This window comes from Pholis gunnellus, assembly GCF_910591455.1.
Source record: "Pholis gunnellus genome assembly, chromosome: 3".
Classification (NCBI taxonomy): domain Eukaryota; kingdom Metazoa; phylum Chordata; class Actinopteri; order Perciformes; family Pholidae; genus Pholis; species Pholis gunnellus.
This window is the reverse complement of record NC_136529.1, coordinates 4,681,786-4,825,507: the sequence shown is the minus strand read 5'-3', so window position 1 is coordinate 4,825,507 and position 143,722 is coordinate 4,681,786. Positions and strand designations below refer to the sequence as shown.

The 143,722-nt window shown below is 43.4% G+C and overlaps 8 protein-coding genes across 9 annotated transcripts; 3 read left to right on the top strand and 5 right to left on the bottom strand.

The window, feature by feature from the left end:
• The first annotated feature begins 23,447 nt into the window (after positions 1–23,447).
• On the top strand, positions 23,448–35,033 carry LOC306715683 (claudin-16-like). Of its 2 annotated transcripts, none has more exons than XM_079186130.1 (4): positions 23,448–23,570; positions 30,777–30,889; positions 31,141–31,276; positions 34,353–35,033. In XM_079186130.1, the coding sequence occupies exons 2-4, from the start codon at positions 30,797–30,799 to the stop codon at positions 34,526–34,528; spliced, it is 405 nt and encodes a 134-aa protein (XP_079042256.1). In that variant the 5' UTR covers positions 23,448–23,570; positions 30,777–30,796; the 3' UTR covers positions 34,529–35,033. The 2 variants fall into 2 exon arrangements, with proteins under 2 accessions (XP_079042256.1, XP_079042257.1); XM_079186131.1 differs by having other exon boundaries at positions 23,479–23,570; positions 30,774–30,889.
• A 4,604-nt stretch (positions 35,034–39,637) lies between these two features.
• Positions 39,638–53,766, bottom strand: cldn19 (claudin 19). The gene is made up of 5 exons (XM_079157153.1): positions 53,033–53,766; positions 47,576–47,740; positions 47,143–47,227; positions 44,863–45,009; positions 39,638–40,593 (listed from the first exon to the last, which is right to left on the bottom strand). The coding sequence occupies exons 1-5, from the start codon at positions 53,253–53,255 to the stop codon at positions 40,545–40,547; spliced, it is 669 nt and encodes a 222-aa protein (XP_079013279.1). The 5' UTR covers positions 53,256–53,766; the 3' UTR covers positions 39,638–40,544.
• Positions 53,767–70,075: 16,309 nt separating this feature from the next.
• p3h1 (prolyl 3-hydroxylase 1) lies at positions 70,076–83,037 on the bottom strand. The gene is made up of 15 exons (XM_079157055.1): positions 82,535–83,037; positions 80,248–80,400; positions 79,381–79,570; positions 79,160–79,291; positions 78,093–78,232; positions 76,438–76,527; positions 76,301–76,353; positions 76,080–76,207; positions 75,071–75,198; positions 74,366–74,461; positions 74,113–74,263; positions 72,451–72,568; positions 72,282–72,357; positions 71,417–71,557; positions 70,076–70,981 (listed from the first exon to the last, which is right to left on the bottom strand). The coding sequence occupies exons 1-15, from the start codon at positions 82,973–82,975 to the stop codon at positions 70,433–70,435; spliced, it is 2,586 nt and encodes an 861-aa protein (XP_079013181.1). The 5' UTR covers positions 82,976–83,037; the 3' UTR covers positions 70,076–70,432.
• A 1,151-nt stretch (positions 83,038–84,188) lies between these two features.
• cUnh1orf50 (chromosome Un C1orf50 homolog) lies at positions 84,189–87,690 on the top strand. The gene is made up of 5 exons (XM_079186526.1): positions 84,189–84,377; positions 84,923–85,038; positions 85,134–85,220; positions 85,578–85,709; positions 86,158–87,690. The coding sequence occupies exons 1-5, from the start codon at positions 84,329–84,331 to the stop codon at positions 86,341–86,343; spliced, it is 570 nt and encodes a 189-aa protein (XP_079042652.1). The 5' UTR covers positions 84,189–84,328; the 3' UTR covers positions 86,344–87,690.
• Positions 87,691–87,716: 26 nt separating this feature from the next.
• Positions 87,717–92,141, bottom strand: ap5b1 (adaptor related protein complex 5 subunit beta 1). Its single transcript, XM_079186525.1, has 3 exons — positions 91,875–92,141; positions 90,554–91,351; positions 87,717–89,643 (listed from the first exon to the last, which is right to left on the bottom strand). Exons 1-3 carry the CDS (start codon positions 92,010–92,012, stop codon positions 87,718–87,720), a joined length of 2,862 nt encoding a protein of 953 aa, XP_079042651.1. The 5' UTR covers positions 92,013–92,141; the 3' UTR covers position 87,717.
• A 591-nt stretch (positions 92,142–92,732) lies between these two features.
• nuf2 (UF2 component of NDC80 kinetochore complex) lies at positions 92,733–100,586 on the top strand. Its single transcript, XM_079156533.1, has 13 exons — positions 92,733–92,920; positions 94,250–94,324; positions 94,414–94,490; positions 94,609–94,670; positions 94,756–94,853; positions 95,155–95,228; positions 95,961–96,054; positions 96,151–96,213; positions 96,376–96,513; positions 96,605–96,745; positions 99,302–99,477; positions 100,028–100,163; positions 100,250–100,586. The coding sequence occupies exons 1-13, from the start codon at positions 92,798–92,800 to the stop codon at positions 100,355–100,357; spliced, it is 1,365 nt and encodes a 454-aa protein (XP_079012659.1). The 5' UTR covers positions 92,733–92,797; the 3' UTR covers positions 100,358–100,586.
• A 2,011-nt stretch (positions 100,587–102,597) lies between these two features.
• On the bottom strand, positions 102,598–115,279 carry cfap57 (cilia and flagella associated protein 57; the record flags this gene model as incomplete). The annotated part of the gene is made up of 21 exons (XM_079186278.1): positions 102,598–102,780; positions 102,919–103,062; positions 103,160–103,294; positions 104,692–104,808; positions 105,968–106,111; positions 106,629–106,787; positions 106,889–107,062; positions 107,159–107,349; positions 107,448–107,541; positions 108,330–108,485; positions 108,861–109,022; positions 110,209–110,382; positions 110,833–111,045; positions 111,379–111,492; positions 111,599–111,764; positions 111,967–112,100; positions 113,364–113,516; positions 113,601–113,763; positions 114,298–114,548; positions 114,641–114,954; positions 115,123–115,279. The coding sequence occupies 21 exons, from the start codon at positions 115,277–115,279 to the stop codon at positions 102,598–102,600; spliced, it is 3,498 nt and encodes a 1,165-aa protein (XP_079042404.1).
• Positions 115,280–118,189: 2,910 nt separating this feature from the next.
• efcc1 (EF-hand and coiled-coil domain containing 1) lies at positions 118,190–135,688 on the bottom strand (the record flags this gene model as incomplete). The annotated part of the gene is made up of 8 exons (XM_079156851.1): positions 118,190–118,370; positions 118,540–118,609; positions 119,230–119,388; positions 120,389–120,545; positions 121,598–121,733; positions 122,267–122,415; positions 132,363–132,772; positions 135,002–135,688. The coding sequence occupies 8 exons, from the start codon at positions 135,686–135,688 to the stop codon at positions 118,237–118,239; spliced, it is 1,902 nt and encodes a 633-aa protein (XP_079012977.1). The 3' UTR covers positions 118,190–118,236.
• Between the last annotated feature and the right edge of the window lie 8,034 nt (positions 135,689–143,722).

Here is a 143,722-nt window from a genome sequence, read left to right as displayed (position 1 = left end):
GAGGTGTGTTTGCATTATTAAACAGTCTTTAAAACTGATGAAAGTATAACAAAAAGCATTAAAAACCAGTCGAACAGACAAAAGTAGATCACAAAACGCAAACAGGAAATCAAACAGGACTGTTTCATTTTAAGTTAACTATATCTGAATTTTTAAATACAAATGCAGACAGTTAACTAAAAAATATATTATTTATTTATAAATATATAGATATAGATATATAAAGGGTACACAACTTCAATTAGAAAAGTCCAATAAACCTCAAGTTAATTTAAGTTAAGTTTTTTTTAAATAAGTTTCTCAAATTGGTTTGTATAAATATAGACCCCAATATTCAAAATGAATAATTCTAACCTCTGACCAGATTCACGTTTCATTCGTGTGTCCACCACAAAAATGTATCCTAATTGACTTTCCGTTGGCGTTGTGTGCGTGGGGCCGACATGTATTTTCTTTAACACATCACATTTCTGTGAGATCACGTTAGCCTTGCATATTCAGCTCTATGACAGTATGATAGAGGACCAGACTGCAGCCAAACATCCAAAGCATGGACACCGGATTAATGGTGTACCTCCAAAAAAAGTTGCATGAATGTTGGAAGAGGAAGCGATCATAGCAAAACAACCTTTACCAAAGTAAATGTATTTGAATATCCAGCATGAGGAACCAATATTTTGTAAACTTACTCTCCACTTTCTCATCTCTCAGGCAATGAACTGCAGCAGGCTAGCGAGTCATCTGTTGATCACATGATGTGTTTGATCATGTGTGTTTTTTTAACCTTTTTCTTCCCCACTGAACCCCCAGGAGATCAATAAGAAACACATTAAAGCCTCCCCTCTTTTTAAAAGCACGGACCTCGTTGACCCTTCCCTTTCATATCCTCCACTTCATTTGGAATTCAAATCAACTGTAAAAAAAAGGAGGAAAAAAAAAGGCTTCATGCATATAATTCATACATTAAACACTAGCGCCACACCATTCTTGAGGTGTTGTGTGTGGGTTTTTTTTCTAACAGCCTGAAGCTAGAGGAGGGAAATTATTCCTCTCCAGATGTATTGCATATGGATGAATGAACAAGTGCCAGGGAGATCAGGCGCTACCGATATGCAAATGTTGGGACTAATCGCTCCCAAAATAAAAATGACCACCATCAGCAGGATTCCTGCCTTCTTCGAAACAACACGGCTGAACACTAGAGTTCAACCAACATGGGCTCGTGAAGGCGTATACCGGTTATTTAGCAATGAAACTGCTGATTGCCAGAAGCTTGTGGCCGTAGTCTTTGAGGTTAACCTCTGCTTCACCTTCTAACAACCTTTAGCAAGCACCGGAGATCAAGCAGGTATTCACAGAAACCGTTAAAGCTGCGTTAATGAGTAGTTTTATGTGGGGATACACCCGTCCAACGTCTTCAGTCCCGACACAGATACCTGGGCGTTGGGTACGGGCCGATACCGAGCACCGATCTGATGCCAGTGATTCATAAATAAGCTCTATGCCTCACCGTGTGGAAGAGACTGGGATCATTCCTATGTGTATGCAACATCAGGCCTGACTTAAAGACAGTGCACAATTCTGGGGAATCTATTGGTAGAAATGGAATATAATATTCATATCTAAGTTTTCATGAGTATATAATCACCTAAAACTAAGAATCGTTGTGGTTTCCGTTAGCTTAGAATGTTCCCTTCATATCTACATAGGATGAAGTCCACCATGTTGAGCCACTATTTTTCTACAGTAGCCCAGAACGGACAAACTGAACACTGGCTCAAGAGAGCCGCCAGCCGTCGTAGTATTTTATGTATATTTCTGGTTTTGTGAACAATGGATTATTCACTCCCTTAATGAATGAATAAATATATATTTTATTATCATTATCATTATTCTCGATGTCTTTGCTAAACTGTGATCACAAACGCTAAGATGAGGAATTTCTGTGAGATTGAAGGGATTTGTTTAGTAGCCATAGCTCTTCCAACCAAAAGGAAGAATTTGGCTGAGTGTAAGTGAAAAGGTGCTGTGAACCACGCGGGGGAAAAGAATAGTGGAGACCCTCGACTCTGTAGAGCAGACGCAGCCGAGTCTACCCTGTCAACATGGACTCTGTCTGACACGCTGCTGGGGTTCAGTTTGGTTGAGATCTGGAGGCCACAGCATACGAGTCACATCACGTTCACCCTCGTCACACCATTCAATGAGCCCTCGTCCCCCATATGGAGGTTTATGACCCCGCTCTTTTTTTTTTTTACTTTTCATGTGTCACCTGTGTCTGTATGCCTGCTCTGAATTTCCTGCAGTTTAAAAGCCACTATGTGCATCAATATTTTTGTCTTTGTGTTTGTGTGCGAGTGGCTAAATCTAAACATGTGTGTGTGCGTGTGTGTGTGTGGTGTTTCAACCGTCAGACGCGACATGGAAGCCACTCTAATCTGGGTTGATGCTGCACGCAAGCATTGGCCCAGATGTGTATGTGTATGTGTGTCTCTGTCTGCCCCTAAAACACGACATCATGACATGGAAGCCTGCCTCAGGGAGGACACAGGGTTAATGAACGATTTAAGCGCACACACACACACACACACACACACACAGAGGATCGTCTTGACACACGGATGATCACGTCTTGCTACACACCCCCTGCTCTACTACAACTTTCTCTGCCACTTTCATCTATTCATCAATTATGCATTCAGATGCTAGTGTGTGTGTGTGTGTGTGTGTGTGTGTGGAGGGGGGGGCTCATTCCGTGACTGGGGCATGCTTTTGACCCAGCAGAGAAAGGAGGGGAATGTTCATGAATGAAATATCTACAGAAGGGGGGGGGGGGGTGGAGGAACTCCCACAATGACATGACTTCTAGATACACACACACACACACACACACTTGCAAATGTCAGGGCCCCACACTGACTTTCTACATTGGTTACCCAAACTTTTTTACCTTTTTCACCTTGATTTCTGAAAACATTATGTCAGCGACTGTAAACAGAAATAAATGTGCAGATAAGTGATTCAAATAACAACTTCTCCACCAAAGATGTTGGGTGAGAAGGGCGGAGGTCCATTGGCCCCCTCACTTTACGCCCCTGTCCCACATTATATAGGATTGGTGAGGCTACCAATACATGTTAGGATTCCGTGGTGAATTTTGCAGACAGCACATGCAAAGATTTCCTGGTGGCACATTTCTGTCAGTATGGGATTTATTTTCCCCAGATGTGAATGGTTCAAAGCTAAGCAGACCAGTGGAGGGTTGCACACATATACTAGCATTAGAGGCACAGCGAGAGAGTCATTAGAAAAGACAGCATTTTGACAAATTTTGCAAGAAAGTCTACGGGTCTTTTGTGTTGAGCATCAATAGAAGCAGGCGTTTTAGTTTTGGTTTTCTTCAATCTTCATGAGCATGTCTAAGAAGAGATTGTCATGTTTCTGCAGTAATGAGCACGTGAATACAATGAAAAAGCCGCTACTTCAGCATTCCCATCCAACCTTCACCCCTTTGGGCCTCACTGTCACTTTTCGAAGTTTCCTCACAATCCTATCAGTGCAGTGTGAGACGCCGCGGGACGGATGGAAGAACTAACAAATGAATAGACGGGGGTCCGTTCATTTGTTAGTGAAATAAACAACAACAACAAAAAACTTCAAACCCCACCACTTTATTTTCTACAAATAACGGCAGCAGCCATTCCATTAGCGGTAGCAGCGGTATAATTAAATGCCCGGCGACAGCCATTTAACGGCGATGACCCGGGGGTCTTGATGCCTTAAGTGGCGGAGGCAGAGGTGTGGCGGCGGCTCACAGCGGATCGCGGCAGGTCGTAACAGGTATTGGTTTGATGCTAATTGGGGCGGCATTGCGGTGGGCAAATAAGGCGGCGCTAATTGGCGGTCAGGGACACATTTCAAGGACGTCTCAAACAGAGGCATCTGCCGCACTCCTGAGCAATTGCAAACACACACACACACACAAAGATGCACCAGCCCTTGGACAAACAGTGGCATCTGTGCTTCTCAGCGGCAGTCCGAGGCCGAGCAAAATGCCCGGTGAGTTTTCTGCAAACGAGCGACTCCGTCTTTCTGAAGGGGATTCCAGAATGACCGCGACTTTGTCTGTTGAGGCTTCGTACGGGCGTCTGGGTCCACGCGTGCATGTTTTGCATCAACCCTCGACACCACAGATGAGTCGGGGAAAGCGAAAGTTGCAGACGCGGGAAGGGCAAACTCGTCAGGCCCAGAAACCTCGGCAGGATAGAAAAAACACAAAAGCCTCCGTCGCTCCTCCAGGCTGCTGAGAGCAGGATTAGGCCGCCGAACAATAGGCGCACTGTTGCGCTGATAACGCAATGTTAATCAGTAATGCTTTTTTCTTCCCCTTCATCTGTTGGCGTGGGCTTCACGCTCGCTGTTAGCTGTTAGCTTTTGGGGAAACACAGGCAATGTCCATGCCATGGCCCCCATGACGTGGTATACTAACAGATGGTGAGGCCATAAGGCTCCAGAGGGCCATTGATTCCTTTATTTCTTCATTGAAAAAGCCCAGGAAGGAAGTGAAGGGTCCAACTGGTTTGTGTTGGTCTCGATTGGTACGATGCAGATTTGAATCATCATCTCCTGGTCCCAGAGTTGCTCAGGTGAAAGATGGGGGGTTGTAATAATGTACGTTGAAGATACCATTAAAAAATCGGTGTATTGGCGATATAATCCCAACTGGAATGTTTGGCTGCGCGTATTATTACCATCTCACCCAAAATGTCCTTTTGATGTACTGGTCATGTCTAACCCTCCATCGTATGAACGCTTTATTCTGTAATGGTGTTCAAGTGCTGCTGAAGAAGCTGGGTCATCATGAAGAAATACATACTTGGTGATTTCAATATATACTCGTAGGACAAAAGAAATAAGGAAAAACTCAAAAATACAAAGACACACACACACATACACTGACTTTTTTCAAAGAAACACTCATCCGTGCATGACACAATGAATGTGTTATCTGATCTACCGTCACCATACACAGGACGACATTATTTGTCAATGCCTTCCATGACCATTACACATTAGCTTTAAAAAAGAACTATTTCTGTTCTCACATTACGGTTAAGGTTCAGGTTCAGGCTCAAAAACTTCAAGGAAACATGGTTTTGGGCTAAAATGACTTCATCGGGGTACCTTCGTTGTCCTGGTTACAGTAATAAATGGATTCTGTTTCTTCGATGCACCCGATACAACGCTGATGGGTATTCTCCTTCAGCGAAGGAAAATAATGCGAAAGTGGAATATAACAAATATCTGCTTTTTTTAAACCTTGAGTTGAACTATCTATACGTATGCAGTGAGTACTATACATTAGTAATCCATGGACTTCAGTGGTCTGACAGTTGAACTTGTACTCTGTGTGGTAGCTGCAGGTCAGAAAGGTCTTTGCAGCGCTGCGTGTCTGAATGGGACCATTGCATGACTGATTTTCCAGTCTGAAAAAGTGTGTGTGTGTGTGTGTGTGTCTGTGTAGGTGTGTGCGTGCTGGTCAACTTACTCCAGTCTTTTCTCTCCTCTCTGACTGCACGCCTCACTGGCCTAACACTGTCTGGAGCTCCTCCTGTGTGAGTGTGTGTGTGTGTGACAGAGAGAGACAGTGTGTGTGTGTGTGTGTGTGTGTGTGTGTTGTATAGAGAGAGAGACAGAGAGAAAGACAGCCAGCCCCTGGGAAGTAGGATGGTGTGATAACACTCAGAAATGATAGCTTAGCCCTGGAGAGCACTTGACACGCAATATCTCCTTCCTCAGATCGACACATACACACACACACACACACACGCACACACAGCTGTCACAGTGAAGGGTAAACAAGCAGCGCCAAGGGCTCTGAGAGCCGGCAGTGAGAGGAGACTCAGGCCTCATCTGTATGTGTGTGATTGTGCCAGCGTCGGGTGGGAGTGGCGTCTGTGTGTACGTCTGTGTGAAACATAAGTAAAGTGGACCAAATTGAGTATATTGCCACTCAAACAATAGACAGTGTGAGACCAGAGAGATGGGGAGAAAAAGAAAAGTACACAGTCAACTTGGACATGCAGCTTCTAGATCTCATCTCACCTCCTGTCTGAGTTTTTTTCTTTTTTTTCAATTCCCCTCCCACCTTTCACCAGCAGACAGCATGATGGAACATTAAAATGTCAGACGTATGGCACATCAGGTGGTGTGGCAGCGCATGAGGCTCGCTACGTGAGGGAGGCATGAAAACTTTTGTTCTGAAATGTTCGCAAAGCACAAATTCATTGCGGTGTCTCTGAATGCAAATAGGAGCTCTGTGCACACAAATCTGTTTTCCCACCATTAAAATGATCTAATTGCATCACTGGCAGAATCTGTTCTTGTGTGAATGAAAAATAACTCCTGATCTCTGAATGTGGGACAAAATGACCTGCTGAAGTATTTTCTGCAGTTTGGACCAAGCGGAAACTTCCGGTGCTGACAAATGAAGCCGACGAGGAAGCGCCACAAACTGCAGGTGCTCACATGGTCACTTAAAGCTGACTCAAAAAGAGGGTCAAAACCTACAGACCCTCAAGTTAAAATGACTACTTACAGCAGAAATAAATATGTTCACGGCCTGTTTTTGTCTCCAAACCTAACATCCCTCTTATTACTATACACGGTGTGGATTCTCATATAACTTGCCCGTTTAAATTATATTTAAGCATGAAGTTTAGCTTGACAGGTGGGTGCCGTACTTGGTCGCTAGCTGCTAGCTTTTTTGACTGGCTGTGGAATTAGGCTGCGTTGTCATTGACAGGAGGGCCCACTTTGACTCTTCAGAAACCTCTGGGTGACTTCTAAGAGACTACGGCCATGTAGAGACCAATGCCTCTAATAAGTTTAAATCTGATATAGATAAAGTACTCAATAATTGCACTGCACCAATCACCGTTTGTCTGTCACATATTGTGTGTAGAGCCTGATTGGTACAACTAGCTCGCAGGTTGTGTTCACACCTTCGCCTTTTATATATATACAGGACTGTCTCAGAAAATTAGAATATTGTGATAATCCCCATACGTGTGATGTAGTTTACTGAACCAAGCTGAGTGTTTTTCAAGGCTCAGGAAACCCTTGCAGGTGTTTCGAGTTAATTAGACGATTCAAGTGATTAGTTTGAATACCCTACTAGTATACTTTTTCATGATATTCTAATATTTAGAGATAGGATATTTGAGTTTTCTTAAGCTGTAAGCCATAATCAGCAATATTAAAAGAATAAAAGGCTTGCAATATTTCAGTTGATTTGTAATGAATCCAGAATGCATGACATTTTTGTTTTTTTAATTGCATTACACAAAATAAAGAACTTTATCACAATATTCTAATTTTCTGAGACAGTCCTGTATATATAATATTCATTTTTTCATTAGCCATGTAAACAGCTTTTTCTTTTTCAGAATAAGGACAAAAAACGGGATTCTTAGTGCAGGTAAACGTGTTGCTATCACAGTAATATGCACTAGTCCAGAACACAGGACCTTCCTCCTTTGTATGCTTTCTTGATCCCTCCCCGAGTGAACGTTCTCATGTGGATTGTAGCGATGCAACTTGTATACAAACAAACAAACAAACAAACAAACAATAGGTACAAAAATGTCCAAGATGTATACTGTCTATTGCAATCGGTATGAAAGCTCTTCACTGATATACAGATATACTACAAAACCATGCATTGGCATTAAGCTACTATTAGAGTACAATGAATGTAAATTACCCTCATGCTCATCGCAGAAATGTGTGTGTAAGTGTGTGTGTATGTGTGTGTGTGTGTGTGTGTCATTACAGTTGCTGACAATTGATCAGTAGCATCACAGTGGGTTTGGGTTGTTGATCAGCATTTCTATCAGAGTACCGAGGCAGAGACAGGGCTGCAGCTGCTCTGTGCCACCCGGCTTGTTGTTTCCCACCGAGTCATGACTGGGAGCTTATTAGAGTCCCCGCTGAGGATGTCCACGCTTGGAACTAAGCTTTTTAATAATGCTCTGAGTTGGTAGAAAATCAATCCGCTGCTGTCCATATGAGCATTTAAGATAGTGTGTATGTACAACAAATCCTACTTCTCTCTACCCAACGTTGTTACTCAGCAGTCCTTCAAGGTATCAAAGAATACCTTTCTACACTCACTTTCTCTTCAGACTTTTCATCTCTAGAGAGAGCAGGTAACAGATAACATCTGCAGTTTGTCTTTGATACTGATATTATTACTGGCTTGTAAAGCAAAATGTGATTAATTTTAGGGCCACTGCACTAGAGTTGTGAAATACATCTTACTGACTTTGGGTTGAAAATGATCAGATTTGACTGTGTGATTAGTTGATGAAGGAGGGCTGGTCTTCTTAGGGGAATGTATATGTTCCCAAGGTCCCAGTTAAAATAATTCATAAATATGATCCTTATTTTAAGTAACTAGGCTTCAATGCTGCTATATTAACAAAACAAAGCCAATAGTTTTCATTGTTTGATTTTAAAGGTCTCTAAAACAAATTGTTACATTGTCATCTGACCTGGTAGAGAACATTAAAGAGTGGAAGAGAGAGAGGATGATTCCGTGGATGCTGAATACGAAATTTGGAGCATTTCTATTGGCCCTGAAAGGCCCTGAAAGTGGCGATGGCTGAGCCGGCTAGCAGCTAGCAGCTAGCAGCTAACGGTGCTAAAAGCGCAAATGACAGTGGGCACTACGCTTCCATGACGCCGCAGCAGTACACCGTGGTTTCATTTCACCCGGGCGACAATCTTTACTTATCTTTCCTCAACCCTGATGACAAGTTTCACTCAGAAAATGTTTTTATAACGGTCATATGGCAGTGCAGCTAATCAGGGGATAAAGGTGAGGAGATGTCACTGAACCAAAGGCACATTTCTTTCAGTGTTTTTTTTGCGAAGGACAGAAAACAAGTATAGCCTAAGCAAGGATTTTCTTTAAAGCTTCTCTTTGCATTTGTCAAATTATTATGCAGCAAGGACAAGTGCTACTCTGAAAGAAGAAAGAAAAGGAGCCAAAAATCCTCAAGAAAAGATACACAGACAGTGAAGGGCACAGAGACATGCGACTTCTGCAAGAGGTGCCAGAGAACCAACGCTCAGAAATGGATTGAAACTGGGTAAGAGCGTGGTCAGCCTTGGGGGACAGTGGAGTGCTCTGTCAGGTACAAATACACCAGATGCTTAAGATTTTATAGAAGCTCGTGAAAGACAAACGTGGGACACAAACAAGCCGACACTTCAATGCAGGCTCCACATAGAATAATAAGGACGTGATGTTTACAAGCACTTAACTAATTGACAGAAAAGCAGGAGAACCTGTTTCAAACAGTCAGACGCGGAATTCAAATTCATCAGAGAAAACAGAAGAGAATTGTATATATTTCAATATCCTGACCAGGAACACACATTTGGTTCACCCAATCCAGTCATCATCTATTTCCCAAGCACACAGATGTGCTTTGCAGCCGTGTAACTCACCCCAGCATGGCAGCACCTGGAAATTGGTATCATGGCAGGGTGCACATCTCCCCTCTAGCATTCACCACCGCATTGGAGGGGAATCATCAGGGCACCAACAGGGGTTGTGGGGGAGGGGAGGAGCAGCAAAGAGGAATTCACCTCCAACCCATCAACGTGACAACAATGAGCACAATGACAGCCTATTGGCAAGTTTAACGACAAACTTAAAATGGGGTTAAACTAAGGCCATAAAAAGAGAAGCAGAGAAAACTGCCGAACGCAAGTTCTAGGAAGTTATTTGAACAACGTTGAGGAAGGCTGCCGGAGGCTTGGTAAAATATTAATCCTCAGATTAAGACAGAATGGGATCACAGGCTGATGGGATGTAGAATAGATACAGGGATTGATGATATTGTCTGTCTGAGGGAAAGTGACGAGGACGGACGCAAGAGGTCCAATTTAAACAATTTATTAAAATTACAATGGAGTGGTTAGATCCAGCAAACCCCTGAAAGCAGGGGTTATTGTAAATGTATGTTTGTATGTAGAAAGGAAACGAATTCATTCATCCAACGATAATACTGAGATCTTAGCCAATTGTCATCGCACTAATGAATCCGCATGATTTCATCTGATTTTGTGCAGAATCCGACCCAGTGGCACCAATGACAAGCGTTCAGAATAACTATATAAAAAAAGCCAATCTCCTCTGTGATGGTCTTGTTTACTTATGTGGGTCGTATAGAGGCATCAGTATCAAATTGAGACTGTTTCATAATCAATTAAAAGTTCATTACTGTAGCTTTAAGTTTAGAAAAAATAATGCATATGCAATAATCAATCTCACGTAATCATTAAAAAGACAATTTAATAGAAAAAGTAAGATGCAGACCATGTTGTTCATATGAAATAGATATTGCGTAACTTGAAATAGCACATATAAAAGGGTAACTTTGGTAACCCTGTCATACTTGGATCCCATTCTCCCCTGTTTCTGTCTCTAATGGGGATGTTACGCCCCCTGACTCGACAATGCCTCTTCTCAGGTAGAGAGCTCTGTGTGTCTTGCAGGTCTGCCACGCCCCATGCTGACCCTTTGAAGCACCCACACCTGAGAGTCCTCATCCCACACCTGAGAGTCCTCATCTGATCAGTGGAGCTGAATATAAACTCCCGACTCCAGTGTTTCCGGGGCGGTTCTGTTAACTCTTGGCCTGTGGCGCTGGGGGTTTATGGTTGCTGCTGTCAAGAGCATCCTTGACCACTTAATGGAATGTACTGAATGGAAGTTTTGTCGGGGTTCTCTGCCTTTTATTTTGTAACGTTTTTCTCCTGTTTTGTGGCTAGCTAGGGAGCTCAGTATTGTATTGTTTTGTTTGTGCGTAGGCCAGCTGACCTTTTCTTTTCCAGGTAGCATGGGGTTTTTTGTTTATTACGTTGGCCTGAGAGACCCTGACAGCCACGCTTCCGTATTTGGTGTGTTTATTCCTGTTCAGCCACACTGGGAATAAATGTGTCTAATTGCAGCTGCCTGACCCTTTTGGTTTTATTTGTTAAACTCTAGCCCCGGTTCCATCACCTTTTTATGTTACTTCCTGCATACCCCTAGGCACACTATATAGGCCATAACAGGGGACAACAACTTTTGAATTTGGTCCAGTATTCAGGGTGAACGCTGCAGCCGCTAAACAGGCTCTGATGCGATCGCTCCGTACTCTCTACCGCCAATGTACATCGAGTTGAGAGAGTGCCAGTGTTGTCAGAGTTTGTTGAGCCAGAGAACAGAAAACGTTACTTTGTGTTGTCCCCTTTCGTCACTTAGACACAAACACATGGGAAGATAGGGTCCAGGTTAAAACATTAAACTTGTGTTTCCTTGGTTTAAAAAGTGCTGAATCCCACATGAACACAAAGAGACCTTTCCATCAGCCCCTTACTGGTGCGATCTTCTAAACCCCTCGGGGGGGTTTATGCAGCTTTTAATGCTGCTGCTAGCCGAGCTACTCCAACAGCAGCACATAGTTGTGGACCGCTCCAAGACCCCACTGCAGGGTAGTAGAGAGTTTATCTCTCCCATCCTTTCACATGAGGTCCAGCGTGAGCGGCCGGGGCGTCGGGCACGGCGAACGTTACTAACTTTTCACGGGGCCACGAGATGACAGCAATCTGCTGAGTCTGCAGCTTGCAGATCACAGCAGGGGGGATTTCTTTGGTGTTTGATGCGCAGCAGCCACCGTTGCCCGCAGCTAATGTCACACAAGCGTTACAAGGGAAGGAGGATTCCTCGCTACTGTGCTCTCTCCGGTTTCTGTCAGAACCGTGTCCCGAGGCGAAATGGTCTTCACAACATCAGCCAATAACGAGAAAACACACACACACACACACGGAAACTTGAATGTGCTCGCATGCCGGTTGCCATCATCTTCTCAAACTGTTCTCGAGGGGTGATCAGAACGAATTTGCATATATTCTTAAATGTAAGCACTGAACTCTGTAATTACGTGGAGCCCCGAGTGTGTGCGATAGTCTGTGCCTGTGATTGTTTGTGTGCGGGGAGACGAGGGCATGTTTTCAGCGGTAACGAAAGGGGAGGCGCCCTCGCTGAATGCAGCCCCTTCTAGCAGCTGTCTAACACAGCTGTGGCAATTCATAAAAGATAAAGTTGCACACCCGCATTATCATAAGCACATGCATGCACGCACACACGCGCCTCTGGTGCTATATCTAAGAAGGCCTCCCGGGGACGACACCTTCCTCCTCGTGTTTCCGTGACACTGGCGATGATAATTACACTAATTCAAAGTCTCCTCAGAGCGAGGGCCGGAGATGAGGTGAAGGCAGGCAAACGCCCCCTGAAAGCAACGCAGATAGGTAGCAAACACGCACACACACACACACACACACACACACACAGGGTTGATGTGGAGTTCATCCAGCTAACTGCCATATTGTATCATAACATTACTGCAGCAGGTGATCCACCGGGGAATGAACCGGGGGCCGAATTGGGATTGGGGAGGGTACCGCAGGGGGGCTTCCTGGCCGTTACCAGAGGAAAAGGCTGGAGAGAATGGACGGCTGACCGCTGCAGAGCTGCAGCTCAACCTCGCTGAACTCCAGTGATAGTTTCTGAAACTCAAAAGTGATGAAATTCTTTCGCAACTAACTTTTTTATTTTTCTGGTGTGTAGTGATAATGTACATTTTGCAGTTCAGACATCTTGTAAGGCTTTAAAATATCACATGCTTGATGAGCATTATTGGACCTTACCGGTAGTGGGACTACAAATGTATAGTTTGACGTGAGGATGACACCAAGGCGGCAACCTCCGGTTCTGAAAAGTGAAGCCAATGTTGAAGTGTTTTAAGTGCATTTTGTCTGCTGGCCATTAGGGGGCAACTCCTGCTGTGGTAAAAATGTTGTATAGAAGTCTATGAGAAAATGACTCTACTTCTCTCTTGATTTATTACCTCAGTAAACATTGTAAACATGAGTTTATGGTCTCAATCTCTAGTTTCAAGTCTTCTTCAATACAGCATGATGTTCATTTAGTAAATTATGGTCCATTTAGAGTCAAACAAACCATAAAGCATCATTTGTCTTAGGGCGGGGCTACCTTGTGGTTGTCAGGTTGCTGCCACAGTGTTGTCCGTTCTGGGAGTTGTCAGTGTTTTCGTCTTAGATCTTAAAACCCTTTTAGAGTGTGTTTTCAGTTCATGAAATAATTAATTAATTAATAATTAATTCTAAGTTTTCGGTCACTTGTGGTTCCAAAAACCAAGATGCTGGAAAAAAACAAAGAAGACTTTAAAACCACAGTCCATTTTTCAATGTTCTCATATGAAAATAAGATCGTGAGCTGAGTAGGTAACTTTTGTGGTCAGGGAACACAAGTTTAGATTGACATAAGGCTGGTTAGGGTAAGGTTAAGAGCGAAGGGGTTTCCAAAACAGAAAAGGTTCATCCTCTGGGACTGCATAAATGGATTCAATAAATGCCATGGGCAATCTTCCCATTGGATTATAATATGTAGTAAAATATTAGGCCCTATACACGATCCCAACAAATTTCAGTGGCAGCTTACTTTGGACCAATGTGTACCTATGTTGCCATTTTTATATAAAAGTGTAATTTATTTTACTATGTGTTGGAACAAATACAGCGTATAGATGTAGCAAATCTTTTTTCAAATTCACGCAAATGCTTTGATGCAAGAGCCAGTCTGTGTACAAAGTGGAGGGATCTAAAGCGCAGTGCTGTGGAAGGATACAGGGAGCTCTATGACCGTCTCAATGTTTGTACAAAGATGACACTGACATACAGTAAATAAGGCTTTCAGTGTGTTGTCGTTTCATCTGTTGGAGCATAATGTAACTGAAGCCTCCTCTAACACTTGTCTAAACAGCCCTGCTGAGACTCATAACTACCGTACACATCTGTCACACGCCTAGTCTGCTGCAAAGGTTTTTTTAACCTTCTTCTTCTTGTTGCAATCATTGGTTTTATATTTTTATTGACATTTTTGATTCTTTCAACAGTCAGTGCAGTACAAACGGAAACAAACCAGCATTTCAAAATCCATATTCCCCCTCCGCCACATAAAAGGAAGAGAAACAAAAAACGAATAAACCGAGGAAGGGGGTTTCCCAGTGCTGAAATGGAGTTCCAGTGGAGGGTGTATTAATGACAAATAAAACAAAAGTAATGTTTGCCTTTGCAACGCTTTTCGCTCGGATTTAGTTGGAGTGGAAATCGGATGTGTTGGTTGTTACTCGGAGGGAAGCCAAACATCGATCGTTTGCACATAACAGCCACACTGCAACGATACGAAGTCAGTTAAAAATCTGCAAAGTTTCTGTTTTAAGAATGAACGTCTGGCCAGTAACGTTGAAGGTCAGGGCTCGTTGCACCAAAGACGACGAAGAAAGAAAAGGCTTATAGTTTCAAACATGTTGGACCAGAAGGTTAATAACTTACACGACCAGAACATGTGAATGAGAATGGCATTAGGATATATTTTGACTAGTCTAGCAATAGTGTGGTGGATTCCGTGTAGAATTTTGCTCTTTTTTCATTTCAATTTTTAACCTCTTTAGACGACGTGCTGCAGCTCTTATTCTGTTGGGCTTTGTTCATTTAGGATCAGAGATTTCAGACAACTGAAAGCATAAACCGTTAATTGTACACGTAGACCATCAAATCTTCGTAATTGGCATGCTGATAAATAAAAAAATATATCAATGCAAAAAATATAATTTGGGCCCTTTTATAAGACCTGGATTCAGGACGTCTACCTTGACGGGGCGAGGTATGATTCCCTGAGGTATTACAGACTGAAGAAAAGAAAAAACGTACTGTCTTTCTCTGTTCAGAGACCTGGTAGAAATATAATTACAAAAACTGAAAAAGGTCATGATTATCTGTGGTCAGAGATGGACCTCCATCAGATGTGACTGGACGATATCATAGTTTCAATAACAGTCCAATATTGGTCCAATATGTTGGCCTGAACCTGTCTCTTTTCTGCTGTAATGAAACACAGACTCGTGACAGGATCAGCTGCAGGGTGGAACACATTCAGGGATTCAGATCAAATAAAAGTTCTGAATTTCAGCTGGTAACCTACAGCTGACTACACAATTAAACAACCCCACAGCTAGCAGCCCTGACCCAGCCAGGAAAAGGATTTGTACGAACGGTATTCCTGGCTGACAGCGTTGGAAAAGCGTTGCACATTTTATGGCTAATAATGCATTTCATCTGCAACTGAGCGTCTTGGTGTTTTGAGCTATGCTACGCTAACCTGAGGTGGCTATGCAAGGCAGCAACACGACACCAAAGCACGACAGGACACAAAACTTTTGGACAGACGCGAGTGGATCTACAACTCAACGAACACGTTCAGAGGAGGACCTCTGGCTGGAACTGAACCGCACCGATGTTCTGTAAACTCTTTGTAGTCAAAGAAAGGAGGATGGACTTTGTCTTTAAGTAAACAGCAGCTTTGGTAAGTGAACTGCTTTTGTTTTTTTACATCTGCAGTAGCGTTACTACTGAGTTCATTTGTCTATGGTGTGGTTTTTATGATATGGTTAATATTGTTCCCTCTGATGTGAATAATATTTGAATGGCTCGTGCTCTTCAGTGTGTGGTGGAATACGTGTTTTAGCACCACAGTGTTGCTGGATTGATTTGTTGCTTTGTTGTCATATAAATATATGTGACTGGTTCTTGTGAGTTTGTTCTTATCATTGTGTTAATTACATTGATTTTGACTATATGCATTGTCCGTTAATGACGAAGCATCCCGGCATGCGCGGGGTTAGGGTCCGGACATTTGATTCTCTGTTTGGGCTGTTGTTTTCTTTAACAAAGCAAGAATTATGGTCTGGAGAAATGTGGATTGTGTGGCGATTGCTTTAGCCCTGTTTGAATCAGTAGGGAACAGCTGAACGCTGCGGGGAGAGTTTGTAGCTTGTGTGCTGCTGTTGTTTTCCTGCTAAGCTAGTTTAGCAGAACACATGCGCGTCACCAGAGTACAATGTTTTGTATCCGGGGTCAGAGTGTCTCTTACGTGATGGGTTACCAGTTTGAGCAAAATCCACCGAAATCACATTTCCCACAATTTAAGCTTCTGCATTTTCCAAATGCACTTGTATTATTCAAACTTTGTTCGGTTCGTAAGCCTTGTGCCGAACGGTGTAATACGAATACGTGTATTGTTACACCCCTAGAAACAAATAATAACCGTAGCTGTGGCGTCGTAATGAGGTTATTAGGAGGTGATTCAACTATAGAAGGACAGCACTGAAGGCCCAAGTATAAAATGCACGGCCCGCCACTGCTGCTGTATTCATACTCTGTCTGAAACGCTCCTACTGAAAAAATAAATTGCTTTATTTGGCCAGTGATTCTTTCGCTTACTACAGCTCACTTGTGTTTGTCAGCCCGAGTTTAGCATCACTTCCACCGGTGACTTTATAGTTGTGACATCACAACCTTATGAGAGTCCTTACGGCTTATTAAAGGCACAGTTTATGAAGAGTAACTGTTTCTAGATCTGCTTTATAATCAAAAAAGACTTTCTACAATATGCAACCTTTGAACAAATCTCCATAGTCATTGGGGCTTTTAGTATCGCCTTAAATGTGAAATAGCTGTTTGCTAAACTTTAATATGTAGCCCAATAATAAAAACTGAATAAAAACATAACAGCAGTACACAGACTAAAACTGTACGTTTTCTTTAACGAAAGATGTAGCTGTCTTTCCTTAATGCTAGGCCTCTGCATCCTCCTCCTTTTTGTCATGGCTGTGGCAATAGGGTTGTCATTCACCTTGGCTGTAGCCAGTGTTTAGGGCCACCGATAGCCATAATAATACCTATCCACGCAACCCCCCCTCCCCCCAAGGGTACGGATTACCACAAAAGAAAACAATTTGGAGGGGCCACAGCATGCTGCGTCCATCGGAGTCAGAGCGCATATGAGAGGCAGGTTCTTTGTTCTCCCCTGATATTTATCTGTCCGAAGGCCGAGCAGGAGAGGAGATGTCGCTCCGGAAGAGAGGTCTCCCAGGTCGGCAGCCTGGTATTATAGCTGATCCATGCATGCGTCCCAGGGAGATAACACCACACATCACGGGTCGGCTCGCAAAGAACAATCGGAGAGAGAAAGTTGCACCCAGATGTATGCGGACAGAGGGCCATGGGTGGGATCACTGCCAAACACATCACTTCTTAATCTGGCATGTAGCCAAGGATAAACCCATCTACACTGAGTTTGGTCTGGGTTTAGTTTTCTTTTTTTAGCTGACATAATCTTCATTATGAAAGTTTAAAAAGTAAAGTATTTAAAGGACAAACAAAGCTTAAATCAGTTCGTTTGCGATGTGTTGAACGATTGAATTTTATGGAAAATTATGACCTTGAGTTCATCACCGCTGTTGATACAATTTAATGCAAACACTATTTGCTGTTGAGTAGACCCTGGTCCAGACTAAGATATATATTCTTATAGACCTCTTGTGTGGATACAATTTGAGCTCCAGCTGCCTTCCAGTTTTCATCAGAAAGTTGTCCCCCTACTAATTGAACTTAAAAAATATATTTTTTTCAAAGACTAGTGAGACGTGTATGAAAGTGTACACTAAGCCCGGGCTGTGTGAAGTAGATTACCCTTGACTAGCCGCCTGTTAGTCTGGACAGACTGCAGCGAGGGAGCATGTCAACGGCAGCATGGTGAAAAAGTGGCAATCACATAAAACGAGAGCGAGTCCGAGCGAGGCTCTCCTCGCTTCTCCCGTTCTTCGCCGCCTCCTCAGGGTTAAACCCAGCGAGATCAATCCACAGCTGTGAAGTGGGAGAGGGCACCTTGAAAATGCTGCTATTTATTTGTTTGAAATGTTCCTTTCCTTTCTAGTCCTCCCGGAGCCACCTGGGAATCCACCATTGATTTCCACTTCAATAACTTGACCTCTGACCCCCAGAAGGGGGACGTGACGTCCCTCGGCTGGCTACGCGAAGCCAGGTGTGGTGAGGGAAATCTCCAAGCCTCTATTTCGTGGTCCTACTCATTTACATGATTTAAAGTAAAGAGAATTTTTTTTTTATCTTCTTCTTTCTTTTCACTTAGGTTAATTGCAGTCTCTATTTGGGTCCACAACAAGAGAGCAGCGGGCAGTTGCGGACTCGCAGCTGTTTCATGTTTTTTTTTCTCCAAAAGCTGAAAAGGCCAGCAGCCTCCATTTCAGCTGCGAACCCCGAATCAGAGAGAGAGAAAATTGGAACATTTACATGCATCTTGAAGAAGGAGATAATTTTCCATGTCTTTTTTATACCGTGCGTCTGTTTTGGTCCCTGGTCTCATCTTGGCGTCCACGTGCCACGCGCGAGTGCAATTCCAAGTGACTTTCTGCTGTTTGCAGATGGACTCCCTCTCTGTAATGAAGTCCGGACCACCTGACGGGACGCCGTCAGCCGCCATGGAGGCAGCCGCAGGATTCACACAGCTCTGCCATCTCTGAAAACTGTGATGGAGCATACGCAACTTAAAGATCTCGGCGGATTACGGGGATTGAGCGGTATAGCGCATCAATCAATATTGTCCTAATTATGCAGGAAAGCTGCATCTCTGCCGCCACGGGATCACACGCCGAACGCAGCGCATCCATTTGCACAAGTTCTTGTGTTATCTTGAGGGAGCTATGACGGTAGAGATTATTAATATCACAGTGATGAATTCATGTGTGTATGATGTTATTCTTTTTACAAGAAGTTCCTAAAGTGCCTCACAGTCAAGAACAACGGAAGACATCAGAACAAAAAGCTGCACAGGAAATGAGACAAGAGCACAGTACAAAGATAACGCATGTAATGTGGGTATGAGAGGTGAACCCTGGGTAATCTGACCCAGATAATACACTGTATTATTTAATTTCATAGTGTAAACATTTTGTAAAGAAAAGTGGCGAGAGTATATGAAAAGATGAGAGTTTGTTTTCCTATCTTGTTCTATGAAAAATGTTAACGTTATGGATATGTTCAAAATACGTTTTGGTCATGTCACTCCACTCTCTCTCCATGTTTCCTGTTGTTTGCAACTGCTTATTATGCATTTAAAGATAAATCTATACGTATAATGTACAGATTGTTTTCTATTGTAACTCAGTATTTTGCAAATTACGAGTTATTTGTTCATGCAGCCAATCAAAGCAGGGAAATGCACTCTGGCCTGATCCGCAGACGAAAAGGCCATTGACGTGCAAATGTGTGCATAACAAAAGAAAAAATTTGAATAAATCGTGTCCATGAGAAATTATTTGTACTTTTAACAGTAGAGACTCAATATATATTCATGTGATGTTTCACTTAATGATGCAGTGTCTCTCTTTCACTCTCGACATGTGATGAATAAGGCCTGGATGTGGCAGATGGATGCAACCCAGGTACGGTAATGACCAACTGTAACTGGGCTATGCCTCCTGTTGTCAGTCCTCATACCTAAAGACCGAGTAAGTGACCCAAAAAATATACATATGCATATTACATAACTCTCACAAAAACACCTATAATTAAATTGTTGGTCATCATTTGTTGATCTTCACTTACAAAATCGTCAAAAAAGACTTTCCGTTGTGGATTGTGGGATGATTATCGAAGGGGCATTTTTCCTGCACACCCACAATCTCACTCCTAATTAGACAGAAGGTAGACGGAACATATGCACGCTGCAAATGTCAGTGCAGCTTCAACGAGCTGCTAGCATGGCTGTAAACTCTTGATTCGCGATAAAGCAACATATATTTTATAAGGTATAGATATACACTACCGCGTGTGTGTCTGATGAGAACTGAAACCTGCAAAGATGGTTTTAACCGTCTGACACTGTGGTGACTGAATACAGCCCTCAATAGAACAATAGCAGATTTGACCAGTGTCCAGAAGGTCAACAGAGACAATGCTATCAGTTGCGGTGTTGCATCTGGAAAAGCTTGGCTGTTACAATGAACCCCTCCTCCCTTTTCAAATTGTCAGCAGCTCACCAAAATAGGGTGCGATTGTGAGCTAGAGGGACGGGAGTGTGTGTATATCAACACCTGCCTATTCTCTGCAGAATACACTGGCTCTATCCCATCTGGCTGTGAGCGGTTTACTGAGCAGGAAATATGTACAAAAATATTAAAATGAAATCTAACGTTCTCTGGGCCTTGCTTCCCCTCCCCTCTTCCAGCACCACAGCCCATCTCTTACCCGGGCACACCTCGTCTAGATCTGGCCTGACCTAGATCCAGTGTGGAAGCTCTATTTCCTTCCTCATCACCCTGTGTTGTCATTTAATAACCTGCAACCTGGGAGGAGGCATTGCTCCGCGGTAGATAGACAGCGCCAAATCACCGTCATGTATGCTCAATACGGCGCTGGGGGATCATTATTTCTGATTGGAACTTTCAAGTGTTTTTAGCAGCCAGGAAAAACATGTCCGGGGAGACTTAATTTCCCCCAACGAGATCCGCGTCTCGAGCACGAAAAGCGTTTACCTGGGCACAAAATGATTTTCACATCGGCGAGGCGCCGGGCCAGGGAATAAATGGGACGTCTATGACTCAGGGCTGATGCAACGGATAGAGCGTGATGAAGAGATGATGAGCGGATATTCAAGATGATGACGGGAGATGATCCGTTGAGAGAAAAGTGACATCCGTAACCTCCATAATCGTGTCTCGTGGCGCAGCAGGGGGGGCGGAATTCAGCTGGCTCACTGAATAGACAGTTTAATCGCCCAAGTAAAAATCACTTAACGCGGCCCTCTACGTCTGGCCTAAAAGGATTGGGAAGGAGAAGCGAGGTAGCTTGCCACTTCATTGTACCCGCCACGCCTTCAACCTCCGCTCCATCCACCCGCGGTCTAACTACTTGAATGCCATCTGCTTGTTGGCTCGCTGGAGAGGGGTCAGAGCCGGGGCATCTGAACAGCCAATTTCGGCACTTTAAAATCTCTCCAAGTACCCCGCTCTCTCTCTGTCACATCACACAGCCACACACAGGGTAACTGGAAACTGCTAATCACCCTAGCAGGGTGCTCACTACGAGAGCCAGGCAGAGGATGTCTGTCAGTCGGAGGGACGGGCAGGGGCCGGGGTCTCGAGGACGAGGAGGAAATGAGACGAAGAGCCCGCCCCCGTGTTTTTTCCCCCATCAACCCCTGTTTAGATTGGCCGGGTTTGAAAGCTCAATCGCCCATCATCCAGTCTTTTCCCTCTCCTCTCCTCTTACATTGCTGCGTTACGAAGGCTTTCTGTTTGAAACATGAACGCAGACGATGTTGTGCACATCAAAGCCTTTGCTCGCTCCCTCTTTCTCCCCCTATCCGTCTCGCATCATCCCGCTCTGCCTCTGTGATGTTCCCATGAACGAGTGAATGTGGAATGTGTGTGTGTGTCTGCGCACAGACAACCAGAGAGGAGGGCCAGTGGTGTGTTGCCCCCGGGGCTCGGACCTGATCAAAGCAGAGTCTGTCAGTTCGTAGGTACACAAACAGTACAGAACAGAGAGAGAGGGGGAGAGAGAGAGTTGGGGGAGAGACGCTGGCACAGAGCGGGAGAAAGGAGGTTTGGGTAGAGCTGCAGAGATCAGAGAGCATCATTCTGTCTTAAATCAGGGTTATGTGGAGGTCAGGAAGCGTCAGCGGGCACTACTCCTCGCTCACCTCAGTTTGAATGAACATGTAAAAGGGAGTTAAAGGTTGGACTCTCCCAATGATGATGACAGCAACCTGCTGCTTTATTAAAACCTCTTCAACTCCGCGAGGACGCCGGCGCCCTCGACCCCCTCCCTTTCCGTTCTTACGGCTTGCTTACGAAAATTACGTCACAAAACATGGCGCAAAAAAAAAAAAAAAAATCCCAGCATGCTTAGAAACGTGTTTTTTGCGAAGAAAGCATCGGTTTTCTTTAATTCCTCACGGATTTTTCACAAAAGGAGCCCAAACACACACTGTCCAAAGTTGCCATGGCCGCCGCAAGTCGGGTCTTGCAGCATTTTGACGGCAAAAGATACAGTATAGACCCGATTTTACGAGTAAATGTGCTAGCGGATGCTACCATGAAGCTAGCGGCTGGTATAAAACAGTGGTATAAATATGACAAACCGAGCTCATTATTGATATAAGCAGTCGGCCGACGCGGTCAGTTTTTCACTTTTTATTTTGACTTCTAAGGCCCACTGCTCTGTTTCTGTATGACCTACAGGTCTACAGACACTTTCACTAGGTACCTTAGGGGGTTTTCTTTCAAGACAGACCTCATTTATGCATATAGTCAAAGTGGTTCAGAAGATACAGGCAATTTAATTTGGGTATGTCATTTTATTTTGTTGCTCCAAAATGGGGGGGGAGTTGAAGAGGTTAAACCAAGCAAGTCTTGGTTCCGGACTGCCTGTGTTCCAGTACCTATTTTGCGCAGATTTGGTACTTCTCGTGGTATAAAAACAATAACAACAACATAAGATTAACAACTATATATTGCGCTGAGTGAAAAGCTTGCTTGCCTACGTCACTCAGGCGGCAACCTCCGGTTCTGCAGAGTGAAGCCAATACTTTAATGTTTTAAAATTTGCAACGCCGAAGTCGAGACTTCCACAAACCAATGGGTGACATCACGATGACAAAGTCCACTTCTTATGTACAGTCTATGGTACACGTGCTGCAGTCAAAACTCTGAAGCTGAAATCCTCAGAAGGGTTGCAACCACAAAGTAAAAAAGCCAAAAAGACTTGCAATGATTGGTCTAAGCGAGTCTAGATGACGACGACACATGACGGCGGTTGTGGTGGTAATAAGCTTGTTCAAGATGAGCTGCGCTTCGCCTGGAAAGTAGACGAGAGCAGGCGGTAGCAGCAGGGGGGTCGACAAAAAACTGCGGTCAAATCGGACAGTTTTCAGCCGCCTTCAAAGAATAAACAGGAAGTCAGCAATAGTTACATGCTGTTAGATCTGATCTGTAGGCTACTTGTAGTGTAGCTGCTCGTTTTGATATATTATATAAATAATCTTTACTATTATCAACCACACAAGATGTTTTTAGATTAAACCTTTGTTGCACAACATGAGACTAATAGCCAACAATCTATCGTCAAATATTACAATTACACAGAAAAACAGGAATTTCTACAAAACGTGGTGTTTGTTGTAAAATCTAAGAGCCAATCAGCTCTTTGATCGGGCGACAGCCAGGCGTTTCCCATCATGCATTGGGTCATACAGTCGGTTGTGAGCAACTGTGGCGTCTGGCTCTAAAATCTGCGGCCGCCTCGATCTCGTGAGGTTATCGTCGACCACGTGTTCATGACGTCAGAGCATGTTGGGATCAAGTCGGACACAAATCTAACCGGCATACATTGTGCGCCGATCGCCGCTGATTCGATTCTGCGCAGGACTGGCTCATCTGGAACGAGCCTAATGCTAGCTAGCAGAAGTGGCTGCAAGGGGCTAACGTTGCCACGGTAGGAGCTAACCAGATTCTCCAACAGGAGAAGTATTTGAACATGCCCGGACCAAGGCACGCTTTCCTGATAAGGTGAGAGCAGACACCTTAGTACTGCAGGCTGTAGTTAACGGTCAGTCTGAACAGATAGCCACTGGGCTACAGCTCGAGGATTTCACACAGCGTACAAGGAGGCTAAGCGCCACAGGGAGCAAATGGCTATGAACATGAGATTGATTGCCAAGGGGTTAAATGGATGTGATATGGGTAGAATTCCACATTCTAAAGTTGCATGTGCAAACATGCAGGAACAGCTGTGCAGAAAACTGTTTGGATGAATAGTAAAGTGTGCACCCAAACTCAGTCTAATGCTGGAGGAGTCTACCACTTTAAACAACACAAGTCCCTTGATCATATAATTAGTTTAAGATTTGAAGCATGGCTATTTATTTTGTAACTTCCTGATCCAGGTACCATCATTCTGATCAAGGAAACGTCATTTTTCATTTGAAGTTAATTTACCCTGATCCAGGGACAGTCACATCGCATATCACGGTCAAGGTTTCTTCCTTTTTTTCTCCCCGTTAAAGGGTTTTTGGGGGAGTTTTTCCTGTTCCGATGTGAGGGTCCCAGGACAGAGGATGTCGCATGTGTACAGATTGTAAAGCCCTCTGAGGCAAATTTGTGATTTTGGGCTATACAAAATAAATGTAATTGAAAATTGAATGGATGGCTATCAGAGGTAACCTCAGCGTTTCCTAAGAAATTGCTACGAACAGAATGTTGAACATAGAACTCACCCACACCAACACTAATCATTGTTCTAATCCGTGTTTTTTCGGCCACATGGAGACAGACCTCCACATCGAATTGAACAACACACACCTTTTAACATTTTTTGTTGACATGGCTAATGTGTTAACATTACAGTTCCAGCAAAGGCAGAGCAACATTATCATTGCAAGTCCAATATTTACTCGTCTTTTAGCTCTGATTGGGGCTCCTGAGAAAAATATCTGGCTCTTCAAATGCTCCACTGTGCTCGCTAGCTAGTCTCTTACTTTGCTTGTCTGTTGTTCGGTGTTGGGCAGGTAGTGTACACTGAGGAGTGGGTAAAACATCTGCCAACAACTGGAGCTGGGAATTACTTTGGGAGACTAAGCCAAAACAGTAACGTTGTGAGCCATAAACACAAAACAGTTAGCTGAAAGACAAAATTGCCTTTTGAAGCTAAAACATAAGCACTTCGATCAGAACGTGTTGGGATTTGAATACATGAGGAACTCCACTGGGAAGCTACATAATATATGAAAACCTCAATAAGAAAGGATAGTCCAGCCTGTTAATCACACTCATAGACACATAGACCCATGTGCAGTTAATCTCTCTCCAACCTTTTCCTTTTTCTCTGTATCTGGCCACTATCCCATCGCACACTCCAAGAAACACCCATCAGCTCCAATGTCACTGCAGACGTGTCTTCAGTGGCGTCGATAGTTGCCAAAATGACGCACTACTGCGCAGACTCTCAAACATGCATTCGGAGTGGGGCTGAAAAGGTTGTTTAGATGAATAAAAGCATCGAGCATTCCCGACACGTAGCTGACGGCTCTGTGTCTCTCGGAGAAAAAAAAAAGTGAGGAACCAGAGGGGCGGGGGGGGGAATAGAGCACATCAATTGGCTGGAAAAAAAATGTAGAAAGTTTGTCCCTGACGCCCCTGTCAGAATGAACGATTAAGATATCTAATATGATGTTTAAAAGCTGCGGGGCAGGCGAGCTGATAACGGCTCGATAAGGCTTTTCTCGTCTTCGCGTGCTAATTAGCTTCTTGCTTGCTTTTTTTTTTGGGGGGGGGTTATCTATTTAAAAAGCTTTGAAGGAAGAGAGAGGCACCTGCATCAATCATAATTATTTTACTCATACTAAAATTAGCCAAAGAGAGGAGGAACGAAGTCTCCTTGAGAAAGCATCGCAGGAAGAATGAAGGGAGGCCGGTGCGGAGGAGAGAGAGAGAGATAGAGTGTGTGTGTGTGTGTGTGTGTGTGTGTGTGTGTGTGTGTGTGTGTGTGTGTGTGTGTGTGTGTGTGTGTGTGTGTGTGTGTGTGTGTGTGTGTGTAAGAGAGAGAGAGAGAAAGTGGGATGAGGTGAATCGATAAATATCACTCCGGCTGATTGGACCTAATTAGAGACATAGAGAGGCATTCTGGATGGGACTGGTTGGAATTGAGTTGGCCAAGTTGTCAGAGCCAATTAGGCCGCTGTATTATTGCAGCAGAGAAGAAAACACACAGATTAGATTAAGTTCCGCACCTCTCTGTGTGTGTGTGTGCATATCAGAAAGACACTGCTTCCAGGAGAAACATGGCCAGGTGAGTGTCCTCCTGTGGTTTGATAAACTGATACAACAGCAATAATAACCCCTCACCGCTCATCACGCACTGTTCCCTGATCACGCAATACTCCAGCTGTCAGCTGCTGGGCGTGCAGCTGTGGAGACACACTTTATTTTAAAACTGGATCTCTGACTTATCGTGGGTTCAACTGCGTTCGTATCCCCCCCCTCCGCATGCATCTGCGCATGAACGCGTGCCAACGTTTGATTGCGGCAGGATGCAATCACTCTTGCGCGGTCGATGCAGTGACGGGACTCCTCTGAGTCGGTACTAACGCCGCGATAGAACCTGCAGAGAAGCAGACCTGAGTTCAGCCGGGTTTGCGGTGGAAGCGTCGCTCAGAGTTTTGGCGTACGGAACAATACGGCTTCACTTTCAATCTGCGTTTTAGTTGGAATGGAGACGGGCCTTGTCCGTGGTCCAGCATGACAAGTGGGGCAAAGATTTAGATAATTATTCCCAAATCCTCAGGCTGTTTTTGGATTGTGTATAGGTGCAGTGTAGCATGGTAGGCTACAAAAAAAGAAAAAAAAAACAAGACGTGAGGAAATTAGATCTCAGGAAATTTATCAAAGCAAAAACAGGAGAATGATGAGAAGAAAAGAAACAAACAGGCATGAATTCTCAGTGCCTCCGTCTCTCGACGGACAGACTTCAAAGATGGGCGAGACAACACAGAGCAGATGCAGAGATGGCTTTATTTGCGATGCTGCCCAAGGCAACGCAGCCGCAAGCAGCGGCGACATATCCTTTTTTAATTGTTGAGAAGTTTAAAGGACTTCGTTATCTTTACCCTCCTCTGGGTGTTACAACTAGCTTTTACTGTCCAGGTTCCTCTGGAGCTGCTGATGACAATAAATATTTCACTTGCTTCTGACTCTGTGTCGGGGAAACGCAATGGTTTAATCATGTTTTAGTTTTTTGTCTTTTACATATCTGACCACAATTAAAAACATTCAAACAATGAACTGTTACATGTGGACTGTACATAACAAATGGACGCAGTTCGTCATTTTTTGCAACCACTGAACGCAAGTGACTTTGGACTGTGGAGGATTGACGCTTTGGTAGCGTATACAGCTCTGGTACCGACCTGTCAATCCCAAGGTAGCCCCGCCCTAAAGCATACTCTGCTTTATGGTCTATTTAAATGGACCATCATTTACTAAATGAACATCATGCTGTATTGAAGAAGACTTGAAACTAGAGATTGAGACCATAAACTCATGTTTACAATGTTTACTGAGGTAATAAATCAAGAGAGAAGTAGAGTCATTTTCTCATAGACTTCTATACAACCAGACTTCTTTTTGCAACCAGAGGATGGCTATTAAGAAGAATGCAGGTTTAAGGCAGTTCCATATTGCATCCACCTTTCAGCTGCTAACATTATCAATAGAATGTGAAGAGGTTACAGATGTTGACGTTATGTCAGAGATGTCTGTGTGTTGTGTGGCAGAGATATCTACTGAAATGAGCATGGTAACCAGCTAGCCCAGGTCCGAGAAAACGACTTGCGTTTTGGTTTCATCCTCCCCGCTACTGAGAGACTACTTTTGCCAGGAGGGATGGACTCAACTCTCAGTCAGCCACGACAAACACCTGCCCGGGAGTCATGGCGGGTAGTCCCACGGGATCAGACCCCTGTGCTTCGGTTTGCACTGACTGAATTCAAACTAACTGAAGGTCCGTCTCGCGGAGCTGACTCCGTTCTCCTAACCGGCGAAAGATGGTCTTGTGGTTCTGCCACTTGTAACAAACAACATACAAACTATTACGTACACAGACGTACAGCTCCGTTAGTGTCACAGTAAACACAATAAATAGCGATGCCACATGTGCAAATTATAAGAGAGCAGTGTTATCCTACCGGCTCTCAGATTTGGTTGAATTTTGCCCGTTTTTGCCCCAGACTGGAAATTGTTGCTTCTCTTAGCGAGTCTCCGATCAAAGGAGGATCGATTCCTCTGACCTTGTTCGAATCAAAGGCAGTGATGCGGTGGTCCCGTGCAACTTTGCTTCAGCCCCCCCCCCCCCCCCCCCCGTCCAAATGAGGCTCTACACAGCGCTAACTGTGGTAACGATGATGAGGAATCAATAGGCGATTATGAGCCTCTAAGCCGCGCCGTTAGGAGATGGGTAAGGAGGGAGGATTGGGACGAAGCGCGCACCAGATCATGCTAATAATCACAGAAAGATGCAACTGACATTCACGCATATTGAAGGACAAGAACTGCCAATATTCACAAGCACACACACTGCTGACTACTTAAATGTGATCTTGCACACCACGCACACTCAAACACACTGTGGCTCCGTGTTCAACTCCCATTACTAATCACTGGCCCAGCAGAAACTTCAGCAACCAAATCCCTCTTTTTATTAAAGCACATTTATTTATTCATATGACCTGAACCAATCTTTGTAAATTAAAAAAAAAATCACTTTTAATTATTGTGAAACCTATTAACGCTCAATATTAATACGCAGAGAGCTTTCTGGATTCAGTATACATTCCTGAAAGTAATTATGGATATGAGTTTTCTCTTATAACAAGTCTTCCCAGTGAGGTGTGGTGCAGTACAGGAAGACAAACACTGCCCTCTTCAGCCTCCCGGCAGCAGCTCGCCGGCAGCTGGCACCGAGCCAGCTGGCATTTCCAATAGCAATCCGTCTGAATGTCTCAATACGGCTCCACTCTCTCTGTCCCCTCCGTCTGTCTCTTTGTCTCTCGCGCTCCCTCCATTTCTTTTCTCCTCTGTGATGCGTTTGAATGTTTCCTCTTTATCTCGTGTCATCTCGACACACGCTATCTCTCCTCGCCGCATCCGAGCGGCCTTAAATGGCAGAGAATGTCTTCAGATGAAGCCGATTTACTTCAGTTGGAGGGGAGGAGGATGTTTTTCTTTCTTTATTACTTTTAAGTCAAAGTTGAGATGGGGGTGAGACTTCTCAAAGGGTAAACAAGAGAGGGGAGCAGAATGGAAAGTCATGGTGCAGTTATGAAGGTCACGCGTGGATAATGTGTTTGGATTCTTAATTCCAGCCAAGAGCAGGCCTACCCACACACCCACACACACACACACACACTGCATTCGTGCATGATCAAGGCCAAAGACACACTCCCAAATTTTTCCCGCATTCATCTTTTTTGAGAAGGTCCTTGAAGTAAAACATTTCTTAAGAGGTAAGTGTGTTGGTTTTTTTCCCATAGTTCCACAGCGCTGTTCATTACCCAGCAAGACAGCTGCAAGATTACTACTCTGATTTTTCAAGATATTTAAAGAAAGGCTGTTTCACCAGGAGGAGATCCTTTTTAACGGTTGAAGAAATGTTCCTCATTAAAAGATAATGTAACTTCTTTGAAAACATTTGCCTTTAATATTTTTTAGAGTACAGTAACCGTCTGAAAGTTATGGAAGTTGTCTCGAGCTCAGGATCGTTTTACTACATTAAATCTGAGTTGGTTATATTTATTTATTTTTTTGGCACTTCCTTTTGAGGTGTAAATGTTCTTTCTTGCGTCTGTTTAACCACAGACAGAGGTCTGTCTCCTCTCTTGTCAAAATCATTTTTCATCAACATGTAGGTATACGTATACTTTGACAAAATGAGCATTTGTAAAAACAATCATTCTAAATCTCGTCACCATAACATTTGTATTTCTTTGTAAAAAGAGTGTACACATTAATTTGGTCCGTTTTTGTTTGTTGGTCTTCATGGTGTTTATATTTTTTTTCATTTCATTACCAGAAAAAGGAATTCTTGGGGTTAAAATGCTTTTTGTTGTTTTGTTTGAAGTCAATCAGAATCAGAAACCGTTCATTGCAAGTACGTGACAGTTAAGTGCAATAGTATAAGACATTCAATAATAAAAATATGAAAATGTATAATAAAATATGATAAACTGTGAAGTGTGTAGTTGAAGCAGGTGAAGAGTTCAGCAGGAATGTAAAAATATAAATTGATTCTTAAGAAACTGGAATCAATTCTATAAAGAATCTCACCATGTGTACGTTTTAAATTACAGAATGTAGACTTCTAAACTAGACTGCTAAAACTCACATCCAGAGAAGTAAAAGGCCTTTACACAGTGTGTGTGTGTGGGGGGGGGGGGGGGGTTGTTCGGTATGATTAATGTGCACGTCAATATCATTTTTTAGCTGTTATTTTTGTCACAAATACTTTCCCACAGATATTATGCTACAAAACAAGGTTGATTTTTCTGAGCATTCGCACCGCAATAAAAAGGCATCAACCAATCACGTTGTGTGGCACGGGGTTGGGCCGATATTTATGACAATAATATTCGTAGTTTATTCGTCACGCATCCCAGTCTGTAAAGGCCTTCAATCCCAAACTTGTGATGTCATCAAGTAGAAAGTCTGGTGATTCAAAGACAATGAATGGGAGGCTGATTGTTCTTTATTTTAAACCAAATGAGCTTTATTTTACTGTTTAGTTTTCAGTTGTGAAACATAAAATGTACCGATATACTCAGAACATTTCCCTGGGTGCTCTTAGTGTGTTCGACGACGTCACAAATTTGAGTTTCAGCACTCCAGTTTGTGGATTCGAGAGAGACTTGTTCACGCTCACTAATATTTTTGGACCGTCTTAGACCAAAGGAATAACATGTATGACCTCTGAAACCCCTTTCAGTACATTTTTGCTGACAATTCTGTACTTTTACTTCAGTAACATCTGAACACGCCTTCCACCGCTTGTGTCACGAGTGTACGGCTCAGTATCTCCGTTTAAAAGTCATTAATTCAGAGACGCTCTGCGACTGAACTCAAACACAATCCTGTCTGGAAATATCAGCTGCACTTGTTCAGCGTTTTTTGCAAAGTCACTTCTGATATTTTTCATGAACTAAAATAAGCCGCCAATTGTTCCAGCAGCAGTGGACTGAAAGGACAGGATGAACAGAGGACAGACTGAGGTCCTGGGGCTGCTGATAGCGCTGACGAGCCCGCTGCTGCTAATCGCTGCTGCTGGAAAGGACTGTTGGAGGGTAGGAAACACGTCTGCACACACACACACAACTTCTCATCTGCAAACACTGCTAATCCTCGTATGGTGACAGTGTGTAGAGCAACCACTAGGCTGCACTACTGTGCAGTCTATCTGTAAAGAGTGTATTTTAGACATTATTCATGTTTTTTAGATTTATTTCAAATGCCTTATTATTACTACTTAATCATGATTATGCCCATGTTAGCATAACCAGGCCTTTCCCATGTTCCAATGTGTCTCCTGGTCCAGCAAGGGGCTAAAGATCAGCTGACCTCTGTGGGTCTGAGCACCCGCTGCCGAGGCCTGTGGGGGGAGTGTGTCCACGACAGCCTGGTGGGCCTGAGGATGTGTGATGTGTCTGTGTCTTACATGGAGCGTCTGCCAGGTACAGAGACACATCCACACCAACCACGTTATCCAAGGCCTCTCCCTAAAATGTATTATTATTATTGTTGAACTATTGTTATCCTGTTCTTTATTCTTCCGTTTTATTATATTTCTTCCGTACGTTTTTTCAAACGCTTCTGCTCCTTCATATTTTAAGCTACAGAAACCGTTCAAATATCAAAATGTTTAGCTCTTTCAGGAGACGAGTGCTATATCTCTTCATATTTCTAATATTTAAACTTTTTGAATTATTAAGCTTTTTGCAACTTTTTTCTTTAATGGGTTTCTATGGAGAATATTTTCAAATACTTCAAATAATTCTTCAACTTTCAAATCCTTCTACTTCCTCATACTTTCAGCTACAGACACCATTTCAACTTTAAAATACTGAAAAAACCCAATCAAATATGGGTATTCTGACAAGTTTCCTGATTCCAGTGAGATGTACACACACCATGACACAAGTGGGCGAGACGAGGAAAGACCTGGCAGAGCAGGACAATAGTTACTTTAGCTGTAAATGTTAAATCATAGGACAATCTTCAAATGAGAAGGATTGCCAGAGAGATCAGAATGTCTGTCTGTCTCTCTCTATCTGGTAATCTCTGTCTGTCACTCTCTCCCTCTGTCTGTCTGTGTCTCACTCTCTCTCTGTCTGTCTCTCTACGCACACGACATGGAGGGATTGTTAGACCTCCTGTCTGTCTCTCTCTCACATTCACTCAGTCCATGTAACTGTCTGTCTGCCTGTCTGTTCTCCATGAACAGGCTGCTGGCACACAGGTGTTCGTGATTAAGGTAATCAGCAATGTTGATAAACACACGTGCACATACACTTCTCTCTCTCTATCCCTCTGTGTGCATCTCTCTCATTCAGTCATTCAGGTCTTGGATACTTTTAGAGGACCCCCCACACACACACTTATTCTAACGCTACTAATACTTCTACTACTTATAATACTTCTACTACAACTACAACTTCAACTACTACTACAACAAATATCGCTACTGCTGACATTTTTTAAGCCACAGAAACCATTCAAATATTAAAATGTTCAGCTCTTTCAGGAGAGGAGTGATATGACTTTTCATATTTGTAAGCTTTAAACTTTGAATTATTCAGCTTTTTGCAATCTTTTTTTAATTGGATATCTGGAGAAAATCTTCAAATCCTCTTAAACTTCTTCAACTTTCAAAGCCTTCTTCTTTCTCATACTTTCAGCTACAGATGCCATAGTTAAACATTTCAACTAGAAGGGTTTTCAGCAGTGCAGTTTAAATGCTTTCAGGCTACAACATTTTTCAGACAGGTAGTCTCCCATTTCTGTATTTTCAGCAATTTGTAATCTTTAAACTTTTTGAATTATTAAGCTTTTTTCAATTCTTTTTTTGAATTGGATATCTATTTTCAGCAATGTTTTTGCAATTCATTTCAGCTTTCAGCATTCCAACGCATTTTCAGCAGGAACTGCATTTTCTAGTTATCATTATTATTATTAAAAGGTACAATCTGTAATTTAGAATTAAAGCCCCACCAAAATACAGGACTGGAACCTGTATGAATGTGTACGCAGCATTCAACTGTTGCTAGTTTACAGTATAAGATATAAAATCTAAATAATAAAGTGTTATTCTGTAAAGTAAACTCCAGCTGTGGAGTAAAAATACAATATATCCACCCGACTGTAGTGGAGCGCAGGAGGTATGACAAGAAGATGAGGTACAAGTACCTCTAAATTGTACATCATTAAATATTCCTAGTCACCAATGTTATACACATTAAAACCAAAATATTGATAAAACACAAAAAAAACTGAATGAAAGTACTGATATTGAAATAGAAAAATATATTTGTAAATATTTAAACAGTATATATACTTTCATTACATTTGACTCAAGCTGTTAAACATTTTCAAAAATTGTAAAAATGAGAAACAAAGTAAATTTGTTAGGTGAATTTTAAGAAGTTCAATTCATTATTTTTTTTAGATTTTCATTGTTAAGGTTTATTTTAATACAAGTAAGAGACAAGTAGATGGACTGACGAAAATATTGATACAAAAGCACATTTAAATTTGACAAAATATTTTTTTATTTGTTTTACAGAACACATGCAGAAAAATACAAAGCAGACACAATGTTACAATAAAAAATACCTGAAAAAGAAAAGCATCTGATCACTCTTGACTACATGACTGATCCCTCTTTATGATCTCTTTTGTCTCTATTTTAAAAGGAAATGATCTGTCCTGTACGAAAGACCAAAGAGGCAAGCAAGAGAATAAGGATCCATGTTCTAAGTCTGATCTAAATGGTTTTTTCTCCTGTTTATGACTAAAGAATAGGTGAAAAAAAAAGGTTTTGCCAGGAAAATCTTTATGTTACTTAAAAAATGTAATGTGTGAAACAGGTAGGGAAAAAAAGTTTTAATCATTGTAACATTTACATTGCCATTAGATCATTTAAATTTCCTTTAAAAAGGCGTTTTTTGTTGTAATACTCATTTGGGCCACGAGTTCTAAAAGCATTCATGTTTTCTTCCTGGTGAGCTTGAATTTCTCCACGCACAACACAAGGCACATTGTGTGTTAGCAAGATATGTCAACTAAAACATCTGGAAGAAAACATGAATGCTTTCAGTCCTATTTAGAACATAGGACTGTGGTGCAATTCAGCCTCTTGTGGCCCAAACGAGTGTTACAACAACAAACATACACACAAAATCACTTGCCACAGCTTTTTTCCCGCCTGCTTACACAGATGAAAAAACTTGGAAAATTGATCCTTGCAAAAAGAAATTGGTGGAAAAAGGTTTTTAAGGAACTTAGAAAAAATATTTTCTGTATTTTTAAAATACACAAAAAAACTGTTCACCTCCTAAATCCTAAACACAGGAGAGACAACAATTTAGATCAGACTTAGATAATTTTTTTCTCTCACTTGCCCTTCAGGGCTCCCGTACTTAATAGTTCTTTGAAGTCCTATCCCCAAACAGAGAATTTACTGTAATATGCGCTGCAATTGGAGACCCAACATTCAGTCTGGTGTGTTTTTCTTATCCCTCCTTCCCACAGCTGATGTCCTGGCTATGAGAGCAGCGTTGGTTGGGATGTGTGTTCTGTCCGTGGTCTCCGTCCTGCTCATGATACCCGGCCTGAGGGGCACCACGTTGGTCCACAGGGCAAGCTGCTGCAAGTCTCTGGCGCCCTCTGTCTGTGTGGAGGTCCGTACTGCGGCTCCTCACTCATGACAAAAACAGCGGTAGTGGGTGACTACTTCGGATTCATATCATTCTCTGGTTCAACACATGTCCGCACGACTTCATCATTTACACTTCAACAGTTGTAACGCTGAACTTCTGACTCTTGTATCGGTTTCGAAAATGTGTGTGTGTGTGTGTGTGTGTGTGTGTGTGTGTGTGTAAGTGTGTGTGTGTGAGAGAATCTTAGGTGCGTGTGGTGCAGCTGGCCTTCTGTGGTATGGGGTGGACACTTACACCAGATACAGACAAGAAGTAGGTGTCATTGCACAACACTTATATGAGTTTTTTGTTTGTTTTTAAATCCATTTATTTTAATTTTTTTATGGAGCCACTACCAAACCCATTTCTGTCTTTCCATTTCCAAAAATTGTTTCCCATTCAGAGTTTTTCTGCTAATGTTGTCTCAGCAAAAATACAGCCAAATTAATTTCCTGTCTAGCAGCCATTAAGCTCACCTTTCTATCGCACTCTTCTGATAAAGAACTTTCATATTTCAATATTTTCACTACACTGACAATTCTAATTGTATCAGCACTGTGAATCAATGAAATCCAATTTATTCTCTTTCAAGATGCTCGTTATCAACAATGTGTTGTGGGCATGTTAATTATCTGGCAAAATGTTGATAACAATAAACCCTTTTATTTCATGTTTACTGTTCCTCGGCTCCTGAATCTGCTGTGTGTGTTTGTGTGTGTGTGTGTGTCAGTAACGGTGTGTTTCTTTCTGGTACGAAGAAACTGACGCTTGATGTCCAGCTCAGAAACAAACCTGCCAAGTCAGGCTGAAATAAGTTGAAAGAGCTGCGGTCGAGTTAGAGACTAACTAGATAGCAGGCGGTGGAATTCACCGAGAAAAAAAAAAGGTCTCACAGAGCGAAAGGATACGAGCCTGCAGCACAGGTTTAATGGTGTTCAATACTTCTTTTTATAAAATCACGGTAGACATTCTTTTGAAATCGCAAAATCCATTTTTCCTGAAGTTCTAATAAGAAAGAGAAGACGGAAAAAAATCACAGATAGAAAGTTTTCATGCCTTTAAGGCGTAATGTGCTTGCTTCATTATTTCTGCATCTTTTTTGAGGTGACTCTGGGGATGCCAGGGATAACGTTTGAGTTTAGAGTCTCCTACTGGTTGATGGTGGGAAGTGTGTTCTGCTCTCTTACCTCAGCTATATTGGCGATCAGCAGTGCGTCTCATATCTGTGATGCCACCTGGACGCAACCGAGACTCGCTCTGGGCCAGGAAGCCGGGACCAATGCTGTCGTGTCACAGCAGTCTACGTCAAACTACAAAACTTACATTTAAAGCTTTTTCAATAAAGTAGCTCCATGAAGTGCTGAAGTCTGCTCTCACTTAACTTCTAAATATGCAGCCCAGCCGCCAGGAATAAATGTCGTCATTGTACTCTTCTACAAACCACGGATACGTTGTGATGTAGTATATTGAGCCATCATTATTGACGTGTTTTAAGTGGTTAAGTTACATGGTATAATAACAAATTTAACTAGCAAGAAAGTTTACGAAGGGTGGATGGGTCAAACAGCACAGGACTTACACCCAGGGGACCACTGTTCGTGTCACATGTAAAACCAAAAGTAAGGGTGGTGGATATTTATTGACGCGAGTTATGTTAGGATGGTACTTAACGTGTTTTGCTTGTTACATAACTTTAAGTAAGAAAGTCAGCGAAGGCCATTTGTGTTTTATTAATGGTCGTTACGTTCTTGAGTTACGTTGTTGCGTCATTACGTTGTTGCGTCGTTACGTTGTTACCTTAAGTTATGATGTTGCGTTGTTACGTTACGTTGTTACCATGATGTGTTTTATTAATGGTCGTTACGTTGTTGCGTTATTTTGTTGCGTTATTTTGTTGCGTTATGTTGTTGCGTTACATCGTTACGTTGTTGCATCTTTGCGTCTTTATGTTGTTGCGTATTAATGGTCGTTACGTTCTTGAGTTACGTTGTTGAGTTACGTTGTTGCGTCATTCCGTTGCGTCGTTACGTTGTTGCCTTAAGTTATGATGTTGCGTTGTTACGTTACGTTGTTACCATGATGTGTTTTATTAATTAAGTTACGTTGTTGCGTTATGTTGTTGCGTTATGTTGTTGCGTTGTTGTTGCGTTAATTGCGTTACATCGTTACATTGTTGCATGTTTGCGTCTTTATGTTGTTGCGTTGTTACGTTGTTACCTTAAGTTACGATGTTGCGTTGTTACGTTACATTGTTACCTTAAGTTACGATGTTGCTTTGTTACATTACGTTGTTACGTTATGTTGTTACCATGATGTGTTTTCTAAGCTTAGCCAAGTAGTTTAGTTGGCTAAACCTAACTAATCGTTTCATCACATTTATCACGTTGTATTGTGCGTTTCTGCAAGTGTGATACGAGGCTAATATGAGACGTATTCATGAAACATATTTCTGGTGTACAAACATCGACATTTAACGTATCCCGTGGTTTGCAGAAACATAGAATGTCAACTTTTCGTTCTGGCGACTGGGTTGCAATAAGAATGCCGAGTTTCACTATGAAAACATTTTACTTTGCTGTAATGATGTTTACAGTTTAGCAATAAAATTAATTCCAGAGTTTCCAGTCTGACATTCCTAAATTACAATGATGTCCAAGTCCCAATCGAAGGGATGTCTCACACATCATCCATCATTCAAAGTGCTGAGAGTGGGAAAACACATTCCTGTTTTCACTATAATGGTTTGGTTTCTGCTGCAAGCTTCGGTTCAACAGGTTCATTGTGCATGTAACCTTGGCTCCGTGTTCCCACATATTCATACAGTAATTACAGTGAATGTATATCTTATATCAGTAAACTGTTATCTCTGATAAGAAGAACAAAAATATCTCTCAAGGAGCTTGAGCAGGAAGAGACAGATGCTGATACTGTACACGCGTTTAATTAGAGTTGTATGAGTGTGCTAAAAATCACGGTTCATGTGACATGTTTTTGTATAGTTTACATATTGGAGCAGATGTCCTTGTGGGACATGTGGTTTTTTTTTGCATGACAGTCTTAAACAGTGTGAACAGACTGTATAGTCATGGGTAGGGTAGGCACATCCGTACATGTCAGGTGTATGTGAGATTTCACGTCCGTACACCGTTCCCACCACTGGTGTCTTCAGTGTGCGTTTTTCTCAAACTACCTTATTTAAACTCAGTATACAAACTCATGGACAGTCTGCCTTGTATGGTAACAAGTCAGCGGCTTTGAAACAGACTGTATATTTGTACTAAAATAATGTGGCATTGATTTAAAGTTCTTCAATTCATCCACATATTCAAGATCTTCCAATGTTATTTGAAGCTGATTTTCTTAAAGACGTGGTTCATATTCATTCAACCCTATCTTACTACAAATACCCACATGTCCATATTGAAAGTTATTGGTCGCAGTAATAATTCCATCTCTCCGTACCGGCCGTGAAGAAATCCCTTCCTAACGGAACACCTGTTCACACATATGGACTTAAAGTAGCAGACTCTTGTTGTTGTTTCCTGCTCAATGTTTTTCCATTGAACTTGGAAATCGGCTATCACATGTTGGGGAAATCAAAATTGACATTAGTTGTCCACAGGATATTTACATAAAGTTGAAACATACATAAACTGCCATGTGCAAATAATGTAGAAAACAAGAATTTTAAAACACTGGAAAAGGACATAAATGTGTTCTGGAGTTTTGCTGTATGGTCAAACATTGACACTGTTGTCGGGCGACTGGGTCAACAAAGACTAACTTTGGAAGATTTGTTTGATTTGGCTTACCGCTACTCAGACTGCTAAAGCCTCATATTAGCTTCGGCTGAACATTGGAATGCATTTTTGCCCAGAATGAAAGTTGTGTATTTTGTCTCCCATCTCTTACCTTGGAATATCTTTGGGCAAGTATTTCTTCATAGACAGTATAGACAGGTGGAATGATTGCAACAAGCAACTCTTACAATGTACATTTGGCCATGTGTAGATTGCATTAAATGGTAACTTTAATACAATATTTTTCAACGTATATCCCAATGTTTTTACATTTAAGTGACTAATAGGGACAAAGAACTGTGAAATTGGTCCAGTATTGAGGGACAACGCTGAAGACGGCAGCTAAACGTGCTGCAATATAACTGCTCAGGGCAACTCCTCACCGTCAATGTACCTCCACTAAAAGTGCTTGTGATCAATATGAAAAAGGCTCAGATTGATATTTTAAGTGTCTGGCAACATTATGAAAGAACCCTTCAAACATGTTTCTCAACCTTTCGCTTTCTGTTTGTAACTGTGACATGTGACTTGCTGGAAGACAATGGTAGAAACGTGAGTGAGAGTTGGAGACATTAGTGGCGGTGTTGTCAGAGTTTGTAAGCGTAGCTTAGTGTTATGGAAAGAAAAAAGTAATGTTACGGCTGAAAAATATAGAGGATATCCACAATGTGGATGCGCCTCGAGTTCACAGAACGAGACTTCTCCGAACAATAACAAACTGACCGGATCAAGCTAAAGATAAAGAAAAAGGTTTTGATTATTTGTAGGGTTCTTTCCATAACGTAGTCAGACACTTTATAATAACAATCTGAGCCTGTCAGTGGCAAAAACAAGCACTGTTAGTGGACGGGTAAAGAGTTGTACCGAGAGATTGCTGCCCGTTTAGCGGCTGCCTTCTGCAGAGTTCTCCCTCAATACTGGACCAATTTAAATTTCCTTAGTGGTAAGACACAGAAACATGGGAAGAAGTTTGAAAAATACCCAAGTAACCCTTTATATGGGTCTGTAGAAGCTAATCCTTCATTCCAAGCTCGTGATTTAATAAAAGTTTTGCGGCTGAAACTCAAAACAGAAAGAAAAATCAAGCCTTGTTACCAACTGTAGCAGTGGTGAGTTCACCTTTGAGAATGTGCAACAGTCCAGTGGAGCAGAAGTGGAATTCCACGTCTGCAATTATTGAACAACGGGGTGCAAAAGAAATATTTGAGCTGGAAAAAACGAGGGACGAGCGGGGGAAGGGTTGGGCTGAAAGTCAGTCGAGGGTGAAAAGTACATGACTCATGACTCAAATCTCTTGGTTTTTTTCATCTCTGTTTGCTTTATTCTAAAAGAAACAGACAGGGGTATACCGTAAATGAGATGATACACAACATTGAGGGGGGTAAATATTAGAGAAATGAATGGCGTGGTAAATAAATGCAGGCTTGAACGCTCAGCCAACGGGCGTTCCTTAGTACAGAAGACAACACACAGTACAGTACATCCTTTAGAGTCCCTAATGCAACGACTCTGTCATGGCATTCACACAAAATCATATTGGCACTTAACGAAACAAAATGAACGCACTGGGTATATCCTCAATCCAGGCTACAGGGAAACAGGCACACAGCTTTAATACAAACAGTGGCACACAAGGCACTATGCTTCAGATCTATCGTACGTATGTCTTTGTTGTTTCATAAGTGGTACTGCAGAGTAGCTTCACATTCATTTCCAGAAGTCCGACAATAGATTTTCTTTTTTTAAAAGGCACACATAACTGCTGGCAGGGGGAACTATGGACACGCACGTCCTTCAAGATGGGACGGGAGACTATGAAGAATCCATGAAGTCAGAAACAAACGTGTGCTCAAACATGTGTTATAAGGCACTGTAGTAAAACATTATATATGTAGTAAAAAATAAAAAATAAAAAGGAATAGGGTAGGTGGTATATACACCCGGGCATTTTAACATGTTATAGAAAACATACCCTGAATGACTGTCTCTCCCAGAGTCAGCAAAACAGACAAGACCAGGATATCTAAAAAAATTCTAAAAACTCCCAAAAATATCTTTTTTTTTTCTTTTACAACAAAGACTCTAATTTATGTTGCTGCAATATGCTTGCTGTTGATAAATTCTTTCTTTAACGGTGTCTGTGCGTCTGTTTTGAAGTCCTCAGGGAGAGGGTTTTGTCTGTAGACAGAATCTAAACCATGGTAAGGCCAGAAGACTCTCCCAAACTACAAGTACTGCTCCCTTTTCTCTGGTGGGGTACTTTTAACATTTGGTCTGCAATTCAAAAGGGAAAAAGAACACATTTCAGTCAAGGTACAGTCACAGCGCACAAAAGTAAACCCAAAAGACACATATTACAAAAAACACCCAGAGGTCATAGGATATAAGATAAATCATAATAAATCAGCGCAAAACAAAAACCACAAAAACGGTTTCAACTCATTGTTAACGTTTGGCCAACAGTGAGACAAAGGAGGGCGTGGGAGGTGTAGTAGAGGGTTCACACGGAAACGGAGGAGGCCACCTCATTTCTTAAATAGAAGGTCTTAATCATCGTCCTTTAGGAGTCCATATTTACAGAAAAGGCTCAGAAGGTAGGGGACAAAAATGGGAGAAGACAATGCATCTTGGTTCCCACTAAGGTGCAGATGTAGAAATGAAGAAAGGGGAGTATTCTACTGCAAGAGGTCCAAATTTAGGGTCAAAGAGAAAAACGGGGGAGGAGGGGAAAAAGGGGTGGGAGACAGACGTTGGACAGTCGGGACAGTCCTCGATAAAAGGGCGGGGGGCTGATCAGTCGGGGAAACTAGTTTCACTCAACAACTCTGCCCTGAATTAGAGGAGAGAAGAAGACAGTGAGAGGAGAACAGGAGGAACAGGAGGGGAAAGAAGAGACACATCAAGACTGCTCAGATTCTCACAGCAGCTATGAAGTGTTAGAAAGAAAGCAGAGGCGCTTCATGATTATACAGATGTTAGCAAAAGAAAAGGGGATGGGAAGTCAATGAGAAGGAGCATGGGAGGTGATGCTACATGTCAGTTTACGGAGATTACATATTTTAAATAAATATTAGGCTTATAATGATGGACTGGCTGATGCAGGGGTCACTCTTGCTGAGGGTTAGATGAGAAGATTAATACCACTCTATATCTTTATGGTAAATATGAAGCTAGAGCCACCAGAGCAAACTAGCTAGCTTGGCTAGGTTAGCTTAGTTTAGCAAAAGCAGGGGAGAGAGCAACTAGCTTGGCTGTGTCCAAAAGTAACAAAATTTACCGGCCAGCGCTATAATATATAATAAATAATATAATGTCTCATTTGTTATGGTTTTTGTTGTTGTTGTTGTTGTTGTCTTCAGACAGAGCCAGGCTAGCTGTTCCTGCTGTTTCCATTCTGAATGATATGCTAAGCTAACCGTCCCCCTGCTTTTAGCTTAATATCTAACAGACAGATAAGAGAGTGGCATCGATTTTCTCATCTAACTTCCGGCAAAAAAACAAACAAATAAGCATACTTCCTGAAATTTCAAATCATTACTTTCAATGTATATTTTCATGTCTTTGGACATAGCATTACAGGTAGTTTTTTTTTAATCAGACTTGTTGAGCAATCCCTATTCAAAGTAACGCCTGACATCCTCTATTATTTAAAGGGCACAAGGAATTTTCTATAGGCCCACCACCCCCCACCCCAATCTGTCAGAGCACTCCACAGAGCACTCCATAAACAAGTGTCTTCTAAGAAGAGAGGCCGTATGACCGGGAAACGGGGGAACTGGGAGCGTTTCTAAGAAAAGTTAATGGCTTTATTATCTGGAACAGTGATGGACCGTCTCTTTTAGAAACACAAGCGAAGGCACATTGATGTGGGAGCATCAAGCGGGGAACTCAAGAGCCAATTTAGGCCGACTGTTGAGTTTTACAGCCTCTACTGTGGAGGCACATTTTTTAAAACGTTGCAGACATCTATTGTAATGTCAGTGGTTTGCAATAACACATGTAGATCTACTGCAGTGAAGTTAAACATGACATTTATACTATTCATAAGTCTGTTTTAAACATGCTAGCTTATAGCCTATTGTAAAGTAATGAAACTGTGGTGTCTTATCGCTTATGATCCCTAGTGAGATTAATACCTGTGTGGGAAGTACATGAATTAATTTATATCTTAGACATTGGTTTGGTTATACAAGAGAATATGAGATGAAGGTGTGTGTGATTCTGGAATGATGGTGTTAGTAGATGGAGCATGGTGATGAGAGCCTCCGCTTTCTCTTAGTGTAGAGTCAAACGGTGGAATGACCATTAACAGCATTCATTTCAGACAAACTAAGAAGACAACTTTTTTACTAACAATTCACCTCCACTAATGCATGCAGTTCAGGTTGTGTCTTCATGCACAGCCCTCATCAAGTGGTTGTTGTGTAAAATGGGACTACGTAAGAACTAGCTTCTTTTAAAGTGAGGAAGCTCGTCAGCGGTTGAAAAATGGCTGCCCGAGCCCTTAATTACATGGGACGCTGAACACAGCTGCTTCTTTTTTGTCACTGTGGTTAGTTTATTCACATGTAGGTTTCTCTTTATCAAGCCATAGCTACTGAGATCATATCCTCTTGAGTAGTTATGGAGTTCTGGAGTAGTTTAACAACCGGGGGGAGTTTACAGTCAACAATTAAAAACTTCTTTAACCTGTTCTCAATCCCAACTCTTCAAATACCAATGTTCGGACAGTGCCCCTGGACATCTGATACTGACGCATCGAGACACCCTTTAGCATCTGTGAGACACTCGGCACTAGGCTTTCAACTTCGACGAAGCTGAGGGAGTATTGAGCGCAAGAAAGTCCGCGTTGGGAGAGTCGGAGGGGAGGTTTAATGGGTCAAACAAAACAGGACTTTCCCCCAGGGGGCCGCTGTTTGTGTTGTGAAAACCAAGTCAACTTGACTTATTTTATCAGGGTTTTGCCACGTAACTTAGGAACCAACGCCTGTTACGTGACAACCACAGTTTTTTTAGTAACAAACATATTTATGTTAATCAGGGGGCAACCCCCGATTCGGAAAAGTGATGCCAATGAGGAAGTGCCTTAAGGGTTCTCTCTACTGACCATGAGGGTGCCACTCCCCTGGTTGCAAAAAGGTTGTATAGAAGTCTATGAGAAAATGACTCTACTTCTCTGTTGATTTATTACCTCAGTAAACATTTTAAACATGAGTTTATGGTCTCAATCTCTAGTTTCAAATCTTCTCCAATACAGCATGATGTTCATTATAGTCCATTTAGAGTCAAATAGACCATAAAGCAGGGGATGCTTTAGGGCGGGGCTAGCTTGTGATTAACAGGTCACTACTAGAGCCGTATACTACGTCTCCGCGCCACTCCTCCACAGTCCAATTGTGGTGAAGTTTGCTCACTGGTTGCAAAAAAAAAAAAAATGTCGAAGGCCAAAATCCAAGATGACGATGGCCAAAATATACAGTCTATGTACTTAACCCAAACCAAGATATTTTCCTGAGCCTTTCCAAGTAGTTATGTTGCGTAAGTAAACCTACGTTGGAAGTTTATTTTGAAAAGAGACTGTATGCATGTAACAAGCGGAAAACCGTACGTTTTCTGTGAACATGGGAGTTTATTTTGAAAACCTCCAAAACGTATGATAGAGGGGAACCTATAGAGCGTCCTAGTTTGAAGCGTAGGGCTACTGCTGAGCGTCAGTATTTGACGAGTTGGGACTGAGAACATGTTGACTTGGTGGATATTTTAAAGGGCGAATCCAGACTTTTTTTAACTCAGTGAGGAGGGGCTTAGACCTCTGTATGTCTAAACTTCTGGTCCCCATAACTGGAGAGTTGCACCACAGTACAACAGCAGCTCTGCTTATAGTTTGAGCAGGAGAAGCTTTAGTACAGTGAATTTGTGGGCTGTACCTTTACACAACATAACTGCACCAGTGGAGTGTGAATACACAAAGCAACATGGAGACAAAGCACAGATGCAGCTCCAACCAGGAAGCATAGGACATGCTAATAAAGTTCACTTTTGCAGTATTTCTAGCTCCATGTCCATTGTCTCTGGGTATCTGCTGTGACATACTTTACATTATGCCTTTAGATGTTTTGATTAGTTTCCCTTTCATTTTTATTTTAAAGTGGGTGACTCATAGTGTTGTGATTTTGGGGGTCAGATTAAAGCTGTTGCACTAATTTCAAGTAGATTTAACAAATGACATTGAGGCATTTGAGAGGTTTCCATTCACAAATGCAAGCTTTGTATCATCATATAAGTAAGCTGGATGATTGCTCGCAAATGATTTATTAAAGTTTGTAGTTTCTTTAGCCACCAAAATACATCCTACCGGTGGATGATGTGCTTGTGTGTGTACCTGTGTCTACAGAGTGTAAGTACTACATGATTGCATGTGTGTTTGATAGTCTTTTTGTTTTGTTTTATAATTTGAGGAAAAGGGGAGGGGGGGGGGGTGCCAAGTGTGTCCGATGCTCTCTGTTTGGGTGGCTGCTGGAAGGGGGTGGGGTTTACACGTACTCCCTGGCTGTGGAAGGCTGTGATTGGCGGTAATACTGCTGCCCTCGCATTTCCTCTTTAGAGCAGGAGCAGCACAGCAAGGAGCCGCCCAGGACCGTCAGACTGGCCGCCGCCCAGCCCACGAACAGGGCCGAGCCGAACTCATACCTGTGCAAGTTAGAGAGAGAGAGAGGACAGGTGTACAGGATGGCTGCAAGTGTACAAGGTTTTACTGTTTTTACTTATTTCTGGGATGTTACTATGATTAGCTCCGACTCAAACAAGACTCGATGAAAGTGCTTTTACCCAAGAAATATCAAAAGAACATCAAGCAGAAATAATAATCAAAATATTCTTGTATATTAATTATTAGTTTTACTTATAAATGCACTTTTCTGATTCTCAAAATGCACATGATTACTATAGTGAGAGTATAATACTGCCCCAACCGCCTCGGTATTTCCACATTTGCAGTAGGTCATACCTCTAAGGGTATCCCCAAAATTCTTTGTTTATCGACTATAATTAGGAACTATAAGCAGCTAAAGCTAGCCATGTTTATCAACTATAATTAGGAACTATAAGCAGCTAAAGCTAGCCATGTTTATCAACTATAATTAGGAACTATAAGCAGCTAAAGCTAGTCATGTTTATCAACTATAATTAGGAACTATAAGCAGCTAAAGCTAGCCATGTTTATCAACTATAATTAGGAACTATAAGCAGCTAAAGCTAGCCATGTTTATCAACTATAATTAGGAACTATAAGCAGCTAAAGCTAGCCATGTTTATCAACTATAATTAGGAACTATAAGCAGCTAAAGCTAGCCATGTTTATCAACTATAATTAGGAACTATAAGCAGCTAAAGTTTGTTTATCAACCTTAATTAGTAAGTGAGTTTTATTTTGTGCAGCTTTCATTTATTTGTTTCATTTTAACTGCATCGAGAGTCTTGCAAAATTTCACTGTAGCCTACCTTTGTATAATGACAATAAAGATCATTATGTTATATTTTAGTAGCTAAGCTAACCGTGCTTATGTTTCAGGAAATGTTAGCAGTCAAAGCTAGCCACATTTATCAGCCATAATTAAGCAATGCTAACAGCTAAAGCTAATCATATTTATAAGTCACAATTAGAAAGTGTTAGCAGAAAAAATAATAGCCTTAATAGCCTCTACATTTCGACTGCAGGAATAGGCTGTAGCTCCCGCCCCTAAAAAGATCCTGGTCCTAATGTAATACTTTTTGAATGGTCCTGTAACTCTCAGGACTGAACATCGATGACTGTTGAACACAAGCCTCACAACTGCTGTAACGATACAGCTGCAGCAGGGAGCAGGAGATTTGTGCATTCTGAAACCCAGTTTGAGTGAATATTAAAGAAGACCTTTTTTCATAGGTTACCTGCACCACGGAGGATCTTTTACTGCTGTTCATGCAAGAGTTTGTGCTTAACTAAGAGGCAATTTTCCATTATTATTAGAAAGAAAAAAAAAATGTATTGTGAGATTTGTTTTTTCCACGTAAATATTTCTGTGTCATGTGGTTGTGATCTGTTTCCCAGGCTTCTTACTGATCTGAGCTGATATCAGGGGACTCAGTACCGCCACACAGCGTCGATTTAGACTGGATACAATTGTCACTATTAGCTTGTCAATTCTAGGACAAGGGATGGATTTTAATGGGATTTAATTTAATGTAAAAACAACTGTTGCATAGCCAGCTTCAGACAAAATATGAGGCTACTTCAATGCTGTTACTGGATGTAAACACTCAACAGATCTGCATTACTTTGGAGGCAGACGTCTTCCCTTTCTGTCAGCGTCTCTAACCTCTGCACAGCCTCTCCTCAGCAGCGATTCAAACCGACATCACTCACTTTGTCCCGTTAGATGGGAAATGACTCTAATGAAGTGGAACGTGTTAATCTGTTTTTGGTTATTTAGAACGACAGTTTTCAATAAAGTGGTTTCTTTTTGTTCCTGGGATTATTTTATATGAGATGAATTCAATGTTGTGTTTACATGATGGTATCCAGTATTCCATAGACTTAAACGGAGGTTAGATTGTGTCGCAAAAACCACCAAATAGATAGTTTGATGGTTTATTTAAAGATTACATCAATAAACTGGTGACATTTGCCTCAAAATACACATATGCGCAAGAATGCAAAAAATGAATCATTTACAAGGTTGCAATGCTTTCTGAGAGCATTTTAGGGGCCACGACACAAGGACAACTAGAAGTATTTAATCTTGCATTTATGAAGTTGAGTTTGTCAGCAGTTCCTTCACATACCTGGCGTTGGGCGGTGTGTTTGGGTTGAAGAACAGATAGGACACCTGAGTGGCATACCAGGACACGGACACCAGTGTACATAGACCTGTGGAGGGACAACAGATAAATAAGCCATGCAAGCATTCACTAAAGCTACAACAACTCACAAATGAACTGTGGGGAAACCTCATTTGGTTAATTCCCCCCCCCCTCCCCTCCCCTGGGCTGGCGGTTTATGTCTGTGGTCAGCTACTAATGCCTCTAAAATGTTCCTGTTTACAGCAGGGACTCGTAATTACAGAGAAGACCCCCCCCCCCAGTGAGAGATTCAGGCTAAAAAAACACCACAGCACTTTTGCTAAATGCGCTGGTTGTGGGAGATGCTGCTGTATATCTATCTCATTATTGGTTGCAAATCAAGCAGAGCATTAACAGAACACAGCAGAAGTCCCACCCGCGAGCAGGAAGAGAGCTCCTCCGGTCACGGCGATGCGGGTCTTGGTGACCGGGTTGTTGTCCCCCACCTTGGTGCACTTCATGCCCACCACGCTGACGATGATGCCGATGAAGCCCAGCAGCACGGACACCACCATGAGGGCTCGACATGTCTGGATGTGGACTGGATAAAGAAGAGGGATGAGGGGGGAGGCAGAGGGGGGCACAGGGTGGCGATACAATTAGAAGATATGGAAGAAAGGGAGGGGAGAGGGGAGAAAGTGCTGGGGGAAAATATCTCTTTAGTCCATCGCTTGAAATAAAGTGCACATTTCTGGACATTAAAAGTGACGATTATGAGGGAATGAAGCTGCACACGCAACGTGGGGTTGATGGGAGACCACATGCTTCTCTGGCCACAAGCTCATCCACCACTGTCCTGTTTTCCAGCAGGGTCATTCCTGCCTTGTTCGTTTCCAGAGGTCACTTTCTCGGCCAAGCTCTGGGACCTTCTTTTTCTTTTTCAACAATCCTGTAAATCTTCCCCGGATAATTCCACTGTGGTTTTGCCTTCTCAAAAATCCGATGCGCCGCCCACAGAGGCCTCAGCACACACATAACTCAGTGGGAGGAACATATGTACACATTATTTACACACACACACACACACACACATATGTGCAAATGCACGATATCTGCACACTCACACACAATATCTGTAGGTGGAAGAGACACAGATGAAACACACAACTCTCTCTCTCTCTCTTTCACTCTCACACACACACACACACACACACACACACACACACAGAGGAGCTGTAGGAGGGCCTGCTTTACATGTTTCACACAGTGGGATTAGTGTGGCTTTGTCACAAAGCAAGATTGTTTTCACGGGGCTGTCGCCAGGGCGATCAGACTTTGCTGAGGCAACGCGAAGCACTTAATGATACTGTCAAAATACGGGTGGAGTGTTGTCTCATTTGCAACAAGCGAGGGGATTGTTGATGCCCCAACGGCGGAAGTAAACACGCAAAGTCTCGTATATCCCGATTCTGATAGCCGACAAAGCTGACAAATAATTAAAAGGAAACACAACAGAGCCTTTCGTACGGGTTTAACAGCCAAGGTCTTTGGCATTACCTCCAAATAACAATGACTTGAAGTGTAAGCCAGTGTTTATACATCGCAGGAGAAAGGTACGTTTCAAATCACACCAAAGCCACAAACACAACGTCACTGAATAGACTTAAACAGATAAAGAAAACAATACAATAGTTTGAGGAAGAAAAAATATGTCCACACATTTTTTTCCAGAGCTTTCAACTCCATTTCATGTTCTTCAAAGCTTTGTTGAAAAGCTAACTATTGTTTCCAAAGTTAAGAACAAACTTTCCCTTTCAATTAGAATTAAAATCAATAGAATAGCTTGAGAAAAATATTGCATTTACCCTGAGCTTTCAATCACACTTCACTGTGTTTGACACAAATGAAGCCTCACATTTAGTAAGTGACCCTTGAGTTAAGATTTTATATTTCAGACAACTATTTCAAAGGCCAAGAATTATTGTCACACTCAAACACAATAGTTTGAATTAAAAGAAAACTTAACTCAAGGTCCATTTACTGACTTTTTTCAGAGCTTTCAACAGCATCTCACAGTCTTCAAAGTTCTAGAAAACCATTGTTTGCAACAGTATAATTAGAATAGAATAGAGGAGAATAAAATAGCATTGAGTAGTCTGAACATACTTCAGCTTTTCATGCTCGTCAACGCTTTTGAGGGGAAAAAGCTAGCAATCAGACCTGTTTGTGAAATGATTATTTCCAATGTCAAGAATAGAAACTCATGCTGAATTAGAATATAACAGAAATGTGACTTTATGTGTGAGAAAAACTTCAACTTCAACTTCAAAAAGAGCTCTAGGGCAACAGCCTGAGCAGGGACCTGAAGTCCTCGTTTGTCATTGTGACAGAAATACACACACCATCATTCATGGTGCAGCATTGAAGTAGCATTTCAGAAGCTGATCTGAAGGGACTTATGATTGGGGGGGGGTGGAACAATCTTTGAAGTCTGATTTATGGCTCTAGAGCTCCTTTTGATGGACTCTCTGGATAGTCTTCAACAGAGAGAGGTTTGATTTTGTGTTCTTTCATCCACTCTTGAGCATTCTTCTTTTTATTACTGAGGGCGTGCGGGGGTTCAGGCCGGTGCTCTGACCGGTTTCAGTTGGTGACGAACCAGAGGGACGTTCGGGGGCCTTTGGGGTAAAGGAAAGGCTAAAAGCAGGGAGGGAGGGACGCTGGCTCACCCACTAGGCCATCTCTCTCTCCCTCTCTCTCCAACGTCCAACGTTGGCAGTGCCAGCCACAAGCTTTCAATGAGTATGTGTATGTGTAGGCACTGTAAGCTCCCATTGTGAGGTCACTTGTGACTCTGTTGTAAGTAATATCAGTTTGCCCACTCACTACACAACTATGAGACTTCCACTCATATCTGACAACCGAAGTCCAATTCTACCTCAAGCGCATATATGATTAGATGTTTATTCCTGATTGTATTACCGCACTTTGTTTTCTGTTCACAGACAGAAGAATGTGTTACGGTAGGTATATACACATACATGGATGAATCCTTTATGTGTATGCTGGCAAGTCGTACTGCTGTTGCTACAAGGTCAACAAAATGCACCACATAGTTTAACTTTGTAATCTGTGAACATGTATTATATTTGTTCATTTAAAAAGGCCTTTCTGGGGACAAGCATTGGAAATGATCATTAGCTATAAATGCTGTGATACGTTGAATTGGATAATTCTTGTGCAATTGTCTATGTTGTATTTGTCCGCATCAAATAAAGATGAAATGATTTAAATAAGAGTGGAATAGACGGCTGTTTATCGTCCACTCTGTGGCCACAGACACGTCACTCTCGCTCTTCTGGACTTGAAGACATCAACTTCACACAATATATGTGTCATTTGTTGACCTGTTGAACCCTAACCCATCACAAGTACCTTGCCATGAAAGAATGAATGTGTCCTACGAACAAGTATAATGTGTGTATCACAGCCTGGTGTATCTTCTTCCTCTGTAACATAGAGCTCCATTGTTTTCCAAGAAACTATTACTTTTTTTGCCAAAACTATCAAAAACACATCAGTGAGCCACACTGTTGCACTGGGTGACATTTTGCTTCATTACAATGAACCCTCACACTGTAGTGTGTTTCTGAATCAGTCCCACAAACGCTCAAATGCTCGCTAGAGCACCAAATGTGTATTAATCCGCGTCTGGAAATAGTTAATTTCCTTCTGTTTGAGAAAGATTTGCTAAAAACTACAGTGCCCAGCTGTTTTAGGGAAATTGCTGGGCCTTTTTTAAATATTGGTGAATTTCTTTTATTTCTTTATATTGTTTTGATTCAAGTCTTCTGTTGGAACCAATGCGCTTGGACCCACAGACAGCGTAGGAAAGTCAGAGAGTATTGGGAGGCGGACAAACACATTGTTGTTTTTGGTCTTTTTGTAGGATTTGTTGACCATAATAAACATGCACACCCGCCTTGCCTACCATGAATAAATGACAATTCACGGGAAGTTGAGCTGACTTGGCTCTTGGGCAGATGATCCAAAACTTCTAAAGTTTGAGATAACAGTGACAGTATTACCAAATGAATCTCATCAGCAAGCACAATTACATTTTTACATGAATCTACGTTACGAAACTGGAGACAAAGTTGACCTACAACAAACCTACAATATACAATATTTTTTCACCCTAACACTAAAGCCAATATGTGGGTTTCCGGTTCTGAAGAGCTGTCCTTTCAGCACCACCACCATCCTCCGCACTCTTCTGAAAATAAAAAAAATCAACCCGAAACATCGTCTCCTGTTCTGAGCAAAACAAAACTCTGCAAACCCGCAGAGCAGATCCAACACTTTCTTCTGCCGCGGCTGCTTGGCCGCATCAGTGGAGCGCAGCCACAGTCTGGTGAACAATTACACCCTCCATCACATGCTGCCCCCGCTGAGAAAAGTAGCCAGGGAGGAGAGTTCCTTCAGAGCTCAAACCAGCGCTAGTGTTGGATCAAACCAAACGCCCCCTCGGCACACATGATTGAATGCTGATCTGCTCCATTTCATAATCTGTCTGAGGAAGCACCTGGATGACCCTGTGATCGATCGAGACTCGCTCGGTCACGACTTGTCTGTGCTGCGTTCACCCAGAGGTACACACAGTATGTTTCATCCCCTTTTAGAAGCATTTCTTCAGTGTTTTGTCTTCAGTCTGAATCTGCACTCACTGGGTGTGTTAGTGGACAGACGGAACAATGTGCGCGTGTGGGGAAGACGGAGCGCATTGTGGGAATATCTCTGGTGTTTTGGCTCAACAACTGGCCTTTTCTTCTCCAAACAACCCCTATTCATCGGTGGAGGACAATACGTCGTTCTTATCGCCGCGATGAGCCAAAGGAGATGGGGGATCGGGACGTCACACAACACAACGCCACAGAGTGGTTTTCTTTTTTGTCCGACGGCTCACAAAAATGTTTGCAAAGTGCCTCATTTTGTGGCAAGCGTGCCACAGCGGGGAAGCGTAAGCACAAAGAAAAAAAGAAACAATTGCTTTATGAAAATGACTTGTGACCCAAGCCCCCCCCCCACTGTAGTCATTCATTAGAATCTCTAATAGGATGATTTAAGCAGACAGTAGATGGATGGGTTCCTGTAATCTGCGTGCCATTAATTATGAGTCTCTAAATCCTACTCACAGATTGGAGATGACAGGAGGCTCATATTCTGAGCTAATTTATGTCTGAACCCCACATTCCTGACCCCCCTCCCTCCCTCCCACTCCCACTCACTCACAAATAACGCTTTGGAGTTTTTAATTGAACTTGATGATGACTTCGCGAGATTTACAGCTTCTGAATTGTTAGTGTCCCGGTCCAGGCGGCGAGGGTTCAGGGACCTTTTTTTTCCTTCTGTTTTTCTGCTGCTGATTAATAGCTGCAACAGCTGTTGTGATATCAGTAATACAACACCTGGATTCTGTTTTTTTTCAGTTTTTATCCTCCACAAACTGAGGGGGTTCTCACTAGATCTTTATATTTTGTCATCCTGGCTGATGGAAAGAAAGTCACACAGAGCCGCCTTATTGAAATGTGATTTGTTAAAGAAAGCGATGTGAGAATGCAATGTGACGTACGATTAAAAGACACTGTTCTTGGTGATGCCTTGCGAGCAGACAATTGAATTTTAACTGTGCTTTTCCATCATCTAGCGAAAGTCACTCCTCAGTGCCCCATCAATACACAAAGATTATATGTATGATGATACTCAAAAACAATATGAGCCTCAGGAGGAAGCTTTACCAAAAACCGTCTTGAAGATGGGAGATCAGAGTATCAGCCGGTGAAAGTTAGTCAGGTTTTTTTTAGGTCGAGCCACAATCAAACATGGTACTTACTGTCCAGCGAGAGCATGGAGTCAAAGATCTTGCACTGCACCTGTCCTGTGCTCTGCGAGGCGCAGCTCATCCACAGACCCTCGTACAGACCCACGGCGGTGATGATGGCGTCGCCGGCATACGACGACTGCTTCCACTGGGGCAAGGCGGTGGTGGAGATGATGCCGATCCAGCCGCCCAATGCCAGGAAGTAACCCAACAACTGCAGACCTGAGTTGGCCATCCTTTTTCTTTTTTAAATCTCTCTTTTAGCTATGTCCCTCTAACTTCTGTCTGTACCTCCCTGTTTTCTGCTCACGTCAGCTTTTTGTTCCGGGGGTGACCCTGGCGTGTCGCCCTTTCTTTGAGCAGTCCCACACACCTGTTGCGATCCTGTCACTCGTTTCACTTTTCTCTATCTGGTCACTCTGAGCATCTACGTTCTGCCTCTCGGCTTTAACTCTCATCTGTGGAACTCCCCCTCTTTCTCCTCGTCTCTTAACTCTTTTCTATTTTTTTTTTTAGCTCTTGAGCTCTCCACGTCAGTTGGGACTTATTAGTCAAAATCCTTGATGTCTCTGGGGCTCGGTCAGAGTGGAAGAAAGCCTTTTCTGGTGGTCAGCAGTTCAGTTCATCAAGCATCGTCGCTGGGCTGCCTCACTCTCTGCATGGCTTCTCTCTCTCTCTCTCTCTCTCTCTCTCTCTCTCTCTCTCTCTCTCTCTCTCTCTCTTACTCTGTGCTGCTTGCTTACTTTCCCCCCACTACAATCTTTCCATCTGCTCCTGGCTCAAGTGGCTCAACGAGGGGTAGCAGGAGAAAAAACAGGAAAAAGGAGAAAAAAAACGTGAAGACAAAAAGTCCTTAACAGGCTGACCACAGAGGGATGGGGTAGAGGGCTCGTCTGTGATTGGGCTCCTCTGTGCTGTAGGAACGCCCACTGGGAGGGAAGAGGGATGGGCTGGTCGGGAAAACAAACACTGTTCAAACGTAGAGGGAAAGAAAAAGATGGGAAAAACAGCAAGTCACAATGACCAGTTAATTAATGGCATTTTGTTGCACAATTTGCTCAAATCCGATTGACTTTCTATCTGTATCGTTATCATTTAATCAGAAACTTTGACGTCATGCTGTTCCTGGTCTCGGATGCGTTGATCCTTTAAAGGTTTTGCCGCCCCCGCTGGAGGTGTGGACGAGGTGGTGGTAAAAGTGCAACAAACACACGTAAATCAGCATCCAAACAATGCCTGGCTGAAAAGGACATGTCACAGCCAGACAGGCTCTCTGGGAATTATGGGCCTCCCAGGCAAGCCCCCCCCCCCCCCCCCCCCCCCCACACACACACACACACACCTCACCATGGTGACCGCGACAAATGAAGAGAGAGAAAGAGTGTGAGAGCTCACCCGATTGTACATCCTTACGAGCTGCAAATGCAGACACACTCCAGTGTTTGGTGTGTCTCTTGGAGAGCTTTCCCACAGTTTGCGCCCCTATCAGCTTCAACTCAACTCATTACATTACCTTCAATTCCCTTCAGACTAACCACATCATTCTATTCTGCCAATTAGACTGTCCACACACTCGGTCCCGGAGACATGGCCGTTTTCTCACATCTGCAAGAGACATGTCTCACTCCCATCCTGCACGCACACACACACACACATACACACAGCCTGTCTACACAACATGTTCTTGTCTATACTCTCAAGGTTGGTCTCAACAGACTTTGGATGTAAAAAAAAAGTATTGCTCACCGAAGAATAAACCGAAATATAAAGCAGGACAAAAAGGATGTTGTTGGTATTCTAACTGTTTTTTTCACTTTAGGTTTTTCTCACTTGATGCCATGTGTTAGCCGTTTGCTCTTTTGTTTGCCCTTTTTCTCACCTCTCCTACCAATTGAACCATGAACTTGATCCACCATAACATCACAAAAACAACAGAACATGTGAACATGCATGTGACCGCACTTATCCGGCACCGAGCATGTCCTTGAACACTCCTAACTACACATACACATTCTCGAACATTCACACACATATATGGGTAGAAAGGGCGAGACATGGAGCTCTGCACACGGTTCCATAGAAATAGAATACAGGGTAAAAAGGACATTGAACTGTTTTCCTTGGTCATTTAACTGGTACAAAAGAAAATGCCAATTGTTGTTTCTTGTTATGGTGGCAACATGCTTCAGTGGGGCTGCAATGTGTGGTCGCAGCTCTGAAGATGTTTGGCTGCCTAGCTAGCTAGTTTGTTCTTCTCCGGAGTGGTGGGAGTCAGGCAGAGGGACCGTTAGACCCAGCCAGCTGTTCGACTCATTTTCTGTATTTAGTGGAGCATTAAAGCATGGTGGAATTAGCAAGCTAGCTAGCTTACTAGCGGACAGCTAGCTTGCTAATTCCATCATGCTTTAATGCTACACTGGTTACTGAAAGTGAGTCGAACAAAGTTGTCACTCATCTGGAAAAAGCAATGTGCTTTCCAACGCTATGATAAGAGTGAGTGGATGAAGCATGAACTTGTTAAATTGTACTCATTTACTCTGGCTCTCTACACTCTCTACACTCTCTACACTCTCCACTACTCGTTTTGGTTGTTACTGCAAAACCTCAGTGAATCCGCAACTAGCCATAAGTCTGTTTAGCTTATACGAAGTTAGCCGGCAACAAATTTCAACGGTACACATAAAAACAGTCGCCACTCTGACCACCCTGCTACGTGGATTTGAACGGGAATGTCCCTTCTACTCATATTCTATTTCTATGGTCCAAAACAACCCTGGTTTATTATCCTCCAAGGCATTCTCATCCACACTATTGTTATAGGTTTGAATATTCCTGGTGTATATGTGACCGTAACCCCTGTGTGCTCAGGTTTGCAGTGTATAATGAGGGGCTTGCCATATGGGGTGAGTTGTGGTCAGGGCACAGAGGTCAGCTGAGCACTAGAGGCGAGAAGAGATGAAAATGAGGCAAAACAAGTGCTCTGTACAGGTCAAGTGTGGTGGGTGGAGCGCTGGGGGCTTTCTGATTTTGAATCATAACAACACCCTGCCATTGGTGGGGTTACAACGGTACAAGTCCAAGTGGAAAAACTCCACTCAGCAATGTTTTGAGTGTCAAACACTCACTGCCTGTAGGCTTAGAGCAAACAAAAAAATAAAAGTTAAAATTACTTATAATTCTTTCTCATCTGCCACCTCCAAGGGTACTGTTGGGTTCAGTTTATGGTCACTAAATCTACTTTGTTACTGTTACAGAAAGATTGCTATCGGGCTAATACAAATAAGCTTTTGCTTTGACGTACAAGTCCATGTCCAACCCATGCTCACTCCCAACTCGTCAAATACCAACGCTTGATCAGTGGCTCTTGGCATCTGATACCAACGCACCGAGGCACCCTTTAGCGTCTGTATGAGACGCACTGGACTTTCAACAAACTCCAATGTAAACCCATACGCTTCAGACAAACACAGACTTTCATCCAGGAGGACACAGTTTGTGTTTTGTGTGAAACCATGGATGTTTTGTTGTTTAAACCTAACAGAGTAAACCTAAAAACTAATTAAATCTATGGTGGAAGTTTATTTTGAAAAGACATTGTATGCATGTACAGCTAAAACGAACACGCTGTCCCTGACACATCCAAAACTGATGCTAGAGGGGCACCTAGAGCGTCATAGTTTGAAACGTATAGCCGTGTAGTGTCTGTATTTGACAAGCTCGGAGTGAGAATTTGTTGAAAGGTCACACACTTTTTTTCACCCCAGCCACGAGGTCACTTGTCAGGTAGCCATATGAACAATGCCTTGTTTGAAAGATGGCTCTGAAGGTTGTTCAGAGAGGACAGGTCACAAGAGCTAGCTTTTTGCTTTTGTTCCCCCAAATACATCTGCTTGCTTATTGATTGTGAGAGACTCATCTCTGCTTCAGGCTACATTAGCTGCTACTAGCATAGCATAGCGGAATCTTAGATGAAGCTTTCAGTTGGTCATGTCTTGATGGTTACCCACAAGTTGTGAAAACATGCGAAAACTCTTGCGAGACGACCTATCCTAATCTAGACTATTCAAGGTTAATACCTAACCTTAACCACTTGAGGTGAATGCTTAACTTTACCATTCAAGGTCAATGCCTAGCCTTAACCATTCAAGGACAGTGTCTAACCATAACTATTCAAGGTCAATGGCTAACCTTAACCATTGGAAGTCAATGCCTAACATAAATCAGTTGAGGTCAATGCCTAACCTTAACCATTCAAGGTCAATGCTTAACTTAAATCATTCGAGGTCAATGCCTAACTTAAACCTGTTGAGGTCGTAACTTCAACCATCAAACGAGAATTTGGCAATTTGCCGGTTATCTTCTAGGCGTGCCCTTTCGGCGTTGTAGTTACATTGTGGATACCAGTATGTTATCTCTGGTTCTTTCTGGTTAGCTTTTTTGGTTAACTGTCCATTGTGAGTCTGAATGTTATAGGTGTGCAATGCATGTGTTACAGTACATCGGTGTGATCCTAAAATTGTTTGCGTAGTTTTTTTGTGATACAGTATCTCGCTCCGATCTCCCTCACCCCAACACAATGAAGGTGCATGTAATGTAGTTTGTGGTGTTCAGTGTTGAAAATGTACATTTATAAAATTGAACAATAACGCTTCCCTAGAATGTCCCAACCAGACTATACTGCCAACAGTTTTCATAGTTCTTTATTAAGAAGTATCAGTAGGGCTAGCCATAAACATGTTTATTGAAAATGTGGGTTAATGTTTTAAATGACTACTTTTCTGTTAAAATTCTCAGTAGAAAAGGTCTCTGAAACGTCATGTTTCTCTCACTTTCAATTTAAGTTACTTAAGTGTAAACCCTCTTACTGAAATAACTGGATAAGAGTGAACTCACAATGATATTGGTGAACATGTTACAGTTCTGACAAAGTCCATCAGTCCATGTGACTTTACCCAAAGATCCATGTCGTGTCGGTCTGTGTTCCAGCACCATTACCGATGTGGATACAGCCCTTCACTACTCTTATCTCTTTGAGTGGACTCTCCCCAAACAGGAAACCAGCAAATGAAGTTAGCAGAGTCTCATACCCATGCACACACAATTAAGACATCAGGGGCCTATCAGATTATCTGGTGTTGTCAGGGTTACGGTGAAACACATGTGGACATGTAAACAGTATTGGAGGAGGATTATGTAACACAACAGGTGGGTTGTGGATTAGTACTTTTTGAAGAAACGGATAGGGATTATTCAGTGAAGCAGCATCACTTTGATGTCACATGAGGGAAATTTGTATGCAGTCATACATCTGGAAGATACTACACATGGCTTGGTATGCAAACTTGTACATGATTTCGCAGTATTCCCAGAGACCTTGTAGGGCCCTCCAGTAATTACAGCACGTCAAGCCTTTCCTGTCGATGTTTTTCACCCTGGAGAGCCCACATGAGAAGGTGGCGTCTGAATGAATGCTAACTCAGCACAGAAATGTATAATGTATGTCTGTGCCCCAAAGGAGAGCTCCTCTGGCCGGGCTCAAGTGGCCCTGAAGAGACTGTTGGCTCTGCTCATTATGGAGTTGAACAGGGCATCTTTTCCCCCCAAATTACACAGCAGCATCAAGTGCCGTGTCGGACAAAAAAAAAAAAAGACATCTTCAGAATGTGGAGGAGAAAAACAGTTTGAGAGTTGAAATGTTTGGCAAAGTTATTGTTGTTGACTGAAGTCCTAATTGCTTCTGATTATGTCATTTTGGATACTTAATTCTGAAAGCTGCTGCGACAGGCTGGCGAGAGCACTTTCCATGAATGCTCCATAGTCCTGTTCATCTAATGACATGCAGAGGCCGTGCGTCCTGCGAATTCTTTTCATCCCAGTGTTTCCTAAACTCACTGTGGTCAACCTTGCTTTCATGCCTGGCTTCAGTTCAGCCGTTGGGTCAGCGCCTTCTGGTGATGGCAGTAGTGAAGCGTGTGACTGTCAGGGGAGACCCCTCCTTTCCGTCCTCTTCAACCTGCTTATCCCCCATCACCTTCCTTGTCTTTTATCTCCTCCCTCTTCCCCTCCCTCCAACTCCTGGCCAGAGGATGCATGGTTCAGTGGGTGCCATCAGTCATTCCCTCTCTCCATCGTCCCTCCCCACCTTTTACCTCTCTCCCTCTCCCCAGATTTTCCAGACCCCTGCCGCACTAAGCTGAGCTTAAGAGTCAGCTGAGCTGATCAAAGAACCGTAGCCATGTAGTGGCTAACAAGAGGCGAGAGTTCCCAACGACACAGGACCTCCCAGGGGTTTCCACCGACATAGAGCTACTGTAACTAGAATGGACATGGATGGACCCTGCTGATAGATGCGCTCCTTGCGTGGCTCCATGAATAGCCGTGTGGTATACTTAAACAAATGGCTGTCTGGTTTTCTAGAAGCAGGTATTTATTCTTGCTGAGGCCGAGCTCGGGACCATGGGGTATTTTGCCGGTTTGCTCTAGCGATTTTATGTCTGCCGAGAAAGCCACCCTCCATTACCTAGCATCCCCCTAGTGCGGGGAAGGCCCAGGTCTTGTTCCCACCACTGCCCTCCCTCTCACCACATCGCCCCCTCCTTCTCCATCCACCACCCTGCCCGTCATGTCGACCCCTTCCAGTTTCCTCCGCATGTTCTGGCCCCCTATTATTGCTCTAATTAGCCCTAGCAGGCTTTCCCTCCTCTTCCTCCACCCTTTGTTCCCCATTTCTTCTTTTGTCCTCCGTGACCCTTTTTCCTTCTGTTTTCCTCCATACTGCTCTTAGACTGTATATACCGTAGCCCTGCCGTAAGCCGCTGGTTGATGTCATTTTGTTTGCTCGTAAATCTTGGACTAGGGGTGTCACCGTGTGTTCAAAATATAGTCTATTGCTCAAAAGAGAGAAAAAGTGAAATAATCTGAAAATATTTTTTTATTAAAAAATGACAGTGTGTAAGTGGGCATTCACAAAATGCAGTCAGTAAACTGCTGTTCTAGTGGGCAGTGCTAACAGATGATCATTACATTGATCCATCTGAGAAGTAATGTGAGGGGACATTTGAAATCATGGATATAGGGATGGGACTTTGTAAAACACAACTGCCGTACAGTAACATTACCATGGAGGAAAATGTGAGGAGTCACTGTGAGGCAGTGGAGGCACTGCATGAGCAGAACATCAATTCTTCAACGTTGGGATAAATGTGTTGCGTTGAAATCGATTTGAACAAATTACTTGTTTGATTCAATCTATCAATACTATAAAATCTGTTTAATTGAGTTTTTAGTTCATTTATTTAGTTAGTCAGTTCAAATCAAAGGACATACAAATGACATGGAACACTGTGTGCAGGGAGAGGAATATATTCATTATGCATTACATCTGACTAAAAGATATAAAACAGGTTGTGTGTGAGAGTGTCAGTAGTGGTGGAGTTTACTCTTACAGAGCTAATGAGATAGAGCTACTTGTATCCACTGAGGAAGAGCATGACATGTGGATGAGCCCCAGTAAAAGTTAGTGAGTGGAGTTAAGAATTCCAAAATATAAAACGCTAAATACAGTTGCTCTGCTTCAGGCGAGAGCTGCGGTACACCCTGGACAGGTCACACGGAAGGGCCTAATCCAGTCGGCAGGTTCCCAGATCCACGGCAGCTAATCACAATGTGGAAGACATGTTGATGATAAAGATTATTGCATTATGTGGATTAGCTGTGTGTTGTCTTCTCTCTTAAGTTGTCACGATTGGGTGAGATTCATGACCTGAATCTACCAAGAGTACATTTCTTAATTAAAACAAAGAAGACATGGTTTATCAGAGAGGGTTTCTGAATGTCCTAAATGTGACACTTAATGTAAAATACTCTCTACTTCTCCTCTATCGTTTCCTCCTCTTTATCCACAATATAAAAAGTAAATTATCCAGCCTATTCTTTGTCTTCTGGCATCATTCCCTTCCTGCCTTCTGGCGCAAAGAGCTTTATTATGGCCTAAGGTTAACCCAGGGCTCCGTAAAATGACTGCTTTTAATGTATTTCTGGTCTGGAGTGGGGCCTCTGAGTTCCTCTGTAGAAGTACTGCTTCCTCTCACCCTTGATGGATTCGGGAGCATATATACTGGGTTTCTATCCAAGGATTGTGATGCCAATTTGAATTGCATCAGACGAGGAAAACCGAATGGCAACTGCTCATTTTTTATTTCTTTTGAAGAATTGATATGATACTGGCAAAATAAATAACATGTATTTGGTATAATAAAATAAGTGAATGATCTGATCAAGAAAAAAATTCAAATGTGGTCTAGAAGTAAAAAGTGCTGCCTGTGTATAACTGTCCATGTTCTTCGCAATGTTGATCCCATCTCCAGTATATGGCACTCTGAGATATGCTAATTAGCTCATGAGAATGACACGCTGACGCTGGGGCATAATCACGACACACTTTGAGTTCAGAAAGTATCAAATTGTCCCCCGAATAATGTGTTAATTTCAACAGAGTTTTTGCTCCTACAATGTGCATAATAATTGGCACCAATTGGCATTAACTAAAATTAACTGTGACCCTTTAAAGAATTTAACGAGAGCTGCGGTGAGCGGGATCTACACATTTACAGTCTCATCAAAACTAGTATCAGGTCTAGCCCCGACCCCAAATAACGCATTTCAGCCATTTGACCTGTATTTGATGTCGTACCAATCAGCCCACTGCATGTCCTGTATCGTGACTTTGCCACACATTTAGCGGATTTCTTTATGTTTGACAGAGATCAGTGGAGTTTACGGCAGATGTTATTGGTCACACATGGTTTTGGAAGCTCACATTTCATCTGTGGACCCAATATAAAAAGTAAAATGTGAGAGTGTCAAAAGTCCTAGAAAACAATCGACACGGTGAGGATGGAAATGTTTGCTCCGAATGACTTTCATTCCCAATCTGTGATCAAATTCTCTCAAGTGATGGGGTGCCTGTCTATGGTCATTCTGCACTGTGTTGTGTTGTGTGTGTGTGTGTGTGTGTGTGTGTGTGTGTGTGTGTGTGTACTGTATGTGAGCCCAACATCAACAGACAGGCAGTGGGAGGTAGAGGGGCAGTAGACCTGAGGGCAAACAGCTGAGTGGTGACTATAGAGAGATTAAAAATGGAATGTGGGACTTAATCCACTGTTATACAGCAGTCCCTCCGAGTCTCCACTCGCCGAGAAAAGGCAAAGAAAAGAAGAGCATTCCTCCCAGCCCCTCACTGCACAGCACACAGACCAGGGGCTACAGACGCCATTCTCCTGCCATCTGGCCTTAACCAAACACTGAACAGCCCCTTGACCCTGATCCGCCCCCGGCCCACCTTCCCCACGACCCTCCTCTACCTCCGCACCCTCTCCATCTTCACCCTCGACCCTCTGCAGCCTTTCACCTCCTCCTCAGCTCCCACTTCACCGCAACGCCACAAGCACAGCATTACCGTTACCTATAATGAGTAAAAGCCCCCCCCCCCCCCCACACACAAGTGTTATATAAATAAACGTTATTGTCATTCATTTTCAATAATTTCCCTCTGAAATGTAGTGGAGAATTCTAGTGTATAGCATTTAAAGGAAGTACTCAAGTAAAGAACACATTTATTTAGGTAGAGCACTAGAGTAAATGTACTTCCCCCTCAGTCTTGATCTCCACTTTCCTTCTTTTCACATTACAGGAGAGAAGTAGGATGAAATCCTCACCGCTCATGTTCAAATATGTGCCACTTGCCTGAAACCAGCACGTTTTCCCACATCCACCAATCCTTGGTCAGGGACACTGTGTTATGTGCTGGACGTAAACAGTCAAGCGTTAGCGCTTCAATGGGATGGCCGTGGTCTGGATCCAATGTAAATATGGGGTAGTGGCAAAGTGGAACTTCCTAACACCTCTGAGTCCAGTTTGATAAGCTTGCAAAAACTGAAAAAAGAGAACAACATATGTTTAGATTTGAGGGAATTTTAAGGAGATAAAAGGAAGACAGAGTAGTAAGCTGTCGGGTGAACATTATAGTTGATGCATAAAATGTAATCGTTTATTTGTGCGGAGAAATGAAGCCAACGCGGAAGTGTCAAAACAACTTGAGGCTGGCTACAAAAGCACCTGAATCCCCATATACCCTCATGTTAAAATACCCAACTTTACAGCACAAAAAAACATGTTGACAGCCAAAAACGGTTTGGTCTCTATAGCTAATTCCCTGTTCATGTCAACTGTAAGGGGGGGGTTATACAATTCTCCCGTTTAGATTATATTCAGGCTAAAAGTTAGGGATAAGGAAGGACGTGACCGCATTGAGCGACAGTTGGGTGCCGTACCAGGTTGCTAGCTGCTAGCTGTCCTCTGCTGAATCATCCTGGCGTTATGATAGGTCAAGAGAGTGTGCCCCACTGATTAGCTCATCTCTCCACTCTGTCCCAACCGACAGCATCGTCGACCAAAGCGTAACCCCCATCCTGTAGTTCTCCCTGAGACAAACACTGAAGCCGATGCGGAAGTGTCTTGAAACTTGCATTCTCTCTACTGACCAGCAGGGGGAGACTCCTCTAGTTGCAGTAAGAAGTCTGGTTCTATAGAAGTCTATGAGAAAATGACTCTACTTCTCTCTTGATTCATTCCCTCAGTAAACATTGTAAACATGAGTTTATGGTCTCAATCTCTAATTTCAAGTCTTCTTCAATACAGCATGATGTTCATTTACTAAATGATGATCCAATTAGAGTCAAACAGACCATAAAGCAGGGTATGCTTTAGGGCGGGTTTACTGTGATTGACAGGTCGCTGTCGCTACCAGAGCCGTATACGGCGTCTCTACATCACTCCGCATTACAAATATGGTAACTTCTGTTCATCGGTTGCAAACGGCAGTCCACAAACCAATGGGTGACGACACAATGACTACGTCCACTTTTTATTTACAGTCTATGGTTGAGAGGCAATCGAAATGATCTAGATCTTGTATACAGCACCTTTAACTCATTGGTAAATGTAAGGCATCTCCAAGCTGCAAGTGACAAGTTGTTAACTCTGGCTGGGAGCATTTAGCCCACTGTTTGGATACCCGTGTATACAGAACCTTTCTCACACTCTTTGCCACCTTTTTATTGACTGCTATTCCAAAAATGTGTCATGTACCTGCTGCCTCGTGAAGGAGACTCTCCCCCTCTCTGTCTCGTTAACTTCCTCTTTTTTTGGCTGGCTTTCCCACCAAACGCATGCACCCTTTGTAACAAAAAAGTTCTGTTATCGGTCCTCGGTGCTAACATCTTTCCTTAACCCCCCAACCAACTTTATTCTCCGATCTGTCTCGCTGTAAGTGGATGGCAGTGAGCCAAGCATCAGCCCGGTCTGCCTTCACCATAACAACCAGAGGAGACGTCTTCATATTGATGGGACAAAAGAGCCTCCAAGATCACAGCTGTTCCCTTGGGGGCTTATGGGTAATAGCCAGCTGCCTACGGGCTGAGAGCTAGAGATTTAGAGAGGAAGGAACAGGTAGGAGAGGAATGGGGAGTGGAGGTGCCTGGAAGGACTAGCGCTATCTACAAGGAGTTTAACCTCCCTGAAATACCTCCTAGCACTGTCAACAGCAGTCTTCTCACGGGCCAACATTGCAAACACTTCAGTACTTAACATATTAACCCTCCACACTGTGACTGGAAGCAGGACCTCTACTGTGCATTAGGATCATTATTTCTACATCCTGTTTTATGAGGGCCAATAAAAATGTCATTGAGCCGTTAGTGCTGCAGTTTATTCAGGCCCATTAGCTCCTCCACACAGCGCTAACCTAACATTCTTTGCCGAAACATAACTTTAACCAGATCCTCACGTGCACTGCTGTGTAACTCTTTCTCATAAAGGCACAATCCGGGATCCAAATGTATACCAAACGATATAGTCACATATTAAAACAGCACTGTCACCACAGATCTCTGCCAGGTGTGTTTGCAACCACAACTGCTGTAAAGTTTGATTACAAATGCAAACTTGTCTAGACCGCAAGCGTATCAGACGCGTTTTTTAACTCGCAGGTAACACGCAACAAATACGCTCTCGAATTGTATCAATGCAGCTGTCTGCAGCTTCGTGTTGTATGCTCAACGCTTCCTCTGATCCGAAAACAGTCAGTCCTGCTGTGTGTTTAGTTCCATTAGCTGTTAGCTCTGTTAGCCAAACACACCGTAGGACTCCGAACAGCCGTTAACAGAATAGCTCTCCTCCTACCGACATAAGAGGACCCGCTCCGTTGTTGTCAGAGCTCGGTTCAATTTGTCGATTTGCTAATCTTTAGTTGTAGCTTACATACTTATATACATTCAATTGTCCTACCAAGGCGAGCAAATCCAGATGGAGACAATGTGTGATCCGTAGTGGAAACAAGAGTCTGAACTGAAACAGTTTGTCATTGTGGCCCCTACCGGCCGGTGAAAATCAGTGGGGAATCAGCAGTCAATGAGGGTATAAAACAGTCAATGAAATAAAAGTGTTAATCACTGCAACCGCGTGAGCTCCTAGAGCACGCAGTCATAAATGAGGACAAAAAATATTAGGCTTATGGATCCAGCGGTATGCGAGATTATCCGTGGACAGACACGGAGATGCACACGTGCGCATACACACCTGGCGGAGATGATGAATCTATATCAGTAATGTTCGAAAGCACCAGTAAAACATTGCAATTTTCTTTTAATGTGCAACAGAAACATTCTCAAAATAGTAGCACATCATTATTTACACATTTGCTTTAAAGGGTTTTTGCGGTACAGAGTACGACACTCTCAACCCTTTGACATAATAATGTAAACATAAAGTTACCGGTATAATATTTAAACAGCGTAAACTAGCAGCTGCCATGCAGGTAGGATATCAATCCACAAAACTATGATGTGCTTTGTAAAATGATTGCCAGTAATGTAAATATAACAAACATGTAATAAGTGTGTGTAAGCAGTCAAAAGCTTTAATAAAAGTGAAATGGTAAAAACAACCATTTTTTCCTGTAAGTCCCGATCTATAGATCTGGCTTTCCTCCGCAGCTATACATGCCCCGGACCTCTGCTTCCCTCTCAGCTGTGGTCCCATGCCCAGGCCGGCACGGCTGTGATCGCAGGCCTATAGGAGAATAAGGAGACAGTTCATGGCGGAGCTGAAGTCATCGGCCAGGCATCCGTCAGAACAGCCACCAAAACAATAGACCCCTCTGTCCCACAAACACAAGGTTGGTTTTAGACAAGAGGCCGAACAGCGCTGCGATGGACCGGCAGCAGCAATGGAACTGACAGCTACAGTTTGACCTCGCCTTGTACTGTAACGCCTCACAGTCCTCCGGAGGCAGAGGGAGCCTGTTTGATTAAAATTAGGGTCATCACCTCAAGTCAATCTGTTACATATTCCAATTTAAACTGTTTTATTCTGGCCCTGAAACACCCAATTTCAGTATTTTGTGTCTGCACATGACTTTTCAGTAACTGAACGGGAACACATGCAACTCCCAGAGCGCATAGCAAGGGTTTACTGAGATAAGTGAAAGGCCGATCTTGAAAGTTTCAGCCAAAAGCATCGGACAATGAAAAAAAAGTTTCCTTTCTGGATGTGCTGCTGCCGGTAGTCCGAAGGAGCGCAGAGATGGAGGTCATGTCGGTCCTTGGTAGCCTGCTGTTTCATTCTCCTCTCTCCGGAGTCACAGTCACAGTTAATCTCGGCCCGGCGCCCCGCTGTGCCTGACCCCAACCTGCCACCTCCGTCTCCATGACCACCGCGTCGCTGTGGCAACAAGGGCCGAACATATACACACACACACAGGCCCATGGCGATGCTCTCACGTGGTTTTGTGGTGTTTTATAGAACTTTTGATACATATGAAAAATGTGTTTGAGATGCGATGCGGCTGTAGGCCGAACAGTCGGCGCCGGCTGTACCAATCGCGGACTAGACCTCCGTTGTCTACTGTACTCTCACCCCCCCCCCGTCTTTCTCCCACTCTCTTCTGGAGAAACAATGGTCAAATCCATAGGCCACAAACACACAGAAAAACAAAGCGCCCTGTGTGTGTTTTTCTCTCCCTCTTTCAATCAAAATAAGACGATACAAAGAAGGCACTGACAGTACACCACACACACACACACACTGCAGCAGCAGAGCAGAGGGCTCCTGTTCATGTATTCTGGCGCTGTAGGAGGTTGGGAGTTGGTTTATGCATGACAGCTGAGTCCATCTGCCCGTCACATTAATCACACTACAAGCTCAATCGAACTTAAATTGCCCGTTTTCTATGGGGGAATCAACATGGGACTTTTTGCAAATTCTTTGACAGGATCCCATGTGCTTTTACATATGCCTATGTATATACGTGATTATCTGTATTTACATGGACATTGTATGCATGTATGCATGTGTGTTGGTGGATGAGTGGGTGTAGATTTGCATTGCACTGCATGTGTTGCAGAGTAAAAGGGTCCTGCGTCAGCTCTGACTGCCGTGTTTGAACAGCGAGTTGGAAGAATTTTTCACTAAATATTTGACTCACTCACACACACACACACACACACACACACACACACACACACACACACACACACACACACACACACACACACACACACACACACACACACACACACACACTTGACACAGTCTGACAGTCCCACTGCCCTTTGTACAAACTCCTCATCTACACTCCTCTCTGAAGGACTGGGCTACTACTGTGTTGTGCTTATTATTTGGGCTGCCATAATTGCACCCTATGTATGTGAGTGTGTGTGTGTGTGTGTGTGTGTGTGTGTGTGTGTGTGTGTGTGTGTGTCCAGATGGCCTCTCTGTGCTGGCATGACTTCATCCACATGCTAAACCTACGCAGACATCCCTTCGCATACGTCATAGCTGCCTACACCAACTCCACAACAGCTAGAACAGGCGTTTATAAAGGGACCGGGTTTACTGATGTAAATGCAGACATGGAAAGCTCAGATGGAGATGATGATGCATGCTTTTATTTATTTCCATTGATATGTAAATATACAACCTTATATTTATAACAATAATATTGTTTGTATAAGGGGTCTTTCGTGGTGGTGAACCTGAATCAGCAGCTCCCTCTTGTTTCAGCTCATCGTTTATCTGTCCGGCCCACAACTTTACTGTTTTACTCTCACAGCTCTCACAGCGTTTCCACCCACAGTGGAAAAGCTGTAACAAGCCACTGTCCACTACTCAGGAGCAAACAGCAGACACGGTTAGAGACTATCTGGTGAACATAGTGGAGCACTCAGCAGAGAGTTGGTAGAGACCAAAAATAGAGCAAAAAGGGCGTGAATATTAGACTCGAATGAAACCAGTGGACACAAAAACTCAACTTGTTTCCGCTGCCTCCAATTTATTGACAGTTTAAGGAAACGGTGGCACAGGTGCGACATTAACATCGACGAATATTCACTTCTGGTGGCAAAGCAAATTTGCATCTTCACATCAAGTGGAGTTCAGCTTTGGTGGACTTTGACCGGCCTCAGCCGTGGATGTATAAACAGAACTGGATACACTGTTGGAGGCGGGACATTGTTCATTTCTATGGAAGTTGCTCACATGAAGCAAAAAACCTTTGACTTTCAAGTATGAAATTATCCGAATCTTCCGCATTCATTCGTTCTTGCTCGTAGAGCAAGCACACTCGCATTTCCTTTAACCCCGCCTCCAAGCTCTCGTGCTCAGGCTCATTCACATTAAGAAGACAGGAAATAACTCTGGATTCGGCTTTTAGGACCTAACGATTTAAAGAATTAAAGTAATTCTATGGGATTAAGTAGTTTTGGGTTCAATGGCTCCACACGACGGAGCCGGAATTTGTAATTCCACGGTTAGTCCACTATGTCAAATTAGCTCCTCAGCCTGCCGCTCTTCCTGGGGGGTTGGCCACAACAAATAGCAAAGACATTGACCCCACTTGGCAATGCCCACATTCGACACTAATATCGCCTCTTTCGCAAATGTATGACCTTTGCCCCAAAGCCTCTTAACATCCTAACATCTAAATGGAACTGACCTGAACTGCTCACAATTCATGTCCACTCTCAGACCATAGCCTGTGACGACGACTCACAAATGGACATTGCATTTTTGAAGGGGTCACAACAAGCCAATCAATTTGGGAACCACAGATCTACTGGAGACTAATGTAGCTTCCCTTTCACCCACCTTGAAGGAATTGTTTTTTTTAACCAGCTCCCCATTGAATTCGATCCAATTCAAGATTCTTGTGATCACTTTTACTTTGCATGGTCAGGAACCTGTTGATATTCGAGGGCCACGGCGGCCCATCAGGGTTTGTTGATTGTACCTTGCTTCAGGCGTAACACTAAAGGAAAGTCACTCTCTCACTCCTTCGTGAACACGTAACCTTCCTGCTTCGACATGCTTTGTTTATCTGTATTTCATTTTAATATTTTATTGTCCCTGTGTTCTATCACATTTGTCTTATTATACGTAGAGTATAAGTATCTAAAATGTACACAAGTGCAGTCCTTGAGTAAATGTACCTTCTTACTTACCACCTCGGCGATACACCGGTGATGGTGTGCTTCCTATCGACTCTGTGGGGACGAGCTGAGGGCTGAGATTCAGAGAACTGGTAACTGGTATCTTTTGCGAAGAGCAAAGAATAAAAAAATAATCTAAATTTAATGAACAGCAGTGTCCACGGAGAAAACAGATACATCAGTGAGGGCCTTAACTTCAAACTTTTCCCTTTTCCCAAGCAGGCCCCGAGATTTATAATGTGACAGTGCTGAAATATGCTGAGCCTTCAAGGAAGTCAGAGAACAATGAGCGCCGGGGCTTTGAATTATTCAGGTTGAAATCAAATCACAGCAGGACTTCCCCTCGAAATCTTGAAGCTCGCCACCTGAGGATTTCTCTTCAAAAGTGAATTTGTTACGGTTTGTTCAAATGAGCAGAGATTACTGAGCGGCGCTTCCATCCTGACACCCAGTGTCGGCTTGGAGTATCGCATTATGTTTTTGCTTCATTTAATGAAAACTCACCACAATGTAGAAAACATCACTTTTATTTATTTTTCACACGGTTGATCTGAGTTTTGCTCAACAGAAACGTTCTGCTTCCCCCCCCTTGCCTCTTTAACTTGGTTCCAGAACAAATGAAAACAAAATACTGGGAATCCAAACGGAGATGAAAGAGGGTACCATCTCCACAGACGCAAAACCTTTGGACGCCGAAACAAAGGTGGTTCCGGTGATTCGGGCGCTCTAGCAGATTGTCAGTTTGATTGTCAAGCACTCGTGTGATGATTTCAGTGACAACTCAACCTTTCACTCCGTTTTCATTCGACCACCCACAGAGAAGTAGAACATAGTAGGAAAATAGACACAGTCACAGGTGCTTGTTTGATCACAGCTCCTCCTTGCCGTTCTGAGAGTCCGAGGCCGACGTAGCGTCGACTTTCGGTTTTTTTGAGTCCTTCTTAGCTGCAACTTTTACCGTCTTTTTCGCAGCCGGTTTTGCGTCCTTTTTGACCGCCTGCTTGGCTTGCATTTTAACCGTCTGTTTCCCATCTATTTTAGCAGCAGGTTTGACTTTGTCCGCCGTCTTGGCCTTCGCTTTCGGAGCGGCTTTGACTTTGGCGCCTGTTTTCGTTTTGCCGACCGGCTTCGCCTCCGCTTTGTCCTCCGCCGGGTCGGCTGGTCCGTCGGCCTGCGCGTCTGCTGGCACGTCCGGCTTCTGCTCCGCTGGTTTGTCAACTTGCTTGCCGTCTGCGTTTCCCGGGTCAGCCTGTGCGGGAGGATCGGGCGCTGTCGGTTGGGGCGCTGTCGGTTGGGGCGTTGTCGGTTGGGGCGTTGTCGGTTGGGGCTCGGAGGCGCCGTTCGCCTCATTTTTCATGAACTCCGCATTTACAGGGGTGGAAAACATCTTCAGCATATCCTGAGCTTGGATTCTCTCCTACGGTACAGAAAAACATAAACATTTGAGGGATAACAAGAATGGAAAATTAGCCAATTAAGGATGAAAATGTAAAGACCAAAAACTCAATTCATACTAGATTCATGATGTTTGTAGAAAATTAGCCACTGGCTACTGGGAAAATGATTGTTCCATTAAGATATTAAGGTTTAAATGAGGGTACACCCTATTACATTATTTATGAATTGCATCTTTTAGTAATGAATGATGAAAAGAATAGTACAAACTCAATACTGTTTTATTATATTAGGAGGGAGAGTTTTGCAGTTGTCACTATTTCACTTTCATGAGTTTTGTGTTTCTCTTTCAGCACAGAAGTACATTTCAAAAATGAATTTAACTGTTGTGCAAAACAATCCGTAAAATGAATTGATAGTAGTTATGCTGATGTTAGTCCACAGAGATGGTCCGTACCTTTTCCTCGTGAGCAGGATCCAGGGTGAACCACAGCGCCACAGCGCACCTCTGGCCCATGGTGACGGCTCTGACGCCGTGGGGGTTTTCCTGGCCCGCTCCGAACCCGACCACGCGGCCGCACTGTGGACGCACCTCGGCCTGAAGTAGTCCGAGAAGATAGACCAATGCGACGTTTAAAAGCAGGGAAGCTTGACATTTGCTATCTCCACCAGGAGATTATGTGTTCGGTCCTGTGAGTGCGTGCGTCGGTCTACGGCTAATCTTGCATATTACTGGACACACACAGTCATGTAATATTGGACCTCTTGTGGATGCGGTGATTCATACATTTTGGAAAAACATATATTATACAGAAACTGCTTCAGTTTGTTTCTGTTTCGGGATTACGAATTGTTCTTCTCTTGATTTGCACACCTATGTAAGACCATTTTTCAAATTGATATATGTATGTATGTATGTATGTATGTAACGATCACTTATCAAATGACAAACTGAATCCAAGCGTTGATTACAACAGAGCTCGACTTGTTATGTCGATTGGAGGAGAGTAAGCTGTTAGCAGCCGGTGGGCTGGAGCGTCCTGCAGTGTGTTTGGCTGACAGAGCTAACGGCTAACTGGGTTAATACAGTTAACAGTGCTAACAGCTAACGGGCTAATACAGTTAACAGTGCTAACAGCTAACGGGCTAATACAGTTAACAGTGCTAACAGCTAGCTGGGTTAATACAGTTGACAGAGCTAACAGCTTTATGGGGCTAACATAGCTAGTAACGAAACTAAACACAACGTGAAGCGTTACACAATGAACTGCAGTTTAGCTGCTCGAAAAAAAAGATGATGGAAAGAAAAGCTGAATAGTTACCGTGACCGTTTTAGCATCCAACTCAGTGAAAATGAATTCTCCTCCCTCAAAGTCATTGTTTAGATAAAGGATGGCACTGCAGGGGAGAGACATCAGGGTGTTACGTGGGGTTGTCTGGTCGATGGATAGACTTTGTACTGTACTTCTGTGTGTGTGTGTGTGTGCTCACCTGTAGTCTCTGTGTGTGTATGCAGGAGGTTCCTTTATACACTCGTTCAGCTCAGAGACCAGCAGACAGTTGTCCACGTGAACAGGGTGACTCAGGTCCTCGCGGTCCCCCTGCTTCTCTGAATAAACAACAGACAAGCAAAAAGAACATTTTAGACTGTGATCACACAACTCAAACATCCAGATTCTTTTCGGCCTGCGTGGACTCCGCTCTCATCAACCAGGCTACCCTTTGCAGCAGCAGAGAGCTGTTTTCAGCAAACTAGGTCTGATAAACCCACTCTACTCTACTTGACCGCCAACAAACAGCAGACAAACTTAGAGACCAGCTGGTGAACATAATGGAGCATTTAGCAGCTTAAGAGCATTTTTCTCAGGAGTTGGTTAAGACCAAAACACCAGAATAACCGGCTCCCCCGACCAGTCAAGTTGCAGTTAATATATATTATTATAATTTTATTCTATAAGATATTTGTGTGAAAATGTCATATTTAGCATATGGGTTGTTGAGTTGTGGCCAAAAATGTGTTTTGTGAGGTCACAGCGACCTTGACCTTTGACCACCAAATTCTAATCACCTCAGTGTAGAATCTAGAAGAGGACGCTTGATTCAAATTGAAAGAAAATCTCTCAAGGCGTTCCTGAAGTATCGGGTTCACGAGAATGAGACGCATGTATGGACAAACAGATGGAACAGCCCGGACACATAACGCCTCCGGCCACGGCTGTTCCCCTCACGTAGGCATAAAAAAGTTAAAATAATGGACTTTTTATTGGATATTCATCAGGTGGGCAGAGACATGACACAGTGCTATGTATTACACTAATGATATAAGCTAATGGTAATAGCCAGTGTTGGCTAGGTGTGTAAATAGGCAATTGTCACCACAGCGCCTTTATGAGGCGATGTCTGTGTTTTGTTCTGCTACCCTCTAGTGGCCAGAAACGATCAATGCAGCTTTAACTTGTGAAAGGATTTTGACCACTTTTTTCCAGCCAACTAGTCATCACAACAGAGGAGGCAGGTACAACAGTAACATCAGCAGCTGTTAGCCTCCAGAGCTGGGCAGTTTTTGATTTCAGTCAAAATATGATACATACAAACACATATTGATTATCTATCGCGAGGTAATGTAATGTAAATCTATTTGACTCTAAAAAATACAACATTTTGCTCCATGAATTTAGAGCTTGCTTTTGCAACAAAGTGCAAATACGTTTACTTCTATATATGTTGATGTCCTCTCTGGGCCAATCAGGGACACCTACAGCACTGTGTGCCACTATGCTGTGACCTGTACCAGCCTCCATACCTCACACAGGCTCATGGGGGGGTGTAGTATTTGGAGCTATGTGCCATAAAAAACTTGAAGAAATAACGTGATTACTTAAAATGGTTTTTAATTGAATGTAATTTGTTTGGTGATGGGTGGTGCATTAATGAAAGGAACTGGTCAATTTCCCGTCCATAAAAACAATTTAGAAAACTTACAAAAGACTTATATACTTCCTAAATCCGACCCATTTTCCTATTTTTTAAGACTGAACCTTCTGTTGAAGGATCTAACAGATAAAGACCGAGTCACAACGTCATCACTGGGGACAAAACCAGTGGATTAGTCTCTCCGACAGACACAACGCCAGCAAACCGTCCCTGACTTACCATCGATGGCGGAGCGACAGACCAGGTGTGAGTAGGAGAAGTAGAGCGGAGCGTCCAGACGGAAGTACGACTCCAACGTCTTCTTCACCTTCTCGCTGAGGTCGAAGAACAGACGAGCGCTCTTCAGCGGGACCGTCCCCTCCTGTCCGAGCTGTGGGAGGTGGAAACACCGTTTAACGGCAGCCACAGGGACGAGACTAACTTTACTTACTGATGCTATGCTTCAAAAGGTGTTGGCCGGGGGACTACGGACCTTCACGGCCTTCAGGACGGTGACTCCCTGGAACATCTCACTGGGGGAGTGGGGGGAGGGGCGCCCCCTGTAGCCGTCACCTTTCAGAGCAGCTGACTGGGAAATATGCACAGCATCAACACTCTGACACGATGGACCGACACGCAAAACACGCAAAATTATACCAAAAAGACATGTGACATGAACACGCATCGGGTGACATGAAAATACTAATGAATAAATATTTAAAGGCATACTTTATTACCGTATTATGTCAAAACTGTTTTTTAATGCCAACACTATATAATTATTATATTATGATTATATCTAATTATTAGGTATAATAATTACAGATTTTTGCATTAATAAGTATGTTTTAACGATGGGGGAAGAGGAAGAGAATAGGAGGAAGAGAAGAGACGCCACACAAACACAGCTGTTCACCGCTCGCTGCCCGGTTCTTGTGTTAAAAATGTCCGCTTCATAATAAATTTTAAAAACTGCGTTAACGCGCGATAAAATAATTGTTTTTTAATTAAGAGAACACTTTGGTCTCCACCGACTCCTGAGTAGAAATATCCGTTTCTTTAGCAGCTAAATGCTCCGCTATGCTCACCAGCTAGTTGCTAACTTGTGTAGTTTCCCATCTATTCATATGATGCTTTCACGAAGGAATAAAGCTAAACTCAGTACGCTGTGAGCGACTCCATTCCTTCCATCACTCACATTGGAGAGGCGTTGCAGCTCCCTGCACTCGTCCTCGCTGATCACCCCGTCCAGCAGCACCCGCTGAGAGCCGTTCAGCTGATTGGCCGTCATGGTCACCTTGATTTCATCGTGCAACAGAGCTCCACCTCGAGGAGAAAGGACGCAGGATCAAGGAGAGTAAGAAGTCTGAGATCTCTATTTAAACGATCAATAGCGCATGGTCTGAAGTGCATGGCGCCAAGTGCATTTAGTGCGTTTCACACTCAATGTTTGCGAGTTAAATGGTGCGTAATCAGGGTGCAAAATAAGGCGCAACGGGCGCTAGGGTTGTATTTCATCTCTTCATTAATCATAGCTGTCTTTTGGCCCCTTTAAATGAATTCCACCAATCAGAGTGTTACCTCATTCCCTTTCAAATGCTATTTAAATAGCAGATTTGGCAAATTACGGGCGAGGGGGGGGGGTGTTTATTAGTGGAAGTGCTAACAAATATGGATTGAAGCAGAATGTTTCGTTAGATAAATATGTGAAACGATTACATTGATTTATTTTTTTCAATAAATTGTGACTTTAACGCTCTGGAGTTATTGGAAATGTTTGGATCACACCAGTCGGAAACAATCTCATGTAGCCACCGCTGGAATCTAACACCACAGATAGTATAATACTATTATTACTATATTAATATTAGTGGAGCCTCATCTTTGCAGAAATACCAGGTTTAAACACAATGAAAAGACAAACAACAGACAGGTGCGCAGCCTTCAAATGTTGATTTACAACAACACTTTCATGAATGAAGCTTTAAAGCATCCAACCATTGTGTACAGTCCTAGAACGTATAGTTACATTGATGAGCTTCATATTGTGTTTATTGATCACTCGGCTTACTATTTGTCGCTGTGCGTTGACGGGGGTGTGAACTGAATTCATGATGCCGCGGTATATTGTGAAGGGAGAGAAGGGAACGGAACTGTATGTGGTAACGGAACATCGGGTTCTCTTGTAATCCGGGTGTAACATTCACCTTCCGTCGGCACTATAATCATGGCCATATCCGAAGAATCCTTCTTCTTCTCCTCGACCAGAGTCTCAATCTCCTTCATGAGGTTTCCGATCTCCTCCGTGATCCTCGCCGCGGTCTCTTTGTCGGCCCTGAGACACACACACACAGGTGGAAAGACAGAGGCCATGACATCGCTTCCACAGTGTGTGTGTGTGTGTGTGAGGCACTCTCTTCAATCTTACTTCTGCTTGTCTCTCAGCTTCTTAGGCATGATGTCTTCAGGGGTCCATGTGTCCTGAATGACAAGTGACAGTGAAAGGCACGAGTCAGATACCAAATAGGCAACATGTGATCGATAACGAATGACTTATTCACTCACTGGATCTACAAAGGTGATTCCGAAGGCTTCGTATCCAAAGTAGAGCAGCTCTTTCTCCAAAATGGACTGCTGAATGTGCAGTTTCACCACCTGCAGGTAAAAAAAAAAAAATCAATTGAAACTCAATTGCATCTGCTGAAAACCAGTCTGCAGGAGATATATCCATAAGATACCATGTTCCATTGAAGGTTCAAGTGCAGAAAACTAGGGGGCATTTGTGGCGACTGTGGCTGAGTGGAGAGCAGGGCCGTCTTCCATTCAGAGGGTTGTTAGTTCAAACCCCGGCTCCGGCACCACTAGTTGCATGTCGATGTGTCCTTGAGCAAGACACTTAATCCCCAAAAATTGCTCCCGTATCTTACCAAAGCGACTTACATTGATGTAAGTTGCTTTGGATAAAAGCGTCAGCTAAATGACTGTAATTTACTAATCTCTGGTTTTGAGCAGCCTCTAGTGGTGACCAGCGGAACACAGCGCTCATACAACATGAGAGGCTGTTGATGTCTGGTGGCCTGTAGCTGTGCATGAACTTTAAATAGCACATGAGAGGTCAGTATGAACAGAACACAGATGAATAAGTACAAAGGACCAACAGGAACATCCAGTGGAGGAATACACATGTTTAAGCTTTTATTTGATAGCTAACCATAAATACTATCAAAAGGGAGTTTGATATTCTAAATGTAGGTATCGGAGGCCTCATTACACAAAAATATTTCTAAGTCTGAATCTCGGTTTGGCTTTTTGGAATTATAGAAGCATGTTTCCCAACTTCATTCAGGGGGGAAAAAATCGTACTTACCTCAGAATAGTAATTTAGCTTTTACAGAACCTTTTACAGAGCCTGTTCAGAACTCACAATAACCATGTGTGACCATGACAACCAAGATGGGGAACAACATGAACAATGAAATACAACGATTGAAAGGCTACTCAGACCGTAGGATGACGTTTTCAATTTTCTGGACCACCAAGACAATTAAGTTAAGTCATTAATAAATGAATCACAAAAAGGCGGAGTTCCTTCTCGGGTTTAGGAGTCGCTTCTGTAATAGGAAGCATCTTTAAAACTTAAGATAGGACGAGCAGTTAGAATATCCTCTGTGTGATCGTGACCCTCCTGGTCCCTACAATTATTAAACTAAAAGCAATTTGCTTTGCATTTCTGATTAATTTGCTACCTTTCCTTATTGTGGAAAGCACAATAACCAATAACTATGAGGGAAACACTACTCAATTGGTTTTAGTTTTTTTCCAGAATCACCCACACCGACTCCCCTGGGAGTGTTTTTATTCCCAAACCGAGCAACGGGCTGGAGAGCCCATCTCAGCACCCTTCATCATCGTTGGTATCGATCAACAACCCGATTAACCCGCTGTAAATAGTGTAGAGTATGGATGTGTGGAGCCTGGAGCAGTAAAGAAATCTCATGTATTACTTCTTTAAAAGGCAGCGAACAGTTTATGTGCTTTAGATCACCATCAGTGCTTCTTTTAATGTCTCTCTTGTGTCCTTCAGTGCGTTTGAGTGCTAATCTTTCTCTCACCGCGTGTAGTCTGGGCTGATTTACTGCCGGTCATTATGGATTAAGAAAAAAAAAACACACACTCACAAGGCTCTTCGCACAAAAGCCTCTGGGTAGTGTGAGTCGTACCTGTCTGGCCTTTATAGGTCGCGCCTTGTCTTCACCCAGCACGGCAGAATAATAGGCCAGGTTCTGGTTCATCACCTCGTCGTCGGGGTGGAACAACAGGAAGGTCTTGGCGCATTCTATGGCCCGCTCGTACTTCTCACCTGGAGAGAGGGGACAGAAGGGGGAGGGGTTTGTAGAGTTATTCTACAGACATGCTCTCCTAGCGTTGCATTGTGGGAAGCGTGGGATCAAATGTTTATGGAGTTTGATTAGGGCTCTGTTTCATAATGGCATACTATGCTATTCATATAATTATGATGTAAAATTGAGTATGTGTTGAGTTCCGACTGCATAGTGGAATGAATGTAGGGGATAACTGCTGGATCAATGCTGCATTAGCAAGAATTTGAGCTTACTGGACCAACTCACCCGTCCCAAAATGCATTGCGACTCTTCACACCGTGCATTGGCGGACTGCAATGACTACAAATGATGGCGCGTGACGTTAAGGTACAGTTAAGAGGAAAAACCATCACATACATACGGAAGCCCTGAGAGGCAAGTGAGAAAATGAAATTCTGGTGATACATTTTATCTGATCTAAAGTATTTTCTCATTAGTTTCTAACTTAAGTACACATGAAAAACAAATTCCAGGATAATCGTCTTTTTTTTTCGAAGTCCATCTGACACACTTCAGCCTCTGCTGCTTCCGTTTTGACTATTCTTTTTCAAGTCTGGCTCAACTTTGTTTTATTTTATTTATTTGGTCCCAGTAAGAAGGGAGATAAAAAAAAATGTAATAGCTGAGATAATTGAATACATTTTATCTTACATGTTTTCAGAGGGTTAAGTTTTCAAATAAATAGCCACCAAAGACAGACATTTTCTATAATTTTTTCATAGAGAACTAGTCTCCACCTTCTTCCTTGTTCCAATGCTCGATGCTGATTGGTTGTTATGTAAACGACAGATGCATTGCCAGTTACTTTAAGTAGGAGGGGTCACTTGTCTGTATGCTGTTTAAGTGGCATCCGTACATTGGATAAATTGTAGGCTGACAAAGACAAGTGTTGTTGTCGGACTCACTGTTGTAGTAGGAGAACTGCAGGTAGTTGAAATGCGACGGGAGGAAGTCCTCAAAGGGCTTGTCTTTGCCGGCGGTTGAGGCCAACTCCACCGCGCAGTGCTGCTTACAGTTCAGCACCTGCATGTAGTGGTCTGACAAAAGGACAAGGGTCAGCAAATGATCAACTTTCATATGAGTTGTTTCCGCACAAACCCCGCCCCCAAAGGACGTGCTGTCTCACCTGTCATGGTCTGGAAGAGGTCGGCGCTGTACTCCATGTAGTTGTACCCGTCGTAGTTGTAGGCCCCCTCGCACAGCGCTCGGCACTCCTTGTCGGCGGTGAAGTGCTCCTCTACGGCCACCTCGAAGTGATCCGCTGCCAGGCCGAAGGAGTCGTCGCTGTAGTAGCTCTTCCCCAGCAGGAACTCGGCCTGAGGAGAGACAGATTGTCACCATGACGGGGGACAGTTGAGCAAAATGACTAGTGCTGTGACCTGTAAGTTCCTTTTCTGGGTAATAGCAAGGCAATAACAAAGTGCACACAGTTATTACAAGCACTGCTCTGGGTTTTGTATTTAGCCTTTAGTTTGAATCTGAATCAGATTATTGCCAAGTAGCTTTTCACCTACAAGGGATTTGCTTTTTTAATAATAAATAATAATAATAAATAAATAATAATAAAAATACAGTCAAAATATTATTTTTTTTAAAGTACAATTTGAAAATTTTTATAATATAACAGTTAAAACGCTTGGCAGGAATGGGCAAAATATATATTACAGGGGATGTACAAAGGTTCACAGTATTAAGAATAAACATAATGTGCAGTGTACAGAGATAACTGTCCAAAACACTTTTATTTTCCACCATATTCTACACTTCTTTACAGCCATTGTCCCATTTGTGTAGGTATTTGTAAAACCTCTGTGACGGTTTTACTGTAGAGAATGGAGTATATTTCTGAAATGTGCTCAACCACAAAGTGCTGGAACGTGAGCGCAATAGATAAACGCTACAGACAAGCAAACTCCCTCAAAAGACTGGCCTTGAGGCGAAAAAGGACAAAAAAAAAGGCCATACACTCATCAGAGGAGGCGTTTGCTCTCACCATATGTGGCTTGGCCTCCAGATCTTTGAAGTCCTCCAGCTCTACTCCTGCCATCATCCTGTAGTAGTCCAGGTTCTGCTTCATCTCCGTGTGATCCGGGTTGGCCAGCAAGAATGTGTTGGCAGCTGCTACTGCCTTGTCCAGCTTATTGATCTGGAAAATAAATGTAATACCGACACAGGCGTTCAGGTCCTCCCCTCTGATCTAAGGTGTGTTAGTCAGCAAAACCACCTCAAAAAACCTACAGACCCTTTTTGACAGGACTGTTCTCTGCTGCCGTGGGATGGCATCTCTACGTGCCTCCCAAACAGGGTTTAGTCTATCCAACCTTCTACAAAGCATGGATGCTACTTTTGCTATATATGCAGCTCTTTGCTAACACGTTAGCCATAACAACCTCATACAGTGAGGCAGCAATGTATTCTTTTTTTTGACCACTCGGGGCACCGGAGCAAACTATAAACGCAACATATTCATATTATCACTGTATGAGGTTGTTATGGCTAATATGTTAGGAAACTATAGCTTATTCACACATCCAACACGCACAGATTAACATTAGCATCCATGTTGAGTCATGTTTTTGTTCTCCTGCCAAATGTAAATCCATTATTCACTCTATTTTAGCTCTGTTTTTGGTCTCCACCAACTCCCGAGTGAAATGTCTGGCTCTTTAGCTGCTAATTGCTCCGCTGTGCTCACCGGCTAAGCTAAGTCAACTTTGTTACTAGCAGCCGTTTGTGGCTACTAGCTAGCATACAGTGGTTGTATCAGAGCTGTGAGAGGAAACCATAAGAGTAAAGTTGAGGGTAAAGCAATGAGCAGAAAAATGCTTCTTTTCACATTGCATCATCATTTGTCCCATTCTTCATAGAAAAATGTGTATATTATGTCTCAGTTGTACTTTACTAAACTGACCAAACTTATTCAATCCGGCACGAAAAATAAATTCTAAGTTACAGTCTAAGTTACAAATTATAAGTTACATTCAGTCCCTTACTTCACAAGAATGAGATAAGTTGCATAGAGCTAATTATTAAAGAGGCATTAAGTAATTTGTAGTTTTTATTGACCTCTAATATCGACCTGCCGGACTTATTTCTAGGCCTGTGTATTGGCAAGATTCTGGCAATAAGATACGTATCTTGATACAGGGGTTACGATTCAATAGATTGCGATACTATCAATATACACCGCGATGTTTTAAAATCTCGCTATCATAGTATCATGGCATAGTATAAAGACAAGGCTCCATTCACCACACTACGGAAGCCTTCATGCTCTACAGCTGAATGACAACACTGTTATCCAGCGGCCAGGTGTTTGAACGCAACACAAAATGAACCACTGTCTGCCACGCATCTTAGGATGTAAACTATTTATCCAAGACCGATAGTGTTTTTGAGAATCGATAATGTCTATAATAAGTATCGCAATACTGAAGTCTATCATTATTATCTTACACCCATATTTATTGCCTTCTACATAATCCACAGCAACACCCTCACCTCTCAGTGGCCTGTATTTAAAATAAACAATTATCATGTTCAGCTCTAAACCATGAGCTCAAACGGAACTTCTGGCTCTCTACCATGTAATTATCAAAGTTGTGAAAGTCTGAAACCCCAGCAATCGGTTTGGTTTGAAGGTTGAGTTTTGTGCTTTTTTTAAAAAATGTTGCTGAATCAAGCATTGTATGCTCATTTATGTTAAGAAATAGTATAGCAATACGCTGTAATTAAATATGATTTTTTTTTCCCCCACTCCCACATATTTCAGTGACAACTACAAATTCTGCAACAACCTTTTACATTACGGCGCTGCTTTCAAGTTCCGTCTGAGGGTAGTATTTTTCGATTAAACACAATCCAAGAAAACTGAATATGAAGAAAACAAGAACAATGTCGTACATATAGCTTTCTATGTTTGTCCATCTCACTTTGCATCTAAAGGTACTCCAACGTGCCAACGCGGTATCATTTACCACCTCGTCGTTTGGCCAGAGTGAGTTTGTAAGTAGCATTTGAAAGCAGCACATTAGGCCTTTAAACAGCTGGATCCCAAAAACTCTCAACGGCAAGACTCCACAGAAGCTGACTCCACCTTAAGACGTGGCACGGTTTCTCTCGGTTTTGGGGGGGTTGGGGCTTTTACAGTGATCAACTAAAAAGTTTTTTTGTTTTTTTAAACTTACACTGGAAACATGTCTGCAATGTGTGATGCGTTTTCACAACGGGACAGCCCTGACTGGAGCTCAATAGCTGCATCCCTTAGCTAACTTGTATACCTTAAAATATGCGACTTGCAGGTAATTATACGGGGTCCTCTTCCTGAACTCCAGCGCCAGTTCTTCGGTGACCTCATGCATAGTCGGGGTACCCAGTTTGTCACTCTCGCAGGATTTCACGCAGTCCGCCCGTTTGAGGACTTTCTGGAAGAAGCCCAGGTCCTCCACGGAGCCGGCGCCCGGCATGGCGACTTCCAAGCCGGACAGGCGGTCGCCGAAGGCGGTCTGATTGGCGCAGCTCAGCCGGCACTGAGCCTTCACGCTGCGGACCGTAGCTTTGTTCCTGAGCGCCTTCTCCATGTTCAGGATCACAGTCAGCCAGTCCCCCTTGTAGTAGGCTTCCACCGCCGTGTCGAAGAGGAAGTCGTAGGGCTCCAGAATGTGCGAAGCGCACAGTGGAGCAGTGAGGCAGACAAATAGCATCGCATAACGGAGCTCCATGGCGCTAATAGTGTCGGGGCTCTGCAGCCCGATTCAGGAGACTAGAAGCCGGTCAGAGAGAAGAGGCGTTAACTTCGCTCTCCGACAGGGACTTGTTTGGAGGCGGGGCTTTAGCACAGCCCCCCCCCCCCATATGTAGTTATAATAATGTAATATAGAGCGTCACGCATGTGGGGAAACTGCAAGTCAGTGCTGAATTAAGTGTAAAATACTTCTTATATACAGAGTATATAGTAGAATTGTCTAAAATGTTTATATCAGCTAAAAAAAGAGGAATACAAAATGTTATAAATTGTTACTTCTTTTGTTCAAGATTAAATAAGCAGGTATGTAATATCATTGCTAAAAATAGAAGTGTTTTGTTATTAAGAAAATGAATGTTATAAGTTAACACATTTTCTTTTCACAGGAAACCTGCAGATGCATTTTCTCATTACATCATTATACACAGACCAGTAGTGGTAACTAAGTACATTTACTCTAATCTACTTAAGTATACATTTGAGGTACTTGTTGTTAACTTGAGTATTTCCATTGTTACTTCTACCCATTACATATCAGAGGCATATGTAGCGGAGTAAAAAGTACAATATTTGCTCAAATCTACATTTGTCTGTTACTAGTTAGTTGTGAGATCAAATTTTCAAAGGTGAAAACAGGACTTATAAAATCAGCACAACTTAAAACACCACCCATTGACTGTATATTGTCAAAAGCAAAACTTGTGTAAGTGTGACCGCAATGGATCATGGGGGAAACCATGCAAGGAAATGGCAAGAAACCCCAAGTCAAGACTATTATAAGTCTAGTACATCCTAAACACCCGTGAGTATATCCTATGCCTCTGTGGTTTAATGCAGTGTTAAGCTGTTGATGTGACAAATGTATCCCAATAACTGTTACGCGGCGATATCGCGACTTTGCTTATTTGATTTCTCAACAGTGACAAATCTTCCCTTTTTTAAATGTTCTGTAGCGAGACTGGGCTTGTTTTGATACGCCCGAAACCCCATCCAAGTAATAATCACCATATACTATGAAATATACTACAGGATTTGTTTTTATTGGGATTAAATTGGGGATGGAAGCTGCAAGTTGAAAACTTAAATTTATTATAATCAAAAAATATCCGATAATGTTTTTTATTTCATGTATTTTTCACAGGCATAAATTAGGACTACCATTTGGGCAAAATGGGGCGGAGATTTAGGACCCCGTGGAACCTCCGGTATTTCGTATTGCATTTCTGGTCAAATATTAGCTGGTTATAAAACCAGTAGTTGAACCGGGAGGTTATATATGATAAGTATCACCTGAGAGACGTGTTCGTAGTAAAAACTGACAGAAGACAACATGGACAGGACGGTCAGCCTTCCTAACCAGCCCAACCAAACCACCACGGGTAACAGAAACTGAGCGTCTTGCTGTAACGTTAAACCTCATGTCAAACCTTCCCACCGTTCAGCTCGAGCGGTCTCGAAATAGTTGTTACGGAGTCTCACAGAGCTTCACTGTCATTGAGAATGCGGTTATATTTGTTTAGCTTAATTAGCAACAGTTAGCTCATTGCGCGGTAACCTAGGCATTTAATTGAAACTGAATGACGTCAGCTCTATTAGTTGTTTTCTTTATGCTGCATGGTTGCTGAAATACTGTGACGTTACAAGCCTAATGAGGCGGAAGTGCAGTGAAGAGTTTCGGGTCAATGCACATTATTATGACAGTCATGTCATTACATTACTATGCTATTTGATTCATAATTTGTTGTTAAGTAATCGTAGTAGCAGCTGTTGTGATGGTACAGTAGCAGCTACAGTAGTGACATCACTGGCAGTGCTACAGTAATTGTAGTGTCATTATGAACGTTTCTCCTGATGATTCGGTGACATGCATTATATAATAGTGATGTAACCCTACTTGTGTGTGTGTGTGTGTTGTTCTTTATAGTGACTCTGGTCGAGAGCAGCTGCAACCCCAGCGGGGTGGAACTGGTCAGTTCCTATCAGACCACCAGAGTAGGAGACCCCACGGACTTAGTGGCCCTGGCAACACAAGTACAGAGGGTATGAACAACAACAAAAAAACGTCCAAACTTTCCAGTTATACACGGCCATAACTGCTAGTGAGGTACTAATATTTTTTGTTTTTGTTTTTGTAGGGAGATGATTTCACAAAAGCCAACGCTTGCAGCAAACTGACGGTCATTGCTGACCAGATCAGATACTTGCAGGATCAGGCGAGGAAGGTGAGCAGCAAAAACACGAGTGCACACAATGAGTAGGCTGGTGTTATGAATGCGTCGGTAAAATAGAAATGCTGCAGTTGCTTCTTCTTTTAATGCCGCTGTAGCTAGTTTGTGGCTGATCGTGCCAGGATGTGTGAACTGTGGCACATTTTCAAACAATCCAATATGGATTCTTGTGGATTGTGATCCGTTCAGCAAGTTTTCTTCCTGATATTAATGTACATTTTAACAAGAAACCGGACTACAGATGAAGGTGAGATTATAAAATAAATAAATGGAAAACATCCCGCTAGTATTTGATCATGAGACAAGAGACGTGCTTCCGGTCCAGTGCTCTTATCTTTTCTCTCTTTCCAGGTTTTAGAAGACGCTAAAAGAGACGCCGACCTCCACCACGCTGCCTGTAACATTGTGAAAAAAGCAGGCAACATGTATTACCTCTACCAGAGGCCATCTGGACAGAACTACTTCTCCATCATCTCCCCTAAGGTCGGCATTCTACCGATACATACAGCAACCCGACACAGGTTAATAAGCTGCCTTTAATGCATGTCCCACACGTGGACGCAGAGTGTTACGACATGTCAGCACAGAGCCTGTTGCCTCAGCAGCACGTGAATACCCAACCAAAACGTGTGTGCGCGTGCGTATGTTAGATGTATCTGGTGTCCAAAGGTCACGTCACTAAGAGGGGGGCTGATAGTGAGCAGGTGCACAGAGACACAGGCGGGTTAGGTTGGATTTGACCGGTTACAGTTTTGTCTGTGCCTGTTTGATTATGTTCTGTCAATAGACTCTTTATCAGCAAATCATTCAGCTCTTGAACAAAAATATTATATATATTTAGGGTTTAACTGATTTATAGAAGGGGGGGGGGGGGGTCTTTGACTTCTGCACATCTCACCTTTGCCCGCTGTCTTCGTCCTCTCCTCTGAAGGAATGGGGTCCCAGCTGCCCGCACACGTTCGTCGGCGCGTTCAAACTCCAACACGACATGTCCTGGACCCCCGTGGACCAGGTGGAGAAGAGGGACGCCGAGATCGCCATCATGGACAAACTTCTCAGACAGCAGACGTCCCTGCCGCCGTCCACAGAACCCAACTTCAGGGGCCTCTCCGAGTGAAGCACTGCCGGGCGGGAGCGCCTGAAGGACAGGGGTTTTAAACGGACACGGAGCTAACGGCAGTCTTAATGGACAGAAATCCGTACATGGATTGGAATCGCTGATCTCAAAGCAGCTGTTACAGTGTGTTGGTCACTTTCATACATCGACTCAAAGAGAGACGCTACAGGTGAATAGGGCAACATTTGAACTGATGATGTCATCAGTTGATTACTGACATGTGTTGTATTACAAGCTGTCTGAAATTGTATCTTTAAATATGCAAATAGAGCACTATCTAATTAAAAATGTGCTAATTTGCATACTTTTACAGAACAGAAATGTGAACATTGGATAAAGACAGTTTCAAACTTCCTGTTTGAGTCAAAGGTTTTTATGAAGGGACTTTTCTACATCTCTCCTGTATCACTCCATGAATCAGAAAATACTGTCAACAGCCATCAAAAACATTTTTAGTAATAACTGTGTAATTCAGGCTCTGTAGAACCTTCAGAACGTGGAGAGGAAGGGAAGTGTAAAGTTTGGTGTTTGGCTCAGAGTCTGAGAAAAAAAACGCCTTCAAAGATATGTTTGGTAAACTTACATTTTACTATCTGTGAATATGGTTAAACATTGAACTAATAGATATCATGGAACCTCCTCAGTTGATGACTTTCATTAAGATTGATTTTATGACAATGAGACATTATCTGATAACGTTCAGTTCATTTAGGAAAAATCTACAGACGCAAATAAAAACACTTTAATGTGTATTCTGGTGTTTTCTTTCCACGAGCCTGAAAGAAGACGTTATGCAAGCAAAATACCCAAAAGTTCTAAACTGACCTGATGTTTCTGTCACACAGTGCGCAATGTACTACAAGTTTACATTTTTATATACAGTGATTCAGGGTTAGTTTTCTATAAATATAAATACTGAATGGCGCTACGCTGGCAGGCATGTGCATGGACACTAATAAAGAAATAATAAAGATTTGAAACCTCTTAGCCTCTCGTTTATTGGTTATCTGACAAACGCGTCACAAGGATGAGTTTAAATTCAGTGTTAGTCACCAGAACGCTGATGCTCAACCAACATGATAAAAGCATGTCCAGCTCAGTTATTGGTTCTTTTAAATTCATTGTTTACACTTCTCTGCTTTATTAGCATGTTACCACCAACAACTGTAGAACAGCGTGAACCCAACCGCATCTGACTGAACATATTTCACACATTTGATTCATTTTGGTTCAAGACAACTAAAATGCAATAAATTTATTTTGAATCGACTGTCTTCAGCAATTTAATTTCAAGTGCAATTGGAGTTAATAAAGCGTGAACAAAAAGTTAATGATTTTGTTATTTTAAAATGTGCTTTTAAAATAATGTATTTTTTAAAAAGCGAGCGGAGTCTGTTCCTGTGAGGACGTGATCGTCAGGAGATAAGAGTTTAGGTGACGCAGAAGCTGCCAGTTATCGGTGGCAACGTTGAAGTGCACGGGGTCTCCTGGTCGGATCTTCAGCAGCACGTGAGACCGTGGTGGGAGGAAGAACAGCACTTTGAACTCCTCTTCGTCGGTCAGGTCTGATATGAGGTACGGGAGGAAGTGTTTCTCCACCAAGGCGGTGAGAGCCACCTCCTTCAGCTGGCAGCACAACAGGCTGGTGGCACAGTCATCCTGTTCCTCTGCACTCATTTCATCCCACAGACCCTGGAACAGGCCCAGTCTGCTGCCGTGCCCCCAGCCCGGGGGAGCGGGAAGGGGCGCGAAGGCCTGCCGGAAGGCCACGTGGACGTGCGGCAGGACGGTGAACCACGAGAGGCCGTCCTGTGTGGTGAAGACGGCGCTGGCGTGGAGCGTCGTGGGGTAGGGCCGCCTGGGCTTCAGTCTCAGCCGGACCTCGGGCGACGGCCTCCCTCTGAGCAGACACGGGACGCTGATGTCGCCCAGCTCCTCGTAGTGGTCGTCCGTGAGGCTGAAGTGGAGGCGGATGCTGAAGAGCTGATCGAAGTGGGAGTCGCCGTCGATGTGAGTCAGCTGGTAGTTCAGGGTGATTTCTGAGGCGAAGCCGGGGACGTCGAACTGAGCTCTGTATTCTTCCCTCGCCTCTGCCGGGAAAGTCTCATTCTGGTTTAGGTCGCTCACTTCGTCAGTTTGTGTTTCTCCCCGAGGCTCAGAACGGGCCTCTATCAGCCCGAATATCGACTTCTCCGTCTGGTGGATGGTCAGCGCGCTCGCCAAGCCCTCACTCTCTGCCATGATGCAGGACAGCGATTGCTTCTTGACCTGCCGCCCTCCCTCGGCGGAACCCTGCGCCAGAACCCCGGCCAGCTTCTCCCGGGACAGAGTGGTCAGGAGGGAGTAGTAGAGGCGGGCGTGGTCCCGGATGTCCGTGTCGCCGTAGCGGCGGGTGAGATGCTGCAGGACGTCGGCCAGAGGGATGAGCAGCGAGTCCAGGCTGGGGTGGACGAGGAGGCGGCGGCAAACCCCCAGCAGGCCGTTCCCCAGGCGCCAGGCGCCGCCGGCGCACGGAGAGGAGGGAGACGGAGCGGTGACGCTGGACAGGAAGCGGACAGTGCTGTGCTGGGCGATCTCGCCCTCCTCCGCCACGCGGGCCAGAGTCTTGAGGTGCCAGCTCAGGTCCCGCAAGGTGAGACGAGCGGGCGGGGCTTCGGCGATGACCCCCTGGAGGGCCCTCAGGAACCCCACCGCCCAGTCGGACTCGGCGAGCTTGTCCTGGACCCGGTCGGCCAGGTTGATGACGTGCGGGGCCAGGTGGGTGTGGCGGAGGTAGAGCTTGCACAGCTCCTCCGTCAGGCTGCGACAGTAGCGCTCCACGTGGCAGAAGTAGGACAGGAAGAGGAAGGCGGCTCTGAAGAAGGTGACCACGACCTCCCGGCCGCCCCCGTTGGCCACGACGCGCAGCAACACGGCGAGGTGCTGGTAGAGGTAGGCCAGCCCCCTGCTCTCCTCCCCCTCGCCCTCCTCCGCCTCCTCCAGGTAGACCAGAGACAGCAGGTTGAGGCGGGCCAGCCCCGTGGCGCTGTCGTCGAACACGGTGGGCGCCAGGGCCGAGGCCAGCCGCGGGGTCAGCAGCACGGGGAGGGTCTCGTCGCCGTCGCCGTCGCCGCAGCCGATGGGCCGGTTCTCGGGGAAGTGCAGGAGGCAGTCCGTGTAGAAGAGCTTCTCGGGCGCACTCAGCAGCGGGTGCTGGGAGAGCACGACCAGCCGCTGGAGGATGAAAGCTTCGTCCTCGGCGCTGAACAGGCTGTCAGTGAACGCACACTTCAACAGCAGCGTGCTGTGAAGGAGGCACACCTGGAAGGACGGGAACAAAGAGTTACTGTGGAGGTCAACCTGAAGCTGCTTATGTGGAGACTTTCTATTGGATAATTTAAAAAACATATATATATAGAAATAAATAGATAGATAGATAGAAAAAAATGTGATAATCATGATGAAATTATATTTAGCATGATCTAGTATATTCTAACTCCAGGCAAGAAAGCAAATGAGCGTAAACCTAAATTATTCTAGTTATAATCCTTTTTTCAAGTATTTACATTCTGTGTAGCAGTTTTTTTTACTGGCGGGGTCCGCCTTTCCCCCGCAGTATTCAGATTATATTCATACGTATATACGTATATCCCAGCATTAGTATTTATAACCTCATTAACAGACCCCGTCCTGCTTACTGTCCTACAGCAACGTGCTTCAAATTAAAAGCCTTCAACTGGCAAAACGAAAGGTGGCTTTTATTGTGAAGCAACCACAGGGACATTGTCTTTTATAAATTAGACAGACAATACACCATTTTAGCAGACAATATGAATCCGTTAATGTTTTTGTTTTTTAAATTGTAGCTGACAAGGGCAGTTCACCCAAATGGCTAAAAAATACTGTATTTTGTAAGACAACAACAACACTTAAGTTAACAGTAAAGAAATCACCAGCAATGTGTCTTGGTTTGTCTCGGGCGATGTCATGGTTACTTCGGATAATCCACAGAGCTCACTGTGGACAGTTTTCAGTGGAACTACTTTCTACTGAAGAAATAGTCCCTCTGAGAACTGTTGACAGTGTGTGCTGTGGATTATCTGGAGTAACCACTAATTCCACTCACCTTCATTGCAGTAGATAGGAGAAGGAAATCTAAATACTACCTGAAAAACAGCTCGTAAACATCAACAGGTGAGTGAAACACTAGTTCAGTCCATTTGACACAAACCTCGCTCGTGCCCAGCAGTCGCAGCAGCTGAGCTCTGAATACGGCCGGAGGGACACCAGGCACCATGGCAACCACCTCTGTCAGTCTGTGCAGCAGTGCAGCCTGGCACAGAGGAGTGAGGAGGTAGGACTCCTCCAGGAGGGAGGACAGGACCGAACGCAGCTCCTTACAGTCGGGCCCGGTCTGGAGGGTCGGCACGGTGCCCATGGGTCCCAGGACAAGAGACGACAGTATGGCTGAGGAGTCTTTGTCGCTCATCGGGCCCGAGTCCAGCTCTGCCTCCCATGCCACCGATGTGTGTCCTCCCAGGAGAGCCTTGAGGTGCTCAGCACCAGCTCCCGCATCCTGGGTGAGCCGATACACGGCGTTCCTCAACACCAGAGCGTGGAGTCCCGCGTAGGCCTGGTGGAGCCGGGAGGTCTCTCGCTGCCGGAGCCCACCCAAGAGCTCCAGGCGCTGGGACAGAAGGCCCGGAGAGCAGGCCTCCAGCTCCCGCAGGCAGTCGCAAGCTGTGGCCCGGAGAGAGCGAAGAGCGCCGTCCCCGTGCAGGTCCCCGGTGTCCTGGGCCATCTGAAGGAGCAGGTCCAGGAAGTCCTGGGACGCACGGGAGCGGAGGCTCACGCAGGAGGTGCAGACCAGCACGGTGGTGAGGGCCAGGAGGAGGTGACAGCGGAACTGGACGGACTTGGGAGGACACTGGTCCAACACCGACATGAGCTCCAGGGCCGTCTCCTCGCCCACAGAGCCCGAGGGACACAGCAGGGTCGGGTGCTCACACAGCGGGGAACACAGGAGCACCTGAGGATGGATGAAATGTAAGAATTATGGATTACAGTAAGCATACAACAGGAAAAATAAAAACACCACAGACAACACAGGTAATTAGTGTTCACGTGTCACAGCTGTCAAGTACTCACTTTATATTAGTCATTAAAAAAAAAAGAAAAAACAATGAAAACGCCCAAATCTACAAATTATTTAGGTTGTCCGACCAAACCGTCCAAAAAGATTCTGTTTATGAACATAGAGTATAAAGAAAACCATATATATATATACATATACATAATGGTTTTCTTATATGGTTTGAGAAGCTGGAACCAGTGGGGTTTTAGCATTTTTTGCTCAAAGAATGACATCGTTTCTCATTGTGTTGAGACTGGACACATGCCAAACTCCGTTTAAAAATGTATCGATGAAGTGTTGGCTGCTGCACACACACGTCGTATAATATGAGCTCTGCTCGTGACTCTCACGGCGACAACACAGTTATGAAGCACGGGGGTTTAACTTCGTGTACATTTCACTTTATATTGTTTGTTACCTTGACACTGTAACTGGCTCTGTCATCTCGGAGCTCGTGGAGCAGCTCTGCGAGGAAAGCCTCGGCTGTCGTCCCGGAGAGGAAGCGAGACGGACTGTGGGAGAAAGCAGAGATCCTCTCGGCCCAGTTCGCCGCCATTATTCGCTCAAATCCCAAACGTTTGCGACCTACAAACTATCCGGTCAATAACTCTTTCCAAAGTCATTGCACACAGAAAGCTTTGACTTTAAAAATGTGACACCTCAGCATCCAGGAGCACAGCAGTGAGTTCCGTGTTTTGTCACGTGCAAATGTAACAATCGCGGTGTCACATCAGCGCCCCCTGCTGGTTCGGAGTGTCGACCAGGAGGATGAAATACAACCTGTAGAGCAGCTAACAGAAGTTAAAAAAACTTTGTATATTCCAACATTTTCTTGATAGCGATTTTGTTATTACCCGCTGCAAAACTATAATATATTAATACAAAAAGGTTTCAAATAACTAAATAATGATATCCCTCTAGTATTAAGACAATAGATTATACTTGTACCATTGCATTTGTTTATTTGCATAACTGTAAAATAGCTGCTGTTTTATATTTTTGGCTTTATACTACGTATTATTGTGCACTTCTTAAATGTGTTCATAAATCATAACGGAATGTGCTGAGTAAGACATCCACACATTACACATTTCAAGTCAACAGCATGAAGTTAAAGTTAAGGTGGGGACAGTTCGAGAGTTGTACACGGGTAGTGCAGCAGAGGGCGCTGGTGAGTCATGTATCATCTCCCTCGTAACAGAAGAAGTATGAACTGACCAATCATATTCGCCGTGTATAAATCAACAAGGAAGTAGTTTTTAAGGCGCCAATTTTGTGTCGCCGCTGAAAAGTTCCTCTGTGGATTTTTTTCTGTGTTTAGCTCTCACTAAAACCGCCACAATGTCTGAAAACACTTTCCCTGTCTATTCTGCGGAGGCGATTGTGAATTTTTACCGAACCGAAGTTCTCACGGGTCAAGAGGCGAAACACTTAACGAAGAGCGACCTGACTCCAGCTCCAAAGGTAACGTTCACGTCCGCTCACCGCCGCTAAGGTCTGTGAGAACAGAAGAGAACCGTCTGATAACAGCGACGTAAGGAGCAGCTGTGGGTGGTTCGTGAGAAAGTAGCTAAAGTCGCGTTATATAACGGACTCAGATAGGTATTATAACGCAAATGGTGCAAGAAACTGAACTTTTTTAAATATGAGCATCACACCACAACATTGTAGCTCTACAGTATGTTCATCATTGTTGTAAATTGTAAAGTTAGATGACCATTACCTGTTACCTGTGCATTTACACTGTAAGTTATGAAAGCATGACACAGTAAACCCCAATCACTATAGTACCAAGGACGGTGACGGTAAACAAAAGAGAACTATTGAAGTTCAGTGATTGTAATGATGCATTTATTTAACATCTCTGCTCTGTGTCATTTCATGTTTGGCGCTTTGTATGAACAAGCAGCATCATTTTTGTTCTGCAAGCTAGTTCAGCCATTCATATTACAAGTTCTCATATTGAAAGTGTTGTGAAAATTGAGCCAAAGCAGTCTGTAGACACGTCATACAACATATATATTTATATAAATATGAGCTGCTCAGCAAGAAAATCACGGTCCGGGTTTGTACCAAGAAGCCCAGATGTGGAAGATATCCACTGGATCTGACACACATCTGCATCTGCCGATCAGTCAGAACAGATGATTCATGATTTTGAATTACTGCTTTTCTTCCCATATGAAAGTATAATAACATGTGAAGATTATTTTCATCATTGATTAATCTGATCATTATTTTCTTGATGAGTCGGAGCACTCTTGTCTATAATGTGTCTGAAAGTTGTTAAAGTTGCCAGCTGTGATTTCCCAATAAATCCGCTTCTGGTTTTATACGATCCACGATCCCAAACCCCCAAATATTCAGTTTACAATCAGATATGACAAGGCATCACACTTCAGAAACTTTAATCTGCAAACGTTTGAAAACAATGAATCTAGAGAAATAATACTTAAGAATTATAATTATTTAAAAACCTAAACTCAGATTGCTGCTTTTGAACAAAACGAGTGGATTTTGTCCCCAATCTCTTACACAGGGATCTCATACCAAGGGATCACTACACAGTGTGAACAGAGGTTACAACAACCATCAACTCTTTCTATGCACACGTGGGAGGAAAACATCTATCCTGTCATGATGTTCCAACTTACCCCAAAATCTTGTGGGAACCAGCTGCAAACATTCAGCCCGTTTAGACTTGGGTGACTAAGAAGTGGACCAGATATGGGCCCTGTATGGGGGATGTTTCCACCATCTTTGGTTAACGTGGCGCTCGCTTCTCTCTTCCAGCCGGAGGCGGTCCAGACGCTCTACATGAGGGTGTTGCATCTCCTGTATCGCTTCAGACCCGAGTGTCACTCCATGGTGAGTACCGGGGTCACACTGAGCCGTCTGATGAACGCAATCTTTTCTTTACGTGTTTAAGAGCTTGATTTTCTTTCTTTTTTCCACAGGTTCCACTTCTGGAGAACATTCAGAACCCGGTATATCATGAGGGGGCCACTGCTATCACCAGTGTCTACATACGCATGTGAGTGTTCTAACTTCCTCTCCTTACATACATACATATATATATATATATATATACTTGGAAGGCTGCAGCTCTGAGTTGTGGTTTCATTGTGTGGCTGTGTGCGATCCTTTCACAGGCAGCAGTTTCTGCCGATGTGCTTGGTGTACGATTTTTCACTGAACGACCTTCTAGCTCCAAGTAAGTACATGTTGTTTTCTTCAGGTTCATCCGTCCACAGTCTCCTCCTGAAAGCACATCACTGGTGTTGTTCTCCCTCTTCTAGAGAAACAGAAGACTCTGACTATTCTGAGCGCCATCATGAACTTCCTTCACTTCAGGAAGCAGAGGATGGACATGATCTTCGAGAAGCAGGCCAAGTTTGTATGTGATGTCGGTCCACGCAGGTGTAGTGATGGGGGGGGGGGGGGGGGTTAGCGGTGGAGGCTACAGCCTAGAGTGGTCTTGTGTCCCATGGGTCAACAGTTAACATGCTAGGAGGGTAAGGAAAACGATCTGTGCAGCATTGAATATGCCCTCAATATTAACATGACCCTACACGACCCACTGGAGCTCCAAGATCTCAGAGCATATTCAAGATGAGTTTCTGTGGACGACACGGTTACAAACCTGATGCTGGTCTCAGTGTGTGTGTGTGTGTAACAGCTCCTCTCCCTGTTGTCAGAGGGCAGACATGGACCGGCTGCAGGCTTACACCAAAGGCATCAAAGAAGCAGAGAAGAAGATCGAGACGCTCACGTAAGTAGACATGAGAGACCAGCTGTCGTTTGGTGTATTTCTGCTTCCAGCTTCTTTAATATGATGTTTGCTGTTTTTGTTGCTGTTTTACATCTTTTTAAAATGTAATATTTCTGAAACGAGCACATTTGAAGACTCCACCCTGGGCTCTGTGAGCGTTTAATCTACAGGTTATAGACCAAAGATTCATTTCTTAAAGGGACAGTTCACCCCACTTCACCACTGTTTTCTTTCTCTGAGATGTTCACATCGATCCTCGGTGGAGCTGCAGTGTAACTAGCTCTGTTGTGCTCGCTGAGCTAGCAGTATCGGTTAGCTTCCTCCTGCGCGGTGATATGGTTGGCGGGTGCAGTTCGATTGAAAGAAAGTAGTTCCTACATGAAATCTGTGGGTTCTCTTGAGTAACCGGAGTCATCATTTCTGTTGAGTTTTTCAAATGTAAGCCCAGTGTCATATAGTCCTGTTATACTTACCACTAGGCAACTCACACCAAAACCATCTAGACTGATAAACAGAACTACAGCTAAGAGGAAAAATATAGTATTTTTAATTTTGGGGTGAACCGTCGCTTTAATTGAGCGGTCAGATGAACTGACTGATTTTATTTCTTTATTTGCAAAATAATGGAATGATCTATTTGGTGAACATTTTAAAACAAATGTCATGTCAAGCTAATAACTTTATGAATAATGATGTAATTATTCATGAAGTAATAATCTCATCCTCGTTCAGGACCATCCCACCAGAGCAGCAGGCCGAGGCCGACGAGCTGGCAGCCGCTCTCTCTGAGCTGCAGGCCACCAACGTCCACGAATACCAGGAAGTGGTAGGTGGTGATGATGCTCAGTCACATGATAAGACGTGATGTGTGTGTGTGTGTGTGTGTGTGCGTGCTCTCAAGTGAAACTAAATCTCCTTTCAGGATGCAAAAAACGAAAGCATCGCAGAGTGGAAAGCCAAAATTGCGGAGAAGACTCAGAAACTGGTACGTGACCGTTTGATACGGACCATATACGTCCTCTGTGAACATGAGCATGTGGTACTTTGGTCTGACGTCCCAGAACCAGCCCAGAAAGATCGCTCAGAGCCCCAGTAAGAGTTGAGGGAGTGGTTTTAAAAGAGCTGTTTACTGTTTGGTGTGCCTCAGACCCAGGTGAAGGTGGACGTCTGCAACCTGAAGGAGGACATCGTCAAACTCACGTCTCAGATCGTGGAGTCTCCAGAGGAGCTGAAGACTCAGATGGAGAAGATGAGGGAGAACGTCAAGAACATCAAGAACGCCACCGTGAGTAGACGAAGAAAGAAAACAAAAAACGGGGTCGTCTCCTAAAGTCTGCCGTTGTTTTGAAACGCAGATTTCCTGTCTTTGATTTCAGAAAGGGACGGACGTGGAGATGGTGGAGATGCAGAACATGGTGCAGAATGTGACTCACACTGAGGCCGAGATCCAGCAGATGTTCAACCTGCTGCAGGACCTGGAGAGCAGCATGAACAACACCAAGCAGAGAGCGGAGGAGGTACGAGCAGAGCCCATCCACACCCACTTCACTGGAGCAGGAAATATCCAACATGAACACAAACCTTCTGAACATACAATTCAAATAGACTCGTTGCTCGTAGTGAAGGAAGCGATAGCAGACGGGTTACCTTTGTGGCAGAGAGTGATGAGGAATACTACTGCATAGAGTGTGCCAAGTTTAATGTAAATACAGCTAATTATTCTGTTTCCTTCCTGTTCCAATGGCCCAGTGTTAGTCCATGACCTGGTGTTTGACAACCTGCCTTAACCTCTTCCACTCCCCCCCCCATTTTGGAGCAACAACGCCTAAAATGACATACCCAAATTAAATTGCCTGTATCTTCTGAACCACTTTGACTATATGCATAAATGAGGTCTGTCTTGAAAGAAAACCCCCTAAGGTACCTCGTGAAAGTGTCTGTAGACCTGTAGGTCATACAGAAACAGAGCAGTGGGCCTTAGAAGTCAGTAAAAATTAAGATTTGTGTCCGCCTAAAATAAGAAAGTAGCTTTCAGTATAAATAACTGCCTTTGGCTGAATCTGTACCAGTAGAGGGCAGCATAGGACTGTAACTACACTATCAGTAAACACCTGCCACACATTTGAAAAAGATTGGACAAAGTATGAGCATTTTACAATGTTCCTTTCCATAAAGACATCCAGGCGGAGCTCTAAAGGATATTTGGAGATCCAAATGGACACATAATAACCAAATGATATTCTGACACACTAAAGGTGTTTTTTCCTTTACAATTTGCTATTATATTATTTCCCTTTTACTTTTAGCCATAGCAAATTGCAAAAACTAAGTATATATGGTGGAAGACGTGGTCTGTAAATAGCAGACTTGCTGTGCGTGATAGCCACGACCGAGCGCACGGCCGAGTATGCGGGCAGCTCCGTTACGCGAGACTGTTTACTCCCCCAGGAAAGCTCAATGTGCACATGCAATACATCGTTAGAAAGCCTGAAGTCTCCTCTAGACGAAGGGCTTGACAAGCCTAAACGTATCGCTAGCTGTTACTCATGAAATGCAGTCAAACAAAAACGGAGCAAATCCACGTTTTCAGGGCAGGTGAAGATAGCTCGGTCTCCTGGCTTCAATACATTACTGTCAGTGAACAAACAATGCTGAGCCAGATGCTAACATAGTGCAGTGTTGAAAACCGCCGTCATTATGATCGCCAAAGTCATTTTTAGACACAGACGCACCATAATGAAGCATCAGAAAAGAGCCGAAAATAAAAAGTGAAAAATTATGACCGCGTTGGCTGACTGCTTATATCAATAATATGCTCGGTTTGTCCTATTTATACCACTGTTTTATACCAGCCGCTAGCTCCATGGTAGCATCCGCTAGCACATTTACTCGTAAAATCGGGTCTGTACTGTATCTTTCGCCGTCGAAATGCTGCAAGACCCGACTTGCAGCGGTCATGGCAACTTTGGACAGTGTGTGTTTGGGCTCCTTTTGTGAAAAATCTGTGAGGAATAAAAGAAAACCGATGCTTTCTTCGCAAAAACGAGAATGTTTTGAATCCAGGGATACCGAATACAGCCATGTTTTGTGACGTAATTTTCGTAAGCAAGCCGTAAGAACGGAAAGGGAGGGGATCACCGACGCCGGCGTCCTCGCGGAGTTGAAGAGGGAGAGTTTGGATTTTTGAAGTGGGTTTATATGAAGTATTTATTATTCATAGGGTACTTATCTGGGGTCTGAAAAGTGAAGCTGATGCGGAAGTGTCTTAAAGCTGCATTCTCTCTAATGTCCAGCAGGAGGCGACTCCTCTGGTTGTATAGAAGTCTATGAGAAAATGACTCTACTTCTCTCTTGATTTATTACCTCAGTAAACATTGTAAACATGAGTTTATGGTCTCAATCTCTAGTTTCAAGTCTTCTTCAATACAGCATGATGTTCATTTAGTAAATGATGGTCCATTTAGAGTCAAATAGACCATAAAGCAGGGGATGCTTTAGGGCGGGGCTTACTGTGATTGACAGGTCGCTACCACGGCGTTGTCCACGTCATGCGAGTCAGGACGTTAACCCTTTCAATGTGTGTTTTCAGTTCACCAAAGTTAACTATAACACTTTGTTTGCCTAAAAATGTCTTATTCAGCATTCTGCTTGTACTTCACCCTCTAGTGTCACTTCCTGTTGCAAAAAAACAAGATGGCGGCTAAATTGGCGAACTAGAGGCTTGAAAGCGGCTATATTTAGGATATTTCCCTGCCCTGCCGTCAGACAGCTCTTTCTGGGAGGGGAACTGAAACGCTTATGTTCATCTAAGCTCTCTTCAAAGCCCCCTCATGTTAGCAGTACGTGCTGGTAGATCTTCCTTTACAGCTCATCATTGTGCAACTCTGCATCAGCATAGTTTCTCTGTGTGTGTGTGTGTGTGTGTGTGTGTGTGTGTGTGTGTGTGTGTGTGTGTGTGTGTGTGTGTGTGTGTGTGTGTGTGTGTGTGTGTGTGTGTGTGTGTGTGTGTGTGTGTGTGTGTGTGTGTGTGTGTGTGTGTGTGTGTGTGTGTGTGTGTGTGTGTGTGTGTGCAGCACCAGGAGCTGACGGCTCAGTATGAGAAGAAGCAGAAGGAGCTGAGGAACCTGTGTGTGGAGGAAGGCCAGCTGAGGAGAGCGCTGGCCATGAAGCTGGACAAAGAGTCCAAACAGAACATCCGCAGGCAGAAGAAGAGAGAGATGAAGGAGCAGCATGTTCAGGACGTCATGGGGTTTGTTCACAGCGGCATGGACGTACCAGCGGTGTAACGAGCCGCTGTTTATCTCAGTTTAACCGTCACAGTGTCAAATACTGTTTCACTGACCTTTACCTTATGTTCAGTAGAAATATGATAATGATTCGGCAAATTTAAATAACAAAGTTTCCATGATGGGTTCAAATGTAATCTTGTAAAATGTAGCTTTGGTGAGGAACTTTTAGAACTTTATAGATTATAATACATCATTAAAACTACTAATGAGAAGACTTTTTGAATTCATAGAAATACAATCCTTTATTTCCTTTTTAAATATGTTTTTAAAGCTAAAATGCAAAAGTTAAAGGATTTAGACCGTGTGGACCAGCTGCTAGACCCAAACAAAGCATCTGCCGTTATGGATCATCACTGATCGGGATCTCTAAAAGCTCTCTTCTTTTATTTTGCTCCTGAGTTTTATGATCCGTTGCTCCTCTGGAATTCAAATAGCCGTCAATATGATAAATATAATTGAACAATCCTGTTTCTGAAAGCTTTGAATAACCAACACTGTACGGTTCTCCAGGCAGTGCAACCAGATCCACCAGAAGCGCGAGGAGATGGCCGACAGGATCCAGGAGATCTCCAGAGAGACGCAGCAGCTGAAGGCCAAGATCCAGAGCCTGAGGGACGTGTGCAGCAAGGAGACGGCCAAAGCTCAGGTGCGTGCTCCTCCGACGCGTCTTCGGGGTCCGTTCTGTTTCCCTGGCGGCTCTCAGACTAACGCGCCGGTCCTCTCTGTGTCCAGGCTCTGTTCGACACGCTGTCGGCCTCGATGGACGAGCTGCACCGGAGGATCGGGACGCACATCGTGGACCTGAAACAAGACGTCACCAAGATGTCTGCTAACTTCTGAACAGCTTCATCGTTCCGTTACTTCTCTGTGTTTTAACTCTTCTAACCTTGTGTTGCCTGTTTCACCGTTACTATTTAAAATGTTTCAAATGTTTTATATACCAATTAATAAATCTGATCAGACCGAAAGGAGCTAAATCTACTGTCGTTATATTCAGGAAGGAATGTTAACATTGTTGCACCGGTGAGGCCCAGAGATCCTAAATCATTAGTTTAATAATACTATGTAATATGATAGTCCTAACACCATGAAGTACTATTCAATTATAAAGATGGTCATCGTTTAATCTGCAGGAAAAATATGTTGAGCCGGTTCAAAAGATGAAGCGCCTTTAAACGCAGTGTGTCTCTTTCTGCAGCCAGGAGTTCAAACGGGGAATCACAGGTTCAGCTTTTTAACCGCTCATTGTTTTTCTGTTTTAATTTTGTTCTTTTTAAAAATCCATATATTTGGCTCTCCTTCATGTCACCAGAAGTCACCATTAGATAATGCCTCATTTGCATATTTAATCAACATTTTAATACAGAAAATATCATCTTAATGTAAGTAATGAACTGGGGAAGTTTCATGGTGATCTTAGTTATTTACTGCATTCACCTGTAGTGTCTTCAAAATAATTACTAATTGTAATTTACTAAACATCTCTTTAAAGGCTGTTTTCTCTAAAGGAGTTGTTTCTCAGACTGATCCAGAAATCTCCACTTCAGCAGCTCTCACATCCAGTAAACTTACACTTTCATTCCTCTCCATGTCTGCGGGTTTGTTCACACATCATTCAGAGACTCTTTTATAAAACATTTCAGTACTAAAAACATGGAGAAAATGATTTAGTTATGGCTGTTGACAGTATTTATGGAGTGTTGAAAACGTATCTAAAATCCTCTCTTTAAAAACCTTTTGACTGTGTGTCAACAAAAGCAAACAAGAATTTTTTTTAACCTGGCTTTATTCGTTCATATTTTCTATTGTGGAAATTATGCAAATGAGCACATATTTAATAAGTTAATATTGCATATTTATACATCATTTCAGATAACTTGGAATGGAAGCAAACGGTTGCATACAATACTGGGCAAATGTCTTCAATGATTGTTATCATGAAGTGCTTTCAAGAGTATCTTGTTTATGAATCAAACACTTTAACGCAAGAATATATAAGTCAACCTGCACAACTGCCCAGAAGTGCTATGAATGTACAAGCTCGATTTCCATCAACCTGCTGTGATGCTAAACACAAAGGGTTTGTTACATAGAGTTTAACTCTTACTATACTCATACCGAGGGCTTTTATATATTGAAATTAAACAGTTAAAAAAAAGATTGAACACTTACTGGCCATGTTTTTTAGGTACATCTGTGTGACACCATCATGTCAACATGGAGCCGAATCTCTAAGAAATGAAGTCTGGCTGTGGATAAAGGGGATCCAACTTAGTAATGTATATGTCATTATCACTCAACCTATCAAAAATAATAACACCTAATATATATATATGCATTCAGTTCAGCAGCAGTCTGGATTATCAATCAGCTGTCAGATAATAGTATGTCAGTGTGTTTCAATACATATCTGTGATTCCACTATCATGTAAGGGGATGTCGCTCAGTGGTAGAGCGTGTGCTTCGCATGTACAAGGTCCTGGGTTCAATCCCCAGTATCTCCAAAATTATTTGATGAAATTCACACCTAGTTAAACCCTTGGATGAAGAGGATGTAGCTCAGTGGTAGGAAGGCCCTGAGTTAAACCCCCAATGTATTAGACATGCCTCTTTTAATGCTAAGACAAAGGGATTAATAATACACGGTCAGTAATCTCGTTAACGCTATATCTATACAGAGTCACCTGAACATACACCTATCAATAATAGATCAATAGATGTATATATATACACACACTATAAATGTATATATATATATATAGTATAAATATATATATAATCCTGTTGAGCAAATTGTATATAAATATATATACAATCCCATCGTCTGTTGATTTTAGGCGATGGGAGCAGCAAGAGGGGGCGGGGCGGGAACAGCTGTTGACACAAACAGGAAGTCTTCTGTAGCGTGGGCCGTCTCATTTCGTAGACCGCACGGTCCAGCCTACGCGGTCCTCAAAGGACGCAGCCCACGTAGACCGCGAAGGCTGGGTCCTCCGAAGGATGCAGTCCCTGAATTGAGACACAGCTTGTGTGTAGCAGAAAACACACGGCTCCTTGTCCACCATCTTGTTTCTGATCTCTTAGTTGGCCCCTTGGTTATCGGGCTCCTTTCGAGGCCCTTTAGGACGCGACCTGTCGGACCTGTCGGACCTGTCGGACCTGTTGAGGGCGGTCAGCTGAGCCGTCTGGTCTCTGAGCTGAGTCCTCGCCGTGTGCAGCTCCTTGCGCAGCTCATTGATTTCAGTAATCAGAGTTCCTTTCTCCTGCGGAGGAGAAGACCACCACTGTTAGAACATCTGGTCTTCAATAAAGAACACACAGGAAGTAGATCTACTGAATGTGAAGAGACGGATTGTTTCAATAGGAAGTAGAACGTCAGAGTGTTGTGTTCTATAATGCACCCTCATGATCTTGACGTAGGCCCTCTCATGCTCCTCAGCAGATCTGGCCAGCCTCGTCCTGAGACCGTTAACGGTCTTCTCCTGGTGATCACGCTGGTGACCGAGCGTCCTCTGAACGTCTTCGTCAGCGCTGCTTTTCTTCACCTTGGAAACGTGAATCACAAGTTTCAATAAGAATAAGAATGATTAAAGCATCTCTTTGTCGGCTCTAAGGGATCCACCCACTACATGAAGCGCTCACCTCGTCGGTCTGCGGTACGTAGCGGGCGTAGATCTTCTGCACGCTCTCCTTCAGCTTCCTCGGGTCCTGGATGAAGCTGACACACTCGTGGAGGTCTGACTTGAGCCGCTGAAGATGCGTCTCCAGATCCTTCACCTGTCCACGGAAGATACATTCACATCTATCTTATAGAGAGGCTAGTGAGGGAACACATTCTGGTGATCCATTATCTTTTTTGACACACTATACGATGACCGTTTCTATGACAGCAGTGCAGTGCCTGTTCATTGTTTCAGAGTGGGCTGATTTCTCGGCCTCCAGCTTGCAGCGTTCTCGCGCCGCTCGTCGCTCTTTGACTACGCGGGGCAGTGAAGAAGACTGGAGCTGTAACGTTACCCAGCATCCAGCAGCGACATTGAAACCAGGCAGCGAGCCACGACTTGTGAACGCTCCGTGCTGACGACATGCCCGATTCATTCGCCATTCTTCACTGTTATTCAAATTTATCCAGGATATCTACAAAATCATGATCACTTGATCAACTTCCCAGCTGAGAAGTGTCAGTGGCACAAAGTGTGGCCCTCTGCGCTCCAAGGGGTCGAACTGCAGGTTTGAATGTTTATTATTATCTTTATCGGATGTGGTGAAGTAAACCTTTTCTTTAAAAATCAGGATTTTATTCTCATTCAATTGTGACTTTATTTTTCACAAAATATGAACACATTTTCCACACCTGAGAACACAGACATGGGAATCTTTTGAATGTGCAGAAATCTTCTTGCACACGTATGAGCTATCAAATTCCAGTGATTTATAAAGGAATTCAAATGAATTCATGCATCTTTGACTTGAATATGTGCCACGTGCACACATTAACCTGTTTCTAAGTCATTAGTCTGACTCTCCAGATGTGGAATGTGGGTATGAGTCTTCCATGGTCTGCTTAGCGCCTCCTAAGATGATTGTGATTGTTTTTAAGAAACACAAACAAGTCAGAGCGTTTATTCCCCGATACCAGAATGCTAACTCCTGGAGCCAGACCTTGATATTCTGACTGTCTATGCTCTGCTATGTCATAGACACAGGAGAGGAAACTATTTAGATCAGGCTTAGAATGGATGTTTTCTGATGTTTTTGCCTCTAATCTCCTGCCCGTTTGTACATGAAGAGGGATAGTTGTTGCTAGTCTGAGTGAGATAAACGTGTTGCTGTCCCTCTGCCACTGCTCAGCAAGGAACCTCATGGAGCATCATCACTGTTGGTATTTACACTGTGCTTTTCCTGCTCTGACATGTGCACAGGTCTCCTCCCATCAAGCATCAGAGAAACGCTGTTATTTCACTGTGAGAGTGTAAACATGTCAAATTAAACGGAGATCAGAGTTTAGTTTAATCCTCCACACAGTTATATGTTGTTTATTCTATGAGAGGAGAGAAATATGACATCTATCAAATAGCTGTTATAGCCTTTAAAACCCTGTAAAGCTGGTAAAGTAGCATGTGCAGCATGTGTGTATCCTCATGCAACCCTCATAGTGTTAGCTGTGTGCTCACTTTCAGCATCTCCTTATGCATCTCCTGATTCCTGGTCCTCAGTCTGAGCCCCAGAGCAGAGACGCTGAGCGTCAGCTGAGTGTTGCTCTTGGCCGTTAGCAGCAGCTGCTCCTCCAGCTGTACAGGAGAGAGAACAGAGCCGCAGAGCTCCAGGTGTCAGCCTGTTGTCTTTGATGCAGATCGGCATTTATATCATATTATGGGATAATGCATTAATGTGTTCATCACTTCAACGTTGCAGCTGGAAAAGGTGGATCATCATTTATGAGTTCATCATCCATCCATTATCTGTAATCTGGAGCTGAAGCAAACTAATATTAATATAATAATTCAACTCTTTCAGGTTGGAGCAACAGCCCCTGTCCCTGGTGACTATAGTGGTAAATAGACTGTACTTGTACATCTCTTTTCTAGTCTTCTGACCACTCAAAGCTCTTTCACACTACATGTCATTATTCACCCATTCACACACTGATGACAGGGCTACCAGGCAAGGTGCCACCTGCCCATCAGGACTATCTAGCATGCATACGCAGCAGGAACAGCCTGAGGGAGCAATTTCGGGTTAAGTGTCTTGCTCAAGGACACGTGGACATGGACTAGAGCCGAGGATCGAACCGCCGATCCTCTGATTGAAGGCTCTATGGGCCACAGTCGCCCCGCAGTACTAGTGTACAGAGTACTGAGAGTGCCCCAACCACCAGGAGATTGAAAAATAAAAAATGCTATCAGCTAGCCTCTAGCAGAATGGAAGTGCATTGGGGGAGACAAGGAGGTCCAGGAGCTCCTTAACCTCCGAGCAGAGGATGAGACAGCATATGACTGGGACGGTAAATGATGGCCTTTACCTTTACCATGAAAGGATGCCTAACTGGCCTGTTATCACGCACACCGCTGCTACACACAGGCTCCGTTCAGACCTGATATCAAGATGCATCTTGGGTAATCCAACAACAAGTGGACAGCTCTAGACACACTGAGGACCAACTGAGATCACACTCAGACCAGCGTGTTCAAGAACGGGTTCTGGTCCACACTGAAGAACAGAACAGCAGTGTGTGTGTGTGTGTGTGTGTGTGACTCACAGAGAGACAACAGCTTATGATGGAACAGTGTTTCCCCTATACCCATTCTGCAGCACCTACAATTTGACACTATCCTCTGCTGTCGTGTTTCACCGAGGGAAGGCCACACACACACACACACACACACACACACACACACACACACACACACACACACACACACACACACACACACACACACACACACTCACCTGATGGATGTGCTCCTTCTTCTCATTGATTTGATCTTGTTGAGGCTCAGTCTGTTTCTTCAACTCGCTCAACTGGAAATCAAGAACAAACTTCAACTTCTCCAGTTCCTGGTTCTTCTTCTTGGAGCTGGAGATGGTCTGATCCTTTATGTTGAAACAAAATTCAGTGGAAGAAATTCTTATTTTTTCTTTGTTGACTTACTTTTTTTATGAGGAACAATATGTAATATTGTCATGACTCAGAGAGGTTCAGGAGGACACAATGTTTCATGTGTGTTGAAGCACTCTCTCACCATACCAAACAGGTGTTGCTGTTTATCTCCCCACTGACCCAGAATCAGTCGAGTAAGTCCAAATTAAATCACATAATATCTGATTCCAAAAGCATCTCTAGGGCCACTGTTTCATCAACGGCAGGTCTATGGTCTAATTCACACTTTTGTATTATATCAACTCTTTGTTGTCTTTCATGTGTTTCTATTTATTGATTTCAAACTAAAATGTGATTAGAGAGATAAACAAATTCCCACTTTTCAACCCTTTCTGCTTCAAGACAAATCATGACTAAACTAAAGCTTTTATAGAGCAAACCTATTGGCTGAATGTGAAAAACATGGAGACCTTGCTGGTAATCTCTTTGAATGTAAAACGTTGAAGCCACCTTGTCCTGGTTGGTCTTCTCGTGTCCAGAGATCTGCCGCTTCAGGTCCTCGATGTCGCTCTCCAGGGAGCGGATCAGACCCAGCAGCCTCTCTCGCTCCTGCTTCAGCTGCTTTATATCTGTGCACCGGTCATCGATCTGTCTCTGCAGACTGTGGAACTGTGATCACACCACCGTCCACCGAAAAGGAAGAAGAAACACAAATGTGAGAGGCATTTACTGAGATGCAATAGGAAGCAGATAACAGGAACTGCGGCCACCTTTTGTGTCATGACACCAGTTTCTTCTTTCAGATTGGTGTTGGTCTCCTTCTCGGTGCGCAGTTTCTGCTCATAGTGGATTTGGATGTCATGGATCCTGCTCTCCTCGTGCTCCTCTACTTGCCTCATCATCTCTTTGAACTCACGGACCTGCTGCTGTGCATCCTCCTGACACTGCACAAAAAGAAAGTTGGAGAAAAACCAAAGTGGACACAAGAACTTCCCTCCAACTCCACAAGACACCATCTGGTCCCTAAAGCTCTGACCGACCTGACCCAGGAGCTGAGTCTTCTCCTGCAGCTTGGCCTCTGAGAGCTGCATCAGCTGCTCGAGGGATTGGATTTTGCTCTCCTCCGCAGCCCTCAGCTGCTTCTCATAGTCTTCCTGCATCCTTTGACTTTCATGCTGAAGATCCTGGTTCCTCTCATACTCCACAATGAGCTTCTGGCTGTAGGATACATCTGTGTGTGATTGACAGACAGACTGATTGATCCTCTGAGAAACAAGGTTACAAGGTCCCCCGGACACTGATAGTAACAGTGTCCTGTCCTCCTCTTACCTAAATCCTTCAGCTCCATTGAGTGTTTCACAGCGGCCTCTGCGCAACTCTCCTGGTGCTCACGGGCCTGCTTGTCCATCTCTGTCTTCATGGCCTATAGGTACAGAAGATGTTATGACAATAAAGGATATTAAAGCCTGGGGAGGCACTTTATGTCTGCTGTCATTGGGCAACAATTCCACAATAACCTTTTAGCGTGTTAAAACATGAGAGAACTAGACTTCTGCATCACCTATTAGAGAGCGGCTGTTCCTATTGGCTGTTCTACAAATGCAGATGCATTGGTAACAACGGCCTACACTGCAAAGCCACCCAAACAAGGACGGACTTATCATAGAGTCTGACAATACTGGCAAAGCATTTCAGAGATGGAGAGAAAATGTTGGTAATAATTGTTTAGCCTTCCGCTAACCATAGCCACCTGCTAGTAGCAACACTTTCTCTCCATCTCTGAAACGCTTCGCCGACATGCAGCTAGCTAGACAGGATATAACGTTATCGGGATCACAATGAGGTTCGGGATGATGTTTGAGATGAATGACTAATGCTATTACAGGTTACTCTGTGAAGCGCATGATGCTCATCTGATGGGAGGAGCTTGGGACAGAGAGGAGACTGGATAAGGGTTGTGTTTTCAAATTCTGCTGTTTCCAGAAAATTACAATATACTGAAAGACCATTATGGAATGTTTGCCCAAAATAAACTGCCTACTCCAGCTTTAAGTTAAAGAACTGAGAGAATAGAGGGATGCAAGTCTATATGAAATGTTAACACTCATAGTAACTAAATATAGCCATTGTTGGTTTCCGACACATGTTTTAGCCATAAACTGTAGCGGTGTTGTATCTGAAGTGGAGGTGTGTGCTAGGTGACCAGCACACCTGTAGCATTGTGTTCAGAGATTCTATTTGCTGGGTGAACTTGTCAGAAAGCTCCTTCATCTTCTCATTGTAGTTCATGTCCTTCAGGCGGAGCTGGTACTCGTTCTCCATCTGCAGCTCGTTCAGACGCATCTTTAGCTCCAGCATGTTCTGGCTCTGCAACACAGAACATGGGATTGGACACTTATGTTGGATGTCCCAATATGTTACCAACCAATTCCTATGTGATTATTCATCTACGTCACTAATCAATCTCAATGAGATCAACGGAGGCAAACTTACAGTGAAAACTGTATTCAAACATTTGCATCAGCACAATATAGTTCATCTATATATAGATAGATATATCTATCTATATATAGTTATATATAGATATATATATAGATGAACTGGGGGCGTGCTGACTGCAATCTACTGTTAAGTACCTCATACCAATACTGTGTTTTTCAAGCTTATGTTACTACTATCAATAACTGAGACATATGGAAGTAAAATGGCCAAATGCAGTCACACACACACACACACACACACCTTCTCCTCCAGGTCTGACTTGGTGATAAGGATCTCCTCAGTGTGGATGATCTGCCTTTTGCTCTTCAGTCCTCGGCCCTCCTTGTCGATGACCTTCCACATCAACAGGCAGCCATCTTCTGACACCGTCAGCAGGAACTGATCGTCGAACGTGGTCACCATCTAAAGGGAACACCAAGTCAGCAGTCAGTTAGACAGACTTGTTATAATGGTCGACATAAGAGATCATTTCTCCCTCTCAACAAGGTATCATCTAATGTGGATGTGAGCGTCCCTCAATCAAAACATCATGGGAGCAGGTTAGAGGAGAAGAAATGAACGGTCATTTATGGGATGATTGTCACGATTAGGCTTTGCCTCTGTGTTCTGTGTGTCTTTGTGTTACTCCACTCTACCTGTCAGTCACTCCCTCAGCCTAATTCCCTTCACCTGCCTCTGATCATTAATCAAGCACTTCCCCCTCATCAGCACAACTCTTCTCACCTGTTCTTCCCTCTACATAAACTCCTGCCCCTCAGTCACTCGTTGCCAGATCCTTGTAATGTCTACCCGCCCGTTCGGCTTGTCCTGTTCCCGGGTTTCCAGTCTGCCTTCCCGGTCTCATTCCTGCAGGATTTTCCCCTCTCGTCTCTTGTCTGTTCTGTGGATCCCCTGCCGACTCCTGTAAAGTCTGCTATTGGATTATTGTTCATTAAATTACCTTCTTCACGCTACTCTGCCTGGTCTGCATTTGAGTCCTCCATCATGCCCCGTGACAATGTTATTCTTCTCCAGGTCCACTCTTCATCCATATGTGCCAAACACGGTCTAAATAAGTCATACACCACACTTTATCACATTTATGCTGACATTAACCAGCGTCTGCCTCACGGATTCATACGCTTTGGTCTTGCCAAATTCTTCATGACTATTGGTCCTTTATATTTAGAAACCTCTGATCCAGTTGCATGAACAGCACTCTTTGCAGTAACACCGTATGCAACGGTCCTGCTAAACATTAAAGCAGACAATGTCGCCCTTCAGGCTGGACCACAGACATCCTCTCCTCCAGCCCATGAGGCTTTGATCGGATGTTCTTCAGTTTTTCATTGAATTTTAACCCCTTTTTCACCATATAGAGAGTGAAGCAGGCTGTTGGTTTATTTTTTCTAGGCTAATTAACAAGCTATATATATATATATATATATATATATATACATATACTTAATATTAGCATGACAGTTTTTTTGCTATGTGTTAAAAACACATTCAAAACATGTTGAAACTGTTTACAATGGGAAAAACTCCAATAGAAATAGTTTGAAGTCTGAGTAGCGTGTGCAAAGTGTGCATCAACATGTGGACCCACCTTGGTGACGGGGCCGCAGTGAGCCTGGTACGTGATCCATTCCTTCTGGATCGGTAGCGGGTATTTAATAGCTCTGACGGTCCCACTGGAAGTCCCGGTGAAGACGACCTTGCCAGAGTGAGACACCGCCACAGCGGTGTGAGCTACTTCATCGGCCGGAACCTCCCTCAGGACCTGTGGAACCCATGACGCACTCAATGGGGAGGGCAAAGAATAACGGATTCACTTTTTCTTGAGCGGCAGTAAATATTTTATATTAAGAGCAGAGGAATGTGCAAGGCCTTTAACTGAAATAGTTACAGAATAAGTTCCTTGTTCCTTCCTGCTTTATAGCCAGAGATACATTATTGCAGCATTGTTGGCAAAAGATATAAAACGATACATATAACAGGAATTTTTACAATGCTGAACAAAAAAATGTAAAGGTCTGAGACTTATTTGAGCCGCCAGTGATTCATTTATTACCAGAGGTTCCCAAACATTCTGGTTTGTGACGAAAAAAAGTCTTGTATCGTTCCTAAAACTTCCCTCCCACATGAAGAACGCATTAAGCTCATTGCGCTTCCACTCGTTTCCATCGATGGAAACTCAACAGAGGTACAGTGGTGCGTTGCTCTCACTCACCTGACAGTCTTGGATCTCCTTCAGGGTGAGGTCCGTACCCACGGCCAGCATGGTCCTGCAGTCTGAGGAGAAGGCCACGTCCGTGTAGCTGCAGGACTTGAGGACGCTCTCAGACTCACGCTTACCCGTCTGTGTGTTCCACTCGTACACGGCGCCATCCATCCCGCATGACACCAGCCGGGTGTCGTCCAGGCTCCATTCAATGCCTCGCACCTGCAAAAAAGAAATTATATAATTGTATTTGTACATTTTATTTGATATCTTACAGAACTCTTGACTTGTACAGAGACATTGTATTCCTTTTTGTATTGTTGGTCATATGTGTAATCTATATAATATTATATATAGACTTATTTTATGTGTGTAAACAACAGTGTCTAGTCTTTACCTTTATTTGTCCTTGTTCCTAGCTGCTATTTCAATTTCTTAAGTACAATGAGGGAGATGTAAAAAAAATAAAAAACTGAATCAAATTCCGAATAGAGGCGTTCTGATCCTGAACTCACTCGTTCCACCTGCATCGATACTCTCTCCTGGCCGACTCACCTTCCCGTTGTGGCCCTTCAGATTGAGGATGTTCTCAAAAGAGGTGACAGAGTAGATGTGGATGACGTTTCCGTTGTCGGCCGCAAACATGTGGCCACCGTGGCTGAAAGCACACTGAGGTGTGGCGAGAGAAAGTAGAACAAATACAAATAAAACGGTAAGAGTTCAAAAGTGCTTCATGTGGCTGTGATATCTGCCATTTAACCCACATGTAACCCACCTCTCTGCAGCAGCGCACAGTGAACTCCTTGATGGTGCGAATGTCGTCGATGAGCAGGTTCATCAGTCGGAGTTTGTCTGAAAAGCCCACCAGGATGAAGAGGCCAGTGGGATGCAGAGCCACGCTGTGCGCCTCCTCCTGGAACTCCTTGTACAGCTCCAACAACCTAGTGACGAAACACAGGGAGCAGCCACGGAGAGACACAGCAGCATGTATAAATATAACACTGAACACACTTTTCCAAATCACGTTTGAATACCAATCTATACGTGTGTGACGATGTCAAAGATAGTGTGGAGAAATTAAGCAAATACATCGCTGGTCATGAACAAAATAGCAAAGGGCTATGGTGTGATCTAGTCTCTTACTTTGTTTCATAGTTCCAGATGCGGACAGAGTGGTCCAGAGAGCTGGTGGCCACCAGCGGCTTTCTAATGCAGACGGACAAACCAGTGATGGACTGAGAGTGGAAGGACTGCGACAGGAACTCAAAATGTTCCTCCTGATGGACAGAGTTACAAACAAAGGTTGATAGAGTCGACAAAAGGATCCAAAGTCAAGGAGAAGTTGTTTTGATGTGTAAAACATGAGGGAAGAATGTGCCAAGGAAGCACCGGAAGAGGGAGAAGTGGGAAACTGGCATGAAATAAAGCCTTAAAGCCATCATAGCGGTTTTGCTTGGAATGCTTGGAATGACATGCTAACATGCTGATGTGATGTAGGTGTAATGTTGACCACATTGCCATGGCTGAAGAGAAACAAGATAGAAGGACAGACAGCGGAGGGTAACGACTGAAGGAAAAAGTAGGAAGTGAAAGAAAGTAATCTGAATGACTACATCTAATTACATTGTCTGATTGGAGACTAGTCCTAGCATAACATAAAGATTCTGGTTGTAAAATAGCCCTTCATTGAACAAAATGCAATGTCCATAGTGAAGAAAATGAAATACAACCCAGGAAGGCCGGTTTGAGTACGTCTGATGTGGGCGTGGATGTATGTAATTGGACAACACAGTGTCAGGTGACATCAGATTGGATTGAGACAAAAGCTTTGGTTACACTTTATATTAAGGTCCTTGTAGTAAGTGTCAGGTAATTGGCTACCATTTACATGGAAATGATGGAAACTAAAAAAAAATGAATCAAACTGTGTTAAAGGGTGTTTTTGTGCTTTACAGCTAAAACATTGTGTATATACTGTATATATACATATATATATTTCTTTATTCACATTCAACCAAGCTGGACAATATGTAGTGCTCATTGCACATGAGGGAGCTGTGAAAAGCAAAGTTAACTGTTAATAAGGGTATAACAAATGATCTATTATACTTAATAAGGCATTGTTCTCGCTTTGGATCCAATAGCTTCAAAGGCACAGTTGACTGTTAATAATTGCATAGTAACGGATTTATTAAGACACTCATGAAGCTATAATTAACGTTCTTAAGCAGTCTATAAACTGTAAACATTATGCTTATAAATGCTTATAATCTAACAATAAACTTGTTTGTGATATCATTAACACTTATATAGTCGTATTAACACATAATACTGTTAATGGACTTATAAGATGCTTATTACCTAATAAGAAACGTTTATTACAAGGACCTTAATATAAAGCCTTTCCACAGTTTTTACCCTCCATGTTTTGCTCGAGTTCTCCTTTAACGCAGTGGTCTAATTAAAATGAACGATGAGGCTGTGTTTATTTTAACACAGTGCCACAGTGTCAGTGATGGAGCAGGTAGAGGTGACTCCACCTTGTTGAGCTCCACAGAGGAGAGGCTGAAGCTGTACAGCTGTCCTCTGTCTGTGCTGATGGCCAGAGTCTCCTCTGCTGGACTGATGCACATGGTGTGGATCTCCTGGGATTCAGCCGAGGTCAGCTCATTGTTGCATGGGTCTGCTGGGATCTGACGGATAACAACACACACACGTGATCCCTTTGCAACACACACAGAGTCTGCAGTACCACCGTCACCTGCATGAACACTCACCCGTATCTCCCTGCTCCTTCTGTAGCCGTCCTCGCTCTTTTCAAAGAGACAGACGGTGCCAGGACCCAAAGAGCATGCAAAGCCCTTGGAGTAGGACAGAATGGCTGTGATGCGAGGACCTTCGCCCACGCCAGCGTCTGTGATCTTCTTCATCTCCACTGGCCTGTGCAGTGAATTATGGGGAAAAAAAACAAGGATATTCAGCAAAAACCAACAGATCAGTTCATCCGGATGCACCAAAACCATACCGAAAAGTTGGCTTTGTTGAAAGAACCAATGACCTGCTGCACCACCATCATACCCAGAATCACCGTAAAACAAAACTTGCATGATATAAAAAGCTTTTTCCAGAGCTTTCAGCTACACCTCAAGGCCTTCATCAGTGGATGCAATTTGCTAAGTTGTGTTCACGTGATTGCGCTGAGCTGTTATCACATGACGGACACTCAATACTTCATAGGTGTTCCTTTTTGTTGAACTATTGTCATGTGGTTTGAACCTCTGGATCAATTCATCGTTGGTGTTTCAGGATTTGTTGAGAATAAACTCAGTGTAATCTTTCTATTACATAACACACATTTGTGTTATCCTTCACACTTTCTATATGTGACATATGAGTATATAAAACAATATGTGACTAAGCCATGCTACCACATCATCACAGTAATGAGCTCCATCCTCTGACCTGATGTCACACTGCTCCTGCGCAACCTCAGTAGCCACGTTGATCTCTCTCCGCAGGTTTCCCGACTCGAACACCAGCAGCCTGCCCGCGTCCGTTCCAGCTATCACCCGCTCCTCCGTCACCCAGGCGTGACACAGGAAGTTGACGGCCTCCACCTTCGCGGTGCGGCTCTGCTTCAGCGCTCCCTCCGAGTAGCGCAGCAGCTTGAAGACACCGGAGCCGCTCACGCAGAGCCGCGTGTTGTAATGAGGGCTGAAGCTGACCTGATGGGGGCATCACATGAAACGCTAACAACGGGCTCAGAGCACGCGCGCCTGCAATGCACGAGAGCTGTGGCTGCCTCTGGACGACTCACCTGGGTGACAGAGTTGATGGAGTTGCCGGTCTTCACCGTTGCCAAGACTTTCTGTTTTTCCCACAGCCAGAAGACCAGCGTCCCGTCCGGGCCGCCCGTTTGGCCTATCAGGTACTTGGAATCGGGGGAGAAAGCCACGCACACGAACTCTTGCACCAGCACGTCCCCGGCGGTCAGAACCTTCCTCTTCCTGCCCTGCTCGTGCTGCAGGTCGAACACGGTGACGGTGGCATTCCCGCCACACTCCGCCACCGCCAGGTAACGCCGGTTGGCGCTGATGGCCAGCGCGCGCATGCCCTGGCTGTTCTCCGAACCTGGAGAGACAACGGAGACGGGACGACAAACAACTAGCGTTAGAAAAATAAATGGAATTTCAGACGACTATGATGCCACATGAACTATTTAACCTAAACAGGCTAACGGGAACAACATTAGCGAGGTGCTTTAATTCTTCGAAATCACTTAACAAGCTTGTAACGTACCTGGAATGAACCTCTGACATCTCTGGACGGTGTTGAAGCACACGCAGCTGTTTCCACCGGGAAAAACGACCGTTTGCTCATCGACGAAACACAAGTTGTTCGTCACACCTGTCCGCAGACCGAAAATGAAATGAGACTGTGCAACAACAGTGGCCATTTTCACAGTCGAGTTTAAAAAGTTTGTTCAGACTTTAAAATGACTCTCCACCAAAATACATTCATTTAGCTTTAGCACTAGCTAACTATAGCTTTAGTTTTGAAAGCCAGAAAGACGCTCACGCGACTGACTAAAACAGCTAGTATGGGTGATTAGAGTCCCGTCGCTAGGCAACCCAAGATATCCCGCGAGAACTTAAATATTAGAACCCTCTCCTCTTTTATGCTCGTCTCTCCATCCACCATTTCATACAGACATTGTAATTTACCCCATCGTTTCTTTATCCTTTCCTGGACATTATAATTAACAGGCAAACTGTTTTCCTACTTTCTGACGTCCGCTTCTTTCTTAATGACGTCTCGCGGGATTTTGGGGGCGTTACATAGCGACGCAACTCAACAGCATGTGTGTTGAAGGGCTGAGTTGTCTCGTGGTGGAATGTAAGGTGACCTGCTCCAGCTCTGTAGGCCTGATACACTTCTTGTTACTTGGTCTACTTTACTCGAGCATTATCATAGAGCCCGTTATCTTATTACACTTTATACTTCTGCACTAGGCCTGTACTTCAGAGGGCGGTTATCTGAAAGTCATACTAGTTAGGCCTTCTCTATTCACACAAAATCATTTTATAAAAAAGATGCCGTGTCATAGATTACTGCCCAAAGGTAAGTTACGTCCTCAATTTGAAATAGGAGTTTGTGTAAATAAATATTTAGACTAGTGGAAGGAGCGATAGGACAGAATTATGTGGATATCAGAGGTAAGGAGGCGGGATAATGTCAGCACAACATCATGGTATAGACAGCACATGTGAATGACTAAGCAAAAAAAGATTTTAATATTATAATATATATATGTTGGTGCTAAAATAGACAGCACATCTGAAAAGTCATTGATTAAACTGCATTCTAAAAGGTAGGAGTTGGGTTAGAACTTTATGATGAAAACTAAAAGAATACTGATGGGAAAGTGATCTAACATTTAGGAGCCTGATACGTGCATGTGGATCAGTTTGTTTGAGTTGGCAGCAGGACGAGTTAGAAGTTTACTTTTCACAGGTGTGAATATAAAAAAATCACAGCAATCCAGATTGTGAAAGTTAAAGGCTTTAATGGCACGATTCCATAACACAAGTGAGTGGTTACTGCATCCGAGGCTCTAATTCAAGACAAGTTTCATGTTTCAGAGCGAGTGATGCTGCACTATACAAAGAAACCAGTGTAGTGTTCATCTTTTCTTATTGTTTGTATGACTAGAACTTGTTGTATGCGGGTTCCTCTGGGTTCCCCCTGGGGACAATAAAGTCCATCTAAATTGTAAGTTCTGTGATCAGCCAAACAAACTGGCCTCACATTTGTTTTAAAAGACATTATTGCAATTATTTGACCAGTTTTATCAAATGAATACAGCCCATTTAGAAGTTCTGAATATGCAGGCTGACAGACACAAAAACTAATGATGCAAAAAAGTTACAACTTCAGCACCAGGGAGTTGCCTTTGAAGGACAGTCAAACTAGCGGTGACTTAGTTTACAATACCAGGTTAAAGTTCAACCTCAACACAAATCATGGACCAAAAAGTGTAGCAGGTTAATGTCAATGCAAACATTCTGTATCCATAACATCTATGGAAAACTCCCATGCCCGCTGATGAAGACCATGGGATATGGTCGAACGCTTTGGAAGAAGGAGTACGTGGACCTTTTAAGTGTTTTGTCAAACAAACAAAAAGCCAGTATTTACATTTTGTAGGGCTCTTTCATTGGTCCAGTTCCTGTTATAGCTCTGACAGATGAGTACCTGAATGAAAATACCTGGTAGATACAAAATGGCTACTGTTTCCCAACATTGCTGATGCAATGAATGAACCGTCACACATCACTATGTACGCACCAATAGAGTCCTCCATATTGGGTCAAATGTAGGCAGCCCCTCTCTGAACGATGCAGAGGCCTTCTCCCCATGTCCTGATACATTTGATCTTGATATGAATGAAGCGCATGCAATGAGACGCAGTTTCCTTTTAAAGTCCATCGGGGATGTTGTTGACCTGTTGACCAGAGGAGGTCGACACATTTCACAGACTGCTTTATGCCCCTTTATGGTTTAGCTTATTTCAACATTTTTACATTCAGAACTCTGTTGTGGGGAAAACAAATCCATATAGGATCATGAAAGTAAAGAAGCCCTTTGAAGCAAGTATAAAAAAATAATTCTGGTGATTCCATTTTCTCAGTCTGATCTAAATTGTCTTCTCTCCTGTGTTTATGACCTAAGAACAGCTGAAAATAAAGGTTTTGCCAGGATTTTATATATTTTTTTAAGTTACATTACTTTTTACCTGTGAAAAGGGTCGAAAAAAGTTTTGGCAGGTGAAAATAAATGTTCTTGTATTAGTGTTTGTTGTTGTAATACTCATTTTCGGCCACAAGAGGATGCAGTGCACCAACACCCTCATGTTCTAAACAGGACAAAAAAACATTCATGTTTTCTTCCATGCACTCAAACTCAAGGTACATATATTGTGTGTTAGCAAGTTATGTACAATATTTTCATTGTTGAAAAAAATTAAGGGACTTATTATCCTGGCAAAACTTTATTTTCACCTATATATAAGTCACGAACACAAGAGAGAATACAATTTAGATCAGATTTAAGAAATGGATCACCTACGTTTGTATTCTCTCACTCCTCTCAGGGCTTCTGTATAAAAAGACTTATGTGCAATGAAAAGGTCTTGAAGTATATGCAGGAATTACGTTAATATGTAATAAAGCCCTTTGCTATACAAATTCTAGACTAATATCCCTTTATAGATAGTAGGGTCTGAGGAGTACATACGCTACAATATAATACACTATACACATTAACCAGCCTGTTTGTTGACCTCTGTTCTGCTGTCAGAGTTCTCTGGAGAGGCTGTTGGAGCGTCGCTGGCCCAGCAGGAGGCGGTCTTGATTAGCAGGAGATGAAGAGGGCGTTCACAGACCGCTGACTCTGTGTTCGCTCCAAAGGTCCACCAGTGGACAGGATCTCGCAGGCGGCCAATTCATGATAGAGAGCGTTGAGCACCTCCAGAATGTGGGCTTTCCCTGTGCACGAAAAAAACAGAACAGATGTGACCACTGAAGGAATCGTGTTACGGACGGCCCCGGCGAGAAATGTAATTCAGTTCGATGCCCCCGAGTGACTGTAAACTTTCACTATCGTATTTCACAGGACACAGTATGGGTTTTTATGGGGCGTGCGCGCTCTACTCACCGTGTTGCGGGTCGCTGCAGGACCCCAAAGTGCTGAGCAAGATTTTCCCGAGGGACCGCCGCGAGACGTTCTGAAACGAGAGAGAGAGAGAGCTGTTCTCAGACCAGGCGATTAACGGGGCACTTTAACGGGCAATCTGCGTCCTGCGATCCGCAGAGGCTTCTCACACACATGTTCAGCAACTGAAAATGAATTTGCTCTCAGATCTGTAATCAATCCCAGTCGGGTTAGGACGCAAAACAGTAGACAAAAATCCATCCATGCTATTCATATGACTAAGACATCTGTTGGCAAAGTGGACTTCTAATTCAAATGATCAGTAAGTAGATGTCCATATGGAGGTTTGTACTTCAACGATGCTGGTGAATACTTTCAATTTGCTGTTCTTTCTGATGTCTGACCAGAAAAATCATTCCGGTGCAGAGTGGGTGGGCCTTCTCTCAACTGCCAACCCAACTAAATGATTTTCATTACTTTGAGTTTCAGTTTTACCTCCCATGATGGTCTAACTGTCGTTCACAGGATGTTTCACTGTGCTCCAAAAAATCTGTTAGGTCCATAAAAAGGTAAAAAAAATCAACACGTTAACACAGAGCCTTGGTTAGCCTTGGTTAGTAGCTTGACCCAAAAACCCACTGGGGTCAGAATTGACCTCTTCAGACTCAACAGGGCAGTTGAAGTGCGACTGACCAGGTCTCTGAGCTGCTGGAGGAGCTGCAGGATGTCGGCGAGTTTCTCCTCCACCAGCGACAGACGAACCCGCTCCGTCTCCAGCATCTGCAGCTCCATCTGAAGCAGCTCGGTCTCCTCAGCCTTCTGATGCAGCTCCTGCACCAGAGAGTCCTTCATCTGGAAGACACGAGACACACACACACACACACACACACATCGTTGAATCCCTGCTGCGGTTTATCCTTCATCCACAATGATTCATATGAAAATATTTGAAATACAATACTAGACCGAAAAACACATTTTGAAAGAATTGATGGACTGATGTTATTCATTATTTTTCTTATTGTCACCAAAAACCAACACTGTCTGAGTCTTTTCCCGTGAAGAAGAAACACAAGCTGTATTCTCAGGATGTCCATCATTTGACAATCTTACAAGAGCAGCTGGATGTGTCAACCTAGTAAATGTTACGTTATTGCCCTGTGGGCCCGCTTAACACCTTAACACAATATAAATATACCCAACGTAAATGTCTGTCAAATCGTGAGGGTTGGAGTGAGTCTTTTAGCCCACATTGTACTATAGGTTTGTCTGCCAAAAAGTCTGGAAATCCCTGCGGTGCACCTTTACGTCATGGCGTATTGAAGGACAAAGGTCTCACCCCGCACATCCTGCGCATAAACAAAGCCTCACAGTCGGGACTTTGTTTAGCTTTAACTTTTCCTCTCGGAGTGCTGAGACGTTCTGGGAACACATTACGTCACAGCTCCCCTTCTGCCCGTCTTCCTGTGTTGTGAAAATACTACTCGACTGTAACGGGACAGCTTTAATTTATGATACTCTGAAGTGTCATGCGGGACAAGGGGGGAGTGTTTTCTGCGGTCGACTCCAGCGTGAAACAGCTGAAAACACACACACACCCACGCACACAGACGCTGGAGGCTCTGGTGCCGGAGGTTTGGTTAGGTGGAAGCTGCAGGATCATGCCACTGGCTGTGGTTTGGCCTTTGAAGCCCTCTACTTTCATAACAACCTTCACCAGTCCTCTCTAATCCAGTTCAACACCACACCACACCACAGAATGACGCAGGACGCAGAGAGAACGCTTTCACATGAACGGATCAAGCGGACCCGGGGCAGAGGACGCTGTGAGCAGCCCACAGCGGGTTTGTACCTGGTCCATGTCCATCTCCGCATGGCTCTCCTTCAGCTCCAGCTGCTTATGCAACCTGGTCACCCTCTCCAGGAGCTCCAACACAGCGCTGCAGCTCTCCTCGCTCCTCGAGCTCCCATAATTGGACATCAGCTTCTTGAACGCCTTGTCGTCGCACCTGATCAACAACACAGAGCAACATTTTTAGCGCACTAAAGCTAGCATGGCTGCTGGTCTGCTGCTTTGTTCTAAAATAATCACGCATCAAATATAATTCCTGTATAGAAGCCCAAAGGGGACTTTATCAAAATTAGATTGTAAACATGAAAATGAAAATGGAATTTTCCACATATGCATGTGGTATTTGAGTTACTCAAGTTAACTGACGACCCGCCTTGATGAGAGGATGGACCGACTGCATTTTCATTTTGACACCTAAAGAGCATGGCGACATGTAAATGTAAATGCAATAGACGGGGAGTGCTGTTTTTCCTTATTGCATTTGATTATTGTTCACTGTACAGCAGGTTAAGTCTTTGAAATTGCATTTTCTATTAGACGCAAATCAGGTTGCGTCGTTTACAGTATGTTGCATTATAATTTAATTATAAAACGTTTGAATATTGTCCACCGGACAGTACGACTTTGAAAATTAAAGGTCAAACAGTTTTCCCATTTCATTATTAATATGGTCATGGAACGACCACTTTGTGCTGCGTTTTCTATGAAATGTGCTTACAAGTTTATTATTGTTATTATGTAAACATGAAAATTTGATTTTTGCATTTTTTTTTACTCAAATAACAAGTACATATGAGGGAGATTATAACGCTTTTGTGGAATTGCATTTTTGTTGCTCTATACCTTGGCATGTATAGGCAATTGTTTGCTAACATGCTAGCCATTAGCCGTAACTTTGAAAAACAAATCTATCAGGACTGGACTTTGTGCCTGTTTGTCAGTTTGTTGTCGTTTGTTGCTGCGCCCCAAGAGGCAAAAAAGACTAATGCAGATTTAAACATTATTTGTTATATATTTATCGTTATAGATATTTCTTTAATTCTTAATTTTGCTCAAACGAATGCTCGATAACATACGTAGAAAATGTAATGTTCCCTTGACATTTTGCTGTGTGAGCTATCATCTCATAGACTCACTGTGAGAAATGGTATGCCACGAGCTAGCTGCTGCCCTACTTTAAGATGCAGTGATGATATCAAGCAGCGCTACCTTTCCCCGCAGCAGGACAGCCTCGTCAAGATCCTCTTCACCTCGTCCACCTGCCGCTGCTGATCTTCAGTCCACTTATCGTCTTCCTCGTCAGACGCCGCCTGGCCCTCCACCGAACGAAACAGCTGCTCCTCCACTAGACGGCACAACACACCATCGTAGTTAATGTAATCTTTATTGCCATTATCATGGAGGGCCGTAGCCAGAGGCGTTGGCGGGGAAAAAAGGCTCGACACTAGAGCTGAAACAATTAGTCGTTTTCAGGCAAAAACAGCATCTGTTCAATGACTCCAGCTTCTCCATTGTGAGGATGTTCTGCTTTTCTGTGTTTCATATCATGGAAAACTGAACATCTATGGGGTTTTGGACTGTTGCTTCGACAAAAACAAGCAATAAGATGTCACATTGGGCTGTGGGAAAGTGTTACTTTTTACATTTTCACTATTTTCTGACATTTTATAGAACAAATAATACGCAAAATGAGTCGACTGCCTAATCGATTAATAGCTGAAGCCTACTAGAGACTATGTATAGGCATATCAAAGCACTTTGAATAGTAAGACTCTTTCTTACTATTTAGGAAAGTCTTACTATTACCACTATTAGGGAAGTTAGAGACTGAGAGACGTTGGCACTGCACTCTGTGCTTTCATGAGTAACGGGTCTTACTTTTATCCGGCGTCGTCACGGCACGCCCCGTCGGAGAACATCGGTCGTGTTGGGAGTCCGAGCAACATCTCTGGCCCGGCCTGCTGCCAACGCCAGGCGGCTGCTCCGCCCCGGTGCTGCTTGGGAGTTGTAGTTTGGACACCTCCGACCTGAAAGGAAAGCACTGTGAGCTTAATTCAGCGGTCTGACTGGCGTGGCTTCTGCATATAAACCGGCACCGAGAGGCTCAAACTACTCCTCAAATTTGCACAGACGAGAAAAGTTCGGTCCAAACCATTTGCCGGCATCAAAGAGAACATATCAAGTAACACAGGGCGGCGTGTATTAAGCCACATCTACAACCTCCATGATAATTTTATAGAGGCCTGTGATGTTGTACGCCAGATCTGGGTGGGGTAATTGAAGCCAGACATCGCATCTTTAAGGCATTTTTACAGTAAAAGTGGGTCAGCGGTAGAACGGCGCTGTTGCTGTGCAGGAGTTCGCTTGCAAGATGTAAAGTAAACGCACACGAGACGACACTGGATGGAACAAGGCATTTTCGAGCACATGAGCAGTCTTTTAATCTGCAGATGAATAGACTTTTGTTCTGTATGTCATGTTTTCCCTCATTTCAAAAGGCACGTTCAAACATTTGTCACTTAGAAAAAAGAAAGAAAGAGGGAGACTTCAGTTTGCGCGGATCAATCTTTCTGTGATGGTTCGAGTTTTCTAGGTTTCGCCTGCCGTCTGCTCTTGTGTTGGGGGGGAAATCCGATAGGGGGCCTTCGTAAATCACAGAATAAGTGTTTCCAGATGATGATGTCTTGCCGAAAAGAAAGAAGAAAAAAAAAGAGGAAAATCTCAAAAAAGGTTTTCAACAGTCTGACTCTGAGGAAAAAAAAGAAAAAAGTCACAGAGCACTCATGCTTATATCCTGTTGGCAGGAGGCAGACTATAAGCCCTAAGACAACATTACACTCTGCCTCTGTGTACTACTTTTGGGTTCCTTCGTGCAAAAGTGGGGTGAAAACGACTGACTTCACTGAAGGTCAATAATCGCGGCATGATTTCAGGCAATCAATCAGAAGAGTCATGTTTAAGTTAGAGGGGGCCACGGTGGAAGAAAAAAGGGGGGGGGGGGGGCAGTTCACGAGGGCCGGCAGCTGCAGCCGGACCGACATTGAGCTGGTGCACGGACGAGAACGCGTGCACAAAGCTTTGCTGGTTGCTGCGGAGACGCTCGGACTCTGGAATGAAGTGGTGGAGGGCCTCTTTCAAACGAGGGCTTTGGTGTGACTAATTGCACTTTAATTGACGGCGGTTGGTGGGAGACTGCAGCCGGTGTCCTGTGAATACTGTAGCAAGGCCTTCGACATGCATAGTGGTAAAAAAACTAAAAACAAAACAAAAACACTTTGAAAGACTCAAAAAAATGTTTTACTTTAAAGCTAGCACAAATGAATGAGCTCCAAACTGTCACATGAACACTAGCTCTGATTTGTTTTGGACTGAGCCCGAGATTTAGACCATCTGACAGTGATGACGGGGTACTTGGTGATCGTGCTGAGCACGGGAATTCCAACTGGATGAACGCAGACACCTGAAAGTAGTCCAGGCAGACGTCCTGGATAGGGGTCGGACTGCGGGACGCAGCAGACGAAGACAGAATATGTATTTCGTCAGACGGGCGACGCAGATCTCGCCAATATAGCAGCAAGGGCGGGTTTGCTTTTCTTTACAAAATGCATAGAAATCTGCATTTATTAGGTAGAAAATGGGTCAACACATATCTACAGCCCTGAACCCTGCAAGCTGACATAGAGTTGACCTGTTGGGACTTATCTAGCCAACGTTATGACTTATCTATGCTACTTTTTCACTGGTGGTCACATTACAATTTAGCCATTAGCTGCACTAATCCACAGGTTAACAATATAATGGGAAAGGAGTCACTCATTGTGACGAACCCACCCCCCAGAATTATGGCCTGATTTGCAGTTCCCCCCTTTTAGCTTCTTTCTGCTAATTGTTTTTGGCATCCTACATTATTGTTTGGTTCAGTCCCACTGTTCTCGTTAACCGTGATTCTAGTAGCAGCGGGCAGCTTTTTGCAGAGAAAAAGCTTTGACTGTACACTACCTACCCAGCGCCAAACAGCAGACGGACAAAGTGAGCCACTAGCTAGTGGAGCATTTTGGTGCAGGATATTTCCAAAACCGCAAGAAGAGTGAAAGGCTTTGAAGGAAATTTGACAACGTTGGGGTCCCTCACGTGATGCCATTGGGCCCACTAACACTTTTTCCCATAGACTTATATTGGGAAAGAGACGTCTGTAAATCAGCAAATTCTTTTGGGAGGTGAATCAAAGTCCTTCCATTCATGTGAATGAGCCGGAGACCGAGGGCTTGGAGGCGGAGGGCTTGGAGGCGGAGTTAAAGGAAACGTTAGTGCGCTTACTTTATGGGCCCATGGATGCAGAAGATCGCCGGAGGATGCAGGTAACATTATAGTCAAACTTTTTTTGATTCACGTGCCACTGAGCAATTTAGGTGGGAATAAACAGGGCCCTGCCTCCAACGCTGGATCCACTTGTCTGTATACATCCATGGGTTGGCAAATACCAAAACAAAGGCAGAAGGAGGGTGAACATTGCACATACAAGGTGGACAGAAACATAAAAAAGCTAAATGAGACTACTAAACGTCATCATGCCAAAGACTTTAGCTTAGTGGTGGTGGCGTAGTCATGTGACTGGTGTAGTTTGTTCATGGCCTAACGTTAGCTTTTTACTTCTGGCTTAAAAGTAGTGTTCAAAGACCAATGGAAAAATCCCATTGGCTTTTTGTCGAGGGAGCCAATGCGATGCTAACTTCCAGGTTGGCCTACAAACATATCCCTGCAACACTCTATGGGCTGCTGCACTTACGTGTGCAGGAGACAGAAGGATACACATCTTCATATTAATGCTAAAGTTGAACCATGTCTGCTGAAATAGTAAATAATCTATTGTTTGCTGACACAAGTCACAACACCTTAATAAGGTGGACATCTGAGGCCTGTCAGTCTCTGTCAGTTCATTTTGCAGTTCTTCCATTCTGCTCTAAGCATTATTACTTTAAGAACATTCTGCATTTTGTCCTACTTCTCTTTTGTCTCATTTAGAATAGAAATGACAGAAATAAAACATTTTCTGAGGTCATAAATCAGGCGGACAATTGATGGAGAATTTAGCGGTATTCATACTTCATCGTTTTCGAGGAAGTAGTGGAGCAGACGGATAAATCAATTTAACACTTCCTGAACGGTCTGTATGGCCTTCCCCTCTCTTTGATCAGAGTCCTGTATCAAAAGCGTCTCTTGGTTTATCTGTAGCCATTAATATGAGACTAGGAATAATCTTAGACTTTCGAAATGACAGATTCTGAATGGAATACTTTATCTGTAATGCATGTGACTATATGATACATTATCCTTCACAGCGAAGGAAAAAGACATGGTATCATTCTTAGAATAGTATAATAGTGATTGAAGCGCAGCCTAATCTTTACTATATCCCACAAGAAGCACGCACGCACGCACGCACACACACACACACACACACACACACACACACACACACACACACACACACACACACACCACACACACACACACACACACAGGAGTAAAATTCTATTGTGCTATGTCAGGGCATTTCTAATTAATAGGATCCTGTATTCTGCCTGTATTCAGAAGTCTAGAACTGTTCTTCTGGCCTGTGGGGGGGTAGTCCAGCTGTTTGTTGTTACAGCCGGGACACCCAGAGTCCTCTCTGTGTTTATCACAGTGCGCTGCTGAAGTGAACTTTCCATCAACACCCCAGCCCCGCCAACGAGCAGTTTCCTCATTCAGGTGTCATCAGTCAATGCCAGTCTTCTCTCCCCCCGCAGAGGTTACAAACGAGGTTCACGCTGTACCTGAGCTTGAACTTGGAGTTCGGTGCTCGTTGGGTGCCCTGGGGTCGGGTTTGCCCGAGCTGACGGATATTAATCAAGTCCCCTTGAGTCACGCACATACAATGATGGCGGTTTCCGGGATACAAATGAGGCGGCTTCAGGGATGTGGTGATTATTTAGCACTAGCTGAGGACTTTTACAGAGGGTGGTTGAGCTTTCCTCTGACACCAAAGTGCAAAGAATCCCCCCCCCCCCCCCCAAAGTCAAAGAAACAAGAGTTTTTAAAGTAGAGGGAGCAAAGTCCAACGAGCGTGGGTGGCATGAGTTTCATAGGATATTTTGTGTGTGATGTATTTCTGCTGATGTCAGCCTACCTCCAAACCAGAGGGAGGGCGAGCGAGGCAGTGGCTCAAATATGAAAATAAGCCCACTTCTTGGCAGCGTGGGGTTTTTGAACGCCGTTCAAGAAGAACAGAGAGGCAGCGGAATACCCCGGGTCCCAGACATCCCTCGAGTGTGACCTTCTCCACATTATTTTTTAAAAAAGGGTAGGAATGCTGTGGCGGCACCTGCCTCCACACAATGCCACGGGCTCTTGTGCGGAGGCAGATAAACGGCCTGCAAGACCCTCCCTCTACCCCTCCGCTCTCGGACGCCACGCAGGGAGCATGAAAAGGCCGGGAGATTATGCCCCCCCCGGGGTGCCTGCCTTCAGAGGGCCAGGGGTTACAGGCATTCAGGGAAGAAGTCTGCGGGCGTGCCGATAAAAGAAGAAAAAGAGTTTTAAGCTTGCACACTTGGGACATGTGCTTAGCTCTCTAGAAATCCCTGGACTATAAATAGAGACACCTGGAATGGAGACGATAATAAAACTGAAGACGCTCTGGAACACCAAAGTTCATTTTAATGAGTTTGCGTCTCCACTATAAACTGTTTGGAGCACCAAAAAAAAAAGAAGAAGATGGAAAGCTGAATGAAGCCATTCCTCTCATGCGGGCCTCGCAAAAACACGTCCGTCATTTCATGAACAAACAGTTGAGTGTTTGCTCCTTCCTCCAGATGGTAGGCTTTCCTCCCCCTCGTCTCTTTTTGTTCCTAACCGCTGTGCTCCCCATTGTCTCATCTCTCTGGCCCACAGAGCTCTACAGGCTACAGTGACGGTGATTTAGACTCCATTTGCCTTCTGGAGTAAAATACAGAAGTAAAAGTGACACTTTTACATTAATCCCACTATGCAAAGACTTTAATGTGCTGATCTACTCCTGTCAGAGTCCCAGCCTTTGCTCCGTTCTGGCGTACAATCCAAAGAAATCACAGACGTGTTATGCAACAACACCGACATATCTTAAGTTTCATACCGATGACCACATTTGAAAGTTGAAAAGGGGGTTTTTCTAGGTGAGAAAATTGTACCACCAAATTATAATAGACACTAAAAAGGAAATCAAATCACATTTTACAGGAACACTCTTACAATGAATACAAAGCTAAAGCCAGCAGCTGGTTAGCTAACGTAGCTTAACATAGCACAAAGACTGGAAACTGGGGGGAACTGTACTAGCTCTGTGCAAAAGCAACAAAATCTAACTTCCCGAACTTTAAATTAACATGTATAACCACTACCTGACAACTTTACACTTAATTATCTTGTCCTGATTGAACAACCAATATATAAAGTGTTAACTAGCAGCTTTAGAGGTGCTGGTAAACAGCTTTTGTTACTTTTGGACAGAGCCTGGCTAGCTTCTTCTCCATTCCAGTTGTCTAAGCTAAGCTAGAAGCTAAGCAGCCTGCTGGCTGTAGCTTTTACCATACAGATAAATGTGTGTGTCTCATTTGCGATGCAAGCATTATCAGTTGGTAAAAGATGTATTGTCAAGCACCAATTCACCAAAGTCCACAGAAAGGTTTCATGGGACTTTCCAGCTGCTGGTCTACAAGCAGAGAAGGTTAAGGAGCTGAAAACAATACTTTTAAGTCAGCTTCTCTATTTTTTTTTACCAAACTGACGAAGAACGCCAATGAGAAAGGTTGCTTTAAACGTTCCATCAGAAAAATATTCTCAGTGGTGCACTGATGCAAAGTAAAAATGGGTGGCTATCCTAGTGGGTTATTGCTCATACTAGGTGCTCTAATATCATAAGGAGGCATACACTCTCAGCTCTTAACGACCCCCAGCCCTGTAACACTGCATCTCTGAGATCCACCATCATCCTAGTTAATCCCATTAATTGTCAGCAGTTTAGAAATAAGCCACAGGGATAAAGTTATGGTCATCATTTCAACAGACCCCTTGACACGCATCTCCAACAGGGGTTCTTGTACCCTTTATAAAGTCAAATTCTATGCTTTTTAAGACCTTGACAAATATAATTTAAGACCTGAAATATGGTGGAAACTATTTCTTTGATAGAAAATACATTTTTGAGTCCTACTTTGGAACAAAACTTTTCCTTTCTTTTGTCCAGTGCTGAGATCACCGTTAATTCAGACTTTTCCATTCAAACGTATTAACCATTTAGAGAACGGTTGAAGGCATACTAATAAGCATTATAATGAGAGTCCTCAAAACATCCTGTCCCAAGCCAAAAAGTTGAAAAAGGAAAAATACATGACTAAAAACTACACAAATGTCATGAGTGGATACTACGAGTCGCAAAGAAGCTGTTGAGATGTTGCGAGGAAGTCAGACGAAGTTTCGGGCATGCTTCATGCAAACGACGCGGACATTAGTTTTCCGGCTGCTACGGCTTTCAGAATAACATTTGGGCTCTCAAACTATACAGCGTGAGGTAATAAATTATATATTAAATAACAGGTTTTAAATATGTTTCACCCCTCGTGCTTTTCAGATTGCATGTGGAATTCATCGCTATGCTCCCTAACATTTAAGTATTTTGGGGAAAAAATGACACCTTGCTCAGTTTGGCCAGTGCCAACCACCTCCGAAACCAGTCGTCATTGCACTCGCATCTCCCCATCTCGGCAGTAACGATGACTGATGATAAGGAAAAGATGACACACAGCCAGACATCTGTAGCTAGATAACGTTAACGTAATGTAAAACTTCTATTAATGCCGGAGTCTGTCGTTGTCTCATACTAAGTGAATCAAACAAATGCACACTATTTGATGTGTTACTGTAGGCCACCTAGCCTGACAATTTTCCCATCAGCCTTAAACGCACCATCTGTAAATGTAATACCTACAGCAAATTTACAGTAAATTAAAGACAATTGATGACTTTAATTTCCTTAATATTAGACTAAGACTTTTTAAGGAGCTGCAAATAGCCTGTCTAAATCCACCACATATAAGCTGAGACATCTGACACTGAGACGATTCAATTATAAGGTAACTCGGAGCATTTTCACATTAGGTACGATTGATTTTCTTCCATGCCAGAGAACGATTGCCCCACCACTCAGCTTTCACATCAGCAATGTTTTTCCAGAACCAAGTACACTTGCGAAATCATCTTCACTACATTTTTTTATGTTGTCGCTACAGTGTAAAGCGTGCCAATAGCAAGATCCCGAGCCTATACATGTCTACTATTGTTTATATTTTGGAGAAAATGTCAAGAACAGCTCTCTCGCCTTCTTACTTCATCCCCCGTGGTCGTGCAGTTCAGAGAATGAGATCGGCATGTGTAGATTTCGGAGACCTTCAGCGTTGAGAAATGCCTTTGCAGGTCCACTCCGGTGTTTTGCGACAGTTGGTTTTCCCAACCATACCAGAGTACACATGAACCGTTCTTGAGATCGACTTTTTCAAGTGGAACCCAGGCACGGATCAACCAACAGTGCCCCGTACGATACACCGATTGTTATACTAATCAAACGACCTGGACTTTTGGGTCAATAGCCCACATCCCCTGATGTGAAAGGCACAAAAAGAGTCACAAAAGTTTTCAGCAATATGTGAAGGAGTGAAACTGGCACCTTCCTCTCTAGCCCCGGCCGTGGATGAGACGTAACTGAGCAAGCATTGGGCCTTTCGGGGGGGAATATTCATGGAGCTTGGTTGCTAAGATCCATATAGGAAGGGGGTGCCTGTGTGGTATTGTTCCTTCGGGAGCGGAGTGAAAGAAGTGAGCGGAGAGATTGATGAGAACGGTCAGTCCGTCGAGGTTCTCACTCAATGGAGCTTTCTCTTGACAAGTCAGGGCCTTTGTGGCGCTGAATTATTTGCCATTAGGGTATCAATGGAAGGGCAGTGAAAAGACTTTGGAACGTAGTCTGCATAGATTAGTGGAGTTTAGGGAAATAAGAACGATATTGTAGTTGAGAAATGTGTTATTTAAAATCACCTAAAGGCAGGTAGTAGAGAGGACTTATATGGGTCTGGTTGTATGTGACTGTGTCTAAAGAGTCTATAATAACAGTAGATGTCACAACTATTTAGAGACATCTGCTACCTGCAGCCAGACCTGCAGACACTGATTATACGGTTCGAGCAGGGACAACAGACGCAGAGATAAACATTAAACCCACTGGCTTTGTACTTTAAAAAGTCCAATTACACCCTTACTTCCACCAAAATGAATAGTTCCCAACAGTAGCGGAGCTCAGGCGGGACCTGCCCGCCACACAAGACGCCTGTTAAATAGACTAAAAACGCAACAAGTCTGAAAATTGGGAAAGTAAACCACATCAAGCCTTCATAAGTAGCATGGCGGAGCTTTGCAGGCGTCAGGCCAGAAGTAAACAAGAGTCATTTTACTCTAGGAGGGATTATAATTCATTATGGCTCATTCTGGCCCCAGTGGCCAAAACAAGCTCTTCTTTCTCATGACATGATGAACAGCCAGACACTTGTTTTGCTCAGGGTTTTGACAGCTGATTGGACCTAATGAAGAGGTAACAAAAAGGGCCTTGTCTAGTCTATACCCTCTGTCTGTGACCTTGGGGCAGCATTTCTTTTGATGCATTTACCCATCGCCAATCTAAAAATCACAAGAATATTTGAAGATCCCTCTTTGAATACGTCTAAAGAGAATCAATATCAAAATGTCAGTTTCTAACGGTGTATTGCAACTACAAAAATCAGCCAGGCTTTTAGGAATTCTGAGAATTCTGAGGTGCAGTTTCCTGCAGTTTCCTGTTCACTGTTAACTGCGAGTAAATCTATAAATTGTATTTTGCATAGTTCCCAAAACAAATAACCAGGACATACCATAAGCAACCACATAAATAAATTCAAAAAAAATCTAAAATATATAAGTTGAACAATGTTCATTTTGTAAAACATGTCCTCTGCTTCCTGAGCTAGCAAGCACAACTGCTACACCAATTAGCCAGTTAGCTCCTGTTAGCTAGAGCAGCACCAATGTTAAAGTGATTCTGAATCAACTAGCTAACTGTGTTATTAGGGAAAATACCATAATAAAATCTAAATAATTACAATAAACTAACAGTTATTATTCAAATTAATGATAAAATAACAGTTCATAATAATGATTTGAGTTTTAATAATTTCATCAATAGTGTCACAAACCTTAACATTTATTTAAAAATTGTATTTATATCATTATTTTGCAATTATTCTTTGTAATAATATTGAACATTTTGGGGTGGCATCGTCCTCCACCATATATAAAGGCAAAAGTATTTATACCTGTTTCAAATGGAGATACTCAGAACCTGCTGTAAAACCACCTCCTTGATTGACGTATACTTCTCTGGTAGCGGCAGCAACCTGCCAATCACAGTAAACCCGCCCTAAAGCATACTCCACTTAATGGTTCATTTGACTCTAAATGGCTTATAATTTACCAAATGAACATCATGCTGTATTGAAGAAGACTTGAAACTAGAGATTGAGACCATAAACTCATGTTTACAATGTTTACTGAGGTGATAAATCAAGAGAGAAGTAGAGTCATTTTCTCATAGACTTCTATACAATCTGACTTCCTTCTGCAACTGGAGGAGTTGCCCCTGATGGACAGTAAAGAGAATGCAGGTTTTAAAGGCACTTCCGCATTGGCTTCACTCAGCAGAACCGGAGCTTGCCACCTGGTCTCGACATAAATAATCGCACAAATGGAAATAGCAGAGAAGACTTTTGGGCAGTCTCTCCTCATAGAAATTCATGGTGATGATCATGTACACACTAAAAGGGATGGAAGTAGTGAAAAACGAAAGGAAATGCCATATGTGCTACAGGGTTCTCACCTGTAGTAGATGAGCTCTGATTCCAGCTGGAGGACGTGCCTCTGCAGCATCGGCACATGGCTGGCCTTGGCCTCCAGTTCCTTCACTTTACCCAGGCCGCTGAGCAGCGCCTGCCGGGCCTCCTCCACCTTCCTCCTCATGCCCACCTGCTCCCTCTTCAGGGCTCGGTTGCAGTCCTCCAGGGTGACCACGGTCTCTTTAGAGGTCCACAGCTCCTGCTCCAGTCTCTCGTTACACAGCATGGCCTCCTCTACCTGTAGGTCTCTGGAGCTTCGCAGCAGCTCTATCTCGTGGATGATGCTCTGCAGGCTCTTCAGGTTGCTCAAACTCTTCTGGGCCGATTGTTTCTGGTGGGCGGCGAGGCAGCCCTCCTCTGGTTTATGCTTGGAGTGGCTTTTCCATAGTCCTACCTGAAAAAAGTAGTGCAACAGGTGACAATAGGGGACCAGATCAAGACATTTCCTAAAACTATATTGCACCTGCTTAGTCACGTGCCTGTAAATGTTGTCACTAATGGCTTTATCTAGATCACTTAGAAGGCATTGTTAAGAACAACATTTCGGTTACCAGTTTGTGAAAAACATATATGTTGTTGCTGGTATGTCTTTACTAGTCAAGTCAATAATAAACTTTTATAATAAGCGATCAAGTTAGCTGGGTTAGTTGGGTTTCTCACTTTCTAACAGACAATTAATTCTGCAGATATATGTTAATAAATAATGAATTAAAGGTCATATGTTTTGGTAATGCTTTTTAATAAAGCCCACTTTATTAATAAATAATGAATAATAAGCCATCGAGTCTGCCGTAATAAATGTTATAAAGAGAGTCAATCAGAATCAGAATCAGAAACAGTTCATGGCCAAGTACGTTTTACAAGGAATCTGACTTGGCGATTGGAGCATAACAATAAACCCAGAACAATGACATAAAGACATTAAAATGACAAAATGGGAAAATATACAATAGAACATGATAAACAAACAAGCAATATAAGAATTCATTAAAATGTCTGTTATACTTATAAGGGTTTATTAATATGTGATTTATTTACTAAATAATAAGTTAGAAGCCACGGGTTGCCAGGTTGTGTTAAACACCTTCCTCTAGGACAGGGGTCGGCAACCTGCGGCTCTTCAGCCCCTCTGTTGCGGCTCCCTGAGTCTACATCCACACGAATACGTTTTCGTTTTAAACGATTTCCGTCATTTCAGCATCATTTTCTAAATGATCTCCGTTCAGACATAAACGCCTGAAATCGAATATCACGTGACTATTCACGTACACTGGGCATGCGGGTGGGTGCCGGTGTAAACAGGAAGTAGATTAGTTGCTCAAAGCCGCTAACATGACTTCAGACGGACTCCCTAGGTCTGATAACACCGCTCGACACGCTGCTCGCTCCAATAACAGCTGGTTCCTCCGCAGAAATGCAGACTTTAACTGGACAACAGCTGCTAGTAAAGACAACAAGGTCAGTACCTGACCTTAAATAAAAATGGTTTAATATTTTGTCAACTAAAATGTGCGTCACATCCTATTACGCCTGTCAAGCGCCTTCCCTGCAGGTGGCTAATCATGATTCTCAGACCCCCGCCCGCCCTCAGTAAACTATCAATGGATAAATCCCCAAAAAAGAATAGTCATGGAGGAAAATAGATAGTTTAATTCTGCGTGGACGTATTCATTTGCTTTCACTGCCAAAGATGCTGACTTACCTGTATGCTTGATATGTGCAACAAATGTAATGTTGAATGTCACTTCCAGAACAAGCACACAGCATTTGCTGAAAAGTATCAAGCTGGAGATGAGCGATAAAGAGCGATTTCTTAACTGCTGCAGCAAACTGAGCAGGTTTCTTTCTCCTCTTCATAAGAGTTTGATATTATTATAACGGGTAAAATTGCAATATGACGTCAAGAATTGTCTTTATTCTTGTTTTATATTTTCATAAATACAACAAACTATAGTTTTTGTATACAATAACTATATATAAAACTTTATAAGCTGTGATATCAAATAGCTTTTGCGGCCCCAGATGAATTTTATTTGGTGGAAAATAGGGCAAAATGGCTCTTTGGAGAGTAAAGGTTGCCGACCCCTGCTCTAGGATGACAGTGGCTTTATCTCCTTTAGTTCAACACTCTGACCACTTACCTACCTGAACCACAATCCACTGATGAACAACTTATTGACATTTACAACAGCAGACCTGATGGATTATCATAATATTAAAGACTTGTGGACATTCATTATCACAGAGCACTATACCTTTTGCGGTTGGCTTGGAAACCTGGGTAGCCTACCACTTGCAATTAGCAAAAAGGGCTTAAACAGTACCTTGGAAATAATGGCTGTAATAAGGGTTATAAATCAATAACTACTGCTTTATAGATCAGTTATAAGCTGGAAGTTAAATAACTCTTGGATCTTGGTGGCAGTGGGCGTCTGGTCTTGGTTATGCAAGAATCCAGACGGGGTTGTTGAGAAGTGGGAGCCCTAAAAGCCCTTTTGTCACATATGGCTATAATGATATTACATTGTTAGAATACAGGCGGCCTCATATTGAAAACCGAAGCAGAGTTTAGTGAATTCAGCCCTCTTCTACTCAGCAGAAACTTAAACTCTCGAGCTCTCACCTGCAGAGCCAAACAGCGGGCGTCGCTGCTCTGAAGTGCGGCGCGCATGTCCTCGATGAGCTCGCGCAAACTCGCGTTCTCGTCCTCCAGCTTCGCGACCCGATCCTCGGCCTCCTCCAGCGCCACTATCTCCTCGTAGCACTCCTTGGTGCAGGACCCGAGCCTGCAGCCGGAGGCGTGCCGCCCCCCCGCGGCAGCGGCGGCGGGGCAGGGTTCGCCGCTCGCGCCCACGGACGGCAGCCTCTCCCGCCGCCTTAAGGGGCTCCGCAGGCGGATCTGAGTCTCTATATGCTCGCTGTCCTTCCCGACCAGCAACCGGCCGTTCTCGTACTGGCGCCCCGCCTTGGTGCTGAAGTAGCCGCACAGCTTGGCGTGGAAGTGTCTGAAGGTGAGCTCGCCGGGCAAGTTGTCCAGAACGCCGGTGCATTCGGTGTCCTCCGAGTCTTTGTTCAGTCCCAGGACGTCACACAAGATGTTGAAGTCCTCGACGGGGATCTTTCCCCCGCCTTGATAGTCCATATGATGGAAGATCTCCTGTAGGTACTGGTCCAAGCCGGTAGCCAGAACTATGATCTCGTTCTCCACTCCCCGGTCCAGTCCGTAATGGTAAGCCAGAGTGCTGACCACCCATTGTGTCCTGCGCGCCGGTCGGCTGTACGGATCAATGGAGTCTACTGCGTCCATCATTCCCACCGAGAAACACCATATTTCCTCAAACTCAACGCAGTTACTTTCTTTCTTCTAGCGTCGCCCCGTGTGTGTGTGTGTATGAGTGTGTGGGTGTGTATGTGTGAGTGTGTGCGAGTGCTCATCCTCTCGGGCAGAGGCTCGATAGCGGAGTGGCGCAGCTGAAACGAGGCGTGCGTTAAAAGAAGAACAAAAAGCGGAGCACGTTTGAATTTAGGACTGCCCTCCCCCAAAAAATCCCCCCATCTAAAAAAACAAAACCCATAAGGGGTACCAACCAGGAGTCAGTAACACACACACACACAGCCCCACTGTAACGGTCTCGTACTGCCGTTCGCCACGAGTGTAATTGCCACCAGGTGTGTAAACTTTTGTCATTCTTTGGGTCAGACCTTGTTCAGATGTAAGATGCCCGGGAGACTACTGCGCGGTGGAGCACAGCTACTCGGTCTTCTTCTCAGCTCAGGAGTTTTAACTGCGAGGTCTTTTACTCAGGAGTAAAAACTCACACAGGGCTTTTTTGTTCCTTCTTCTCTTTGCCCAATGTGCACCTTGCTGTATCCCTTATGCACTAATATGCATGAGCTTGTTTGCTGTGCAGTTTTTTAACTACAGCTTCTGCACTCAATCTGCAGCCACACCAGTGGTCTTAGTAAAAGTACTAATAGTGTAGAAAGAGCCTAACAAGTAAGTCCTACATTCAAAATCGTACTTGCAAAAGTAAAAGCATCAAAATATACACAATTCACAAAAGTAAGGTAATCATTATGTAGAACAGCCCATTTCAGAATAATATATAGTATATTACTGGATTAAAACTATTTATGCATTCATGTGTTCATCACTTTGATGTTGCAGCTTTATCCGATTTTATTTGCCAGGCCTGGGAGAGGAGACAGGATATTTTGTTTAAGGTCGAGCGGTGAAGTAACCTGTGATTTTGTAATTGAATGAAATTGAATAAATGTTTGTCCACTGCAGCTGTATTTTTTGTGTCTCATAAACCCACGAGGGTTGGGCACGTTATGTCCGTGACACGAACATAAACATATCAATCAAACAATCAATCAGAAGTACCTCAAACTAGTATTTAAGTACAGTATAACCCACTTGAGTAAATGTTCTTTGTTACATTCCACCACTGGAATAATGACACGCTCCATTAATCTTCCTCTCCATGTGTATATCTATATCCTAGTCTGCTTTAATGTGAATTCTGTTTAGATTTTTCTTTACAACTGCAGCCTGTATTATATTAGTTGATTATATTTTCTTTGAGTTTTGGGGTCATTTAAAGTGTTAGAACCTCATAAATCCATATCTACTTGAGTGTAAAAGTGTAAATATCTCATATACTCCACAGTGTGATGTACTCACCTCCGAATTTAAGGCAACGCAATGCTGCCTTCAAGCCCCCTCGTAAGTTCCAATTCCAAATTGAACCTGTAAAAAGTAGTGTTGCAACGAGTGTAACCGACATTTACGATGTGTTAGAAGAAAGATAGCAGTACAAAGCTCCCAATATTATTTTATAGTGTACCTTACATGTAAATTGTTTGAGCTTTCTTGCCAAGGTTCAAATTCCATTTCCCTGTGTTAACCAGATGTGTCTGATTTAACGGTTTGATTTTTCTGTCCGTAGTTGTAACACACTCATTTGGGCTTTGACAATATTCCTGTTATGCCGTTAAATGCAAAGACATCTCTTTTAATTAAACCATAAAGAAAGAATACTCTATGGGATTTCCAAAAGTCCAAACAGCACGTGAGGGCAGCTCCACGCAGCTAGAGTGGTTGTCATGGCGACGCGTTGCACTCAGCGATCATAAAGTTAGTCAGCACTTTACTACGGATGACAACATTCATTTCATTAAACTAAACGAGTTAGCAGCTACGGAGAGGATGACCAGTTAACGTGACAGGACGTACATGCTGAACGTGTAAGGCCCACGTGTTTCACATTAACGTCCTCAAGAATACTTTACATTACATCTGCTCCACCAACACCTCACATGGACCAACGGCAGCTCAGGTGAGCATACAGGAGAAATAACTTTAAATTGTGATGTTGTGACATGTGAATATTAATATGAATGTTGGAACACAGCTGTCAGAGAAGTTGCTCTAATTATTATTGTCATTATTATTATTATTATTTTGTCAGCCCCATGTTTACAGAACGAGCTAGCTAACGAGACCTTATCATCAACGGTCAGAGATAGCTAAGCTAACTAAAGTTTACAAATAACTTTAACTAGCTATATACAGAGTTTAAAAGAGTACTATTAAAAATGAGTGTTGAAGAAATTCACTTAAGTAAAAGTACACGTCTTGTGTAAAAATGTACTTCAGTAAACGTAGAAAGTAGAGTTACTCTGAGTAAATGTTACTGTGTTACAATATGTGTGTGTGTGTGTATGTGTAGTATACGATACGAGGCCTACTGCTGTTAGGTGCATGAACATCTTTAGGCTACAACATATATTACGTTTAATGTCAACTTCTACACAACTCAAACAACCAACAAGGAGAGACTGCACAGAGTTTACTTTTTTGTTTCTATACATTAATCTCACCGGGTAGCTACGTTGCCAGGCAACGAAGTGGTTTGCGACATTTCGAGAGTTCCGCTGTGTGTAGTTGTACTCACCTGTCTGAACGGCCACCCTACACATAACACCGCAAAGTCCTGCACAATCTGCTGGTTCACTCTCAAAGCACAATTAAACCAGTCCACTTGACCTCTCTGTTCCAGTGTGACCAGTCCACCCTCTGCTCACAAAGCGCTGCTCAAATTCAAAATCATTTGAGCTGAATGAGGCTATCCCTCCACACGCTTCTTCAGTGCGAGTGTTAGCATTTAGCATTTTAGCCAGATCCAGTGTGCCCCTGCTGTACAGGTCAAGCACATCGTGGGTGTGTCACTTAGCATGCTTGCATTTAACTATGCAGAGGTTCAATACTGCTAATTATAACCACACCGAATACCTGGTCCTTAATTTGATTGTTCTTGGCGTAGCCCATATTCGTGAACCCATGAAGGCAAACATTTGTATTATTGCTCCATATCCAGAGTAAGCTCTGCCCTCCTGCGGCCGCAGACACACCTGCAGCTTCTTCGCAGCTGTTGTGTTAACTACGGAAGCTCTAAACAGACACGATTCAAACATTTTATGTAACGTCAAAATGACAGAGATAATTGATTTGTTATCACGAGAAAACAAGTTAATTTAATCTTGTTCCTTAAAATATTTCGCCAAATTCGACAGTAAATGTATCAAAAACTTGTGAGAGGAAATTTCTTTAGTCTTTGATATTTGGTTGCTAGTTGGTTGAATAATTCCAAACAATGACTGATGCCCTTATAGCTACTTGTGATAAATAACGTTAGTGCTTAAATAACTGATGATTACTTAAGTACTGATCAAAAATAGGCTAATCAAAAAAGTCCCAAACTGAATTTGTTACAGTAACGCAAGTGTAACTCATTACCTCCCCCCCTGGTTAAATACCGTTTTTTCTCTCCCTCTCTTTTTGGGGGGAGTTTTTCCTGTTCCGATGTGAGGGTCCCGGGACAGAGGATGTCGTATGTGTATAGATTGTAAAGACCTCTGAGGCAAATTTGTGATTTGTGATTTTGGGCTATACAAAATAAATTGAATTGAATGTGTAAATGGATAGGAAAAAAGGGTATATTAAAATCTATAGTTAATTAATGGCTTTGAAAATTCCTGGAACTTTCAGGGGTAAACTAAGGATTAATTTAGAGCATTTTAAGATATTATTTCATAGTAGCTATGGGACACATGAAGTACAAAAAATGTTTGGAAGGTGAGAATAATGATCAACTGTTTCGTGCCAATTCGGTCTTACCTTACTAGATATGAAATGTTAACACAAAAATCCTCGGCTGTGTGTTTGAATTCACCCTTTTCTATGGAAAATGTTACAGTGAAATAGGACCACATGGTCTTTGTAATCCACCGTCAGACCGTGATGTTGGAGAAGTTACTGATAAAGGAAAGCAAGATGTCTCCGTCCTTGAGACTGATTTGTTGTCCATGGAGCATGGTTTGGAAAACAGGTCCGGTTCAACTGAGGATATCACGACACGCACCGATGACAGCGCCTACTACGTCACATGGGCGGTTTACATCGCCCTAGCTCTCCCAATAGGTAAGTTTGTCGTTCAAAATGTATGAACCATTGACATAAGCTCCACAGGGATATTGAAAAAGTACTCAAACTGAAAGTCAGTATGAGTTCAGTGTGGGAATCTCAATGTGCTGAAATCAATACTGTAATGTAAGAAACAGATCATGCATTAATTTCATCCTTGATCTCATTCATACACACTTGTCCCCTTTTTAGAGGAAGACGTTGATGCCCCGGAAAATCGTGGAAAGGCCATGAAACATAAAGATTTGTCTACCGTTTTAATGAAAGTCTATAGAGCTCAGAGCTGCTATCATATTGAATACAAGTTGTTGCCAGGTGATACGGAGACAGTCAAAGTGGACTTAGTGGTGTTCGGGCCAGTCGCAAAAGTGTACAAAGAAAATGAGTTCAAGGTAACCATGACCTGTATCTGTATGTGTCTGTGTGTCCTATTCCTGAACAATTCATAATCATCATGAGAGAGCAACAATAAAGCAGCTAGATTGACTAGAGTTACAGTAAATGATCCATCACTGTGCATGAGGTTATTATTGCCATGACAGGGTTGATGATTTCTGCAAACAAACATTTCCAAAACCCCCTGCTGGTTGATAACATTTTCAATAGTAAGGGCCTCTAATGCAACAACAAAATGTGTGTAACAGATTCTGAGACTGTGGCAAGAAGGAGATCAGACATGGGTTGGTTGGAGACAGGATTTCAAGGTCAGAGTCAACAGGGAGCTGCTGATCAGTCTACTTCCTCATAAGATCACGCTCCAGATATGGAACAGTAAGGACAAATTGTCCCGCGTGGCCTGCTACGAAAGATTGAAAACCTTCAGAGTGACACAACATCAGCCTGAGGTCACAATGGACACGTGTGGTGAGCATCAACTTGCCCTAAAAATGCCCCAAACATTACATATATACTGTGTATACCATGTTTCATATGAAATTATATAATGAAACTTTATTCCAAGGTGATATCAAGACCATGTTAAACAAACTGAGATCCTCGTGTGAGAGTAAGTGGAACAGAAGTGATATTCTGTTTAATTCCAATTCAGAGGTGGGCTCAGAAACAAGTAAATCTACAATTTTTGCCTTAATAATGGAATCATAATCAATGGCAAATGATGCTGCGGTTTATGTATGCACATTGGTGTCTTATTGTCTATCTCTGCTCGATGTCATAACAGCATACTTTGGTGAGAGCTATGACTTTTCATAACTGTGTTTATAGACTTGAATCCTCTCGCCAAAACAGAATTTCAACAACCCACAATTGATGCTTTCAACCTTGAGGATATCAAACAGAATGGCACCGCCTCAGCTGAAATCAGTCCCATTCGTTTGTTGACGGGTGAGTAGTCTAATAGCTAAAACAGTGTTTTAAAAACAGTGTTTTAGCTATTAGCAATGTCTACCTGCAACCACTCATCATCAGTTGTATTTGTCTCCTAGTTGTGACCAGTTCATCCACATTGTCACTTTTGTCTTTATTATGAGAGGCCTGAAGAGGTAAAATGATCCACTACTTTAGTAGGGGGAAAAATTGACCCAACCAACCAGCCTGACGTCATCCTTATGCCAATGACAAGGCAGTTTTTTTTGTCCAAGAACAAAAGTTTTCAGACGCAAGGCTGCATGGTGGCACTAGAGTATATGTCAAGGGATCAAAGTCTTTAGGATTCATCCTCTGGTGACTATAAATATCTCTGCCAAATCTCATTGAGATCTATCCAATATTGGTGCAGACATTTAAGTCTGGACCAAAGTGGTGCGCCATAAGATTTACATTTTCAAACACTATGTTAACCATGACAGGAAACATTTTGTAGTCTGTTATTTTTGTGACTGCCAGGTGAGACCTCATTGACTCAACGCTTCCCAGCCTGTTCATCTGGTGTGTTTGAGGTCGTGTGCAACATCTCTCTGAACAGACCGCTAATATCTGACCAACTGAAGGCTGAACTCAATCCACTGGTCATCACCATTATGTCCGCCACCTCAATGCCTTCATCGCCGGTCCCTTTCCACGTCCTACAGGTGTGACTCACATCTCACTGTTTATTAACAATGCATCCTGTTCCCATACAGTGGTTGTAGCTATACTAAAGAAAATTAATGTGCTTTAATTCGTAGATATCCCACAAAATCAATTCGTATGAAATCCACGTAATCATGAACCACGAAGTATAAAAACAGCAGAAAGTTGACCCACACCAGGTCAAAATTGATGTTCATTTATTTGTCACATAAATTCTGTATTTAAGTAACGGCACTTCTGTACATATTTTAACCCAACCCACTATCTTTTCCTAAACCTAACTAAGTAGTTTCCTATGAAGGTGGAAGTTTATTTTGAAAAGACTATGTAAGGAGCGGGAAGTAGTATTTAGTAGGAAAACGAACGGAATATGAGGATACGTTGAACAATGTAACAATTAATACATGGCTTGTACTGTACATGTGTGTGGAACACAGTCCCTCTTCATTCACTATTTAATCAAAATTTAATTGGCATAGTTACATTTTTATTTTCCCAGGAAAAATGTTCGCCTGCATATTGCCAGTACAAGTTCCATGACTTGAACATGCACAGAACAAACTACCACAAGCATGGCACCAAAATCTACTTCAGAGACGTGAATGTGATCCTGACTGGCTTGATGAGACCCGGGGAGCTCAGAGAGTTCCTCTCTGGTCCACCTCTTGAGATAGAGGTTCACGATCGGGACAGAAAATTGGAAGAAACTCCAGAAACGCCAGCAACGTTTGCAACAGGTTCAGGTAGCGACGACCTGTGTGATGCGGCGGTCGGGAACTCTCATGGTGTTGCAAGGCTGAACTTCTCTGAGCTGCTGCTTGGGAAGAAAAGCCTAAAGGAGTACTTGCAAATCAAATGCTGCCCTCCGCCTCCGCTGCCGGACAGGGAGCGGAACAGGAAGAGGACAGACACAGCGGCTAGCAGGGAGCCCATGCCACCAGGCCATTATGTTGATGCAAATTCCCAACTCAAAGTCCAGGTAGCGATATCTTGTCCACTCAACATCAAGGACGACAGCTGTGATGGTCCGTTTGGGCGCATCATCTACCTCTTCGACTACATCAACTTCTCGTTGATGAAAAAGCTGATGTCGGAGATCCTCAGAATCAACGCATCAGCTTTCCATCTGGACTCGCGCTCACTGGAAAACATGGAGCAGGCCCTATCAAATTACAAAATGAACTTCAAGCACGACGAGGGCCAGGATCTGGATTTGGTTACGGGATTCTACGTGCTAGATAAGACGGCACACATCTTTGTTCTTGAAGGGCTGAAACATAGAGTGAGGAGACTCTGGGAGGCCTTTCCTATGAAGTAAGCCCCGCAGACACTATCTCGCCCTAACAGTTTTCAGCTGTGCTGTCTATTTGGATACCGTGTTTAGATTCCAATGAGAACCCTGCAGCTTGTGTTATGTTTTGCAGGCTAAGTGGGAGTGAGGAGGAGCAGGTGAAAGTCCTCTACAATTCAAGCCTGGTTTTCAGCAAGCGCATCTACTCATTAGATGTGAGCCTGACATGTATTAATTTAAATGAGTCACTGGAGACCATCATGAAACAGCCTCTGGTCATTAGAGGCATGGTCCCCCAACCGTGCTTCCAAGCTTTGTTCAGGTACCCATATAATGAGAGTACAGTGACCTTAAAGGACCATACCTGGGATTTGTTTGTTGGACCTGTTTTACTCCGATTACTACAAATCATGAATACTGTACCAACTAACAACTGTGTTGGTCTTCATCACAGATGGAGTACTCGGTTGTGATATTGCAGCTACTAAGTAGACCTTGATTACTTTGTGTAAACTAAACTAAACTACGATACA

Coding starts and splice junctions, on each gene's coding strand:
- LOC306715683 (XM_079186130.1), top strand. CDS start 30,797: ATGAACAGAGGACAGACTGAGGTCCTGGGGCTGCTGATAGCGCTGACG. Junction 30,890..31,140: donor CTGGAAAGGACTGTTGGAGG/GTAGGAAACACG, acceptor CTCCTGGTCCAG/CAAGGGGCTAAAGATCAGCT. Junction 31,277..34,352: donor TTACATGGAGCGTCTGCCAG/GTACAGAGACAC, acceptor TCCTTCCCACAG/CTGATGTCCTGGCTATGAGA.
- cldn19 (XM_079157153.1), bottom strand. CDS start 53,255: ATGGCCAACTCAGGTCTGCAGTTGTTGGGTTACTTCCTGGCATTGGGC. Junction 47,741..53,032: donor CTCCATGCTCTCGCTGGACA/GTAAGTACCATG, acceptor TTCTTTATCCAG/TCCACATCCAGACATGTCGA. Junction 40,594..44,862: donor CAGCCTTCCACAGCCAGGGA/GTACGTGTAAAC, acceptor TTTGAATTGCAG/ACCAAATGTTAAAAGTACCC.
- p3h1 (XM_079157055.1), bottom strand. CDS start 82,975: ATGGAGCTCCGTTATGCGATGCTATTTGTCTGCCTCACTGCTCCACTG. Junction 78,233..79,159: donor GCAGTTCTCCTACTACAACA/GTGAGTCCGACA, acceptor CCCTCTCTCCAG/GTGAGAAGTACGAGCGGGCC. Junction 76,354..76,437: donor GAATCACCTTTGTAGATCCA/GTGAGTGAATAA, acceptor CTTGTCATTCAG/GACACATGGACCCCTGAAGA.
- cUnh1orf50 (XM_079186526.1), top strand. CDS start 84,329: ATGGACAGGACGGTCAGCCTTCCTAACCAGCCCAACCAAACCACCACG. Junction 84,378..84,922: donor GCCCAACCAAACCACCACGG/GTAACAGAAACT, acceptor TGTTCTTTATAG/TGACTCTGGTCGAGAGCAGC. Junction 85,710..86,157: donor TCTCCATCATCTCCCCTAAG/GTCGGCATTCTA, acceptor TCTCCTCTGAAG/GAATGGGGTCCCAGCTGCCC.
- ap5b1 (XM_079186525.1), bottom strand. CDS start 92,012: ATGGCGGCGAACTGGGCCGAGAGGATCTCTGCTTTCTCCCACAGTCCG. Junction 91,352..91,874: donor GAGCCAGTTACAGTGTCAAG/GTAACAAACAAT, acceptor ATCCATCCTCAG/GTGCTCCTGTGTTCCCCGCT. Junction 89,644..90,553: donor GACTGCTGGGCACGAGCGAG/GTTTGTGTCAAA, acceptor CCGTCCTTCCAG/GTGTGCCTCCTTCACAGCAC.
- nuf2 (XM_079156533.1), top strand. CDS start 92,798: ATGTCTGAAAACACTTTCCCTGTCTATTCTGCGGAGGCGATTGTGAAT. Junction 96,055..96,150: donor TCCACGAATACCAGGAAGTG/GTAGGTGGTGAT, acceptor ATCTCCTTTCAG/GATGCAAAAAACGAAAGCAT. Junction 96,214..96,375: donor CGGAGAAGACTCAGAAACTG/GTACGTGACCGT, acceptor GGTGTGCCTCAG/ACCCAGGTGAAGGTGGACGT.